The 144,179-nt window shown below is 42.6% G+C and overlaps 2 protein-coding genes across 2 annotated transcripts in view; one reads left to right on the plus strand and one right to left on the minus strand.

Annotated features, from left to right (window-relative positions):
• The first annotated feature begins 14,254 nt into the window (after positions 1 to 14,254).
• On the plus strand, positions 14,255 to 110,373 carry zbtb10 (zinc finger and BTB domain containing 10). Its single transcript, XM_068032095.1, has 5 exons — positions 14,255 to 15,303; positions 75,761 to 76,733; positions 90,430 to 90,498; positions 106,697 to 106,872; positions 109,763 to 110,373. Exons 1-5 carry the CDS (start codon positions 14,569 to 14,571, stop codon positions 110,111 to 110,113), a joined length of 2,304 nt encoding a protein of 767 aa, XP_067888196.1. The 5' UTR covers positions 14,255 to 14,568; the 3' UTR covers positions 110,114 to 110,373.
• Positions 110,374 to 135,044: 24,671 nt separating this feature from the next.
• The window catches only part of LOC137370051 (CAP-Gly domain-containing linker protein 1-like), a 197,891-nt gene continuing 188,756 nt past the window's right edge, over positions 135,045 to 144,179 (minus strand). Inside the window, exon 11 of the mRNA XM_068032096.1 lies at positions 135,045 to 135,598. Within this exon, the coding sequence (XP_067888197.1) occupies positions 135,389 to 135,598 (210 nt within the window). The 3' untranslated portion in view covers positions 135,045 to 135,388. The remainder of the gene's footprint in view (positions 135,599 to 144,179) is intronic.

Genomic DNA, 144,179 nt, shown 5'->3' on the forward strand with positions numbered 1-144,179 from the left:
GACGGACTGAAATTGTACAAAGCAGTCTGCTAGAACTGGGCCTATCAAGAACACCCTTTACCAGCAAATAACTGGTTCTCCTCAGTAAACTTTGGACTGTTTATTGAGTGGTGCGTCCTTGTCTGTGACATTACACAATTTGAACTGTTCTACTCTGAACACAATGATCTTTGTCTAATGAGATGTTATACATCTCCAGTTCTTAGTGCAGGTAATCTCACTTTGAGTCAGTAGATCTTAACTGTGCCTCTGCATTCTTGTCACGAGTGCTTAAGGGAGAAAGAATAGTAAATTTGAGAAAAAAGGTTACACCACTTATGGAAGGGCTATAGTCTCCTCAGAAATTATCCCCAGAAAACATGGTCTGTCACAAAGAACTTACTATGGTCCAGTCCATTGTCACAATGTGTTGATGTACTGTGTCATGGAGTGTATATTTTTTACCATCTATCCTTCACACAGCAATATGATAAAAAGAAAACTGAGTAAGCAAGACACTCTCTGATGTGTTTTATGCATTTCCAGTCACTCAGTTGAAGAATGGCACAGAGGTCTGGAGTCTGTCCTCCTCTCTGCAGAATGGTACAAACTAATAAAGGAGGAAAAATAAAAAAGGGAAGTTTAAAAAAATCTAGATACAGGTAAGGATTGGTTCAATTTAAAATGCAATACACAACTGAAATTGTCATTACAAATGTGTATTTCACAGATGCCTTGAAAATTTTAGACTATGTCAGAGACAAGTTTAGGATCATTGTGGTTTAATTAGAAACATTTTGCAATGTGACAGAGATACCCACTGGGTTAAAGTTACAAATTGCACCAAATGTAGAAATCTAGACAAAAGTTCTCGTTCATTTTCTGCAATTCCAACCACACTTCCTCTTTGATGTTTGTCCCTACATAACAACCACTGCATTTCAAAGTAGTTCACTGTGTGTAAAAAAATCTGTGTATTCCAAGACTTGTGATAAGGGACTATTCAAATGCAAGACTTCCCTTTTTTTTGTCCTTTTTCTATCTTCCTGAGAGAAAGTATGTTTTGCCCACAATTTTATTCCTTGAAAAGTACAAGTTCACAGCTAGGTTTCTGTGTTTGTGTATTAGGTTTATTTGTTCCTTTAAAACAATGTTGCTAAATGAAATCCTCTGATGCAAGGCTGTTTGCATGGAGTGATTTTACTGTAACTTATAACCAATGCTTGAAATAAAGCAGCAGATAAGTAGTGCTTGCTGCTAGAATAGATACAAATTTACACCCAGTTTTGATGACCTTTGATCAAAATAAAGGAACCCTTTAGGTCAGCCAAATGTATCTTAAAATGAGCTTTTTGTAAATGAAAATCACAAGTCTTCTCTTTCCAAGCTCAAACCATCCTGTTTACCAGCTACAGATTCCACCCCACCCCCACCCCCCCACTATATTTAAAATGCCAGAAATTGGGCTCATTAGCCCGCACATTTTGCACACTATGAATGCCCTTAGAGTTCCAAAATGGTGTCCGCAGCACTCGTGCACATTTGTAGGACAAATTGTGCCAGATGCCATGTTAGATCATCATCAGATCAGAGATACAGCACTGAAACAGGCCCTTCGGCCCACCGAGTCTGTGCCGAACATCAACCACCCATTTATACTAATCCTACACTAATCCCATATTCCTACCAAACATCCCCACCTGTCCCTATATTTCCCTACCACCTACCTATACTAGTGACAATTTATAATGGCCAATTTACCTATCAACCTGCAAGTCTTTTGACTTGTGGGAGGAAACCGGAGCACCCGGAGAAAACCCACGCAGACACAGGGAGAACTTGCAAACTCCACACAGGCAGTACCCGGAATCGAACCCGGGTCCCTGGAGCTGTGAGGCTGCGGTGCTAACCACTGCGCCACTGTGCAGGTGTGAGTGAGTGTGCACTAAACGTATGCCAGAAGTATGCAGAAGAGGCAGATAATGATGCTAATCAGCGTGCAACGCTGATGTGATGCCAGCAGTGTCATTTGAGAGCTCAACACTCTAGCTAACGTCCTCTTAATGTTGCACAGCTGAGTTCAACAGTTCTGAAGAAGGGTTACTGACCTGAAACGTTAACTCTGCTTCTCTCTCCACAGATGCTGAATATTTCCAGCATTTCTTTTTTAAATTTGAGTTCAACATGTGTTTAGCAGCAGGAAGGACCCCTCACCACAGCTATTTAAAGGGATCATCAACTACTTACATATCAGTTCCTGGTTGATTTCTTATAGTTGTTGCTACAATACTACAAGTGTTTGGTGCTTTCTATAGTTGTCTCAAATTCCAGAAGTCTAAAGGGAGTGGTATGGCAAGTGCTGAAGGACATTTTGCTGCTCCAGAAAGCAATTGCTCCCAGACATGGGTGCAGTAGTAGGCATCCCCCTTGGAATACATAATGATTTGGAGAATGAACAGAGGCCACGCAGAGCAGGACAAGCTACTGGAAGAGGGAGGATTAGGAGAAGAAGAAGGGCTCACAGCAGGAGGCCATATCAGCCCAGGATATTCAGGGAGAAATTTTCCTTTCTGAACCTCATTGAGGAACAAGGTAGGGGGTGGGTGAGATTTATACTCTCCCTTGTGGTTTGGAGGCAGGGAGAGCATAAAATTGAGTGGGATGGTGGCAAGGGGGGTTTCCACTACCATCCCGCCTCCACTAAAATTTAGTCCGCGGCGGGAAGGCCAGTGAATGGCCTTCCTGCCCCGGAGCCAATTGAGGCCTTTAACTGGGCAATTTAGCGCCAATTAGCCATGCAGCAGGAAGCACGGCACAAAAAACAGTGTGAACTGGTGCCTGGCTCCAGGGTGTGGTGGGGGGGGGGGGGTTGGGCCCCTCATTAAAAGACACTTAGTACCTGAATGAGGGACCCAGCATTAGCAGGCAGCGAGGGGTGGGGTGGGGCAGGACCTGCTGAGGGCCATCACTCTGCCTTTGCTGCCGACCTCTACCCCCCCCCCCTCATCCCATGAGACCCCTCCTGCCCTGAGTTACCTGAGGCCTGGGTCCAGCGACACTCTTCAGCCTCCAGTATGATCACCTCCAGCAGCAGCAGCCACCTCCTCTGTGGTGGTACTGCAGCTGCCGGCCTCTGATTGGCCAGCAGCTCTCCAAAGGCAGGACCTATGGCGACAGGGTCCTAGATCCTATCGAAGGCCTGCTGCTGTCCACTTAAGTGACTGATTGGCACTAAATTCGGCAGGCTTTCCGGAAAAGAGGTGACACAGGGAATTCTGTGTCAGTTTCTCTCAACGTCGAGACCGCCGCCACCAGCATAAAATGTCCCCCAACATGTGAGACATCTGCAGTTCAATGAAGATGTCCTCGCTGAAATCTGTCACCTGTAGCAGCCACAACTGCAACCTCAGAGCAGGACAAGGACTGTATTGCTAGTGGCTGTGAAGGTTACCGTAGCAATGAACTTTTATGGATGTAGCTCTTCCAGGCTGGAGCTGGAGATACTTGCAACATCTTGCACTGTTGTGTGTAAGGGAGGTCACTGAGGCTCTCTGTTCAAAGAGAGCAAGCTACAATTCATTTTGTCTTACCAGAGACAAGCAGACGGAGCAAGGATTGCAGGCTACCTCATGTCTTTGACTGCCTGTATATCACTTTGTGGATGCCGCATATCAACTTTGCCATATACTGGAACCGAAAGGGATTCCACTACTGCAAGATCTAGCTGGTGACTGACCATAGGCAGCAAGGCCTGCAGGTCAATGCCCAGTGTCCTGGCAGCAGTGACGATGCTTTCATTTCTGCAGCAGTCCACTGTGACAGCTGCATATAAGCCACTACAGAAAACAAAACGACGACGAGGGTATCTGCTGATGACATGGCTGATGACTCCAGTGCACAACCCATGCATACCATATACAGCACGCATGCAATGAAAGCCGTGCTGCCACACAAAAAATGATAGTGCAGACAACTGGCATGCAGAAAGGTTTTTGCCACCTGGACCACTCAGGTGGATCCCTGCAGTACTTAGCAGCTGAGGAGCAGAAACATGAGGAAGAGCGGTGGGGGAAGATTAGGTGGAGGAGGAGGAAGAAGTGGAGGAGAAGAAAGAGGAAGGGAAGAGGCAACCTCGGCAGCCCTGCTCTGCCTGGGGTTTCCATGGAGAACTAATTCAGATGCGATACCAGTAACCACAAACCCAATTCCCCATTCACCAACAGTCCCACACCTGAACTTCCCTCTGTCACTGATCATCACAACATCCACTTGGCCACAATGAATAAATAAAAGCCAACATAAAATAAACATTCCAAACCAAATTTATAAATGAAATCATGCCATATTGTATACAAAACTATTCAACCTTGTACATTCCTTTGTGCCTGTTTTCCATGTGCCTTTACCTGTCCTAGTGCTCCTATGTAATGCTACCCTAGTGGCAGCAGCATGCCTGGTGGAAGGTTGCTGACTTTCAGTGGAGGAAACGGCAAATGGCCTTGGAGGACAAACTCATGCAGCTCTGGGCCTAAAGGCCTGCCTACAGACTGCAACATCTTGGCATGCATGACAGCAGTATGGGCTGACAGGCTGACAGCAACAGCAAGAGTACAGGGGACAAATGCTGTCTTCATGAGAGAGGTTCATGCCGCATGGAGCAACTGTTACTCCTCAGGTGGCTGTTGCTTGTGCTTCGATGGAAATGGCAATGTCTGCCATCAAATGCTGCCATATTGGTTGGGTCCACAAGTGTGCAAACAGAGTTGGCAACCACTTCCATGCTGGAAAGAGTGGGCTCAGTGCTCTGTCCAAAGCCCTGTGCCAAGTTGGTACTGGACTCTTCCATTCTTGACATTGACCACAGGCTTTCTGGTAGTTTCCCAATGCACCAAGCATTTCATTGTACATGCCCATCAGCATTCTGTGGTAGGCTGCCACATGGAAGTTCTCATCTGAGTCCTCTGCAGCAGAACACATTTGCGATCTTGCTCTCTGGCAAGCTGGAACTTCTCCTATCCTTGTCCCCTGCCCTGTCTGCAACGTGTGCAGATTTCACCTGTAATCCACCCTCTATGGTACAGGTAGTGTCTTCATCTGAGCTGGTGGCTGCAAGTGTGAAATCAAGTGACAGTGCCTTTGTCTTCTTCATCACGGTGTTCCTCAACTACCTGACCAGATTATACCTCTTGGGTATCTGAAAGGAAAAACGCACAAAGGTAAGGTTGTGGTGTGGGGGTGGGGGGAGTAAGAGGTGCATGCTTACACCATCTGTGGGTTGTAATTCAAAAGAGTGTGGAATGAGGGGGAAGTGGGTTGTGAGAAGGTGAATTAAGTATGAGGGTACGATCATCTTCGAATGATTCATCCCTGCCGCTGGCCATGCCTCAGGAATAAGTATCCCAGTAATGGCCAGAACTGCCTTCTCTTTGGGTGGGTGGGATAGGCAAGCATGCTGGTCCCCCTCTAGTTAGCTTCTGCTGCCTTCGGTTGTGCATCACCTTGTTAAGCAAGAGAGAAGGAAGTGTGTCGGTGACTGTGGTGCAATCTGTTTGGGTGATGTGGCTGTCACAGTTGAATAGCTGGCAGTGTGTGTAACCTGTGAGATGTGGGGCACAGTGCTAAGTGTGTGAGGGTGAAGTGAAACATATGAATGTTAGGTATGAGACCTGATTGATAGAGATTCTTACTAGGTGAGTGATGGGGTTTTGGCTATTTGAGCAGTGTCTGAGGCTATTGATGCAGTTGATAGGATATAGCAGTTGAAGATGAATCATTAACCTTCTCCACTCATGTAAGATCATTGAACTTCTCGCAATACTGCATTCAAGTCCTTGGCGCTTGACTCCTGGCATTGACTTCAACGGCAATTTGCTCTCATTGCCTTTTCACCGTGTATCTGGAGCGCCTCTTCCTCTTTGTGTATAAAGAATTGCTCTTCTCCTTTCCACATCAAGACCTCCAGCGCAGTGTCAGAAAAACTTAAGAGCCCGCTCTCTCCCCTGTTGTGCCATTTCTCATTCTTTCTTTCCCAGATTAGATTCTCTTTTTTTAATTCTTTCATGAGGTGTGGGTGTTGCTGGAAAGGTCATCATTTGTTGCCTATTCCTAATTGCCTTTGACAACTAAGTGGCTTACTAGGCCATTTCAGAGAGCAGTTAAGAGTCAACCACATTGCTGTGGGTCTGGAGTCGCATGTCGGCCAGACTGGGTAAGGACAGCAGATTTCCTTCCCTAAAGGACAATAGTGAACCAGATGGGTTTTTATGACAATTGATAGATTCACTGCACTGTTACTGAGACTAGCTTTCAATTCCAGATTTTTAAAAAATTACTTAATTGAATTTAAATTCCACCAGCTGCCATGGGGGGATTTGAACCCACATCCCCAGGGCATTAGCCTGCATCTCTAGGTTACTATTCCAGTGATAATACCACTAAACCACCATCTCTCTTCATCCACTACATCCCACATCTGCTCCAGCCAGAATGCATCTCCCCTTTAAGAGGTACAGGCTAACTTTAAGCAGTGCAGGATAGCTTTAAGGGTACTCGCCACTCATGGTATTGGGTCCCTGCTGTTGCGTCCAGCCAATGAACAGCGTGTTTAGCACTGATTTGATGCAGAGGTCATGAAAATGAGCAAGCAGCATGAAGTGGCATGCTGCCTGCATTACAATCAATGGTCGTGGGTTAATTGTGACCCTGTTGTTGGGGGTTATTCAATTTAACCTACAAAATATCTGGACTACACATAATCTAGTAAAACTTTAATTCCTGCCATATATGCCATGTGCTATTGTGAGTGCTCATCACAATGTTTCTTGATGTAAAGATAACAATGGAAAACTACACACAAAGATTGAAATCTTTATTCCATCTGAACCATCTTTTAATATACTCAAGAAATTAAATTATATAGTACTGTATAATATACAATGAGGTTGTAACACAATCTTGAGCTTCAAAAAATAATAAAGTCTTTTATGTAAGGTTTCTGTTAAGTTTAGTTTAGAGATACAGCACTGAAACAGGCCCTTCGGCCCACCGAGTCTGTGCCGACCATCAACCACCCATTTATACTAATCCTACACTAATTCCATATTCCTACCACATCCCCACCTGTCCCTATATTTCCCTACCACCTACCGATACTAGGGGCAATTTATAATGGCCAATTTACCTATCAACCTGCAAGTCATTGGCATGTGGGAGGAAACCGGAGCACCCGGAGGAAATCCACGCAGGCAGTACCCAGAACTGAACCCGGGTCGCTGGAGCTGTGAGGCTGCAGTGCTAACCACTGTGCCACTGTGCCGTTCTCATCAGTACACCTGAACATTATACATGCTTTGTTTCTATCTGTCATCATATATGTAAATATAGAACATAAATTAACTCAGAGATTTGGTACAACTATATACTCAGTGTGAATCCTGGATTAATTTTTATTACTTTTATAACAACATGTGCATTTGGATAGTACAATTTTAGTAATTGATGCTGTATTTAATAGGTATTTTATAGAATCATAGAATTATAGAATGGTTCCAGCACAAAAGGAGGCCATTTGGCCCATCCAGTCTGTGCCAGTCCCTGCAAGAGCAATTTAGCTAGTCCCACTCCCTTGCCCTTATAGCCCTGCAAATATTTCTCTTCAGGTACTTATCCAATTCCCTTTAGAAAGTCAATATTGAATCTGCCTCCACCGCGCTCTCAGGCTGATCCAGATCCTAACCACTCACTGCGTAAAAAGATTTTTCCTCATGTCACCTCTGATTCTGTTGCCAAACACCTTAAATCAGTGTCCTCTGGTTCTGAACTCTTCTGACAATGGGATCTGTTTCTCCCTTTCTACTTTGTCCAGACCCCTCATGATTTTGAACATAATCAAATCTCCTCTTAATCTTCTCCAAAGAGAACAGCCCCAGCTTTGCCAATCAATCCATGTAACTGAAATCTCTCATCCCTGTAACGATTCTTGTAAATATTTTTTGCACCCTTTCCAATGCCTTCACGTTCTTCCTAAAGTGTGATGCCCAGAATTGGACACAATACTCGAGTTGAGGCCAAACCTATGTTTTATATAGGTTCATCATAACTTCCTTGCTTTTGGACTTTATGCGTCTATTTATAAAGTCCAGAAACCCATATGCCTTATTTACCGCATTCTCAACCTGCCCTGCTACTTTCAATGATTTGTGCACGTATGCCCCAAGGGCTCTCAGTTCCTGCATCTCCTTCAGAACTGTACCCTTTAGTTTTCATTGTCTCTCCTCTTTCTTCCCAGCAAAATTTTTATTTATTTTGAGATACAGCACTGAAACAGGCCCTTTGGCCCACCAAGTCTGTGCTGACCTTAACCACCCATTATACTAATCCTACATTAATCCCATATTCCTACCACATCCCCACCTGTCCCTCTGTTCCCCTACCACCTACCTATACTAGGGGCAATTTATAATGGCCAATTTACCTATCAACCTGCAAGTCTTTGGCTGTGGGAGGAAACCGGAGCACCCGGCAAAAACCCACGCGGTCACAGGGAGAACTTGCAAACTCCGCACAGGCAGTACTCAGAATTGAACCCGGGTTGCTGGAGCTGTGAGGCTGCAATGCTAACCACTGCGCCACTGTGCCGCTTCACACTTCTTTGTATTAAATTTCATCTGCCACGTGCCTGCCCATTCCACCAGCCTGTCTATGTCCTCTTGAAATCTATCACTATCCTCCTCACAGTTCACACCACTTCCAAGTTGTGTCATCTGAAAATTTTTAAATTGTGCCCTGTACACTTAAGTCTAGGTCATTAATATATATCAAGAAAAGCAGCAGTCCGAGTACTGACCCCTGGGGAATCCTACTGTACACCTTCCTCCAGTCCGATAAACAACCTTTCACCACTACTCTGTCGCTCTGCTAACTTTGTATCGATGCTGTCACTACCCCTTTTGTTCCATGGACTTCAACTTTTCTGGCAAGCCTACTATATGGCACTTTATCAAACACCTTTTGGAAGTCTATATACATCACATCAACAGCATTGCCCTCATCAAAAAGCATAATCAAGTTGGTTAAATATGATTTGCCTTCAGCAAATCTATGCTGGATTTCCTTATTTAAACTGCACTTGTCCAAGTGACTGTTAATTTTGTCCTGGATATTGTTTTGAAAAGCTTTCCCACTACCAAGTTTTAACTGACTGGCCTGGAGCTGCTGGGCTTATCCTTACACCATTTTTGGAACAAGGGTGTAACATTTGCAATTCTCCAGTCCTCTGGCACCAAACCTGTGCCCTCCACCCCCACGCTCCCCCGCCCCCATATCTAAGGAGGATTGGAAGATTATGGCCAGTACCTCTGCAATTTCCACCCTTCATTCCCCCAACATCCTCAGGTGCATCCCATCCGGTCCTGGTGACTTATCAACTTTAAGTACCGACAACCTTTCCAATACCTCCTCTGTATCAATTTTTAGCTCATCCAAAATCTCAATTAATTCCTCTCTCACTGTGACTCTGGAAGCATTGTCTTTCCTGGTAAAGACACATTTAGCACAACAGCCACACCCTCTGCCTCCATGTGTAAATTTCCTTTTTGCTCCCTAATCAACTGCACCCCTCCTCTTAGTACCCTTTTATTATTTAGATGCTTATTTTGGATTCCCTTCTATGTTCGCTGCCAGTCCTCTCATACTCTCCCTTTGCCTCTCTGATTTCCTTCTTCACTTCCCCTCTGAACTTTCTATATTCAGCCTGGTCCTCACTTGTATTATCAACCTGTCATATGTACCTTTTTCTGCTTCATCATACTCTCCATCTCTTTCATCATCCAGGGAGCTCGAGCTGTGTTTGCCCTGCTTTTCCTCCTCGTGGGAATGTACCTCGACTGTCCACGACTCATCATTTTCAAGGCAGCCCATTGTTCCATTGCAGTTTTGTCTATCAATCTTTGATTCCAGTTTACCCTGGACAGGTCCGTTCTCAACCCACTGAAATTGGCCGTCCTCCAATTAAGTTTTTTTTCTCTAGATTGCTCCTTGTCCTTTTCCATAGCTAACCTAAACCTTATGATACTATGATCACTGTTCCCTAAATGTTCCCCTACTGACACTTGATCCACTTGACCGACCTCATTCCCCAAAAACAGATCCAGCAATGCTTCCTTTCTCATTGGGCCGTAAATATACTGTTCTGGAAAATCATTCTGAACACATTTCAGAAACTCTTATCCCTCTCTGCCTTTTACACTAAAAAGAAAAACTTACATTTATATCACACTTTTCACAACCACCGGATGTCTCAAAGCACTTTACAGCCAATGAGGTAGTCTTGAAGTGTAGTCATTGTTATAATGCCGGAAACGTGGTAGCTAATTTTGCGTACAGCAAACTCCCACAAACAGCAATGTGATAATGACTGGATAATCTGTTTCAGTGATGTTGATTGAGGGATGAATATTGGCCAGGACACTGGGAATAACTCCCCTGCTCTTCTTCGAAATAGTACCATGGGATGGTTTACATCCACCAGAGCGGGTAAATGGAGCATTGGTTTAACATCTCATCTGAATGATGGCACCTCCAATGGTGCAGCACAACCTCAGTACTGCACTGCAGTGTCAGCCTTGATTTTTATTCTCAAGTCCTGGAGTGGGATTTAAACCCAGAACTTACCTGAGGAGCAGAGCGACAGTTGGCGGCTGACCTGTGAGGAAACGGACTGGAGCAGGAGGTAATAAATAAAGAGTGGGGCTCGAGGTCTACACCTACCTGAGGAACGGAGCGACAGTCGGCGGTCTCTCTCTGTGGCAGTGTCAGCACACGCTGGGTTTGAAAAGTGAAAAAAATTAACAGTGACATCACAGGAAATCTGTAAACTGATTGGTTGGTAAGTAACAACTGTAAATAGCTTTAAAAATCAGAGAAAAAAAAATTATTTTAAAATAAACCTTGTAAGTGATAAGGTTAGTACGACTAAAGTTTTTTAAATTAGTGTCAGTGAAATTCCTCACACACAACTCACAGCCTCACTCTGTCCAAACAGTTAATTAGTAATTATATCAGAGCTCTGTGACAGAGAAAAAGCATTTGTGTTAACTACTTGCTCGTTTTTTGAAGGAAACAGCAGATGAGATGGGTTGTTGCAAACTGGTATTCAGTCCATCCTTCTGAGCACGTAGGTAGGACTTTTAAAAACAGTTCTTTTACAGGTGGCATTGAAAAGCAATGTAGCGGGCCTTCTTGAAATGCAGGAACAAGATGAAATGACACATCGAAATTCACTGAGTCTTTGAGGGAATTGCATGAAAGCAAGATGGGTTATAATCTTCTGTTCTTCCTTGGAATTCTATCCTTTTCCTGTCCTTCTTTGGCACTTTAGCAGCACTTAATTTTTTTTTCTCCTTTCAGACTTGACGCATGCACACTCTGACTAACAGCCAAACAGCTTGGCAGTTTTCGACCCAGATGTTCTGTGCCTGTCACTACGCTTGTCCAATCAAAGGAGAGTTGTCAATGTTTTTGCTCCTGTTGCCATGGTTTCTGCTTTAAGCTTAGCCTGAACCAGGTGACAAACCAAAACACTGTTTCGAATCAGCCCTTACTGTCCCCTTGATTAAACATTTATTTAGCTTACTAAAAATCCCTTGTATAAAAAAATTATTTTTTTAACAGAAGTCACTTTCATAACAGTATCAATATGGATCACAACCTCCAGTCTTCACCTCCCCCCTCAGAATGTTCTGCAGCCACTCAGTGACATCCTGGACCCTGGCACCACACCATCCTGGAACCACATCTGTGGCTGCAGAAACGCCTGCCCATTCTCCTAATTATAGGATCCCCTATCACTATTGCTTTCCCAATCTTCCTCCTACCCCCCCCACCCTGAACATCCTCCACAGCTGAGGCACCCATGGAGCTGTGGACTTGGCCCTTGCTGCACTCCCTAGAGAAACCAACATCCTCATCAGTATTCAGAATTGAATACCAGTTAGAGAGTGGGATGTACTTAGGGGACTGCTGCCCTACTTCCTTGACTCACCCATTACCTACTTGTTCATTCTTAAGTTGTGGGGTGACCACCTCCAGAAACATGGTATCCATGTAGCTCAGTAACCACTTAAGCTGCTCTGCTCTACTCTCGGCACTGTTCTTTATGCTGCCAAAAATGGTAATTGTATGAATACTACTTAGTGCAACAAAAATTAGGGGTTAGCGTTTTCATTTTGGGGGCAATCGCTATCTGGGTGAAAATTGCGCTTGAAATTGCATTAGTTTTCTGGAGTGTAGTTATGGTTAAAGTTTCTGCTCAAGTCGCGAATGGTGCTGAACATTGTGCAATCATCAGCGAATATCCCCACTTCTGACCTTATGATGGAGAGAAGGTCATTGATGAAGCAGCTGAAGATGGTTGGGCCTAGGACACTACCCTGAGGAACTCCTGCAGTGATGTCCTGGGGCCGAGATGATTGACCTCCAACAATCACAACAAACTTCCTTTGTTCTAGGTGTGACTCCAACCAGTGGAAAGTTTTCCCCATCATTCCCATTGACTCCAGTTTTGCGAGGGCATCATTTGCATAATCACAAATGGTAAAATTTTCCAATTAGACTGCATTTTAGAATGCATTTGTTTATTTTTTTCCCTCTTGATGTATTTAAGAGTGGTATCCTGGTGCAATTTTATTAATACAGCTGAAATTGGTTTTATGACAAAAAAATAAGCTTTTTTACTAGCAGCGTGAGTAACCTGATTTCAACTAATTGAACATGACTTTACAAAAAAATACAGAACAATTTACTAATTTCACTGGTGTATATTAATCAGTTTCTAAGTAAATTAAATATTTTTAACATTTAAAAACTATTATGCTATCAAGCGGCACTTGCTCAGCAATAACCTGCTCACTGACGCTCAGTTTGGGTTACGCCAGGGCCACTCAGCTACTAACCTCATTGCAGCCTTGGTCCAAACATGGACAAAAGAGCTGAACTCCAGAGGTGAGAGTGACTGCCCTTGACATCAAGGCAATCTTTGACTGAGTATGGCATCAAGGAGCCCTAGCAAAATTGGTCAATGAGAATGAGGGGGAAAACTTTCTTTCTCCATGGTATTCAACAGTCCTCTGGCATTTATATTTAGAACCTTGACAGTATATACTGCCATGAGTCTCACACAACCAATGGAACCATCAAAGTTTAACAAGCCTCTTAAGTACGTGATAACAGTGACCCTTTTATTTGCCAGGTTTTTCTAACTGCCAGTGATTTTCAAAGCTCAGTTTACTGTTGAGGTGTAATCAGTGTTTGTGACCTGATGGCATGACACAAGTGGCATCATGACTGGAATTGGCTTAGTGTACACATTGTCATGACTATTGTTAAAAAAAGTTATACAAAACCTGTTTGCAATCATTAGACAGTTAATTGCTTCCATGTACAGTAATTTGTATTTCCGGCCCTTAACGTGCTCTCTCTGTTATCACCAGATTTATTTCGTGCAGTGCTGATGGAAGGTAATTGAGCCGAAACTCTTTCTCTCTCCACAGATTCTGCCAGACCTGTTGAGTATTTCCAGCACTTTGTTTTTATTTCAGATTTCCAACGTCCGCAGTATTTTGCCTTTTTGCTGAGTGCTTATTGGGCTACTATGCTGTGGGAGGAAAAAGTACACTGAAGCTAACGCTTTAAGATTCTGCCAAAAGTTCTTTATGCTTGTCTTGATTTATCACCTCAAATTGGATTTATCACCTCAACATAACAGCCATTAGTACACCATCCTAACGTTAAGCAGCTCCAAATGCTTTCTATAGACACAATCCAAATAGGGTAATTCCACAGCCGGATATTTTTCATTGTTCGGGGACACAAATATATTAAGAGTCCACACGAGCAACCCCCTCACCCCCCCATTATCACGCTTTACTATCACCACCTCATTCGCTAAAACAATTGGGAAATTGTGTTCCACGTAAAACCAGCACTGTGGTTTGTTTCAGTTCTATCCTGAGAACTTGCCAGGTCTCTATACAAAAAAAGATGGATTATTTTGCAAGATATTCTGCGACGTCAGAAACAGAAATCGGCGCCTAAAAACTAAGAACGATGGGCGAATGGTTACCAAGAGAGACCGGGTTAATTCAAGAATAAAAGAAAATGTACATGGATATAAATTAGAGAGTGACTTGGTGATTGGTTGGGCCGGAAACAGGGCTGCGCGCGGTGCAGTGTGGGAGCTTTGCCCGTTGGCGTCCGCTGGCACCTGGGGCGCGCGCGGGCGCGCATGCGCACTCGCACTCAGTGTGGGACGGAGGGACACTGCATCCTGCGCGCGGCGGCCGAACAAAACGGCCGCTCAGCACCGGCTCCGCACCGCAGGCTATACTCGGCTCCCGGGCCCGAGCTCCGCTCCCAACTTTTCCAATTCATCCGGCGCCGGAGTTTGACTGCGAACGAGAAAGAAAAAGGGAATCGTGGGAAAGGAAAGAAACCCTTAACCCTCCCCACCGCTTCCCCCCCTCCCTCCCTCCCCCCCCAAGCCAGCGCTCGGATCAGCGCCCCCTCCCCTCCCCCCCCCCCCCCATACACACAATGTCCGGCGAGAGGAACAGACGCTCGCTGGCTTTCCGCACCGGAGCCGCCAGCGGGGTCGCGCCCGTCACCGCCAAGATCGAACCCGAACTCGGGCCCCATAACACCGAGGCTTCGAACGGGGCCTTCCCCTCGGTCAGTCCGAGCAAACTGGCTGCCCTTCCTGCACTGGACGGCGCCGAGGTCGAGGCCGCTCCCGTTCCGGAGGAGGACTGGGTTGAAACGGTGGTGGTGGACGATGAATACCCGGAGCAAGAGGTGCGGGTGGTCGACGGCGGATCCATCAGCAGCAACGAGTCCGAAGAAGAGGAGGAGGTGGCGGCGGTGGCGGAGGAGGAAGAAATAGACGGGCCCGGGAGCGAGGAGAGAGCCATGACCCCTGGGGAAGCAGCTGGAGCTGAAGTGGGGCAAGACGACGAAGAGGAAGAAAACAGCAGCTGCAACCGAAGAGGAGCCGGCCTGACCCTGCTCGGACGGCCCCAGTCCTTCTTGCTGCCGCAACAGCGCACTTTCCAGAGGTCGTGGCTGCAGGAGTTCCCGTGGCTTCAGTACGAGCAGGAGACGGGCCTCATGTACTGCTCCTGGTGCCTGCGGGCCAACAGCGGGGTGGGAAGCAACAATAACCGCAACAAGTTCGTGAAAGGAAGCCGCAATTACAGGCGGACGACGCTGCTGCGGCATCACCTTTATACCGAACACCGGGAGAATGACCCATCGGTTGCTGCCTGCATGGAGGTGAGAATGACTATAAATTATACTGTAAAAGGCAGCCTTGAAGGGGGAGGGTGTTAAGTAGCCATTGCTGATCCTGACTTCGTTCTGATTGCTCTGACTCCATTTACTTCAGACTTGGAGCTCTGATTACATTAGTGGCTCTTCAGGTTACTCGAAGCTACGATTGACATTATGGTTTGGGGTATTCTTTTTCTAGCTCACTATCGCTCAGTCCCATCCCCCAAGCACCTTAATCCATTTACACAACAGATTGAATTAGGTTGGATCTATTGATCGGAACGGAATTTTATCTTGTACCATGTTTACATGGCATCGTGTCCCATGAATCGGAACATAATACCAGGGGGATCACATTACTGACCAATGTACCATGTATTTAGAAAGGGGAAGAGAGAAACAGGCAGCAACAAAAAGCCACCAGATCTTTCACGTTTGGGAGTTCTAACTTTTTTTTTTATTCAATAAGTTTTATTGCCCGCGCACAGCTATAAGACAGTCTGGTTTGAGATTTTATTTTGCAGCAGTGCAGCATGTAATGTGAGTTAGTCAATGTTGTTGTTTTAACTCGGTTAATTAAAATCTACTCAATTTCTTGAATCAAAATGAGACGCTCTCTTTTGTGAGATGAAACTTGCGTATATGCAGCTTGTACTTGAATGTTGCATTTTAACAGTTTTTAAAAATAGGATTTTGAAAAAGAAAAACGTGGATGCTGGAAATCAAACAAAAACTGAAAATGCTGGAATGCAGCATTTTAGGCAGGTTGTGTGGTGAGAGAAGACTGGTTACTAGTTCAACTGTAAAGTCTTCAGGATTTTGCAAAATGCTTTTTTCAAACGTACAAACTACTGGGCATTACAGTTTGGGTCCGTATCAAATCAATTCATTTTAATCTTCAAGGTAGTAAAACTTAATTATAGATATGGTTCTGCAATTTGTTCCTAGGTTCTAAATTAAACCTACCAAGTGTGACCACCACTGACATTAGCCTTTGATGATTGAGAAACCATCAGACATTGTTCCTATCTTCTTTCAGTGCATTCTCAAGACAGCTGTAAATTAATACAATTTACAGAACTACACCAATGACTGATGCATTAGGTTCACTCTTAAGTTGAACTAGGGTAATGGGAAGACTTGAATTTCTGTACAAATTCATATCTGGAAGGTTTTAAAAATGTAAATTTCAGCTATGAGTCTGTTTCAACATATAATTCCTACTGCTGTAACCTGTTCATTGTGTGACACAAATTGGAGTGAATCCGGATTTAATGCCATTAAAGCAGTGTTATTTTAACTTTTGATAAGGATTTGAATAACACCAAGTCCACATCAATATAGGTTGCAGCAGTAGGAATGATAGTTCATTGTGTTGGAGGGTTCGTAACTAGGTTAGACAAATCGACAGTAGAAATGCAGTAGTTTATGACTGGAAGGCTTAATATTGCAATGTTCTGTAACAAAACATACTAAGATCTTTAATACTAATAGACAAATCATATAAACCCCTCTTTATAACCTGCTCTTGCTGCAACATGCCTTTTTTGAAACTCCCAAAGAGCATTTTGCGAGAGGGTAATTTGAAAAGGCACAGCTGCCTTGTGAATGGTATTGTACTAGTCCAGGAGAACAGTATGTCTCAAATTACTGTAATTGCATCTGTCCCAGATGAGCCCACTGTCACTCATTTACTCTCTCAAAGTCTTTTCCCCTGTTTAATTCCTTCAGTTTTCTTATGCATATTTGGTTTTGCAGCATCGCAGGTGGAGGATATAGTCAGGATGGAGTTTCATAGAAAATGTTTGTTTGATGCATAGAAGTCAACCCTGTGACTATTTCAAGATGAAGTTTGTCAGGATGAATATGGAATAGGATCCTGATGTATATAGAATAATGTAACTTGGATTGTAATAAAAGATTATAACAGAATCAAGGGGTTTAGAGAACATCAGTGACTTTGGGAAACTAGAAGTTTACTGATGTGACTTGAACCCCCAAGATTGTATTGCAACTCTTATCATGTGTTATAATTTATTATAATACATCGATGCAATTAAAGGTGGTTTTGCAATTTTCTTGTGCTGACTACTTTTTCGCATCAGCTGAATGGATGGAGCCTGTTTCGAGCATTGATGAAAATACTGCATAGAATAGGGCAGGTTCAAAGGAGTTGTTGCCAGTATTTTCACGATGCACTCTTAGACAGCTGGATAAGTATTGTTAGCTTGGTTGTAGGACTTTAACATGCAACTTAAATTGCTATGTTTGAGATTTTAATAGGATTGCCAAATACTGTTCAAGACTTTGACCCTTGAAAGTAGAACTGGGCAAATACAACAGAAAACTCCCTCGAGCAGCTGCCTTCGATGTTTCATTTGAGTTTCAAAGCTGTGTGTCTTAGGTATTTACTTTGTATATGTACCATCTTGATTTACTCTCAAGCTGTCTGCTTTTTAGACGTTGTCTGGCTTTTTAAGGAAGCTATATTCCTTAGAAGTGCTCACAACTAGGCTTTTCAAATGAAGTGCTAGCTTAATTTTATTTTTTGTTTTTGGGATCCATTGGTTCCCTGGTAAAGTTTTTGTGTAACATTGGAAGATTATTTTCAATAAAAGCTTGTTTGACTAAATGCAGAGTGTCCTAAGCCCATTCTGAATAGAACTGACATGACTAGACTAATCATTCAGTTTTCTTTATCAAAGCTAAACCCCTATAGTAGCTTTTATTATACCATCGTGTTGCTGGGAAATATTTAAATATTGTCCCTTGAAAATATCAATGAAGTGGCATTTTCTCTCAGCAGCAACTTTGTAATGCAGTCTCCCAATATTATGCTGTGTACAATATTTGCTAGTCTTCATTCTTGGCTGGCATCTCAATTTTGTGAAGTTTAATTTTCAATCTTGATTGCAATGCTTTTACTGTGAGGTTTTTAAAGAATTAATAAATATACTTAATAGCTTTTATTCTAGTTTTGTTTCCATGTTTGTCTTTCAAACATTTTTTTGTTATCTTTATCTTGACTTTGCCTAGTCCTTACATAGATCTTTCTATTTGTGCTTGTACTGTTAATATAATGGACACAAGTTTTTGAAGTGAAAACTGGCTCAGTTTGAGGAAAGCTAACACATTTGTGAGCTATAGTTGAATTGATTTCATGCCATTATGAAAATCACTGAAATGGTGGGCATAAATTGTTGTTGCCAGGATTTGTGACTATTTAGTCATGGCTTAGATTGGCTTGTGCCAGTTTCTGTGTCCTGTTCAGAATTGACAGTACAGTCAATTGCTCTTAATTTGAAGTCCCTTCATTTGAAATTTGAATTTATTTAGCACTAAATTCCCAATTTGCTGCATTACTTATGTTGCTTAATTAAAATGACCAAATAATTCTATTTTTAATTTAAAAAAAACTGAATCATCAGGTGCAGACTAAGATTTAAAGAACAGGTTTGGTATAGGTAAGAGGCGATTGAAGACTTAATATTACCTTCAATATTCAAGTTCTGAAGAATGAGGTTTTAGATTTTGTGTATTTGATAGTTGCATCACTGAAGGCTGGATACATTATCTGTGTGGGATAGTTAGATAAAATATAATATTTGAAGATTCCAATTTAAATGGCTTTCAAGTTAAATTAGCATTTTATGAATGCAGACCTGGAAATTAAAGGCAATCTGGTATTTAAATACTGTCAGCTCATAAGCACTAGCTCTCATAACTCCTCTTGGAGAGCTAAATTTAGTTCAGATGTACTTGAATGTATCTTAAATATATTGTACTGCTTATTAACTCCAATCAAAATTTTCTGCTTTCTTAGTCTAAGTTTCTGGTAGATCTTAATGTAGAAAGTTTGCAGCCCCTGGTTATTGCCTTAAATTTGAGGTCGGTAGCAGATATCTGAAATCTGTTAAAATTCCTTAGTTACACATCAGTATATTTTATGCAGCAGTGACTTTTACTTATTGATAGATAAATTGGTTCCCCAGTCCAGTTACAGTTTTTTGCATCAGCTATTGGACTATGCAGTGGGTGATCTGGTTTACACCTTGTATCTGATTTTATGAATTGCAGCTGTGACCCTTGTGGTAGAGTTTTTGAGCCAGGGTTTGTGAAGCAGCTCAGTGTTCGAACGTGGACCAAAACAGTTAAGGATGGCATACATGGTGACTGAAATGCCGAAGATATTGTTCTGAATTAAATTGGGAAAATTGATTTGCAAGTCTGTAACAACTAACAAATATTCCCAACTAATGTGAAAAAACTTCAGTTTCCAATTTATGAAACTGATACAATAATTAGAAATTGGGTGATCAAGATGAAGCAGTCCATGTAATCTCCATCTTAAAGTTGCAGATTTTGACTTAATATAAACAAAGAAAATGCTAGAAATTAAAACTTGACTAGGTCCTGTAGTAAGCGTATCCCTGATTATTGAGCAATGCTCAACAAAAAAAAATCAAATTTGCCATGTTGTGGGGTGGGCTTTCTGGCCAGGCCCATCATGCTTGCTGTATTTCTGATTCTAGACATGGAAATGTGACCCATCTTTAACTAGGTCAGGGCCCTGTTGATTGGAGTTAAAAATTGGGACTCAGCTGTATAAATGAGAAAAATCCTGGGTTTGATTCCTGATCTTGACAGACTTGGTCTATCTGCTGATTGAATGTGACCAATGTTGGAAACATGCACGTGTAGATGTTGGGCGAGGAAAGAATCAAGTTGGCTGTGATTGCCCCACAGTAAATATTTGGGTTAGGAACTGGTAGGCAATCACTTGATGGTAAACTGTATTCCTGCTGTAGAAAATGAGGATTAAGCAGGAAATGGGGAAAAGAGCAATTAAGAATAAAATGGATTAATATTTCAGTGTAAAATAGCACATCAGACATGTTGCGCACTCAAGCTGACCGAGAAGAGCCTTAAACAGTGACATTGCTGCTATGAATTCCATCGTGTATATTATATGAAATATGCAAATGGAAATGATTATTGCTTTCTAGTTACCAGCTATCATTTTCTATTTATAATAAAAGCAAAATACTGCAGATGCTGAAAATCTGGAATAAAGTCAAGAAATGCTGGAAATACTCCAGGTCAGGCAGCATCTGTGGAGGGAGAAGCAGAGTTAACATTTCAGGCCAGTGACCCTTCATCAGAACTGGCAAATATTAGAAATGTAGTAATCGATTTTAAATAAATAAAGTGGGGGTGGGGCAAGAGATAACAAAAGTGAAGGTGTTGATAGGACAGGTCACAGAGAATAACTGACCAGAAGGTCATGGAGCAAAGGCAAACGGTATGTTAATGGTGTGTTAAAATACAAAGCGTTGGTGCAGAGAGGGTGTTAATGGACAGAAAAATGAACAGTCTGGCCCAAAGCATAAACAGGCCAGTTAGCTTAACATCTGTCTTAGGAAAAATGTTAGAAGCTATTATTAAAGATGTTATAGCAGGGCATTTAGAAAAACTTCAAGGTAATCAGGCAGTCAATATGGTTTTGTGAAAGGGAAATCATGTTTAACCAATTTATTGGAGTTCTTTGATGCTGTGGGTAAAGGGGAACCGATGGATGTCTTGTACTTTGATTTCCAGAAGTCAATTGATAATGTGCCATATCAAAGGTTATTGCAGAAAATAAAAGCTCATGGTGTTGGGGGTAACATATTGGCATGGATAGAAGATTGGCTAACTAACAGGAAACAGAGTAGGCATAAATGGGTCATTTTCTGGTTGGCAAGATGTATCGAGTAGTGTGCCACAGGGATCTGTGCTGGGGCCTCAACTTTTTACAATTTATATAAATGACTTAGATGAAGGGACCGAAGGTATGGTTGCTAAATTTGCTGATGAAACAAAGGTAGGTAGGAAAGTAAGTTGTGAAGAGGATATAAGGAGGCTGCACAGGGATATAGGTAGGTTAAGTGAGAGGGCAAAGACCTGGCAAATGGAGTATAATGTGGGAAAGTGTGAAATTGTCCACTTTGACAGGAATAAAAAAAAAGAGCATATTATCTAAATGGTGAGAGATTGCAGAGCTCTGAGATGCAGAGGGATCTGGATGTTCTAGTGCATGAATCGCAAAAGGTTAGTGTGCAGATACAGCAGGTACTTAGGAAAGCTTGTTGTCGTTTATCGCAAGTTGAATTGAATACAAAAGTAGTGAGGTTATGCTTCAGTTACACAGGGCATTAGTGAGACTACATCTGGAGTACTGTGTACAGTACTGGTCTCCTTATTTAAGAAAGGATGTAAATGCATTGGAGGCAGTACAGAGAAGGTTTACTAGACTAATAATGGGTGGGCTGTCTTATGAGGAAAGCTTATACCTGCTGGAATTTAGAAGAGCAAGAGGCGACTTGATTGAAACATATAAGATCCTGAGGGGTCTTGACAGGGTGGATGTGGAAAGGATGCTTTCCCTTGTGGGATAATCTAGAACTAGGGGTAACTGTTTAAAAATAAGGGGTCGCCAATTTAAGACAGATGAGGAGAAATTATTTCTCTGAGGGTCGTGAGTCTTTGGAATTATCTTCCTCAAAAGGTGTAGAAGCAGAATCCTTGAATATTTTTAAGGCAGAGGTAGATAGATTCTTGATAAGTAAGGGGGTGGAAGGTTATTGGGGGTAGGTGGAAATGTGGAGTAATCAGTTCAGCCATGAACGTATTGAATTGCGGAGAAAGCTCGAAGGGCCGAGTGGCCTACTCCTCCTAATTTCTATGTTCGTATGTTATGTTTGTATGAAAAGAAACAGTGGGCAGGCACATGGTTAAAAAAATGAATTATGAAACAAACTAAAATAAAAGAAAAAAAACTGAAAATAAAAAGGGGGGCCCATCATGCTCTGAAATTATTGAACTCCATGTTCAGTCCGGCAGGAAATACTGTACCTCGAGCATGTGTTGATGTTCACTGGAACACTGTAGCAAGCCCAGGACAGATATGTGGGCATGAGAGCAGTGGGGGGGGGGGGGGGGGGCGTTGAAATGGCTAGAAATTGGAAGCTCGTGGTCATGCTTTTGGACTGAGCGGAGGTGTTCCGCAAAGTGGTCACCCAATCTGCGTTTGGTCTCCCCAATGTAGAGGAGACCATTTTCTATTTAATCCTGTGCGAGACAATTAAATGTGATATTAAGGGGTTCACCAGAACCAAAGTACTGGTGTCTGGAGTGCGCACAGTATGTAAATTCCTAATTGTTTTGTAAGAATTCCAAAGTTTAGTAAAATAATTACAAGAAGCTAGGAGGCAAGTATCTCTAAAACCTGCTTTCATCAACTTTATAAATGGCACTCATTGTCTATCTGTGTCTTGCTGTTTAATTACACCAAACGTATGATTTCTGATTGCTGCAGTCATGATTTTGGTTTTAAAGAATCAGAGGTCAATTGGTCCTTTCTTTCAAAAAAGCTTACTGTTCTCTATTTGATTTATGTGCAAAGTTGCAAAGCAAACTAATGATCAGATTTTTAGCAGCTCTGACCAATAATTCTGTTCCTGCAAGTACTTAAAAATGTAACGGGTAACTTCGTGTAGCACAAACACAGCAGCAGATCAAAGTGCAAGAATGTAGATTTGATTCCCTGTTTCGTTGAGTTTTAATCTGGGGAGCTGAGTGGAGGCTGGGCCCATCTAGTGGTTAGCTCAACAGCAAATGCTCGATGACCTGGAAGCATATGGCCCAAACTTAGTGCATGACCAGAAGAGTCTTGCAGGCCTGAGAAAAATTGCACCTCAACAAAAACTAAAAGATTTTTATGAAGAGTATAAAAGGGCAGATTATTGTTCCAGTCATTCTTTCTCATGTGTGCAAATAGTTGCATGGGGTGAAACAAAGATACTTTGTACACTTATGAAATAAGAGATTGATCCTAGACCTGAGTGCCAAGTCCTGTAGCCCTGAGCACACATTAGCAAGTATGCATGGATCAGTAAGTATCTGTGATAATTACAATACTGCCCACTTTTGCTTTGACCAAGATCAGTCTCATTTTTCACTTTGCATTAAATGGTATTGTGTTTATTCTGTACTTGGGATGTAAATCCATAATAAATTATTTGTTTCACGCAGCTGCTCTTCTAAATAATTTACCAACAGAGCCTCATAGCATGCACTATAAATATGGAAATGCATGCTTTAAACTATTAGCAGTTTATTCAGATTAAAACTAGAAGCAGCATCATGTGCGGTTGGATGTGATGATTTGGATCCAGTCAGCCTTTACATAGTTAAACTTGCGTGGTTCTCTTACAATTTAATGTTCTGCCCCCAGTTTTTAAAAAAAGTTTTGGAAGGGGGAGGTTTGTGCTACTTATGAGTAGGTATTTCAAGGGTGACATTTTTAATTAGAGCTACATGTCCACTTAGTACTGTTAGGTTAACCATATAATGTCACAATGAAGGCACATCTCTTATTTAGGTATGGCTAAGAATTACTTATAAGGAAAAGTGGGATGGTACTGCAGGAAGTTGGTGGGAGAATGCTTTAATTACAGCAATACAGAAGGCATGTAATTTAAACTTGTAAGATAGTTTAAATGTAGCTCTGTAGTTATGCATTGATCAAAATACTGAAGATGTGCACTTTTAGTGCTGATTGTCCAGTATTATATTTTAATTTTAATTTAGAGCATGAAAATTGGAGGTCAAATCCTGAGTGACTTATGCATGCGATTAGCTGGAAATACCAGGGAGTTTATCCAAATGCAGATGAAAATTCTTAACATTGTGATCATCTGAAACTGGATTTCCCATTCCATTTTGAGTATATAATCTTTAATTCCAAGGTGCAATGATTAGGGATGGCAGTGTTGGAAATTGGCATTTTCTCCCATTTTTAATAAATATAATTTAAAAAAAAAAAACAAGCCAGGTGTTCAAATATAAATGCCATATTTTGGAAATTTTAATCCCTTGATGAGAATGAATATGCTTGATTAAATTGTATTTGGAATTAGTTGACTTAGTTCAGCCATGCTGGAGGTACATATGTAACATTGGGGTCAAATGAATGAAGAGAAGCAAATAGTTTAGAATGTAGGTTAAGTATTTATTCGGCTATTCATACAAGAAGGATATGTCAGAAACTTCAAATAATTTTCAGTGACATTTTAATCAAAATATACATTTTATTGCATGTTTCAAAACACTTAAACCAATTTAATCTGTTAGAGTTTGGAAAGATATCTGTAAAGGATTTGTCAAAGCAAAATTAACAGCTTTTTAAATATAAAATAGAAATTAATTAAATTTATATATCCCAGAATGAATTATTTCTTTTTAAAGTCAAGAGAAAGTAATACTAAGTGCAGTGTTTGGCTATAGAACATATTGGATTTCTTTTTGATGCCTAGCATGCTTATTTTATTTATCCAGTTTAATGTTTTGTCATACTGTTTAATCAATAATTTAGCATTTCTGTATCATCATGCATTAAAAATTTCTGCAACAGTATGTTTTCCATTAGACCCATTTGCCTCTATGAACATCCATTCTATCAAAATATTTTCAATTTGGAAATCAAAATTAATATTGATATTCGTACACCGAGGTCTTCCATAGTACTGTTTGCATGATGTACTTTTATTCACCGCAACAATCCAAATGGTTTTACTGAAAGCCCTGTTTAGCAATGCAGTAATGTGTTAATTTTCTTTGGAAATCTGGGAAGCATGCCAGAAATTCGGGAAAACATTAAAAAAAATGCTTCATAGCACCAGGGGATTTTTGTGAATACATTTCTACTTGTACTAGTATAGATCTATGACAGATACGTTAACATGTAAGTTAAGGTCTTTTGAGTGAAACTTTAAGCTTCCAAAATATTAGCAGTTTTGGTCTCCATATCAAAGGAAAGGTACACTTGCATTGGAGGAAGTACAGCGAATGTCGACTGTGTCGGTTGCAGGGAAGAGAAAGTTGTCATATGATTGGCTGAATAAATTGGGCCTATGCTCTCTGGAGCTTAGAAGAATAAGAGGTGATCTCATTGATACATGTAAGATTCTGAAAGGGCTTGACAGGGTAGAAACTGAGGTGGTTTCCCCTGTCTGGGAAATTTAGAACACTGGAGCAGTCTCGGGATAAAGGGTGGATCGTTCAGGACTGAGATGAGGAGAACTTTCTTCACTCAGGGTTGTGAATCTTTGGAATTTTCTACCTGAGATGGTTGTGAACCCTCGATCATTGAATATATTCAAGGCTGAGATAGACAGATTTTTGATATGGGAATCGAGGGATTTAGGGAGTGAGCAGGAATGTGAAATTAAGTCACAAGATCAGCCATGATTGCATTGAATGATGGAGCAGACTTGAGGGGCTGTATGGTCTACTCTTATTTCTTGTGTTCTTACAATGCTTACACACGCTGATTTATGTCATTTCTAATGTATAAGCAATAATGGATCTATCCTTTGTCCTTTCTGTCTGCATAGGTATTCTTTCTGTTGAACTTGTTGCTGGGTCTGATCACTAAGATATTGATTAAATGAGCATGCCTGGATGGGTAGTCTTGTCTAGGATCTCATTTACAGGGAAAGAGAAAAGGTAGTTGAAGTTTGTTCTGGGTATATACATGAAAAATATGGAAATTGAAGTGGCAGCAGAGAAAATGGTTAAATATTATAAGCTTTTCTGGATGTAAAGGTGATGGTTTTTTAATTTTCATTTGCCATTGTGTCAATCTTGTTAATTCTTTTACGACTACCTCCTATTGTAGTGTAAGCCAATATCCTTCATAATCCTGTACATTAACCTGGTTATGCCACATTAATTGTGATCTTCTTCACATCAATGTTACTAATAACTTTGACACAAGTTGACAAAGTGGGAATTGTTGAAACTACTTATTTGCCATTGCTCAATTTTGCAGATGCTACTGAATAGAAAGTGACACAAAATTAAAAGCTGGCTGCTTTCCCAGCAGTGGCCCAAAATCTTTAATTTGTTATGGACTCTGTTTAAAAATTTTACTTTAATGGATTTTAAAACTTTAAAGTTGCAAATATTCAGTTTCCTTGGCAATTTCTTCATTTGATAGAAGCCACCATATGTACTTCTCCTAAGGTGCTCAATAGATTGAAAAGCTGGTTGCTCCCTAGGTTCAGCTTGCGATGTTCGTATCTGTTGGTATTATGTTCTTAATTAGGAAATGTTTTTTAAGAGGGGAATTCTTAGGTCATGTAGAAAATAAAGGACGTATGGCGATTACCTGCAAGGTTAATGTTGTCCTTCCAGTGTGGTCATCAGGGGTAAATACTTTTGGCCCCAAACGGCTGGTCACCGGTAGTCACAAATTGGGCTAACTTTTGGGTTCGGCCATTGGCTTGCTGCTGAGCAGAGTTGGTCGCTGTCAACTGTTTAATAGCATTGGTGGGGATTAACCACCCAAGTCTTTGCCTTGCTTCTGGATCAGGTATCATTTGAGTTGACTGAAGGAAATAGACTTGCAGGGCTACGGGGATTGAGTGGGGGAGTGGGACTGACTGAATAGCTCTGTGGAGAGCTGGCATGGGCTGAATGGCCTCCTGTACTGTAAATTACTGAGTCTGAACAGGACAGTGCAAGTCATAGAACTAACCATTAGGCATCCATATTTTCTCTGGCCTGTTAAAAAAAAAAGTTAGTGAAGGAAGTATTCAGAAGACTCCTTCAGTGCTGTGTTCTTGGCCACTGAAAGAGCTTCTGCCCATCTTCCAGTTGTCACAGTACTAACACAAACAGTGATGTATTAAACTCAACTTATACAGAAACATTGGCGCTAGAACTTTTGTAAGCTGTACAGGTTATCATGAAAATTTTCAGAATGTGTCCTCTTGATTAATGAAGTAATCCAGTGTTAGTAGATATTGTTCTGCATTTGGATTATGCCCAGAGAGGATTTTAAGCTCCAAGGTAAAGTATTTGTGATTACATGTTGGTGCTAGTGGGAGTAATTTGAAGTGATGAATTAAAAAGATTATATAAGAAGTATATCACTTAAGATTAAAGCTTATTGGTTTAAGTACGGTTTTCCTATAGCATATAGGTAATATGTTAAATGTAGCCAGCAATAATACTGGTATGGATTTGATTTGGGCAGCATGACCAAGGCAAATGGATACTTTTCCTCATTGTCCATGAGGCAGCTAATGATAGGTAAAGGGTTCCTGTTTCAAGAGCTCTGAAACTTCAGGAACAAGCACTGAAAAAGATGCAGGCCGCCCAGATATATCATTTGATTGGTTCAAACTAACATATTAGCCAGTATGTGGCAAGACCAACGGGGTGGGGGAAGGAGAACAATTCTGGATTTAGTTTGAGAATGAAGCTGGGCACATGGAAGGAATATCAGTGGGAGAGCACTTTTATAATAGTGATCATAATTCAGTTAGATTTAGCCAAGTTATGGAAAAGGACAATGATAAAATAGGAGTAAAGGTTCTAAATTGGGGGAAAGGCGAATTTTACGAGGCTGAGAAGTGATTTAGCAAAAGTGGACTGGAAACAGCTACTTGTAGGCAAATCGGTATCAGCAATGGGATGCATTCAAGAAGAGATTCAGGGTAAACATGTTCCCACAAAGAGAAAGGGTGGGACAGCCCTATCTAGAACCCTCTGGATGACAAGGTGCATAGAGGATCAAATAAGGCACAAAGGGAAGGCTTATGTCAGACGCCGCAAGCTTAAAACTGCAGAAAGCCTAGAAAAGTGCAGAAAGTGTAGGGGTGAAATTAAAAGGAAAATTAGGAAAGCCAAGAGAGGGCATGAAAAAATTCTGGCAAATAAAATCAAAGAAAATCCAAAGAGTTTTGGAAGTACATAACGAGCAAGAGGATAACTGAGGAAAGAGTAGGGCCTATTAGGGACCAAAAAGGTAACCTATGTGTGGAGGTAGAGGATGTGGATAAGGATCTTAATGAATACTTTGCGGCTGTCTTCAAAAGAGGCGGCTGATGACGACGTAGTTAAGGAGGATGCGGTGAAATATTGGATGGATAAACATTTTAAGAAAGGAAGTATGAGAATTTGATCTCTTAGAAAATAGATAAATCACCAGGCCTGGACGAGCTATATCCAACGTTTTCAAATGAAGCAAGGGAGGAAATTGGGGTGACTCTGACCATCATCGTTCAATTCTCCCTGGCTGCCGGAGTGGTGCCAGTGGATTGGAGGACTGCTAACGTTGTAGTGTTGTTTAAAAAGGGAGGAAGGGACAATACGGTTGTTGGAGGCCAATAATCTTAGCCCCAGGACATTGCTGCAGGAGTTCCTTCAGGATAGTGTCCTATGTCGCTGATTGTATGATCAGTACCATTCACAACTCCTCAGATACTGAAGCACCTGTGTCCATATGCAGTAATACCTGAACAATATTCAGGTTTGGGCTGATGTGTGGCATAATTGTTACTTTCACTTAAGGGCCAGGAAATGATTATCCAACAAGAGAGAATCTAACCGTCTCCCCTTGACATTCAATGGCATTACCATCGCTGAATCCGCCACTATTAACATCCTTTGGGTTACCATTGACCAGAAACTCAACTGGAACAGCCACATAAATACTGTGGTTATAAGAGCAGGTCAGAAACTGATAATTCTGTGGCGAGTAACCCAGAAAGAACAAAGAAAAAATACAGCACTGGAACAGGCTCTTCGGCCCTCCAAGCCTGCGCCGATCCAGATCCTCTATCTAAACATGTCGCCTATTTTCTAAGGGTCTGTATCTCTTTGCTTCCTGCCCATTCATGTATCTGTCTAGATACATCTTAAAAGACGCTATCGTGCCCGCGTCTACCACCTCCGCTGGCAACACGTTCCAGGCACCCACCACCCTCTGCGTAAAGAACTTTCCACGCATATCCCCCCTAAACTTTTCCCCTCTCACTTTGAACTCGTGACCCCTAGTAATTGAATCCCCACTCTGGGGAAAAAGCTTCTTGCTATCCACCCTGTCTATACCCCTCATGATTTTGTACACCACAATCAGGTCCCCCCTCAACCTCCGTCTTTCTAATGAAAATAATCCTAATCTACTCAACCTCTCTTCATAGCTAGCGCCCTCCATACCAGGCAACATCCTGGTGAACCTCTTCTGCACCCTCTCCAAAGCATCTACATCCTTTTGGTAATGTGGCGACCAGAACTGCATGCAGTATTCCAAATGTGGCCGAACCAAGTCTTATGCAACTGTAACATGACCTGCCAACCCTTGTACTCAATACCCCGTCCGATGAAGGAAAGCATGCCGTATGCCTTCTTGACCACTCTATTGACCTGCGTTGACACCTTCAGGGAACAATGGACCTGAACACCCAAATCTCTCTGTACATCAATTTTCCCCAGGACTTTTCCATTTACTGTATAATTCACTCTTGAATTGGATCTTCCAAAATGCATCACCTCGCATTTGCCCTGATTGAACTCCATCTACCATTTCTCTGCCCAACTCTCCAATCTATTTAAATTCTGCTGTATTCTCTGACAGTCCCCTTCACTATCTGCTACTCCACCAATCTTAGTGTTGTCTGCAAACTTGCCGATCAGACCACCTATACTTTCCTCCAAATCATTTATGTATATCACAAACAACAGTGGTCCCAGCACGGATCCCTGTGGAACACCACTGGTCACACGTCTCCATTTTGAGAAACTCCCTTCCACTGCTACTCTCTGTCCCCTGTTGCCCAGCCAGTTCTTTATCCATCTAGCTAGTACACCCTGGACCCCATGCGACTTCACTTTCTCCATCAGCCTACCATGGGGAACCTTATCAAACGCCTTACTGAAGTCCATGTATATGACATCTACAGCCCTTCCCTCATCAATCAACTTTGTCACTTCCTCAAAGAACTCTATTAAGTTGGTAAGACATGACCTTCCCTGCACAAAACCATGTTGCCTATCACTGATAAGCCCATTTTCTTCCAAATGGGAATAGATCCTATCCCTCAGTATCTTCTCCAGCAGCTTCCCTACCACTGACGTCAGGCTCACTGGTCTATAATTACCTGGATTTTCCCTGCTACCCTTCTTAAACAAGGGGACAACATTAGCAATTCTCCAGTCCTCCGTGACCTCACCCGTGTTTAAGGATGCTGTAAAGATATCTGTTAAGGCCCCAGCTATTTCCTCTCTCGCTTCCCACAGTAACCTTGGATAGATCCCATCCGGACCTGGGGACTTGTCCACTTTAATGCCTTTTAGAATACCCAACACTTCCTCCCTCCTTATGCCGACTTGACCTAGAGTAATCAAACATCTGTCCCTAACCTCAACATCCTTCATGTCCCTCTCCTCGGTGAATACCGATGCAAAGTACTCATTTAGAATCTCACCCATTTTCTCTGACTCCACGCATCACTTTCCTCCTTTGACCTTGAGTGGGCCAATCCTTTCTCTAGTTACCCTCTTGCTCCTTATATATGAATGAAAGGCTTTGGGATTTTCCTTAACCCTGTTTGCTAAAGATATTTCATGACCCCTTTTAGCCCTCTTAATTCCTCGTTTCAGATTGGTCCTACATTCCTGATATTCTTTCAAAGCTTCATCTTTCTTCAGCCTCCTAGACCTTATGTATGCTTCCTTTTTCCTCTTAGCTAGTCTCTCAATTTCACCTGTCATCCATGGTTCCCTAATCTTGCCATTTCTATCCCTAATTTTCACAGGAACATGTCTCTCCTGCACGCTAATCAACCTCTCTTTAAAAGCCTCCCACAGATCAAATGTGGATTTACCTTCAAACAGCTGCTCCCAATCTACATTCCCCAGCTCCTGCCGAATTTTGGTATAGTTGGCCTTCCCCCAATTTAGCACTCTTCCTTTGGGACCACTCTCGTCTTTGTCCATGAGTATTCTAAAACTTACGGAATTGTGATCACTATTCCCAAAGTAGTCCCCTACTGAAACTTCAACCACCTGGCCGGGCTCATTCCCCAACACCAGGTCCAGTATGGCCCCTTCCCGAGTTGGACTATTTACATACTGCTCTAGAAAACCCTCCTGGATGCTCCTTACAAATTCTGCTCCATCTAGACCTCTAACACTAAGTGAATCCCAGTCAATGTTGGGAAAATTAAAATCTCCTATCACCACCACCCTGTTGCTCCTACATCCTTCCATAATCTGTTTAGATATTTGTACCTCTATCTCACGCTCGCTGTTGGGAGGCCTGTAGTACAGCCCCAACATTGTTACCGCACCCTTCCTATTTCTGAGTTCTGCCCATATTGCCTCACTGCTCGAGTCCTCCATAGTGCCCTCCTTCAGCACAGCTGTGATATCCTCTTTGACCAGTACTGCAACTTCTCCACCCCTTTTACCACCTCCTGACTCCCCAAAGCCTGTCCACTATCTCGAGGCACAAGTCAGGATTGAGATGGGATATTCACCACTTGCCTGGATGAGTGCGGCTCCAATAACACTCAGGAAGCTTGACACAGTTCAGGACAAAGTAGCCTGCTTGATGGGCACCCCATCCACCACCTTCAGTATTTGCTCCCTCCACCACCGATTCACAGTGGCAGCAGTGTGTACCATCTAGAAGGTGCACAGCAGCAACTCACCACGGCTCCTTTTGACAACACCTTCCAAACCCGCAACCTCTTCTACCTAGAAGGACGAGGACAGCAGACGCATGGGAACACCACCATCTGCAAGTTCCCCTCCAAGCCACACACCATCCTGACTTGGAAATATATCGCCGTGCCTTCGCTGTTGCTGGATCTAAATGCTGGAACTCCCTCCCTAACAGCACTTTGGGGGTACCCATACCAGTTGGAATGCAGCGGCTCAAGAAGGCAGTTCACCACCACCTCTCAAGGGCAGTTTGGAATGGGCAACAAATGCTGGCCTTGCCAGCGCCACCCACAACCCATGAGCGAATAAAAAAAAAAAAAATCTGAGTAATTATCGGCCAGTTCGCTTAACTTTGGTTTTGGGCAAGTTATTGGAATCAATTGTGTGGGGCAGTATATAAGTCTTCATTTAGAAATGCATAGATTAATCAAAATAGTGTTCCAAATAGACATCTAAAATATGGAAGATGTATCCTGCATGCCTTTTTAGAAGGATTTCTGTTTGCACTGTTGTACCTAATGCAACTCGGGATGGGAAGATTGACCCTTTTTCCAATTATGTCAAACTCCGAGACACCAGAATACTAACAGGCGGCGCAGTGGTTAGCACCGCAGCCTCACAGCTCCAGCGACCCCGGTTCAATTCTGGGTACTGCCTGTGTGGAGTTTGCAAGTTCTCCCTGTGTCTGCGTGGGTATCCGCCGGGTACTCCGGTTTCCTCCCACCACCAAAAGACTTGCAGGTTGATAGGTAAATTGGCCATTATAAATTGCCCCTAGTATAGGTAGGTGGTAGGAGAATATAGGGACAGGTGGGGATGTGGTAGGGATATGGGATTAGTGTAGGATTAGTATAAATGGGTGGTTGATGGTCGGCACAGACTCGGTGGGCTGAAGGGCCTGTTTCAGTGCTGTATCTCTAAATAAATAAATAACATGACAAGGAGAAGTTTAGTACAACAGTTTTATTTAGATACCAAATAAGTACAAGTCTCACTTCTTGTACAAGATACCACCCGTCAACGCAGAGGTGATCAGTCTGTTGTCACGGTTGCTCACTGAGCCTCAGGACTCGGGGTGCTGCCTTCGAGATTTGTTTTTTTTTTAGAGATACAGCACTGAAACAGGTCCTTCGGCCTACCGAGTCTGTGCCGACCATCAACCACCCGTTTATACTAATCCTACATTAATCCCATATTCCTACCCCATCCCCACCTTCCCTCAATTCCCCTACCACCTACCTATACTAGGGGCAATTTATGATGGCCAATTTACCTATCAACCTGCAAGTCTTTGGCTGTGGGAGGAAACTGGAGTATCCGGCGAAAACCCACGCAGTCACAGGGAGAACTTGCAAACTCCGCACAGGCAGTACCCAGAATTGAACCCGGGTCACTAGAGCTGTGAGGCTGCGGTGCTAACCACTGCGCCACCCCTTTTACCTGATATAATCGCTCCACCATTGGCAGCTGTGTCTCTAGTTGCCTGGGCCCTAAGCTCTGGAATTCCCTCCCTATCTTGTTTCTAGGTTCTCACTGAGGATATAAGCAAGCATTAACCCTTATATATTCTTTAAAGGTTCATTGCTGAACCCATGACTCACATGATATTGTCTTGCATGGTCTTTAAGATAAAGTTCCAAACATTAAGCTCATCTTTGATTAGCAAGTGTTAGTGTTTTTGCTGCCTAAGCAGCTGTCCAGTCTTGTTTGCAACACCCATTGTTTGTTCCCCTTAATCTGCTCCCCTTTATCTGCACCGCTCAACAGTCATGTACTCTTAACCACAACTTTCGACATGTCTGTCAGCTTACTTCAAGTTTTGCGCCTGTCTTGACTGCCTTAAAGCATGCTGGATATAGCGCAATACTTGACCAGTTTTTCAAGGCCTACAGCACAGCCACATGCTGCATTGCAGGTGAAATGTTGTGTTATCCATTATATTAGCCACTGACTACAGTGGCTAATTTGTAATGTCGATGTAACTAATTCTATTTTTGATTAGTAAATAAAAATTTAGTATTAAACATCGTGTGATTTGTCTTCATATTTGCATTGTGTATGTATGTGTACTTTAACTTCTTTGGTTATTGCTTATTGCTCATCTACTAAAATGGTGTATAAAATGGGAATGTTATTGCATGGTAGCAGTCCTGTATGGCAGGGGGAACTGTGATCGTGGTCAGGATTGACAAATCAGAATAACTGCTTCAGGTGATCAGAAGAAAGCAAGCCAAAGGGATAAAGAGCAGTTTTCATGAGGCATACTATGGCAAATCGCGAGCAGCATTCAACTGCGTTTTGGAGGGAGGGTAGCAGGGTGGTGGTTGGGGAAGCCTGGTGTTTCTTGTGCGAGTCTCTGAGGATTCTCTCTGATTAAGTAAAAGTACTGTTTATATCTGCTGGTCAAAAATCTAGAAGTTTTACTAAGATGTGCTGTGTCTCAATCTGCGGCCCAGAATCCCAAACGTGGTGTATGAGAAAGATTGCAAAGTTTCCAACTGAATGGTGGTAGGTGTTGGTTGAGTAAACATACCAGTGAAGTACATTTATCTGTTTTGTGTAAGGCTTTTGTTTACTAAAATTAGAGCATGTGACGCAAATGCTGAAACCATAGCTGCGCTGAGTCAGTTATTTCTTAAGGGCATTGCTGAAATGAGGCAAGCCAAACTGTCTACCAGATACAATGGTACATGTCAATATTTGTGGTGTGTTTTTGAAATGCATTCTTTACTCCTCAGAACAAACTTTCTGTACATTTAATTTGACTACCGCTTATCCTGTTATGGCCAGAAATTCATTTGTAGTAACACTGTCAAGATGGTTAAGCTACCACAATGATAGAAATTGCAAGGACTCTGGCTACAATTTTCCACTCCAAGATATGAGTAGTCCTAGAGGAGTGGAGGATTGCAAATGTTACACTTTGTTTTTTAAAGGAGTGAGTTATAAATTACAGCCTGACAGTGATGGAGAGATTTTTAAAGACCATAATCCAGGACAAAATTAATTGGCATTTGAGAAAGTATGGGCAAATAAACAAAACTCAGCATAGGTTTGCTAAATGAAGATCATATTTGACTAACTTGATGAGGATAGTCCATTGATGTGTATATGGACTTCCAAAAGGTGTTTAACAAAGTGACACGTGTAATAGACTTGCTAGTAAAATTGAAGGCCATGGGATTACAAGGACAGTGGAAGTGTGGATACGAAGTTGGCTAAAGGCAGAAAGCAGAGAGTGATGGTGAACGCATGTTTTTCAGCCTCAAGGTTGTTCTCCAGGGGTCCGTAATAGGGCCACTGCTCTTTTTGATATATATTAATCATTGAACTTGGATACACAGGGCATAATTTCAAAGTTTGCAAATGACCAGAAGCTTGGAAATGTAATAAAAATGAGAGTTTTTTGGGGTGTTGGCGTCGCTGGCTAGGACAGCATTTATTGCCCATTCCTAATTGCCATTGACAAGGTGCTGGAGAGCCACCACCTTGAACTGCTATTGACTTTGTAGCGGTTCGATATAACTGAGTGGCTTGCAGGGCCACTTCAGAGGGCATTTAAGAGTCAACCACATTGCCGTGGGTCTGGAGTCATATGTAGGCCAGACCAGGTAAGGACAACAGTTTAGTAACAGACTTCAGGATGAGGTAGACAGACTGGTGAAATAAGCAGACCTGGCATGTGAAATTTAATGCAGAGAAGTGTGAACTGTTAAATTTTGGTAGGAAGAATGAGGAGTGGCAATATAAACTAAATGGTACAATTTTGAAGGGGTGTCAGGAACAGAGAGACCTGTGTGTGTATGTATGTACACATTTTTGAAGCTGTCAGGGCATGTAGCGAATGCTATTTAAAAAAAAATGGAATCCTTAGCTTTTTAAATAGAAGCATAGAGTGCAAAAGCAAGAAAGCTTTGCTAAACCCTTATAAAACAGCTTCAGCTGGAGTATTGTGTCCACTTCTGGGTGCCAAAAATTAAGAAGGATATCAAGGCATTAAGACAGGGTGTGGAAGAGATTTACGGCAATGGTACTAGGGATTGTTATCCATAAAGTAGAGAAGGTTACGGGGAGATTTGATTTGAGAGGTGTTCAAAATCATGAAGGGTTTTGATAGTAAATAAGGAGAAAGTGTTGTCAGTGGCAAAAGGTTCAGAGGACGCAGATTTAGGGTAATTGGCAAAAGGACCTCACAGCAAGTTATCAGCTGGAATGCCTTTGCCTGAAAGGGTGCAGGAAGTAGATTCAACGATAATTTTGAAAAGGGAAAACTTGCAGGGGAATGGGTCTAATTGGATAGTTCTTTTGCAGAGTGCAGACATGATGGACCGAATGGCCTCCTTCTGTATCATTCTGTGATTCTACGATCTATCAGCTGTTGGTGCCTTGGAACAGGGGCTAATATATCTACCCAAGAAATTGTCTTGGGCTCTTTTCCATGACGTGTGTGATATGAGTTTTTCTGTTGAATCCACAGAAAAGGCTGTTGAAGGTTCCCATTTTACAGAACAGAAGATTTAGGGACTTCGACCAATTTCAAAAACCCCTCTCAAAGCTTGGAAACCATTCCAGATATGTCCTTTAAAAGGATTGAGCAGCATGCATGTTTTTATTCTATTGTCTTGCCAACTCTGGACACTAGCTTGTTGGCATGCTGTACTTCAGGTCAGCCCAACAATGCTAAGTCCTTGCAAGCCCAGCCGTCAATTTTGAACCATTGTGTTATATTCGTTTCTTTGGACAACTTGAAATCAAGAAAGAATTTAGGTTATTTACTTGTAGATTTATTTTTTTTAAAACATATTAAACCTATAAATAGCAAAGCTCCCTCTTGGCATGCCCTGTGTCTTTCTTGTGATCTGAAGTGACTGTGGTTCTAGTCTGCACTGAGTGCTGCTGGAATGCACAGTGTGAAGAAGGGATAAAAACAAAGTGTTGGAAATACTCAGCAGGTCAGGCAGTATCTGTGGAGAGAGAAGCAGAGTTAACTTTTTAGGTCAGTGACCTTTCATCAGAACCCTGAAACGTTGAGTGCTGCTTGTCTGCACTGAGTGCGAAGAAGGGAGTTGGTTAGGAGGGGAACTATAAATTGAGAAAAATTAATTTAATTTAATTAACACAATATAGATGGCAAGACAGGTGATGTGTCACGGCTTTGGTATGTGGGAGCTCCTGGATGCCATGGCAATTCATGGCAACCACATCTATAGTAGGTGTCTGCGGCTTGAGCTTTGGGTTAGAGTAGATGAGCTGGAGGCCGAGCTGCAGACATTGCGATGCATGGGGGGGGGGAAAGTTACCTGGACGCTCGAGAAGGCAGTCACACCCATTGAACCATAGAAAAGATACAGCACAGAAAGAGACCATCGTGTCTGCACCAGCTGAAAAAACTAGCTGCCCATTCTAATCCCACCTTCCAGATCCTGGTCCGTAGTCTTGCAGGTTACAGCACTTCAGGGCAGGTCCAGGTATCTTTTAAGTGAGTTGAGGGTTTCTGCCTCCGCCACCGAACTGGACAACGAATTCCAGACACCCACCACCCTCTGGGTGGAAAAGTTGTTCCTCATGCCATCTCTAATCCTTCTACCAATCACCTCAAATTTGTGCCCCCTGGTAATTGACCTTTCCCCTAGTGGAAACAGGCCCTACATGTTAGTATAGGGATTAGGACCCCTTCGGATAGGGTCATTTGATCTGGTCAGTGGTTCGGGACGGGGGTGCGACTGTGAGTCAGGCAGGCAAGGGGATGGCGAAGGTGGGAGTGGAGCAGCCTCAGCCCTTACAATTGAACAAGTTCGAGGTTCTTGCAGTTTGTATGGACAAGAGCACGGGCTGTAGTGTGGGTGAGCAGACTGACCATGGCACAGGAAGCCATTGAAGTGGGAGGAGCAAAAAGGAATGTAGCGCTAGTAGGGGTCAGTATAGTGAGGGGGATTGACACTGTTCTCTGCAGCCAAGAGTGAGAATCCAGAAGGCTGTGTTGTCTGCCCGGTGGCAGGGTTCGGGACATCTGTTCAGGGCTGGAGAGGAACTTGCAGTGGGAGGGGGGAGGATCCTGTCATTGTGGTCCATGTAAGTACCAATGACTTAGGCAGGACAAGGAAAGAGGTTCTGCATAGTCAGTAAGAGGAGCTAGACACCAAATTAAGAAGCACAACCTCAAAGATAATCCCTGGATTATTACCTGAGACACATGCAAATTGGCATAGGGCAAATAAGATTGGAGAAATGAATGTGTGTCTCAAAGACTGGTATTGTAAAAGTGGGTTCCAGTTTGTGAGGCACTGGCAGCAGTGCTAGGGAAAGTGGGAGCTGTACAGTTGGGACGGTCTACATCTGAGCCATGCTGGGACCAGTGTTCTAGCGAGCCGCAGAACTAGGGAGGTAGAGAGGGTTTTCAACTAAATAGTTAGGGCAAGGGATCAAATTTGGGAAGATGTGGTAAATCAAAGTGTAGAGACAAGGCAAGAGAGAAAGGTATTAATATGGACTAGAGGTTACAAAAATAAAAGGACAGAACTGATGAAAGGTCACTGACCTGAAATGTTAACTCTGCTTCTCTCTTCACAAATGCTGCCAGACCTGCTGAATATTTCCAGCATTTCTTGTTTTTATTTCAGATTTCCAGCATCTGCAGTATTTTGCTTTTATTATGGACCTGAAATTGTTGATTTTTCTCAACACAATATTGTGGAACAGTTGAAATCATTGATATGTTTTGTGGATAAACATACATGTTTCTTTAAAATGGTAATTTATTGCAAAGAATTAAATTATTTGAGCTTTATCTCCTGGAAATAACTGTTTCAAAATTATTTAATATTCAACAGGGGTAATTATATGAGGAAAAAGCCTTTTTCTATTGTTAATCATGGTATTAAATTCGTTGTAACAAATTACAGTGCCAAAAAGCACTTTTGTGGGGTGGGGTTAACTGAGGATTCTTTTGGATGGAACACAGCTCATCATCTCTTCACTTGTTCAGTTATGTCCAGTCAGATGGTTCTTGTTATCAGCAGGGAAAATAAACCATATCAACTTCAATTTTAGATGCTTTTGCCTGCAGATTATTCTTGTGCTAAAAAGAAATGTAAATAGTTAGAATTCAAACACACTTTTCTAACGGTCTACAGTATGTTCCAAGCCTTGTGTATAGTGTGCACTTCTTGTCTCACACTTAGAGAGTCATAGAGTGATACAGCACTGAAACAGGCCCTTTGGCCCACTGAATCTGTGCCGACCAACAACCACCCATTTATACTAATCCTACATTAATCCCATATTCCCTACCACATCCCCACCTTCCCTTAATTCTCCTACCACCTACCTACACTAAGGGGCAATTTACAATGGCCAATTTACCTATCAACCTGCAAGTCTTTGGCTGTGGGAGGAAACCGGAGCACCCGGCAGAAACCCACGCCGTCACTGGGAGAACTTGCAAACTGTGCACAGGCAGTACCCAGAACTAAACCCGGGTCACTGGAGCTGTGAGGCTGCGGTGCTAAACACTGTGCCGCCCTGTGTTACTTCCTGTAACACTTTCCCTGTTGTATTTGCCAATCCCTCTGTGGCTCAGTCCGCTTCCTCATCTAAGTGCTGTCCTTTGCCTACGTGATCTGCAGACATAGCTTCCACTTTGTACGTTGTTGACACTCCGTACTACTGCCACCATCCCTGTCAACATCTTCCTTGCCTATGTGTGTTATCTGACATCCAGTCTTGAATGAGCTGTATTTTCTTCCAGCTAAATCTTGGTAAGACCAAAGCCATTTTCTTCATCCTCCACTATAAACTTTGTACCTTTGCCTCTGACAATCCCCCTCCTTGGCTTAGGCTGAAACAGACTGTTGACACCCTTGGTGCCCTATGCAACTCCAAGCTGTGCTTCTGATCCAAAAGACCACACATTTCTCAAACAAAGACCGCACCTTAGTCCATCTGCTGCTGAAGCCCTCATCCATTAGTCACTTCCAAATGATCATCCAGCCGGCCTCCCATTCTGTTCCCTCTATAAACATCAGCTCACCTGAAATTCAGCTGCTTAGTCCTGTCCCGCATCCCTATTGTCTCTGTTCTTGCTGACCTACACTAACTTTTAGTCACGCAATTCTTGAGATGTAAAATTCTCATCCTTGCGTTTAAATACGCACCCCCCCCCCCCCCCCCCCCCCCCCGGCACCATATCCACCATTCTGAACACTGTTTCTTCAATTCTGGCTTCTTCGGCACTCCTATTGCCCTACCATTTCCTTTCCACCAAATAAGTCCCATGTTCTGGTATTCCCCGAGTAACTTCCTCTGCCTCATTCACCTTTATCTTTTTAACACCCTCTTTAAAACTCAGACTTGTTAATGTCTCCTGCTTTTGCATTACTAAAGTTTTTAAATTTCATATCATAAGCGCCTTTCTGTGTTAAAGGCGCTGTTCAAGTTGTCGATAGCTACTAAGGACACTGCCTTTACTTGTGAACTACAGTCAGTCATAACACTAGAGTAATTACTTGAAGATAAATATCCTATTTATTTCTTCAAGAAAGCCATACAGTGGTTTTCTCACTTATGTCCTTCTCCCTCTTGGACAACTCCCCTTTAATATGGGCCTGCGAGCAACAGTCTGTTGCAAATGTCCCCAATATTAACTAGAATAGTTTGTGTGAAAGGAATGAAGGTGCATTCAGGAGAACTTTTTTGACCAGTATGTAGCAAGTCCAAAAAGAGAGGGCAAGGTTCTGGACTTCATTTTAGGTAATGAAGTTGGGCAGTTGGAAGGACCGGCAGTGGGAGAGCAGTTTGGTAGTGATCATAATTCAGTTACTTTTAACATAATTATGGAAAAGGACAGAGATAAAACAGGAGTTCAAGTTCTAAATTGGGGTAAGGCCAGTTTTACTAAGCTGAGAAGTGATTTAGCAAAAGTGGACTGGAAACAGCTAATTGAAAATGTCAGAGCAGTGGGAGACATTCAAAGGGGTGATGCAGGGGATTCAGAGTAAACATGTTCCCAGCAAGAGAAAAGGTGGAACGGCCAAATCTAGAGCCCCCTGGATGTCTAGGAGCTTACAAGGGTATGTTAAGACAGAAAAGGAAAGATTATGTTAGACACCGCGAACTCAGTACCACAGAAAGCTGAGAGGAGTATAGAAAGTGGAGGAGTGAAACCAAACAGGAAATTAGGAAAGCAAAGAGAGGGCATGAAATAATATTGGCAAGCAAAATCAAGGAGAACCCAAAGATGTTTTGTGCATTTCAGAGTAAGAGGATAACTAAGGGAAGAGTAAGACCCATAAAAGACCAAAAAGATAACCTGTGCATGGAGGTGGAAGATGTGGGTTTGATTCTTTTGAATACTTTGTGTCCCTCTGAACAAAAGAGGGGGCCGTGCTGATGATGTAGTTGAGGAGGAGTGTGAAGTATTGGATGAGATAAACCTCGGGAGAGAGGAAGTATTAAGGGGATTAGCATCCTTGAAACTGGATAAATCATCAGGGCTGGATGAAATGTACCCCAGGCTGTTAAAAGAATTTTAATTAGAGCTAGGTCATTCAGGAGTGAAATCAGGAAGCACTTTTTTTACACAAAGGTAGCAGAAACGTGGAATTCTCTTTCTATCTTCCCTCATCCTCCCAAAAGGCTGCAGGTGCTGGATCAGTTAGAATTATCAAAGCTGACAGATTTTTATTGGAAAAGAAAGAAAGATGTTGCATTTATATAGTGCCTTTGATGACTTCAGTATATCCCAAAGGGCCTTACAGGTAATTAAGTATATTTTGAAGTGAAGCCACTGCTGTAACATAGTAAATGCAGCAGCCAATTTGCGCACAGCATAGCTCTGACGATGTGGAATCTGCATGGGTAGAGCTGAGAAACACTGAGGGGCAAAAAACGTTAGTGGGGGTTGTATATAGACCCTCAAACTGTAGCGATGATGTTGGGAATGGCATTAACAGGAAATTAGAGCTGCATGCAATAAAAGAACATCTGTAATTATGGGTGACTTTAATCTGCATGTAGATTGGGCAAATCAAATTAGTCACAATACCATAGAGGAGGAATTCTTGGAGTGTATACGGGATGGTTTTCCGGACCAATACGTTGAGGAACCAGCCAGAGAACAGGCCATCCTGGACTGGGTATTGTGTAATGAGAGAGGAATAATTGACAGTCTAGTTGTGGTCATCCCCCCCTTGGGGATGAGTGACCATAATATGATAGAATTCTTCATCAAGATGGAGAGTGACATAGTTGATTCTGAGACTAGGGTCCTGAATCTTAGTAAAGGCAACTACGAAGGTATAAGGCGCGAGTTGGCTATGATGGATTGGAAACCTTACTTAAAGGGATGACGGTGGATAGGCAATGGCAAACATTCAAAGAGCGCATGGATGAACTGCAACAATTGTTTATTCCTGTCTGGCGCAAAAGTAAAATGGGAAAGGTAGCCACCCCATGGCTTACAAGGGAAATTAGAGATAGCATTAGATCCAAGGAAGAGGCATATAAATTGGCCAGAGAAAACAAGAGACCTGAGGATTGGGAGCAGTTTGGATTCAGCAAAGGAGGACCAAGGATTGATTTAAGAAGGGGAAAATAGCGTACGAGAGCAAGCTTGCGGGCAACATAAAAACTGACTAAAAGTTTCTATAGGTATGTGAAGAGAAAAAGATTAGTCAAGACAAATGTAGGTCCCTTACAGTCAGAAACAGGAGAATTTATTATGGGGAACAAAGAAATGGCTGACCAACTAAATGCACACTTTGGTTCTTCCTTCAAAAAGGAGGACACAAATATCATACCAGAAATGTTGGGGAACACAGAGTATAGCGAGAGGGAGGAACTGAAGGAAATCAGTATTCGTAGAGAAATGGTGTTGGGAAAATTGATGGGATTGAAGGCCGATAAATCCCCAGGGCGTGATGGTATGCATCCCAGAGTACTTAAGGAAGTGGCCCTAGAAATAGGTGGTCATCTTCCAAGATTCTATAGACTCTGGAATACTTCCTACAGATTGGTGGGTAGCTAATGTAACCCCACTATTTAAAAAGGGAGGTAGAGAGAAAGCAGGGAATTATAGACCAGTCAGCTTGACATCAGTACTGGGAAAATTCTAGAGTCCATTATCAAAGAGTTTATAACAGAGCACTTCGAGAAGAGTGTTAGAATCAGACAGAGTCAACATGGATTTACAAAAGGGAAATCATGCTTGGTAAATCTACTAGAATTCTTTGAGGATGTAACTAGTAGAGTTGACGAGGGGGAGCCAGTGGATGTGGTTTATTTGGACTTTCAGAAGGCTTTTGACAAAGTCCCACTTAAGAGATTAGCGTGTAAAATTAAAGTGCATGGGATTGGGGGTAGTGTGTTGCGATGGATAGAAAATTGTTTGGCAGACAGGAAACAATAGGGATAAATGGCCATTTATCCAAATGGCAGGCAGTGACTAGTGGGGTACCGCAGGGATCGGTGCTAAGGCCCCAGCTATTTACAATATATATTAATGATTTAGATGAGGGAACTAAATGTAATATCTCCAAATTTGCAGATGACACAAAACTGGGTGGGAAGGCTGAGTTGTGAGGAGGATGCGGAGAGGCTTCAGGGTGATTTGGACAAGTTGAGTGAGTGGGAAAATGCATGGCAGATGCAGTATAATGTGGATAAATGTGAGGTTATCCACTTTGGTAGCAAAAACAGGAAGGCAGTATTATCTAACCGGCTATAAACTGAGAGAGGGGAATATGCAACGAGACCTGGGTGTTCTCGTACACCAGTTGCTGAAGGTAAGCATGCAGGTCCAACAGGTGGTAAAAAAGTGAGAAGCTTCGAGTACAGGAGCAAGGATGTCTTGCTGCAATTATACAGGGTCTTGGTGAGGTCACACCTGGAATATTGTGTGCAGTTTTGGTCGTCTTATCTGAGGAAGGATGTTATTGCTGTAGAGGGAGTGCAGTGAAGGTTTACCAGACTGATTCCTGGGATGGCGGGACTGACGTGTGAGGAGAGATTGAGTCGGTTAGGATTATATTCGCTGGAGTTCAGAAGAGTGAGGGGGGATCTCATCGGTCCTGTTAGAATTTTATTGGTTTCTGACAGGGTAGATGCAGGAAGGATGTTCCTGATGGTGGGGGAGTCCAGAACCAGGGGTCATAGTCTAAGGATACAGGAAAAACCATTCAGGACTGAGATGAGAAACTTCTTCACCCAGAGAGTGGTGAACCTGTGGAATTCGCTACCACAGAAAGCAGTTGAGGCCAAAACATTGAATGTTTTCAAGGAGGAGTTAGATATAGCTCTTGGGTTTAAAGGAATCAAAGGATATGGGGTGAAAGCAGGAACAGGTTATTGAGTTGGATGATCAGCCATGATCATGAATGGCAGCGCAGGCTCGAAGGGCCGAAAGGCCTACTCCTGCTCCTATTTTCTATGTTTCTATGTCCCATAAATAGCATGAAGGTACTGACCAGATAATCTGTTTTGGGCATTGGTTGGGGGATAAATATTGGCTGGGATGTCAAGAAGAACTCCACTGCTCGAATAGTGCCATGGGAACCTCTACGTCCACTTGAGAAGGGAGACGGGGCCTCGGTATCATGTTTTACCTGAGACACAACATCTGCCAACAGTACAACTGTGTGTACTGCACTGAAGTGTCACCTTAGATTATGTTCTCAAGTCCCTGGAGGTGGATTTGACGACACAACCTTCTGATTCAGAGGCATGAGCGCTACTACTAAGCCATGGCTGACATCGTAGATATAGATCAAAGGCAGATAAGTAGAGTTGAGGTGCTTTGATCTAATTAAATGGTGAAACAGGCTTGAAGGGCTGAATGGCTTCCCCTGTTCCTAGAAGTACTTATTTTTGACCTTTCAGCTCATTTTTTAATCCATTTCCATGGTTTACCCTGAATCTATACAGTTTGAGTTTAATTAATAGCCCTTCATATTGAACTTTGTCAAATAGATTTTCTAAGTCTAGTCACACCATAATTGCAGACTTGTTGTCAGCCAATTGGGTTTCACTTCCTCCAAGAGGTTGGTCAGGCAGGAACTTCCCCTTCTGAATCCATGTTGGCTAAATAAATTGTTGTTCAGATAATCGTTTATTCCTGATCATTTCAGTTGTTATGCGCTGAATGGAATAGGATGTAGTTGCCAGTGTATGTTTTGTCACTCTTTTGAAAATGGATATCTTGTTGACTTGCTTCCAGTCTGCCAGCACTGCCCCAATTTCCAATGACCCTCTCATTATCAGCGTCTGTGCCTCCTAAATCCTTTTCGCCACTATGAATAAAAACCATCTATCCCTGCGGATTTATTTATTTGAGCCATTTGAATATGTCCAGGACTGCGATCTCATTAATATTGAATTTCTTGACTTTACTTGGGTTAACTCTATTTTGGAGGATGTGTTTGTAATATTTTCCCTTTTGAATATTTGGAGGAACTAATAATTCTGAATTAAAAACAAGAAATGCTGGAATCACTCAGCAGGTCTGGCAGCATCTGTGGAAAGAGAAGCAGAGTTAACGTTTCGGGTCAGTGACCCTTCATCGGAACTTGATGGTGCCAGACCTGCTGAGTGATTCCAGCATTTCTTGTTTTTATTTCAGATTTCCAGCATCCACAGTATTTTGCTTTTATAATAATTCTGAATGTCTACTATTTTGTCATCTTCCTCCGTTCCAAACCTGTTTGCATCCTCATAAGTATTTTTTCACTGTTCCCTTATTGTAGCAGCGAAATAATTTTTTTTACTATTGTTCAGCCTCTGCATTTTTTTGGTTCACTTTTAACATGTTTCTATATTTTCAGTGAATCCCTTTCTTCGTGCAGGATCTCTGGAGGTCCTTTTTTCTCTTCACTTCAAATTTGTTAATTTACTTTGTCAAGCTTGTTGGTTTTAAGAATGTATTTATCCTGTATGCTCAACACTTAGCATTTGAAGTCGTTCCCTCGTTTCTCTGAATTTATTCCGTTAGACAGATTTTGAGTATTTCTGATTCCCAGATGATGTATTGAGGTTGCTTGCTGTCTGTTGTGATGCTGTAATTTTTACAGATTATCTTAATCAATTGTGAATAACTGGTCAAGATGAACACTACTTCTTGTAGCTTCATTGACATAACAACTAGATCTGGAAGCAGTTGTACAAATCACTGACTAACCTTGAGCATAAACTGGGAAAAGCCAAGTAGTTAATGGTTGGCTAATTGAAGTCTCCCATTAACATGATTTGTTTTCACATACCTTTCTTATCTCTTTGTCGAGTACATTGTCTTCCTCCTTATGTTAGCATGGTTGCCTGTAAGATTCCTGTACGCAGGCTTGACTTAACTGCACCTAGCTAAGGATCAGATTCAAGTTTGAGGCAGTGTGCACTGAAAAATATCTATTTTAAATGATGGTTGGGAGACAATAATAAACTGTATCACCTTTTACTGTCATCCATTCCAAGAGGGTCAGGATATATTTGAATGGCCATCCTTAGTTCTCTGCTCTCCACTAACTTGCTGTTTGCAGATGCTCAGGAAAATCCAGTCACACCTTCTGAGAGGTTAGATATATTGTGACAGGCCTGGCAGTGCATGATTGAGTGAATTCTGAGGTCTGTGACTAATGTAATTTCATTGTATCCATTTTTACCATAATAGAATGTCCAAGAAGAAAACAATATAGAGGGATTTTCTACAATTGCAGAATCCATCCTTCCAGACTTTTCCTAGTTCTCAGAGTCTTTTAAAAGTTACTCTCCGTAATTGCTTGCACACCTACATCTGCTTTATATTCGCATGTGTCTGTCTGGTGTTAATGAACTCAGTAAAGACCATTAACTTCAAAGCAAGAGATATGAACTCACCAGATTCAAGAATTACATTCCAAGATCTCTCATTTTAAGACTTTTACTATAACCACCTTCTTCTTTGGGCCTCCTTATCTCGAGAGACAATAGATATGCGCCTGGAGGTGGTCAGTGGTTTGTGAAGCAGCGCCTGGAGTGTCTATAAAGGCCAATTCTAGAGTGACGGGCTCTTCCACAGGTGCTACAGAGAAATTTGTTTGTCGGGGCTGTTGCACAGTTGGCTCTCCCCTTGCGCCTCTGTCTTTTTTCCTGCCAACTACTAAGTCTCTTCGACTCGCCACATTTTAGCCCTGTCTTTATGGCTGCCCGCCAGCTCTGGCGAACGCTGGCAACTGACTCCCACGACTTGTGATCATTGTCACAGGATTTCATGTCGCGTTTGCAGACGTCTTTAAAGCGGAGACATGGACGGCCGGTGGGTCTGATACCAGTGGTGAGCTCGCTGTACAATGTGTCTTTGGGGATCCTGCCATCTTCCATGCGGCTCACATGGCCAAGCCATCTCAAGCACCGCTGACTCAGTAGTGTGTACAAGCGGGGGATGTTGGCCGCCTCGAGGACCTCTGTGTTGGAGATACGGTCCTGCCACCTGATGCCAAATATTCTCCGGAGGCAGCGAAGATGGAATGAATTGAGACGTCGCTGTTGGCTGACATATGTTGTTCAGGCCTCGCTGCCATAGAGCAAGGTACTGAGGACACAGGCCTGATACGCTCGGACTTTTGTGTTCCGTGTCAGTGTGCCAGTTTCCCACACTCTCTTGGCCAGTCTGGACATAGCAGTGGAAGCCTTACCCATGCGCTTGTTGATTTCTGCATCTAGAGACAGATTACTGGTGATAGTTGAGCCTAGGTAGGTGAACTCTTGAACCACTTCCAGAGCGTGGTCGCCAATATTGATGGATGGAGCATTTCTGACATCCTGCCCCATGATGTTCATTTTCTTGAGGCTGATGGTTAGGCCAAATTCATTGCAGGCAGCCGCAAACCTGTCGATGAGACTCTGCAGGCGCATCGTCAGCAAAGAGGAGTTCCCTGATGAGGACTTTCCGTACTTTGGACTTCGCTCTTAGACGGGCAAGGTTGAACAACCTGCCCCCTGATCTTATGTGGAGGAAAATTCCTTCTTCAGAGGACTTGAACGCATGTGAAAGCAGCAGGGAGAAGAAAATCCCAAAAAGTGTGGGTGCGAGAACACAGCCCTGTTTCTCGCCACTCAGGATAGGAAAGGGCTCTGATGAGGAGCCACCATGTTGAATTGTGCCTTTCATATTGTCATGGAATGAGGTGATGATACTTAGTAGCTTTGGTGGACATCCGATCTTTTCTAGTAGTCTGAAGAGACCACGTCTGCTGACGAGGTCGAAGGCTTTGGTGAGATCAATGAAAGCAATGTAGAGGGGCATCTGTTATTCACGGCATTTCTCCTGTATCTGTCAACGGTCGATCTCTCTGCACGAAAGCCACACTGTGCCTCAGGGTAGACGCGCTCAGCCAGCTTCTGGAGCCTGTTTAGAGCGACTCGAGCAAAGATGTTCCCCACCATGCTGAGCAGGGAGATTCCACGGTAGTTGTTACAGTCACCGCGGTCACCTTTGTTTTTATAGAGGGTGATGATATTGGCATCGCGCATGTCCTGTGGTACTGCTCCCTCGTCCCAGCACAGTCATAGCAGTTCATGTAGTGCTGAGAGTATAGCAGGCTTGGCACTCTTGATTATTTCAGGGGTAATGCTGTCCTTCCCAGGGGCTTTTCCGCTGGCTAGAGAATCAATGGCATCACTGAGTTCTGATTTGGTTGGCTGTATGTCCAGCTCATCCATGACTGGTAGAGGCTGGGCTCCATTGAGGGCAGTCTCAGTGACAGCATTCTCCCTGGAGTACAGTTCTAGGTAGTGCTCAACCCAGCGGTCCATTTATTTGTGTTGGTCAGTGATTATGTCCCCTGATTTAGATTTGAGGGGGGCGATCTTCTTGATGGTTGGCCCAAGAGCTCTCTTTATGCCATCATACATTCCTCTTGATGTTTCCGGTGTCTGAGGCCAGCTGAATATGACTGCATAGGTGTTGCCAGTAGTCGTTTGCGCAGCGTCCGGCTGTTCTTTGTGCAGTGCTTCTGGCTGCTTTAAGTGCTGCAGATGTTAAATCGCTGGGGGCTTTCTTGTGGTTCAACAGTGCAATGCACTTAGCGGCTATGACAGGTTCCAGCTCTTCATTATGAGATTGAAACCAGTCTGCATTTCTCTTCGCACTTTTGCCGTAGGTGGTCAAAGCTGACTCATAGATGGCGTCTCTGATGTGGGCCCACTTGGTCTCAGCATCCCCTGTGGGAGTGTTTTGAAGGGCTGTTACAAGTGAATTTAGAAATTTTTGTAACAGCTGTGGGTGAGAAATTCTGCTCGTGTTGATGCAACTTCTTTGGTCTGAGTCTAACCTTGCTGCACACCAGGGAGTGGTCGGTGTCACAGTCCACACTGTGGAAGCTGCGTGTGATTTGAACACTGTTTAAGGCGGCTCGCCTTGTGACAGTGAGGTCTAGCTGGTGCCAATGACGCGATCTTGGGTGCCTCCATGAAACCTGGTGACAGGGTTTAGTGTGAAAGAACGAGTTGGTGATGCAGAGGTTATGATAGGTACACAACTCAAGCAGTCTCTGCCCGTTCTCATTCATCCTTCCAACGCCATAGCGCCCAAGGCAGGAGGGCCATGAGTCATGGTCGGACCCAACCCTGGCATTAAAGCCCCCGGTCAATAAGGTTCTGTCCCGCCACAGTCTACCTGCTTCAATGGGTGCTTGGAGCTCAGGGTCATTGCCCGAAAGGTGGACTGATACACCGCACCAAACAACACGAAAAAAGGAAAGAAGGTACCAGCCCTTCGCTTTGCAAGCTGGAACGTCAGAACTATGTGTCCTGGCCTGTCGGAAGACCTTACACAAATCAACGATTCTTGGAAGACCACCATCATTAACAACGAGCTCAGTCGACTCAATGTAGACATTGCAGCACTTCAGGAGACTCGCCTCCCCGCGAGTGGCTCTCTAGCAGAGCAAGACTACACCTTCTTCTGGCAGGGCAGGGATCCTGAAGAACCAAGACAGCATGGAGTGGGCTTCGCCATCAGAAACTCCTTGCTCAGCATGATAGAGCCTCCCTCAAATGGCTCGGAACGCAGACTGTCCATCCGACTGCTCACCACCTCTGGTCCAGTACACCTACCCAGCATCTATGCTCCAACACTCTGCTCCCCACCTGAAGCTGAAGACCAGTTCTACGAGCAACTCCATAACATTAGCAGCATCCCCAACACCGAACACCTATTACTGTAACCACTAAACAAAAAGTCAGTGTTATCTAAACAGCTACCTACTAAGTACTAATACACTAAATTACAGAGAAAGGTATTTCCCATTAACTTAATTAGCACACTTGAAAACCACACGCAACATTTATACGTCTATGTTCTCATCGAAAAGGTATCCCTTTATAGTTAAAAATACCAAACCCCTCCCAGTTGCAGTGGGCTGGATCTCCCAGTGTCCTTCTCAAAGCCTACGTCCTCTTTGGTCACTTCTTCAGACCACATTCGACTGGTCTTCAGTTAATAAGTTAATCTCTTGTGACCCCGTTGGTCTTTTTTCTTCCGCAAACTTCAAGCTTTCGAACTGGATTCAAATCTTAGCAGCCTTTTGCTATACCAGTGATCTGACACCAGCTGTTTCTCTCCCTCTCCCTCCCTCGCGCTCTCTCTCTTTTAGGATGTGCAGCTCTGCTGGTCTTCCTTTCAGCCTCCACTAGGAAAGCCTTTCAAATTTATCCAGATCAAAAGTCAATAGTCGTTTGCCTTTTACAACTCTGAAACCATGCGTCGGACCATAGCAAAACCACCTGGGCCTTCCTTTGTTTCCAGGTGTTAAAAATTGCAACTCAGATTTGCATTTTAGAGCCCCTGGCTCCCTGTTTGCAATCTGTGCATCTGGGAAAGCGAAACCCATTGTCCTTTCGGTATCACAACCTTGCACTCTGCTTTCAAAAGGGTCTTTGATCAGTGTTCCTTGTTCTCATGGTAACCAAGATCCCTGGCTTGTCTCTGGGCAGAGTTGGTGTGAGGTCACGTCTCCTCCGAATGTCCATTATGCATTTCAGTAAAGATTGCAGTTTTTAAAACATAACCGTCCTACAAAGTCCTGTGTTCAGAACACTGGACAAGAATTTTTCGAGGCTCAATTTCCAACAAGGAATCGATACCTTCTAGCAGAGAGTTTTGGTCAATCACGAGAAGACGCAACTGAATTCAGTGTAGAACATTCTGTTTCTAGGATACTGTTTTGTATTGTCAGGCATAAGTGCCTCTACTTTTGAGACAGATTTGTGATGTTCAAGGATCTATTATCTGTCTTGGAGGAAATTGTTGATCTCTGTGGCAGTGATAGGGGACAGCATAGTTAGGGGAATAAGGGACCCTTTTCTGCGTCTGTGATTGGGAGTTCTAAAGGTTGCGTAGTGCGTCCAGTGCCAAGGTTAAAGAAGTCTCTTTCTTGCTGGAGAAGAATTTGGGGTGGGGAGGGGGATCCAGTTGTCGTGGTCCCCATAGGAACCAACAACACAAGTAGAATGAGAAATGATCTGCTGAGAGATCTAAGGAGTTGGGGTCCAAATTAAAAAGCAGAACCTCAAAGGTGGTAATGTCTGGATTGTTAATCGAGCCACGCGCCAATTGGCCGAGAGATAAACAGATCAGAAGATAAATGCATGACTGAGAGTGGTGTGGGAGGGAGGGGTTTCGCTTCATGGGCCACTGATACCACCTTCTTCTTTCGCCTCCTTGTCTCGAGAGACAATGGGTAAGCGCCTGGAGGTGGTCTCTGGTTTGTGAAGCAGCGCCTGGAGTGCCTATAAAGGCCAATTCCAGAGTGACGGACTCTTCCACAGGCACTGCAGATAAAATTGGTTGTCGGGGCTGTTACACAGTTGGCTTGCTCCTTGCACTTCCGTCTTTTTTCCTGCCAACAGCTAAGTCTCTCCGACTCGCCACTCTTTAGCCCCGCCTTTATGGCTGTCTGCCAGCTCTGGCGATCACTCGCAACTGACTCCCACGACTTGTGATCAATGTCACAGGACTTCATATTGCATTTGCAGATGTCTTTAAAGCGGAGACGTGGATGGCTGGTGGGTCTGATACCAGTGACAAGCTCGCTGTACAATGTGTCCTTGGGGATCCTGCCATCTTCCATGCGGCTCGCATGGCCAAGCCATCTCCAGCGCCGCTGACTCAGTAGGATGTATTTGCTGGGGATGTTGGCCGCCTCGAGGACTTCTGCGTTGGAGATACGGTCCTGCCACCTGATGCCAAGGATTCTCCGGAGGCAGCGAAGATGGAATGAGTTGAGACGTCGCTCTTGGCTGCCATACGTTAACCAGGCCTCGCTGCCGTAGAGCAAGGTACTGAGGACACAGGCTTGATACACTCGGACTTTTGTGTTCCGTGTCAGTGCGGCATTTTCCCACACTCTCGGCCAGTCTGGACATAGCAGCGGACGCCTTTCCCATGCGCTGATTTCTGCATTGAGTCAGGTTACTGGTGATAGTTGAGCCTAGGTAGGTGAACTCATGAACCACTTCCAGAGCGTGGTCGCCGATGTTGATGGATGGAGCATTTCTGACGTCCTGTCCCATGATGTTTGTTTTCTTGGGGCTGATATTTAGGCCAAATTTGTTACAGGCCGATGCATCCTGTCGATGAGTCTCTGCAGACACTCTTCTGTGTGGGATGTTAATGCAGCATTGTCAGCCAAGAGGAGTTCCTTGATGAGGGCCTTCCATACTTTGGTCTTCGCTCTAAGACGGGCAAGGTTGAACAACCTGCCATCTGATCTTGTGTGGAGGAAAATTCCTTCTTAAGACTTGAACGCATGTGAGAGCAGCAGTGAGAAGAAGATCCCAAACAGTGTAGGTGCGAGAACACAGCCCTGTTTCACACCAATCAAGATAGGAAAGGGGTCTGATGAGGCACCGCTATGCTGAAATGTGCCTTTCATATCCTCATGGAATGAGGTGATTATACTTAGTAGCTTTGGTGGACATCTGATCTTTGTTAGTAGTCTGAAGAGACCACGTCTGCTGATGCCACTGACACTAATACTGGGGAAAGAGGGAGCTGTTCCATTGGGACAGGTTTCACTTATGCTGTGATGGGACCAGTGTCCTAGTGAATCGAGTAATGAGGCAGTAGACAGGACTTTAAACTAATAAAAGGGTGGGGGGGGGGGGGGTGTGGGGGAAGGTGTGTGGAGTGGTGGTAGGATTCAGGAAAGGGTAACTTCAAAAGCAAAAAGAGAACTGTCAAGGGTGCAGAGCAGAACAGACATTTGTGTTAAAAAAAAAAAATAAATAAGCAGGGTGGTCATGAGGGGCACAGTAACAAAGCTAATAGAACATCAGTGACAAAGGTGATGGCAGGGAAAATTATAAAATAGTAAAGCTGAAGGTGCTATTTGTGTGAAACATTCACAACAAATTAGGTAAACTAATTAATGAAATTAATAGGTTTGATATAACACAAGAACGCAAGAAATAGGAGCAGAAGTTGACCATATGGCCCATCGAGCCTGCTCCATCATTCAGTATGATTATGGCTGATCTTGGGTTTCGGTTCCACTTTGCTGCCCGCTGCACATATCCCTTGATTCCCTGCGAGATCAAAAGTCTGTCTATCCCAGCCTTAAATGTAGCATCCATAACCCTCTGGGGTTGAGAATTCCAAAGATTCACAACCCTTTGAGGGAAGTAATTTCTCCTCGTCTCAGTCCAAAATGATTGGCCCTTGTCCTGCGACTTGTGTTCCCGTGTTCTAGGTTCCCTGACCAGTGGGAACAATCTCTCAGCTTCTACCCTATCAAGCCCATTCAGAATCTTGTATGTCTCAATTAGATCACCTCTCATTTTTCTAAACTCCAGAGGATATAGGCCCAATTTACTCCACCTTTCATCATAGGACAACCCCCTCATCCCAAGGCCCAACTTAGTAAGTCTCCGCTGCACTGCCTCCAGTGCAAGTGTATCTTTTCTCAAATGTGGAGATCAAAATTGCACGCAGTATTCCAGGTGCGGTCTCACCAAAGCCCTGTACAATTTTATTACGAATTCTTTATTCCTGTACTCCAATCCCCTTGCAATAAAGGCCAACATGCCATTTGCCTTCCTAATAGCATGCTGCACCTGCATGTTAACTTTGTGCATTTTTTGTACGAGTACCCCCAAGTCTCTCTGAACATCAACACTTACCAGTTTCACAACTTGTAAAAAAATATTCTGCTTTTCTATTTTTACGACCACAGTGAAAAACTTCACACTTCCCTCCATTATACTCCATTTGCCATCTTGTTGCCCACTCACTTAACCTATCTGTATATCTTTGCAGCCTCTCTACGTCCTCCCCGCAGCTTCCCTCTCTCTCCTTTCATCCAAGTCATTAATATAGAGTGTAAATAGCTGAGGCACTGATCCTTGTGGCACACTATTCACTGCCTGCCAACTTGAAAATGCCCCATTTATGCTCACTCTCTGCTTCCTATCTATTAACCAATCCTCTATCCGCGCTATTACCCCCAACACCATGAGCCCTTAACTTGCTTATTAATCCTTTATGTGGCACCTTATCGAATGCCTTTTGAAAATCCAGGTATACTACATCTACTGGTTCCCCCTTTTCTCCCTACTAGTTAAATCCTCAAAAAACTCAATTTGTTAAACAGGATCTCCCTTTAGTAAAACCATGCTGACTTGTTCTAATCATGCTATGCTTTTCCAAGTGCAATGTTAAGACTTCCTTAATAGTTTCCAGCATCTTCCCAACAACTGATAGGCTAACTGGCCTGCAGTTCCCTGTTTTCTCTCCAGAGATGTCGTTGCAAACTGAAGTTGGGAGCTAAATGTTCCAGGGTACTTTTAGGATAGGCAAAATGGAAAAGGGCGAGGGCTAGCCCTGATAAAGACAATAGAAAAATGGCAAAGCAGTATATGGCTAATAGAATACAAAATATATTCTATCAGCATGTTAGAGATGTAGGCAAGGGCCATTTTACTTGGCTTTTCTTTGTCAGGCTACCACTGACATTACCCGTTCTTCTGTGTTACCTCACTTTTGCCTAAGGCACAGCATGGAGGTGAACCCAAGTGTATTTCTACAATCCACAGTAGCTTATTTTTTTAACTATATTATTTAATCGGAACACACTGGATAATGACTGTCCCATTGGGGATAAAAACGTTGGTCTTCTCAGTGCGTGTGTGTGAGAAAGAGAAAAATTAAGTATCTTGTGAGTGAAGAATGCATTTTAGGTGTGAGATTAGCATAATTTTCTCTGTTCAATACAGGCATCCTGTTTTGAATGTCTCGCATTAGGATGCTACAGTCTTTATGTAATTTTATGATTTAGAGATATTGCTGCAGTTTGACAGCTCATAATTGCAAACATCCGAGGTTAGTGTAGGCTCAAGATTAAGAATCTGTCAATATAAAAGGTTATTCCTACTACTCCCACTTGGGTTAAAGCGCAAGTCCAGGTAACCTAGCCAGAAATATTAGTGATTGCACAGGTATGGTAGCATAGTTTTTATTACTGGACCAGTAATCCAGAGGCCTGAACTAATTCTCCAGAGACTTGAGGTCAGATTGCACCTTGGCAGCTGGGGCATTTAAATTCAGTTAATTAAATAAATCTGGAATAAAAAGCTAGCATCAATAATGGTGACCATGAAATGACTGGATCATCGTTAAAACACATCTGGCTCACTCATCCGTTTAGGAAAGGAAACCTGCTATCCTTACCTGGTCTCGCCTTCATGTAACTAGACCCACAACAATGTGGATGACTTTCAACTACCCTCTGAAATGGCCCATCAAGCCACTTAGTGGTAGTAAACTATTAAGCATAAGACGAATACAATGGATGGACCACCTGGCATCGGCCTTTGCACCGCGCACAAGAAAGGCACATCCAACCAACCTAGTCACCCTGCAAGTCCTCTTCACTAACTTCTGGGGACTTGTACCAAAATTGGGAGAATGGTCCCACAAATTCGTCAAGCAACAGCCTGACACAGTCATGAATACAGATTCATACCTTTCAGCCAACATCCTAGACTCCTCCATCACATTCCCTGGATATGTTTTGTCCCACCAGCAGGAGCGACCCACCAGAGGTGGCAGCTCTGTATTATTGAGTCAGGAGAGAATGGCCCTGGGATCCTTAACATTGATTCCAAACCCATGAAGGCTCATGGCATCAGATCAAACGTGAGCTAGGAAACTTCCAACTGATTACCACCTATTGCCCTCTCTCAACTGATGAAACAGTACTCTTTCATGTTGAACACCACTTGGAAGAAGCACTGAGGGTAGCAAGGGCATGGAATATACACTGGTTGGGGGACTTGAGTATCTGTCACCAAGAGTGGATTGATAGCACTACTACTGACGAGTTGGCTTAGTCTTGAAGGACGTGGCTGCCAAAGAGGGAACAGTCTACTTGATTTCCCACATCTATCTGTTGTAGATGCATCTGTGTGACTGTATTGGTAGGAGTGATCATGTCACAGTTCTTATGGAGACGATGTCTAGGCTTCACATTGAGGACATCCGCCATTGTATTGTGTGGCATTACCATGGTCCTAAATGGGATAGATTCAGAACAGATCTAGTAGCTTAAAACTGGACATCCGTGAAATACTGTGGGCCATTCACAGAAGCAGAATTATATTCCACCACAATCTGTAACCTCATGGCCCAGCATATCCCCCACTCTACCAGAAGACCAAGCATCCCTCAATGAGGAGTACAGAAGTGCATGCCGGGAGCAGCAGCAGGCATACCCAAAAATGATGTGCCAACCTGGTGAAGCTACGATGCACAACTACGTGCGCAGTGGAAGTTGCATGTATAGGCAGAGTTAAGCGATCCCACAACCAATGGATCAGATCAAAGCTCTGCAGTCCTGCCACATTCTGTTGTGAATGGTAGTAGACAGCTAAAGGGAGGAGGAGGCTCCAGGGACATCCTCGTCCTCAATGGTGGCAGACCCCAGCTGGTCAGTGCAAAAGACAAGGGTGAAGAGTTTGCAGCCATCTTCAGCCAGTAGTGCTGGGTGGATGATCCTTCTTGACCTCCACCTGAAGTTCCATCAGATGCCAGTTTTCAGCCAATTTGATTCACTCCACGTGGTCAAGAAATGGTTGAGCGCATTCGATTGGGCAAAGGCTATGGACCCCGATAACGTCCCTTCTGTAGTGCTGCTTACCTGTGCTCTAGAACTAGCCACACCTCTAGCCAAGCTGTTCCAGTACAGCTATAACGCTGGCATCTACCCAGCAAAGTGGAAAATTGTCCAGGTATGACCTGTCCACAAGCCAGACAAATCCAATCTGGCCAGTTACCGCGCCATCACTCCACTTTCAATCATCAATGGTGTCGTCAACAGTGCTATTAAGTGGCAATAACCTCCTTATTGACCACTTGGCTCCAGAGCTCATTACAGCTTTGGTCCAAATGTGGACAAAAGAGCTGAATCCCAGATGTGAGCGGAGAGTAAATTGCCCTTGACATCAAGGCAGCATTTGACCGATTGTGGCAACAAGGTACACTAGTAAAAATGAAGTAAATGGGAATTGGGGGAAAGCTCTCCACTGGCTGGAGTCATAACTAGCACAATGGAAGATGGTTGTGATTGGCGGCTAATCATCCCAGCCCCAAGACATCACTGCCGGAGCTCCTGAGGGCAGCGTCCGCGGCCGAACCGTCTTCAGCTGCTTCATCAATGACCTTCTGTTGATCATTCTGTTTGTTGTTTGCCCAGGATTCAGTTCTTTTCACAACTTCTCAGATAATGCAGCAAGACCTGGATAACATCCAGGCTTGGGCTGAAAAGTGGCGCCACACAAGTTCAAGGCAATGACCATCTTCAACAAGAGATTCTTAACCACCACCCCATGATGTTCAGTAGCATTGTCATCACGGAATTCCCCCACCATCAACATCGTGGGATGGTCACTATTGACCTGAAGCTTAACTCGACCAGCTACATAAATACTGTGGCCACGAGCAGGTCAGAGGCTGGCTGTTCTGTTGGGAATGAGTCACCTCCAGACTCCACAGAGCCATTCCACCATCGACAAGTCGCAAGTCAGGAGTGTGATGGAATTCTCTCCACTTGCCTGGATGAATGCAGCTCCACCACACAGAAGAAGCGTGACACCATCCAGGACAAAGCAGCCTGCTTGATGGGCACCCTATCCACCATCGTCACCGTGCACTCCCTCCAATACTGGCACATAGTGGCAGCAGTGCATACCATAGGGTTACCCAACATATGGCCTGTGGGCCAGGATCTGCGGATGTAAACTGTACTTCGGGCCATTTCGCAGTGACGGACACCTGGCAAGGATGGAGATGGGAAATTTCCTCTTGTCTTGCAGACCGGCCTTTTTAAAAACATCGCGCTATCAGTTTCACAGCTGACAGCTCCTGAAACAGAAACGTGCTTCCCAAATTTGGACAGATTCAGGGTTTTCTGACTTTTTAAAAAAACCTGCCAGAAATCATCTCAAGTTGGGAAATGCGTTTCTACTTCAGCAGCTGCCAGCTGTGAAACTGAGCAAGATTTTTTTAAACAAACTGACCGACAAAACGGGTGTGCTGAGCGTCACACTATCTGCAAGTGCGAGAGAGTGGGAAAACAAAGGGGGGAGGGGGGGTAACAGTGAGTGTGGTTGGGGGGGGGAACAGAGTGAATATGGTTTGGGGGGGGGGGAGATGGAGGACAGTGAGTGTGGTTGGGGGGGGGGAGACGGAGGACAGTGAGTGTGGTTGTGGGGGGGACGGAGGACAGAGCGAGCGTGGTTGTGGGGGGGCGGAGACAGAGCGAGCCTGGTTTGGGGGGGGAGACAGAGCGAGCGTGGTGGAGGGAGGGAGGGGTCGGAGGGAGAGGGACAGAGGGAGGGGGAACAGACAGAGGTGCTAACACAGGGAGAGAGATCGATCAAGATCACTCCTGATAGACGGATATCTATCTGGAATGCTCCCCATCGCTACAAGGGCAGGCATTGACTACTTGTGCAAGCAAAAAAATTCCAGGTATCGCACTAAATCAGCAGCTAACATAGTGATGAGAAAATAAGTCAATAAATTAATCTTAATTAAAGCTTCTTCACAAAAATGCACATTTGTTGTTTTGATAGATAACATTTTAATGCCTTTATCTTTCCGAAAATGTCTCAACGGTCCCCCATGTAAGATAAAAATTGTATTGTGGCCCCTCACATGAAAAAGTTGGACAACCCTGGTATACCATCTACAAGATGCACTGCAGCAAAGCACCAAGGCTCCTTCAACAGCTCCTTCCTTCTCGCGCTTAAAAGAAAAAGGACAGCAGACGCATGCAAACACTACCAGTTGCAAGTTCCCTTCCAAGTCACGCACCATTCTGACTTGGAAATATATTGCCATTCCTTCACCGCTGGGTCAAAATTCTAGCACTCCCTACCTAACAGCACTGTGGGAGTACCAACACCATGTGGAGTAGAGCGATTCAAGCAGCTCACCACCTTCTCCAGGACGATTAGGTTGAACAGTAAATGCTGGCGGATGCCACATCCCATGAACAAATAAAAACTCTGCCTTGATTGTTAGCCAATGTTGTAAGTAATTACTGTATTTTAATTCCCGGAAAAAAATATATAGGTCTGTGCTGGAAGTGCCATTTGGCAAGTTTGTGTTTTGTTGGTTTAGTTCTGCTAAGTGGGTCAAACCTCTTGGCACAATACATAGGCGCTGTCACGAAAACTTGCCAATCACATGCACAAAATGTGACGGAATTAGCTTTTGTTAACATATACTGGAAGAAATTTTTTTTTTAAAGGATAAAGTTCTATATTGAGCGACAGTACTTGTAAACCCTTAAAGCAATTAGTTTTCCTTTAACTTTGGGGAAATAAGATTTTAGTTGTCACATTGTTTAACTTCGAAGGTTTGAAGTTACTGTTCTGGAGTTTCTGCTTAATTGTGCTGGATTTTTCAACACAATTCTCCTGATACCGTAAAAGATCACAGAATTTTAAGTGCAAATTGTATTAAGTGCAACTTGAGTTGCTGAGCTCTTGTGCTGGTTTTAAAACCATTCTTCAATACAATCTTCCAGAGTGCCTTAAGATTTAGAGTCGAAGCCTTTTTGTCAAGTCAAAAAATGTTATGTAGAGAGGTTGATGTTGTTCGCGACATTTTTTTCTTGTAGTTGCTGAGCTGTGCACTAAGTGCTGTGTCGGAAACAGATCTTTAGAAAATCGTCAGCGTGTTTACTGAGGCATATGAGAAGATGGGACTTACACTCAACATTCAGAAGACCAGAGTCCTCCATCAGCAAGCTCCAAATGCACACGCCCCAGCCCCATTGATTAGAAATCGTGATGAGTGCCTGGAAAATGTCGAACACTTCCAGTACCTTGGAAGTTATCTTTCACAGAAGGCTAACATTGACGAAGAAATCCAGCATCGCCTGAAATCTGCTGGTGCAGCCTTTGGCCACCTGAGGAAGTGAGTATTTGTTTGAAGAGCACGACATCAAAACTGAAACCAAGCTCATGGTCTATCATGCGGTCATGCGATCCCTACCTTGCAGTACAGGGCTGAAACATGGACAACATTTAGGAGGCACCTCAAACCACTGGAGCCATTTCATCAATGCTGCCTGCGGAAGATCCTGCATATCGGGTGGGAGGACAGGCGAACCAACATCAGTGTCCTCTCTCAAGCAAGCACATCAAGGCTATGGTTATCAGCCATCAGCTTCGTTGGGTTGTTGATATAGTTTGGATGTCAGATATCAGACTCCCAAAGCAGGTCGTCTACTCCCAACTCAGGGCAGGTGCACCAGAGGACAAAAGAAGCATTTCAAAGATGTGCTGAAAGCCAACATTAAGAAATGCAACATGGACATCAACTCCTGGGAGAGCATCGCCTGGACCGAGACAGATAGAGGCAGAGTCTGTGGTAAGGCTCCCAGCGTTTTGAGACCCAACGACAAAATGAAGAGGAAAAGCGAGAGCGGTGGAACGAACAAGCCATGACCCGAACTAATAATACACAATCAGAAATCCCACATGACGACAAATGTCTACACGCCATAAAATTTATAAATCCCGAATCGGCCTCACGGAAGACAATCATCCTCGCCTGTGAGGGATAGCCAATAATAAAACCATTCTGCTAGAAGTAGGCCCTGCCCACAACACTGGCCACTCTCCTGCCTGAATTAATCACCATGGGGAGTTTCCAGCGAATTGCTCTTGCTTGCAGGCCGTCAAAGAGGCTCTAAAATTAAGTTGAAACATTTGGGCGCAAGGACACTAATAGGTATGCATTGTAAGATTTTTTTTTAAAGTACTAAGAAATTCATTACTGTAGGCTAATATAACTAGAAAGTAGTTTTGTATATTTTTAAGCCGTTTAAAATCGGAGACTCAATTTTTCTGAATTCTTTTCAAATGCTTATTTTTTGTGATAAATCCGTTTTCAGCTGTAATAAGCAAACTTAACAAGTTACCAGTCATAAATACATCAGGGAATATTTTTAATGCAAAATGTACATTTTCTAAAAAAAAAATTACATTTTGAACCACTGCCTGATTGTGCTGGTTCGTGACAGATTTTGCGTTTGGCAAAATGCAAATGTACTTAAGTAAAAACTCGGGTGGCAAGCACCTCAAAATTGGTGCTGGAATCGCCAGTTGTGTCCAAAGTTGAAACACCACCTCACTATTCTTCTTCGTGGCTTTGATGTCCAGTGAGTTGCTTCAATGTTAAAAAGACAGATGTGATCACACTTCAACACAATAAGTGCTTATTCCGCAGTTTTTAATCTTTGTAATTGCTGGGAATTCCAATCCTCTAGGACCTTGGCCATTGGGATTTTTGAAGAAAACAGTAGTATTTCTATAATACCTATTCGTGTCTGGACTAGTTTTATGGCAGTGATGGTAGACTGTGCAACTAAGCACTTAAAAGATGTTTACCTCTGTTTGACTAGAACACTTCATCTCCTCATCCTTCCCCCATTCTCCCCCACCTCATCCTTCCCCCATTCTCCCCCTCCTCATCCTTCCCCCATTCTCCCCCTCCTCATCCTTCCCCCATTCTCCCCCTCCTCATCCTTCCCCCATTCTCCCCCTCCTCATCCTTCCCCCATTCTCCCCCTCCTCATCCTTCCCCCATTCTCCCCCTCCTCATCCTTCCCCCATTCTCCCCCTCCTCATCCTTCCCCCATTCTCCCCCATCCTCATCCTTCCCCCATTCTCCCCCATCCTCATCCTCCCCCCATTCTCCCCCTCCTCATCCTTCCCCCATTCTCCCCCATCCTCATCCTCCCCCCATTCTCTTTTTCCCCCCCCCCTCATCCTTCCCCCATTCTCTTTTTCCCCCCTCCTCATCCTTCCCCCATTCTCTCTCTTTCCCCCCCCCTCCTCATCCTTCCCCCATTCTTTTTCTAGGTTAGGAAAACTCAAATTTTTGATAACTGCAGGTCCAGAGGGCAGTTTCTTTGGGCTTGGTGATTTTGAAAGTTTTCAACTCAAAAGTTGAGGTGATGGAGCAAGTACTAACTTGTCCAATAATAAAGCCACTTAACAAACTTAAATAGGGTTTCTACTCGTGAGAGCAACATGAACATTTCAATTCTTGTCTCCTTGCTTTCCGACTTTCTTCTTTCCCTTCCCTTATGTCCTTTTCTGTTTGGGAGTTTTACAGAAGAATGGGAAAGAAAAGTAATGCCAAAGAGCATCAAAACAATGTGTTGTGTATATTTTAAAATCTGTAGCCATTATAATAGTATTTAATTAAATGTCATTGTTAAATTTTCCCTGAATCTAATCTGTCTTTTGTAAATATTTCTTTTAAAAAGTAAAATTTCAAATTCATTTTGCCTTTTCTTCCTTCTGGCTTGAAATTTACATTTTGGAAGGAGGAGCAATTTGCAAAAGGTTAACTGGCTGCAAGATCAGTTTTTAGTTAATCAAAAGCTGGAATGGTGGCAATTGGCTTCTAAATCTGGCCCGTATAAAAAATAGGAAGGCGCTGTCGCATGAAGAGTATATATTTGGCAGTTCATAGTGCAACTTTGTGTGTGGGTGAATGAGCTGGTGTACACAGCAATAAGGCCTTCTCCCATACCCGCTGGCCATTCCATTAATTTTGGCAGAGCAAAGATCTTTTTAACTTGATGCAACCAGTTCCATGGGCCAGTTTTTTTTTCAACCCATTTGTGTCAGCTATGACTCAGTAGCACTTTCATCTGAGTCAAAAAGTTGTGGGTTCAAGTCCCACTCCAGGACTTGAGCACAAAAAGCAAAGCTGGCACTTCAGTACATTACTAAGGGAGTGCCACATTGTCGGAGGTGCCATCTTTTGAATGGACGTAAAAGATCCCTTGGCACTACTTCAAAGAAGAGTACGGCAGTTATCCACAGTATCCTGGCCAGTATTTATCCCTCAATCAAGATCTAAAATCAGATTATATGATCGTTATCACAGGGCTGTTTATGGGAGTTTGCTGTGCATAAATTGGCTGCTGAATTCACTACATTTCAACAGTGACTACATGTCAAAAGTAATATGTTGGCTGTAAAGCACTGTTATGATCCCCATGGAGACAACAAACCAAAAGAACCTAATTTACCAAAGGACTCCAATAAAAAAATGGACAAGATTTTTACTTTTGTAACTTTACTTTAACAATCAAAGCAAAATCGACATAAATTAAACATGAATTACCAGACAAGTCCAGGTCAAGATGTTACTAATAGCACATTCGTGCTCAGATACAACTAAGATGGGTCTCATAGATTTACTGGGCAGTCCATTCAATGTATGACACCAAATTACAGTCGCACAGTTCTTCAAAACTCTGAAATTTCTCAGGGAGATCTCCAGATCCTGTCTTCTAAGATGCTGCCTCCACTTCCCAACTGACAGTAGTTCCTCTTTAATCCTGAACTCCACAGGTACAGTCTTCACCAAAAAACGGCATACTTCTCCAGAACCTTCTCAGTTCTGCTCACGACAGGCTTGAATCCACCAATGTTCCCTTTCTGCATGCCTTTTAGTGCCAACCCTGTGCACTGTATTACGGGTCTGCTTAATCAGTTCCTCTAAATAACAGAAACTGCTCCTCGATCCAGTCTTCGCTTTCTTCAAACTGCCTGTAAAATGCACCTTGCTATCTGAGCTTGGATGGCTCTCTCTCCTTTTTATCTGATTCCAACCAGTTTCATTTCCTCCAGAAACCTGAAGGTTTTGGTTTCAATTTCAGTTAAGACAGTCTGTTCCAGTACCTCAGTCTCTTCCCAAAAAAAACCCAACAATCTTTAAAATCAGAGTCAGTGCACCTAACAAGATTTGACAAGCCATCTGTTCAGAGGATGGCTCACACATGCTCCCCAGGATCCTGCAGACCACAGATTCCAAGACAGTGCTTTGAGACATCCTGTGGTCGTGAAAGGCGGTATATAAATGCAAGGCTTTCTTGCTTTCTTTTCCATCAAAATCCAAGCATTGACATTGATGTGACATGATCATCTTTGCTATAAAATTAATCAGCAGTCGTTTTTGATTTTATTTTGTCCATGTTTCTTGTGGGTAACATTGCTCTTCCACAGTACTTTCAAGTTTTGAATTCTTCAGGCTTATTTCAGAACACATCTTATGTTACACAATAGCATATCTCTGGCACATTGTGAGCAATTCGAGATTATCTACTAATATCAATATATCAAAGATATTGTGTACGTGCATACTTCCTGTCAGTGGAAATTGACTTTTTGTCATTTGTCACTTTTTGTTAACGCTTTGTCATAAGAAATTTCTTTGTCCTCGAGCATAATGGGATAATCTGGCCACCAGGTTCCACAAATTACTCAAGATACTTAAGGTTTTTTCATTTGCCTTTATTTTGACTAACAATTCTAGTGCCAATAATATGTAACATTTCTATTAAATTGTCTTGTGTCTTTTAATATTTAGATTAAAGTTTTTACTTGAAAATTTCAACCTTTCCCAAAACCCTGAATGTCGTCTTTGATATTTCTTGGCCAGAGTGGTGACTCGAGTTGAATTTGGAATATGCATGGTGAGATGCTGCAGGGTACTGAATTTGCTAGGATGCATGTATACCATGCAGTCAGCTGTACTACTGGAATTTTTTAAAGTCAATTCTTAAGCAGTTTCTGCTTTAAATTTATCCATTACTAGATTAAAAGTTGATGGACAAAATTTCAAAAACCATTTAAATTTGGGTAAAATTTATTTTTGTTTTTTTGTGAAGAGGCTGTGTTAATATTTCTTAAATGGTAAGAGATTAGAAAGTGTAGGTGTGCAAAGGGATCTGGGTGTCCTTGTTAATAAGTTATTGAAAGCTAACATGTAGGTGTAAAAAGCAATTATTAGGAAGGCTATTGGTATGTTGGCCTTTATCGCAAGTGGATTTGAGTACAGGAGTAGTGAAGTCTTGCTTCAATTGTACAGAACCTTGGTTAGACTGCACCTGGATACTGTGCGCAGTTTTGGTCCCCTTGCCTTAGGAAGGTTATTACTACCGTAGAGGGAGTGCAGTGAAGGTTCACCAGACATGTTCCTGGGATGGTTGGACTGTCCTATGAAGAGAGATTGGGGAAACTGGGCCTGTATTCTCTAGAGTTTTAGAGAATGAGAGGTGATCTCATTGAAACCTACAAAATACTTAAAGGGCTAGCCAGGGTAGATGCAGGTAAGATATTTCCCCTGGTTGGGGAGTCTAGAACCAGGAGACACAATTTCAAAATAAGGGGGAAGCCGCTTAGGACCGAAATGAGGAGAAATTTCTTTATTCAGAGGATTGTGAATCTTTGGAATTCTCTACCCCAGAGGGCATTGGAAGTTAAATCATTGAGTATGTTTAAAGCAGAGATTGACAGATTTCTAAATACAAATGACATAAGGGGATATGAGGATAGTGTGGAAAAAAGGCATTGAAGTAGATGATCAGCCATGATCATACTGAATGGTGGAGCAGGCTCAATGGGCTGCTCCACCTGCTCTTGCTCCGAAGTTCCTATGTAAGAGTGAGGGGCATTTGGGCAAGACAGGCTACTGATCACAGTTGTAGCTTTTGTTTTGTATTCTATAAATTTGAAGTGCATTAAATTCAGTCAGTACCTTTCCGTGTTGTAATTGAGTTCATTTTTCAAAAAAGCAATTTGTTCAAGTTTTGAAGGGAACTGCTTCTGATTATCTCACCTGATTATCACCTGTACTGTTTGGCCAAAATAGTCTGATCTCAGTTATTTTGACCATTAGAACATGTAGACCGTTTAATTGCTGTCAATTGTCGGAAACAGACACACACGTTCTTTCCTCATTTCATTTCAATATTAGAAGCATAAATGAGTTGAACTTTGATAGTTGTAATTGTATTTTGTGGATGATAATTGAAAAGTCTATATTTTCTTGCAACAAGTGTCACGTGTTTACAGGGATCTCCTAGAAAGTCAAACAAACCACCCATGATTCTATTTTCTTTCTCTTCCCTCCTCTTTCCCCCCCACCCCCCCAAACCACAAACAGTGATGTGAGGCCTATGCCTTTCCCCTCTGCTCGCATCTGACAAATGCCAAGAATCCACCAGTCAGCTAAAAACCTGAATTCGACTACAGTTGTGTCTGCCAACTATAGTTCTGCCTCACCCCAAGTTCCCCTTCCACAATGATGCCAAATGAACAACCTTCCCACCCTCCCCCATGCAATTCTGCTAAACCCCAAGAACATTCAAACCTGAGGAACACTTCTCAATTCTACCAAAACCCAGAACTGGCCCATAGTTCTGTTAGACCATCTTACCTCACCTCAATACATTGTCTCCGTATACCTACCTCCAATTGGTGATTTTTGCATACCATTTTGCTGTGTAATTCATTAACAAGGAATGGATACGTTGGTAAAACAATTTTCATATGTGCCCCAGAATGCATTTACTAAGCATGAAATATGATTTATTCAGTCATTAAACCAGTTGCCCACATGTTGTCACCTTCATGTATCCTTTTTTCATTCATGGGATGTGAGCATTGCAGGCATTGGTTGCCCATTCCCCAATTGCTAGAGGATACATATTTAAGGTAAGTGGCAAAATAACCAGAGGTGAAATGAAAATGTTTTTTTTTGCAGCGAGTTATGATCTGGAATGTATTGCTTGAAAGGGTGGTGGAAACAGAGTAAATAACTTTCAAAAGGGAATTGGACAGAAGGGAAAAAATTGTAGGGCAGTGGGGAAAGGGCAGGGAAGTGGGACTAATTGGTTATCTCTTTCAAAAAACTGGCATGATGTGCTGAATGGCCTCTTTCTGTATTGTATGATTCAATGCATCTGGCTGCAAATGTTGACAGTGGTACTGGATTTAACCAGACTTCAATTAAACAAAAATAGCTAGGAGCAACAAAATTCTTGCATTCCTATTAACAGCATAACTTTAAATGCTTAGATTTTAGCAAGCTTCACATGATCTCTGACCAGTGACTAGGTAAAGTATCTTCTAATGGGAGGAGAGATGACTGAGATATTCTTAATAGACTTTATTGCTGATTATCATGGCAAAATAAATGCACGTTATGTCTCAGACTTTTAAAAATATATACGTAAATATATTTGTATACTTGAATGGAAAAAAAATGAAGTAGGAGCCTTAAAATTGAACTGATTAACTGTTAGAAACATCATTAATGAAAATGCTAACACAATGGGCTGAGTTTTAACTTAATGGAGTGGGCGGGTGTTGGTGTGTGTGGGAAGTTAAAGAAGCAAAAAAAAAAATGCCATTGTTGGGAACCTGGCAGCAACTCGCCGACTTCTGCATTTAACACAGCATGTTTGTTAGAGCGCAGGAAACCCCCATGGGACAGGCGGGTTTGCAATTAACATATGCTGATAGGCAACTGACTACATCTTCAATCTTTTCAGGCTTTAATTGCCAGCGCACAGCTTTCCTGGGCTGTCTGAAACTTGCCCGGTTGAACAAGGCAAGAGGACAGCAGGGATTGATGGGGCTGAGGTATTGATATGTTGGAAAGCCTTTAAGTACTGAGCTGCGGGTTTTCACCGCTTTTGAGGTGATTTCCAAGACATTGGGAGGTCATTTCTGCTACCTTTGACTTTGATCTGCAGTTCCTAGCTGTCAGCCTCTTCAGCAACATGGGAGCCGCTTCTGCAGCTTTGTCTTGGACCTCTGATGAGGAACAAGAGGAGGAGCACCAGTAGCAGCCTTCTCAGCCACCTGCTGCTCCAGAGGACAGAAGAGCTGAACACCGAGCTCCAGCTCATAGGAGGTGATAACTGCAACATATGGTATACAGGCAGAGGATGAGCTTTCTGAACATGACTGAGATCCAGTGCCTCAACAGACTCAAAACATTCACGGCAGATCATTGCTGACATTTGCAGCATTCTGGAAGAAGACCTCCTGCCAAGTGGACCAGATGGTCAGGCTTTGTCAGTGGTAGTCAAGGTCACCGCAGCCCTGAATTTCTTCACTTCTGGCTCCTTCCAGGGATCTGCAGGTGATACCTGCAGAATCCCACAATCTTCTGAGCACAAGTGCATCTCCTAGGTAACCTTTGCCAGGGCTGCTATTTTGATACTGATGAGACCAGCCAGAATGAGAGGGCCCTTGGGTTTGCTACTCTGCCTGCATTCCTACAGGTACAGAGAGTCATAGACTGCACATATGTGGCAATCAGGATTCCCTCAGATCATCAGCAGTATTCATCAATCAAAGGGGATTACAGTCACAGAATCACAGAATAATACAGTGCAGAAGAGGCCCTTCGGCCCATCGAGTCTGTACCGATGCATTAAAACACCTGACCTGTCTACCTAATCCCATTTGCCAGCACTTGGCCCATAGCCTTGAATGTTATGACGTGCCAAGTGCTCATCCAGGTACTTTTTAAAGGATGTGAGGCAACCTGCCTCTACCACCCTCCCAGGCAGGGCATTCCAGACTGTCAGCACCCTCTGGGTAAAAAAGTTCTTCCTCAAATCCCTCTTAAACGTCCCACCCCTCACCTTAAACATGTGACCCCTCATAACTGACCCTTCAACTAAGGGGAACAGCTGCTCCCTATCCACCCTGTCCATGCCCCTCATAATCTTGTACACCTCGATCAGGTCACCCCTCAGTCTTCTCTGCTCCAGTGAAAACAACCCAAGCCTATCCAACCTCTCTTCATAGCTTAATAGTCCATTAATATTCAGCTGGTATGTAACCACTGAAAGATTATCATGCATGTCTGCGTGAGATACCCAGGAAGTTGCCATAATGTCGTCATTCTGTGCCAGTTATGTTTGCCACAGATGTTCACGCATCCAACCTGGGTCAGCGAATGAGTCCTTGGAGATGAGGGCTACTCTCTAAGGATGTGGCGACACCTGTGAACTACCCTACCACTGACCCACAGGAATGGTACAGCTGGGGCCACATGGACACGGAGTGGTCACTGAGAAAGCCATTGGGATGCTGAAGATGTGATTCAGGTGCTTGGACATATCTGGGGGTGCCCTGCAATATGCAGCAGAATGATCCTGTTCTGCTGTGCCTTGCACAACATAACACAGCAAAGCGGACAGGAGGAGCAAGGTGAGGACTATGCTACTTAAGAGGAGGAGGAAGAGCCTGCTGTGGCCAGGGTACTTGCAGGTGCAATCTTGGCTGCCAGGGATGCATGGGGTGGACTCATTCCGGCACATTCCAGCTTATCTTGGGCAATGCAGCCATTTGGCACACTAGTTCTGAACCCTCTGTGCCTGCCCCCAAAACAAAGTAATGCCACAGTCATCAATCCATCCCTCGCACTGACAGCCATTGCTTGTCTTCTACACTTGTACCATTTTCCTCAAGGACGAAAGCCGCTTGACTGGCGACAAGCAACAACGGGAGTGACTGGACAGTGAAGCTTTGAAATAAAGTTTATGGTGCATAAACATTGATAATAGAAGTGACAATTTAACAAACTTTTAAACACCCAAATGATATCCCTACTGTTACGATCCGGTGAGAAAGGTGTCTCAGGGTCTGGTAACTATCTTAGATTCATAGAGAGATACAGCACTGAAACAGGCCCTTCGGCCCACCGGCCCACCGAATCTGTGCCGACCATTAACCACCCATTTATACTAATCCGACATTAATCCCATATTCCCTACCACATCCTCACCTTCCCTCAATTCTCCTACCACCTACCTACACTAGGGGCAATTTACAATGGCCAATTTACCCATCAACCTGCAAGTCTTTGGCTGTGGGAGGAAACCGGAGTACCCGGTGGAAACCCACGTGGTCACAGGGAGAACTTGCAAACTCTGCACAGAGTACCCAGAACTGAACCCGGGTCGCTGGAGCTGTGAGGCTGTGGTGCTAACCACTGCGCCACTGTGCCGCCCAGTCTTCACCTGGTCTTATTCTAACAGGGTTTAATTTTAAACAGTGTCTTGAGATCCCCTGTTGTGAATCCTTGTTCACAACTTTCCAATTATAAAGCAATGAGCACAAACAGGCTTTCTCAGGTTTAAAGAAGAAAGATGAAATTTATTAAATCTTAAACTCGAATACGGTTAATGCCTATGGATATACGACACGCCCACGCTAGTATGCACACACGATACACACATGCAAATAGGGACAGAAAAGAGCCGAAGAAAAGATAAGTATGACAGTTTGAGGCAATATCGTATTACTGTGCTTTGGACTAGCTATAGTCCTTGATTGAAGATATGGTCTTGCATTTCGTTGGGGCCCAACCTTGTTCGCATAGTAGACTTTTTCTTTCTTTGAGTTTACGCGTCTTCAGTGGATTCCGAAGCTGGTGAGAGTGAGATGAGGGCAGACAGGAGACAGGTCATATCAAACCAGGAGCTAGGAGCTTTCTGATCTCAAGTACTTTGTTGGAAGTTCAAATCTCAACAGCTAGCTAAAACTGGTCTGACCGCTACTTCTGTGTATTGGGGAAGCAACGACTTGGCTCCCTTTTGTTCCAACACTGCTGGTACTATGCAAATGTCCTTCCAGACAGGGTCTTGCAGTTTTAAGTTTTAATGTTCATTTACAAAATCATGTGTGCCTCAGTCTTGGCAGGTGCGGGGTTTGCCTGACAGACCAAGTCTTTTCTTCCTTTTCCTATTATATCCAAGTGCTGTTGCCCATTAGGCTTCAGCAGAGCAAGAGGCAGGTTGCTCGGCCAGTTGCTCGTTCCAATGCTCTGAGATGCTCGTGACTACCCTTTGGGTTTTGGGGCCTGTGAGGACCCTACCAAAGACTGCTTCACCTGCATCCATGCAGGGCAGATTTGGCCATAGACAGGAGGCAGCATGTGGGACTCACACTAAGGGAGGGGAGGTGGATGGGTGGGGTGGGTTGGAATGGGATGGCTTTCAACAGAGTCCCCACTTGTATGTGCCCTTTCTCTATTTCCCACCTTATGGCCCACCTACAGTTCCCTGCTAGCCAAGAGTTGGAGAACACGTTGCTGCCTTTCAGTGAGGCGTTGAAGGGCCAGAGCGAGTATTTCCTCCTTATTTAAGCTGGCATTCTGAGTGTGCAGGCCATTGGTGAGGGCGAGCATGCACTCGGTTGCTTGCAGATTCTGATGGCCCATGTAAGTGTCCACTCACCATGGAGGTAGACTTCAATGCACTGGCCTGAGACATCATGGCACTCATGGTGGAGACAGACTCCAATCTCCAATCATGTGCAGTGCCTCCAGAAATGCTGATGGAACCTCGCACATTTTCTGCTGCTACTCCAGAATAGTCGTCTTCATCGATTGCCCTTGAGGCTCAGCATCTGCGTCCAGCTGAGCAGAGCCTGTATGGTCCTTTGCCTTCCATTGGGGACTCTCCATTGCTGTACCCTGCCCCTGCTCACTGATGTGTGGGTCACTGTGCAACAGCACAACTACCTGTCTTGGAGTCCTCACCAAGGTGTGTGTGTATCTGAGTTTGTAGAGGGTACAAATGAATCATGTGACGGTGCTTCCTCAGTGCATGACACCTCTGAGGAATCTTCCTGCTCTTCTGGCACCAGCTGCTGAATGACACTTGAAGGACCAGTGGGAGATGAGAGACGTGAATTATAATTGCCAAGGTCAAAGGGTTCAAAGTCAACATTGTGCAGATCATCATTTCAGTGGCTGCTGACATGTCAACGAGTGATTAATTGTTGCCTGCCATGTGATATCTAATTTTGTCACCAGATATCTGGGAGACCCCCATCTCTATCGCCAGTGGCCTTGCATTTTGGGACTCTGCTTATCTTAAGTGATTCATCCTTCGCAACAGTCAAGGTGGCTATGAATGGAGGACTAACTACGGTTCTCTGCCCCTCCCTGGTGTTCTGCAGTTCCTTCTGCAAGGAGAAAAAGAGCTATGAGTTTGAGAAATGGAATGGTTTGAGAGGATGGTAGGACAGCATTTGTGAAGGATGACTGGTCAGTAAGATGAGGGTGAGTGTCACTGGTGGCTGTTCAGATGGGGATGTGAGGAGGTGCCTCTAGAGAAAGGGATAGGCGGATCAGCAAGGTCTGTTGGTTTGAGGAGTGCAGTGCAGGAGAAAGCTGAGGAAGTCAGAGTGAGAGAGTTGGCACTTGAATGTGGTATGCCACTTGGCTTTCTTTTCCTGATGAGGCCATTGCACTTCTGTGGCACTGTATCCAGGAGCGAAGTACCACACTCCTGCTGCTTACCACCTCAACCATGCTGGTTTGATTTCAGAGGCAGGCTTTTTCCTCCCATCCACTGGGAACAAAATTTCTGCGGGTCCTTCTAGCCCGTAGCATGATTTCCAGGGATATCTCAGAAAACCGGGGTGCACTCTCTTTGCAAATTCGTGTTGCTACTGTTGTTGCCCCTCTGTTGCCAGTTGTAGAATGCTTCCATTCTGTCCCTCACTGGGGTCCCCTTTAAATATTGAGGCTTCAAAAGTCAGGTGTGGGTCTTGAGCCAGTTCCGCATTGGTCAGGGAACCTGGAAGTGGGATGCTTTTGCCGTGGCTCAGTTAGAAAGCCACAGAAAACTCCCTTCATGAACAGTCGGGTTCCTGACCTGTTGCCAGCCTTCTATACTGAAGTGGGTTCAACCATTACAATTCAGCCCTATATAATAATTTCTATATATATAATTATATATAAATATTATATATTTATATTTTCTATAAAAAATAAATTAAATGTTTCCACCTCTGCTATTCTCCATTTCCTTTTTGGGGGGGGACAAGATTTGTGAGTACTGTTGCTGATTTTAGTATGATTACACATGAAGTGGGGTAGAAGCCTTGCACACCAACTTTGTGGAATGGGAAGAGGACGTATGTTCAGATAGTCGGCAGATAGTTTGGCTGTGAATGGACTTATGTGGAAAATCATGGGTGTAAACTTGTATCATCACGCAACTTAGCCATGTACTGTTGTGTTGTAGATTATTTACAAAAAGAGAACAGTGTGGCTAATTGAAATGCTAATTTGCAGCTTGGGTAGCATAGTACAAGTATTCTCTCTTTGTTTGTAGTCTCCAATTATGACCAGGAAATTACATCAAGTGTAAGCAGCAAAGTGTGATTTTGCTTTTGAATTTAAAAAAAAAAATCCTGTGGTTTGTTTTTCTGTCCAAAAGTTAACAATTACTGGACATCAAATATACTGCGCACATGCAGACTGCCTCCTCTGATACAGGAGGAACCCTGCCTGCTTTGAAAACTCTTTTATTTCCCTTTTTTTTTTCTCCAGAGAAAGTGGTGAAATGGTGTTTCCATCTATATCCACTATGTTTATTTGCAGGGTTGGATGATCTACCTTCCAGCTGTATCTGTAAATAGTAATGCAACTCCTTAGCCAGTCCTCAAGAAGATATTCTTGAATGGAGCTGGTGGAAATTTTGGCTTTGTTACTCTCTCTCGCTCTCTCTCTCTCTCTGCCGCTCCCCTCTGCCAACATCTCGATTGCTGGAATAAAGACATTTGTAAGTGAAGAGTTCAGTGTTGTTCACACTGGCTCTTTTTAATTAATTAAAATCGATCTAAAATTGCAATTTAACATTATTTTGCTATATAACTGTGAAATGTTTGTGTACATGTGAGTGCTGGAGAGATCCTTGTTCTCTCCCGACGAACCCATTAATTTCAAAGTGCTAAAGTGCTTCTCATATTCTATTTACTTCAGTCCCCTATTTTGTAATTCTTCCAGACACTCTTACCTGTATTGTTTGTTCAAACTAAAGCCTACCAAAAATTAGTACAAATATATAGAACCAATTAAATAGATTTTCAGATTATTTTGTTTTTAAACTCTAGTTTTAGGTAATTGATTGAGATTCCCCAAATTGCTATAAGCTTTAACAATCAGAAGGATTCATGTTATTAAAAAAAATCCATGAATTGTCTGAAGATTTAAGGTTTTGTTTCATTTTATAACTTTTTAGAGAAACTCATTTATTTGTGAGTTATAAAACTGATGAAAAATTATCTTAAACTGACAATGTGCTAGTGTTCTAAAATGCAATAGATGCTTAAACAGTGTTTCTTTTCACTTTATGCATTGTGATACTCCATATGGTACTGATATTAGGTTACACTCATCAAAGCTACTAAAACATTGAAGGAAGAATGGTATCCAGGCTGTTGTGCAGCTCTTCCGAACAACTGGTCCAATGACACATGGTAAAGGGGGAAACCATGGCACCTGTTCATTGCTTGCAGGAAGTCTCAGTAGGAAGAGAACAGGGAAGGGGAGAAAAACGAGGGTAATACATCACTTGTGGTAAATATTGTAGAAACGAACTTGTGTTTTCACTGTTCTGCAGTGCATTTGAAAATGTCTTCCAAGTACAGTTAGATGTATTTTTTAAAACTGTTCAAGTACGTTGCTGATTAATTCCAGTGCTGTATTAATGACATTCAACACTGAAAATGTTGCATAGCACAAGTAAATAATTAACTTCTGCTGAGAGATCAACTTGCTCACTTATGTGGTGTTCTGAAAAATGTCATGTGAGTGGGAATTCCCATTACACACTTCGTAAAGTAGGCTCTGCCTCTTTCAGATGCTATTCAGAAATATGTAAACTTCGGTAGGGACTGATTAGTCAGTCTTTCGATTTGAAAATTTCTGTACCAGGGAGGGAAGAATTATTTCTGATTCATGTTACTAATGCCATCCCCTGTCTCTACTAGTAGTGTGCATTAGTGTTGCCTGATAACAGGCTCAGCTATGGATGAATAGTGTCTCCTGTGGTATTACATATGGGAAAAAAAATGGCTGTGGGGTGAGTTATTGAATGGAGGTTAACTAGCGCCCAAAAACCTGTACCCAAGAATGTGCCATTCTCTTCACAAAGGGGATGTAGCGGGAGAAAATTGAAGACAGAGAAAAAACAGCCTATTAAGATCTTAAAAAGTACAGAATGCGCTATTGTCGTAAATGATCATTGTTACTTCCTATCAAGCTCCTTACTTCCCACTTAAAAATCTTTATGCCTTATTTTTCATTCAAATATGGTACCCTTAAACTACTACCCAATTCACTTGTTGCAATGACTAGCTAGGTAGGAGGAAATGGATATAACAGTGAGATACTACACCGCCTATCATTTCTGGGGCCTGAGTTTGAATCGGGCCTAAAAGAATGGAATGAAAATATGCTTTGTCTTCTGAGGGAATCAGCCTTAGCACAAATTAATCAGCAATCTCACGTTGTAAATGACAAATGGAATGATTAGCATGGGTGCAGGAGGAAATGGTTTGAGTTGCAGCACATTATTTGAGCAGAGTGCTGTATATTGCACTTAAAGCATGCACAATCTGGTTGAAAAATGCAAGTTATTTTATTCTCAGCTCTGGACCTCCATTATAGATCAACTTAAAAAATTGTACTGGAATGTAATTTGCTTTTAACTTACAAAACAAATTTCTGTATGGTTTGTTTTTCCAGGAGTCTGCGATCACATCCAAATCAACAGATGAGATGTACAGTGAGTACAAAAGTGATCGAAATGAAATTTCCTATTGTTATCAACTGCTTCAGGAACTGAATGAACAGCGGCAGCAAGGGATTTTATGTGATGTCAACATTGTGGTGAAGGGTCAGGTTTTCAAAGCCCACAAGAACATATTAGTTGCAGGCAGCCGTTACTTTAAGACTCTCTATTGCTATACGCCGAATGAGAGTTGTGACCAAGTCACAGTAACTCACCTCGATGTTGTTGCAGTACAAGGTTTCACAGTCATTCTTGATTTCATGTACTCTGGACATTTGGTATTAACCAGCCAGAATGTAATTGAGGTAATGTCTGTAGCAAGCTATCTACAAATGACCGATATTGTTCAGGCTTGCCGTGGTTTTATAAAGGATGCCCTAAACATCAGTACAAAATCCAATGCGGCAGAGAAAATAATAATGCAGTATGAGAAGGTAAAATCCTCCAATCGGTCCCAAAGAGACAACACTGTAGGCATGTTGAAACATGAGTCCAGCAGTCCTTGGATAGTCAAATCTACAAATGCATTGAATAATTGTGCACCAGGAGGGTTGCATGAAGAAAGAGCTAGGTATGAAATGGAGGGCTACAGTTTAGATATGGGTTCAGTAATGGACCAGAATGAGAGCTACCAGATTAATGATTCGGCCTGGAGTCAAGATAACTTTTCAGATTATGGTGGAAAAGATCTGCAGATGGGGCTACCTCAAGATCAGAGCCCTGCTTTCTCGTGGGGAAGTTTAGGAAAATTAATGCTGCATCAGACAGTCCCTCGAAGCGGACGAAGGAAAAACCACATAACCAGAAGAATTGTATATGACGTTGCACCAAAAGTTGAAGAGGGAGTTGGAGATAACTTAATGATACAGCCACCCATGGCATTCTCTGAGGATGGATTACAGGAAATTCCTGTAGACTCATTTACAGGTACTGTATACAGAAGTCAGTCAAGAAACGTAAACAAAGCATGTGACACAGTATTAGTGTTTTTTCTTTCCCGTATAAATTTTCTTCCTTTTCCTAAAGGCACTAACTTAAGGAATTGTTCTGCAGGTGCCAGGAAATACTTAGAAATAGGTAGAAGACAGACCAAAGAAATAGGCCATTTGTTGGCATATATTATCCATGAGACCAAATAGCCGGAATCATTTTTACCTATATTGTTCCCGTATCCACCTGCCTAATCTAATCTTGCATATTTACAGTTCCTGCATATCTCATTCACCCTAGAGGTGAATTCCACAGCCTAACAATTCTGTTCAGTGAAGTTTCTCCTGTCCTCAGTCCTAAATCTGTTTCCTGTAAACTTGTATATATGGTCCTTAGCTTTTGACTCCTTAGCTACAGGAAACTGTCTGCTTCTACTCGTACCATTCCATCCTTTCAAATTTTAAACACTTGTATTATACCACCGTGTAATCTGTGTTGTCCTCATGAAAAAGTGCTAATTTAAAAAAAAATCGTCCTCTAGTGTGGAGCCCAATATTACACACTGTACTCGAACCAAGCTCTAAATAAAATTTCATATAGACTTGCATCTTTTTAATTCTATGCCTTGCGAAAAACTAGATTTCCATTAACTATTTTTTGAAGAGTATCAGCCTGAGGTGCTGTCTCTAATGTCCTGTGAACTTGAAATCTAAATCCATTTGCTTTTCTACAGCATTGAACCAACTTCCATTCAGAGTATAATTACTGCTTTTTTTAACCAAGATGTGTCGCATCACATTTCTGGCATTAAATTCCATATATTTTTAGGTCATTCCCCACCTTATCAAAATACCCATGTCCAAAGACCTCCTTTGATCCTTTAAGGAATTAACTATACCTCTTATTTTGATCTTCACAAATTTTGACACCATAGTCTAGACTTGCATCTAAATTATTGGATATACACAGTGAACAAAAGTGACTGCAGAACTGTACTCTGAGACACCATTACCCACTTCCAACCACCCTGGAAAAACTGCCCTTAAGTCCTATTCTGTTTTCTCTCTTCGAACCATCTTGTCATCCTCCCTCTAATTAGGTCTCCTTCAATCTTCTCTAGTAAATTGCAGCGTAGTACCTTGTCAAAAGCTTTCCGAAAGTCCATTCACACAACACCCTCTGCATTTTCTCCATCTGCCATGTCTGTAAACTCCTCCAATAATTGAGGTTTATTCAGTCGGATTATCTTTCTGAAATCCATGCTGGCTACTTAATGGTTTCCTCTTTCATCCTGAATGTATTTTTTTTCCCCTGCCACTGATAAGCCTATAATTATCCAAATTTGTTCTGACTCCCTTTTTTTCCATTCTCCAGGTCTCTGGAAACACATCCACAGTCAACAGTGCTCTGAAATATCATTTCTAGGGCCTCTGCAATTCATGTCCTTGTCTGTTTCAGACTCCTTGGATGTATCTTGTCAAGCTCTGCCAGTCTGTCTTCTGGTCTAAATAACTTACCTAAAATCTGCCGTTTATTCATAATATTTCTCATCTCAGTCTCAGCCACATCATGATTCACCGCCTCTGATACCCTTCCCTTCAGTGAAGAACAATGCAAAGTACCACCTCTGCCATTTTTTGCTCATCAAGGTTTTAGGGAGTTGATTGGGAGAAGAGGTATTGGCCAGGACGCTTAGGGTAATTCCCCTGCTTTTCTTTGAAGTGGTGCCATGGGAGATCTTTTGTGCCCACCTGAGGGAGCAGACAGAGCTTCTGTTTGGCGTCTCATCCGAAAGATGGTACCTCCGACAGTGTACCACTCCTCCCATGCTGCGCTGGAGTGTTGGCCTAGATTTTTGCGCTCACATCTCTGGAGTGTGAATTTAATCCCGTGGCCTTCTGACTCAAACAAGAGTGGTACCTAGTGAGCCACAGTGTATGCGCGCACATGACATGTTGGTGCTTGACCATTGCCGAATTAGTTTAAACCCTCCCCTTTAGCACTAGCTGACATGCCAGCAAGGATATTGGTCCCAGCTTTGTTCGGATGCAACCTGTACGTCTTGACGTCCCAATTATTTACACCAACACAAAACAAACTGCAAGTTGACAACCCTGTCCTCCGGGTCCTACCTTTCAACAATTTTTAAACTATATACTAGTAAAACACTTTACTGTTCCTTTTGATGTTTTTTGAAATTTTCCCCCTCATACTTCATCTTAGATTTCCTTATCATGCTCTTGACCTCTTTGCTAATTATTAAATTCTCCTTTAGATTTTTCATTAGTTATTCTTGTAGGCTTCATTGGTTCATTGAATTTTAATTGGTTTCTAATCTTCATGGCATCCTAATACTACTGGAAGTTTCCTTTTTTAATGGAGTATATTTATTCTGAACCTTTATGATTGTGCTTTTTTTAAAAAAAAACACCCATTTGTTGCTTTACAATTGTTTGTGGCAATTTTTCTTTTCACATCAACTAGCTTGCTCCTAGTCTTTCATTACCTTATCCAAGTGGACATTCTTTACGAGGGATAGTATTCCAGTTGAATTGATGCTCAATCCAACAAAGACCACTAGAAAGAAATTCATTTTCCACCACCTAGCCTGGGGTATGCTATATCCAATAGCAGTGACTGGAAGTCAAGAAATAGGAGCAGGAGTAGACCATATGGCCCATCGAGCCTGCTCTACCATTCAGTATGATCATGGCTGATCTTGGGGTTCAACTCCACTTTCCTACTCACTTGCCATATCCCTTGATTCCCTGAGAGGCCAAAAATCTGTCTTTTCCAGCCTTAAATGTTTTCAACAGTGGAGCATCTGCAACCCTCTGGGGCAGAGAATTCCAAAGATTCACAACCCTTTGGGTGAAGTAATTTCTCCTCATCTCAGTCCTAAATCATCGGCCCTTTATCCTGGGACTCCGCTCCCGTGTTTTAGATTCCCTGACCAGTGGAAATAATCTCTTGTGTCTACCCTATCCAGCCCCTTCAGAATCTTTTATGTCTCAATTGGATCGCCCCTCATTCTTCTAAACTCCAGAGCATATAGGCCCAATTTACTCAGCGCCTTATTATAGGACAACCCCCTCATCCCAGGGAACAATTTAGTGAACCTTCTCGGTAGGGCCTCCAATGCAAGTATATCCTTTCTTAAATGTGGAGACCAAAACTGCGCACAGTCCTTCAGATGTGGTCTCACCAAAACCCTGTACAATTATAGTAAGACTTCCTTATTCCTGTACTTCAATCCCTTTGCAATAAAGGCCAACATGACATTTTCTTTCCTAATTGCTTGTTGTACCTGCATGCTAACTTTGTGTTCCTTGTACAAGCACACAAAAGTTTCTTTGAACAGCAACACTTAAAGGTTTCACGCCTTTTAAAAGATAGTCTACTTTTCTATTCTTAAACCAAAGTGAATAACTTCACACGTCCCTACATTACACTCCATCTGTCGTCTTGTTGCCCACTCACTTAACCTGCCTATATCTCTTTACAGCCTCTGTGACCTCCCCACAGCTAACCTTTCCACCCAGCTTTGTAACATCAAGCTTAGATATATTACTCTATCTCTTCATCTAAGTCATTGTTACGACCAGGTGAGAAAGGGGTCTAGGGGTTTCCCCTCAACTGTTTCCTGGTTTGACCATAACAGGGTTTAATTTTTAAAAACACCATGTTTTTAGCTTCCCCTCAGTGAATCCTTGTTCGCTGCTGTCCAATTGTAATGGCAACGAAATGAATCAGACAGATTTTCTTCGATTTAAACAAGAAAGGTGTAAGTGTATTAACCTTAAAACTCTAATTTGGTTAAAACTACTAAAAATATGTGACCCGAGCACGCTAGCATGCATACGCGATAAACACATGCAGATAGAGACAGAAAAGGAGAGAGAATCGGGGGAAAGGTTTGAAGCAATTGTTGGAGTTTATTTACTGTCTTTTGAGCTCGATGTAAAGTCTTTGGGTTGCAGTTAAATCTTGCTGTCTCGTTGGGGCCCAGTGCAGTCTTTGAAACTTGTTTCGATTTAGTTTTCTGTCTTCTGGAAGTCCAGCTGGGAGCGACAGGGAGCAACCTTCCTTCTCTTTTTGTTTTCACATTTCAGTCTGACCCAAACTGTTCTGTGAACACAATTCAAACCAAACCGGGGCCAGCAGGCCAGTCATGTGACTAGCTCTTTTTTTCGGGGCAACCTGCCCCGCGAATTTTGTGGATTCTTTCCAGTCTTTTTAGACCTCCTCAGTAAGGGGCTGGAATGCTAATCTTCACACCCTCAATGTCTTTTGATCAAAATGCATTTGGTTAATTGAATCGGGGAGCAGTTCCATTGACTTCTCCAGGCAACTGTCTCTTAAAATGCAAAAGTTTCCAGCCACTGTCCTTTTAGAATGCAGGTGCAGCCATGTTTTTAGTCCAGTAAGAGTTTAAAATTAATGTTTCATATGACGAAATTAATATGAGTCATTCTTGGCATGTGGGGTTTCCATCACACCTCCGCACCCAGCGGGATAAAATGCGATTTTTAGAAGAGCATTTCATTAAAAAAGACTAGAGAGAAGAATACGTACAGGAAATCACACATACATCTCTCATTCATTCAGAAATTCTAAACATTGTTACTGCCTGTCTTTTCTTGGTAGCAGTGCTGCTTTAAACTGCCCCTTTCCCTTGAGATGGGTCTGACTATATGTTGCCCAAAGGGGTTTGAAGTTTCTTCACTATCAGCCTGCAATGGTTTGGGAATGGGCATGTGATTTCTGGGGGAGGTTTGCAGTTTGCACATTTCCATGACCGTCTAGGGTGCTATTGTTCCTGTTGAGGTCTGGAGGGCGAGGATTAGATTTAATTAGCCGGAGGTTAGAATTCTGCTCATGAGAGTCAGCAGTGGGTGGATCCATTCTGAACTCTCTTTCGGTGCTTTGAGTCATGCAAGGGCTTTTCACCTTAGGGGATGGTTGGTTCCCCTTTCTCCAGACTGTGGGGGTGGATTCTTTGCTAATCTTCCCTTTGTCCTCTGGGACACTCCTGCTTGCAGGTTATTTGTCCACATACTACTCCACTCCTCTGCGGCACTTCACCTTGGTGAGGCATCAACCTCAAGAGGGCTTTCTTTGTCTCTGCAGGTTTCTGTAAATGTTAGCGACTCTGGTGGGGTGCTTCTGGTGTCTGCATTTACATAGGAGGATGTCGGGTCAGATTTTTCAAACATTTCGGGGTTGGCTGGCTGGACAGTAGGGGTTTCCATTTGGGATTCCTCTGACCTCTTTGTCCCTTTTCCCCCTTTCCTCTCTAACTGTTTGCCAGCCTTGTGCCTGCCTGTCCCCTTTTGTTCTTGGCAGGGGTCCCTTACAGTTCACCAGCCCTCTGCTGGAGGGTCCTCCAAGCACCGATACAGGACTTAGGGGTGCAGATTTCACTGCAGGTTGGGGCTTCCCCTCAACCTGGCACACGTGGCAACTCTTACAGTAGTTCACCACATCTTTGTGGCATTTTGGCCAGTCAGACTGCTGTCTTATGCGTGCTTTGGTTTGTCATATACCGACATGTACAGCCACTGTAATCTCATGGGCCATTCTTAATATTTCTCTCTGGTACCTCTGCGGCACGAGTGACAGGTGAACCACTGTCCCCCTCCTTGGTCTGACCTTCAAGGAAAACTCCACTTCCTTATCGGTACCTCATTCTTTTAATAGTAGCAGTCAGGGACTCCCTCTGTTTCAATTTCAGGCTGAGCAGCTTGTGCTAACTCTCTCAATACAGCATCGGCTCGTTGAGCCTCGGCTAGGGAAGATTCATTTAATTCTTTCCCTGGGTCTTCTAACTTTCCAAAGTAGGTCTCGGACAGACAGACCTCCTGGTCATCTGCCTGCATGGCCCGATTCACTACACAAGCAGGGGAAATGCAGGGGACTGTCACCTGCCACTACCCTGTGTCTCTGACCTCCTGCGGTCTCTCTTTCATTACTGGGGAAGCTCCCACCTTCGCACCCACCAGATCATTACCTAGGAGCAGGTCAGCCCTACCCACAGGCAAACTAGGGACAATCTCTGCAGTCACTGGTCTCAAATCTAGGTCGCACTCCAAGTGCACTCAACGTAAAGGGACAGGTGTACACTGCCCTCCAATACCATTCACCACCATTCTGGTGTTTACTGCACTCTCTGGGGTAAAGGTCAGGCCTTTTCCTAGTGAAAAGGATCTAGTGGCCCCTGTGTCCTTGAGGATTACTATGGGCTTGCTTGCCCCACTCGAGGGGTATGGGGTTACTGCCCCTCAGACACAAGGTCCTGATAACCTTCAGGAATCCTATTAAATTTTCCTGCACCCACAGCAGTACGTTTCCTGGGCCTTACTACTGCTGCAGTTAAAGCCATAGCTTGTTCAGGGTCCTTTTTCCTTCACTGAGCGGGTGTGCCGTGATTAACCCTACTGACTTTCCTCTTAGTTTCCAGCAGTCAGCTCTTAAATGACTAGCTTTATTACGATGGAAGCACACATATCTCTAGGTCTCACTCCTACTTACAGCACCTTCCTTTTTGGCTGGAGGAGGGTCCCCTGAGTCTCCTGCTTTTCTTTCCCTCCCAGGACTGCTTGGGCTTCGATCACCTTCCCACCCTTTGTCCTTTTCGGATTTGTGGGAGTAAAAGGTTTTCCCCTGAAAAAACACTTCGAGATGAGAGCAAACTCATCAGCCAGAACTGTGGCTTGCCTGGCTCTATGAACTTTTTGTTCCTCTACATGTGTCTTTATGGAGAGTGGGAGAGAATTTTTAAATTGCTCAAGAAAAATTTTCATAGCTGAGCTGCACTTTGAGCCATCATCCACTGGTCAAAAGCCAGCTGCTTACTTCTCACAAACTCCAGGTAAGTTTGATCAGCTTGCTTCTTGAAGGTTCAGAATATTTGGCGATAGACTTCCGGTACTAGTTCATATGCCCCGAGGGTAGCATTTTTTGTCAGTTCATAATTTGATGAACACTCATCTGGCAACAGGGAATAAACCTTATGAGCTTTTCCTGTTAACTTGCTTTGTAACAGAAGATTCCAAGTCTCAGCTGGCCACTTTAACTACCTTGCAAGTTTTTCAAAAGATACAAAAAATGCTTCCATGTCTCCCTCATTGGGATCAGTTGAGGAAATTTTAACAATTCAGTACCCAGCCCTGAACTACGATCCTCCATATTGGCCATGCTTTCACTGGGGTTACTCTGTCATCCCCTAGTTAATTCAAGCCGCCTCAGTGCTCTTTCCTCACCTTCCTTCTGGAAGGTTCTTTCTCTTTTTCTTTCTCCTGCCTCTCTCTTCAAATTCAAGTTTCCTTTGTTCCAATTATATCTTTGCTGGCAATACCCTGTCGGAGTCTATTTCTGACCCTGTTTTTGCTCTAGATTCAAGGGAAAAATGGTTAGCCACTGGTCCTAGGAGTTCAGACTTTCTAGTCTTGGCACAGACGGTGATGCCACATTGCTCAGCCATTTTTCTCAACTCTTCCGTAGACAGTGCTTTTAACTTATCCCAAGTTACTTCAACCTGGCTTGGGGAGTTACTGGCTTCAGTCGCAGACATGTTAGTATTCCAGCACATACAACCACAAGACAACCTATATTCAAATCTGTTCTCTTTTTGATTGGGATCACTTTGACTTCCCACTTCCAAATTCTCGTTTGTCTGTGGATTGAATGCGACGCTAGCTCCCAACTTTCTGTTACGACCAGGTGAGAAAGGGGTCTAGGGGTTCCCCAACAGCCTTTTCCTGGTTTGACCGTAATGGGGTTAAATTTTTAAGAACACTGTGTTTTTAGCTTGCCTTCAGTGAATCCTTGTTCACTGCTGTCTAATTGTAATGGCAAAAAAATCAACCAGTCAGACTTTCTTAGATTTAGACAAGAAAGGTGCAAGATTATTAAACTTAAAACTCTAATTTGGTTAAAACTACTAAAAATACGCAACGCTACCACGCTAGCATGCGTATGCAAGCAACAACGCAGATGGAAACAGAAAAGGAGAAAGAATCAAGGGGAAAGGTTTGAAGCAATCGCTGGAGTTCATTTACTGTCTTTTGAGTTCGATGTAAAGTCTTGGAGTTTCAGTTAAATCTTGCCGTGTCGTTGGGGCCCATTACACTCTTTCAAACTTGTTTCGATGGTTTTTTGTCTTCTGGAAATCCAGTTGCAGTCTCTTTTCGTGAGAGAGGGAGAGACCTTCCTTCTCTTTGTCTTCAGATTGCAGTCTGACCCAAACTGTTCTGTGAACACAATTCAAACCAAACCGGGGCCAGCAGGCCAGTCATGTGACTAGCTTTTTTCGGGACAACCTGCCCGTCGAGTTTTGTGGATGCTTTCCAATCTTAGATGTCCTCAATAGGGGGCTGGAATGCTGATCTTCACAGTCTCAATGTCTTCTAATCAAAATGCATTTAGTTAATTGAATCAGGGAGCAGTTCCATTGACTTCTCCAGGAAACTGTCTTAGAATGCAAATGTTTCCAGCCACTGTCCTTTTAGAATGCAGGTGCATCCATGTTTTTAGTCCAGTAAGAGTTTAAAATTAATGTTACATATGATGGAATTAATATGCCTCATTCTTGGCAGGTGGGGTTTCCATCACATCATTAATATAGATTTTAAATAGCTGGTGCCCCAGTACTTATCACTGTGGCACTCCTCTACTCACTGTCTGCCAACTTGTAAATGCCTCGTTTATGCCCACCGATTGCTTCCTGTCCATTAACCAATCCTCTATCTATGCGAATATATTACCCCCAAATCCATGAGCACAACTTAGCACAAACCAGGGAATGCACCTAGGGTCCTGTTGATCTGAATGGCTCAGTCCCATATCATGTGGTATGCCTATTTCAAGGAACCTTCATGAAAAACACATTCCTTGTTTGATTTAAAAAATGTGTATCTCAAGTTCTCCATCTGTTTGCCTGCCCCTCCCACCAGCCAGAAAAAAATGCAGAAACTGGAAAAGTGGAGGATAGATTTTTTCAATAAGACGAGGGCATTAAGGGATATGAGCCAAGGCAGATGGACTTAAGATACATCGCCATTATCTGACTTAGTGTGCACTACAGGTTTGAGGTATTGAATGGCCAACACCTGTTCCTACCTTACTAAGCATCTGGGCAACCATTCAAATGAGATCTACTTACAGAACGAGTTAGGCACTGACCAAAACTAATGCAAGCAAAATAACAGTAATGAAGAAAATAATGGCATTGAAGAGTGACAAATCCCCAAGTCTAGATGGTTTTTATCCCAGGGTTTTAAAGGAAGTAAGAGAACATTACAGATGCCCTAACTATAATCTTCCAAAGTTCTCTCGATTTGGCAACCGGTCCTTTAGATTGGAAAATTGTGCATGTCACTCCACTATTTAGGAAAGCCAAACATCTATTGCCAGGAAATTACTAGAGTCCATATTTAAAAATAATGACTGAACACCTTGAAAATCTTCAGCTGGTCAGAGAGAGCCAGCATGGATTTGTGAAGGATCGATCATGCCCAACACACCAGCTATTTTGAAGGTGACTAAAGTGGTGGACAGGGCAATGTCTTTTGAAATTTATATGGACTTTCAGAAGGTATTTGATAAATCCCATCTTAAGAGACTGTCAGCTCAAGATGGAACAGCTCAAGTTGGAACTCATAGAATTGATGGTAAATTATTGACCTGGTTAAGAAATTGGCTGAGTGGCAGGAGACGAGAGTAGTGCTATCTGGCAGGTATTACAATTGGATCTGTGTTGGAGCCTCAACTTTTCACTTTTTATTAATGACTTAGATGATTGGATAGAAAGCTGCATATCCAAGTTTGCAGATGGCACAGATGGGCAGCATTGTAAGTCGTGTTGTTGGAAGTGTAAAATTATGAAGAGATATGAATAGCTTAAGTAAATGGACAAAACTGTGGCAAATACATTTCAGGTTACCCACTTTGGACCTTAAAAGAGTAGAGCAGAGTACTTTATAAACTAGGTTGTCCAAACTTTTCACATGTGGGACCACATTACAATGTTTGCCTTACATGGGGCATCGGTAAGGCAATTTCATGAAGATCAAGGCATTAAAAAGTTATCTTACTGTTAATCAAAACAAGAACAATTGTGCATTTTTGTGAAGAAGCTTTAAATGAGAAGATTAATTTATTGAATTATCACTAGGTTGGACACTGATAAAGTAAGATACCTAGCATTTAATTTTCTTGCACAAGTAGTCATTGTTTGCCTGCAAACTTCTTGTAGCAGTGCGAAATATTTCAGATAGATGTCCATCTGGCAGGAGTGATCCTGATTTCACACTCACACCCTCCCCCCATCCCTCCCACTTCCCCTCCCCCCCCCCCTCTCTCTCTCTCTCTCTCTCTCTCTCTGTGTCCCCACCCCTTTCTCTCTGCCTCCCCTTCTCTCTGTTTCCCTCCACCCACTGCTTTCCTCGTGCTGTCACTCTGTGGCTGCCGTGCCTCCTGCGCGCGCCCCTGCCTTACTGCGTGCCCCTGCCATGCCCAGCACGCCTCCCCCCTCGCCCTCTCTCTGACAGTTGCAGGGTGTGGGAGCACTCAGCGCAGCAGCTTTGCTGTAGGTCATTTTTTTTTTTAAATCGTGCTGTCATTTTCACAGCTGACAGGTGCTGATATTGGGAACAGCTGTTTATGAACTTTGGACAGTTTTGGGGTTTTCCAGTAGGCTTTTAAAAAAAAAACAGTTGGAAATTGCCAGAAAACCCCAAATCTGCCCAAAACTGATGCCATTTTTTAAAAGGGTCTGAAAGAAGAAGACAATGGTAAATTTCTCATATCTGAAATATATTTGTGGGCCGGATGGAAACCTTTGGCGGGCTGTATGTTGGCCAACCCTGTTTTAAACAGTGATAAGTTAGAAACAGTGGAGGTCCAAAGAGATTTAGGGGGTTCAGGTACATAGATCATTAAAATGTCATGGACTAATAAAAATTATCAGGCTAATGGAATGCTGGCCTTTCGAGGACTGGAATATAAAGGGGTAGAAGTTAGCTACAGCTGTACAAAGTCCTGGTTAGACAACTCGAGTACTGTGAGCAATTCTGAGTACCCCACCTTAGGAATATATTGATCCCCGAGGGAGTGCAGATTTACGAGAATGTTACCTGGATTCCAAGGGTTAAGTTACAAGGAAAGATTACACAAACTAAGGTTTTGTTCATTGGAATTTCGAAGGTTAAGGGATGATTTGATAGAAATTTTCAAGGGGAACAGATAAGGTTGACAGAGAAACTATTTTTGCAGGTTGGGGAGTTTAGGAACAGGGACATAATCGAAAAAATAAAGTCAGGCCTTTCAGGGGTGCAATTAGGAAACATTTAATGCAGTGGGTGGGAGAAGTTGGAACTGTCTTTGCAAATGGCACTTGATGCTGTTCAATTAATTTTAAAACTGAGAGTTTTTGCTAACTCAAGGCATTCAGGGATATGGTGCAAAAGCAGGTATGTGACTCAGATCAGCTGTGAATGAACAGTCTTGAGAGGCTAAATGACCCAATCCAATTCCTATGTTGCTCTATGTATTTTGCACAGATAAGCTAAAACTATGGCTCAGATGTGATAGACATATTTCTGAGAGTAAGATGGATATTATCCAAACACTTGGTTCTGTGGCTACTTACTTGGTTTTGGGGTTCATGTTTGACAGCAGGCAAGGGTGCAATTTACTGTTCGAAGCATTCCATTTTGCAGACAAACCCTGCTGAGTTTATCTAGTTATCTTGTAGATGCGAAAGATCTTAGTCCATTTTGATAATGTAGAAACAGCCACAATTGCCTTCAAAAAGTGATGGGAAACCTAAAGCTATCCAAGTTGTGATTTTCTCTCTTTTGCATGTCTCCATTGTTTACTGAAGCCGGCCGTGTTATTCATGTATAAGAGCTGGGCTTTACTTGTACTTGAGAATATCGGGCAGACTTCAGTTCATAGGAGTTCCTCCTAAATTTAGGACCATTTGTTTCCTCAAGCCAGTGAGTGCTCCATCTATTGACTTCATTGATTTTGAGCTAGCCTCGAACTGGTCCCAATGTCTGCATCAAAGAATTTTGCTCCAGTTTTTGCTTCCCGTATTGCTTCAGGATAATGAGGTTTTATGTGGCAAATGTTGGTGTCAAATTTGTTAGTGTAAGTATAATTTACCATTTTTGTAGTCCAGTCTCTACATATGAAAATTATTTTTCCTTCCCAGTTCTGTTTTGGACTTGGTGCAACTTGAGCTTCATAATAAAATTCTTCTAAGAATTTTTGGTGTGTAATGTTAATTACTTATGAAAATGATTGCCCTGCCATGCAGCTCTATAAAAGACCATTATTCAGTTTTCCAGTCTCTGACTTGAATATTCAGTTCTATGTGGAGGTTGAACTGCATATGAGTTTGAGTAATACCATATGTAAGAATGAATAATCCCATACCTATTAAGTTAATTTAACATGCGCTGTCTTTGCAAACAATATTGGCGTATCTGACAAAGTATTTGTAATTTCAGTAAGATTGCTTTTCCTCCTTTTCCCATGGCCTCCTGAGCAAAATTTGCAGAATGAAGTAAGAGATGTAGAACTTGTTGAGTTATGTTGCCCAAGCTCAAAAGATAACTTGATCTACTGGATCAATGCAGAATTGCCTAACAAAATTGTGTAAATTGCTTCAGGTCACATTATAATGAGAAAAAAAAACATCTGAAAATTGTTTGTAACTTGGATAGTTTGGTTCTTGCCTAGGCAAAGAGTAACAGGAAAGACACTTGTTAATTAGTTTCCAAACCGATGTATTCAGGAACTGTGCACTTGTTTTTCCAGTTTTTTCACCACTACCAATACTGTCTATTAAATAGCTAAAAATATGATTTAACAATATATTGTATTTGTCTCAACAAGAATGCATATTACTATTGATTATTTTTTATACTGTCACATAAATGCATTTTGTAAAATAGAAGTGTTAATTTACAAAATTTAGCTATCAATTATACAAACTTTTAATTTGTATGGATAGGATCTAATGGTCTGCCTCTGTGAGCCTTTCTAACTGGTGATTGATGCATCTACATTGCGGGATAACTTCAAAATTGTTATTAATAGAAAGAAAGATGAAAGTTGAACAAGGATAGTTTTATTTTTGCGAAGCTCGAAATAAGTTAGGTCAGAAAGTTCAGTTATATCATGGAACTCTGCAGGGCTGAAAAATTGGTCTCCGTAATGTCTGCAGACTCTGTGATGGTTGGCCAAACATCTGGAGCTATTTACTCTACTTAGCACTAAATTCCAGTTAGTGTCAGTCCCATATTTGAGATTAAAGCCCAGGTTTGATCCGTGGTTTGTGCAAAATTAGTTGAACATAGGTGAAGCAGTGGGTAGGGCACTAATAATTGTCCTTTACATCCCTGGGTTGGAGAGGGAATAGCTGCTATGATTGCTGCTTTTGATCACATTCCAATAACACTTGCTAAAAATGCACATCTTTTAGATATGTGGCAGTATTATAGTTTTGGCCTCTGTTGTGATGTGTTCTATTCTTAATAGTCTATCGCTATTTATTGGACTCTTGTGAATAATGACCACTCGGGCAAGGTTCTGGTGGGTACCTGTGGAACAATATCCCATGAATTAGAGGGGACACCAGGTAGCCTAAAACAAAATGTTACTGATGTAATTCTTCTCTTTCCAGCTGGAACTTCAGATCAATTCAGATTTGGACTGTTACAAGAAGCGCAAAATAGAGAAACTTGGTTAAATGGTAAGTATTTTTCCAAGTAAATCCTGGAAAAATTAGTGTTTAACCTAAAACAATAAGCAGGTACTATATATATAAAAGTTATATTAATATCTGAATGGAGTACATTTCCTGTCCACAAACTGGTACTTGGTCATGATTTCCCATTGCTAGGTGCTATGTAAATATTTCTAATGGGAATTCTAATGTAAAACGCTATGTAAACTGGAACTTCTATTTTAAAGATGAAAAAAATAAATTACACATTCACCAATAACACATTTGTCCATTGAATTTATTTGTATTATTAATACCTTTTAGATTTTTAATTGAAGGTAATATCTGTTTACAAAAATTTGGGCTTTATACCTTTATTCAGAGCTATGACTGAGTTGAAGCCAAATAATGCAGTCTGGTGGTATACAGCATTACAATTTCCCAAAATCCATCATTACTATTTAAGCAGCCAAACTGGAATATTTTACTCAACCTTCTAGCAGTTTGTGGTCAGTCATTCAAAATTTTTTTCATAAAAGTTTGCAGATGAATTTCTAAAACATCATTCAGATAAAGTTTGCACTCTTTTTGCACAGCAAGGCTGTGTGTGACTCTGTGCACATACATGTGTGAGACAAATAACACAATGCTGATTGCAAACCTGTCATAGCTTTTATGACTATAAACTTGAGAAAATTTTGTTTGGAGTGTTTTTTCCTCGCCCTAATTTATTTACTCCCAAAATATTGGATTGTTAAGCAAATGGAATGTCTTCAGTGTCACGTGGATACACCTTTGTTCTGGTGATGGTAAATATTGCTAATTATCTGACCCACTCTGCCTTTCACGTGTGCATGCATACACACTCAGCCACACCAATAGGGGGTTTCCCCTTCCCACCCAGTGCTGTCAGGCCCATGCTCTCAACGTTCGCAGCCATCAGGAATCCAATAGTTAGTCAAACATCAGATTTAGTTTTAGTTTTGCTTTCTGCTGTGATGCTAGATCAAAGGAACCCTTCATGCTTCTAAACTCCAGGACCTTTGCCCAAAAACTGCCAAAGCCTAGGACTGCCTCTCAAGTACACTAAATTCCACTCCACACAATACTGCGAAATATCAGACATTTACCTCCGCTAGCATTTCTGGAATACTATTTTGCAAGTATTCAGCTTATAAGAGAGAAAAATTAAATACATAGGTAAAGGAAAATATATATCAAAGGAGTAGTCTTCACAGAATAATGGACAGAGTTGTGGAATTCATTTATGAAACTGTTTTGTGGCAGGTATGTGAATTTTCCCAAAGAAAACAAATGTAACCAAGTTGTTGATAAATCAGAAACATTACTGTCTTCACCAGGACTGGAAGTTGCACTTTTTATGTAGGTCATTCTCATTTGCCAATTTCAGCCCCTGCCAGGACACCATCTGTGAGTTTCCCAGCTGCTATCACCCTTGAGATTTGGCACACTCAGACATCTAGTCTGCATCCGTACCATGGCATGGCATGGAGGCAACCCATTTTCTTTCAGCTATGACTTGTCTGTCCAGGGGAGAGGAAGATGGAAGGAAAGACTTTGAGAGTGAGGAAAAGTCAGATGCAAACAGTGATAAGTGTCTGCAAGAGCTTTACACAGAGAAAAAGATGGCACACAAACAAGAGGGAGTGGGACAAAGTGCTAGGCAGCAGGATAGAAACACACATAGTTAAAGAAAGCCACCATTTTGGGGGGCCATATGAGTATAGTGTGAGGTGAGAATGCACAATACACTGTTTTGGTGGATAATGCTTCTGTTTACCAGTAGGTTTGTGAGAAAATTTGAGGGAGGTTGAATATTTTTGACTCGTCTGTAAATCATCCCGACTGTTTCAAAACTCATTCCCTTAATATTGAAACAAAAGTTGTAAAACTATTCTCATTTTTTGTATTTGTGAAAAAAAATGCAGCTGATGAATTGGCAAACATAAATTCTCAATTTATCGAACTGTTGGAGTAAATCTAGCTCCTTTGAACAGTTATGTTAGTTCCCTGCTATTGCATTATATGGCAACCATCCATCAACATGGCAAGTGGCTAAGAATCTAATTCATGAGCGGTAATCCTTGCCACAGATGGTGCAGGCATAAATTACAGGGCAAGATGGTGAACATGTGCAATATTAATGCTTGATCCTGATGCGATTTCATTTTTCTGTCTTTTTCCTTTCTTTGGCTTCCTGCACAGTCCTTCCATTGTGGGCTGTTGTTCGCCATATATTTCCCAGCTTTTAGTATCGATGTTAAGCAGTGAACATCTTTAACTCTGAGCCTTGGTCACCCTGTGGCTTTGAAGCATCTGCAGTCTGTCCATCGAAAAGATCCTTTACATACTCCCATCTCATGATCAAAGCCAACTCTAGCATTTAAGTCTCCTGATTGATAGAATCGCTGTCCTGTTGGTAGCTTCCTGTTGACACTATCATGTTGCTGATAGAGCATGTGATTATCTTCCAAGGAGGAGCAAAGTGTTAAGTCATATATGATTAATGTAAGCGAAGTCCCCAGCAGCAGATATTCTTAAAGGTATCATACTTTGATATTGTAACAGGGTACTAGACCATCAATTATAATAATTTTTAATTGCAAAGCCCACCTGTGTTAACAGTGGTTCTGTTGGCTTTTACCATACTAAAAGTAGGTGCGATACATCTTGCGTAAAGAACCTGAATCTGCAAGCCATCGGCAATTATCAGTGTCAGGTTTCACTAGCTTTCAATCGATGGTAGTCTTTCTAAGGCCTCTGGCAAACTTGAGATCATTTGACACATCAGTGCACGTCAGCCTCATATTTCAACAAGCATGTTTTAAAATAGTTCTGTTCAACCCACGGATAGTAGATTGAAGCATAGAATTTTTGATCACTTTTCTTCGGGCTGTGCCCAAATTGGGGCAAACAACCCATCTTTAAATAGGACACTTGGTCTTTAGGGCTGCTGTGGGACTGTCATCATGCTTTGCACTGAGGGTGACCAATGTATGCCTGGTCAAAATGAATAATGTAACAGTGGGACAAAAAGCCCCTTTCTCAGCTGTACAGATTTGGGAGACCAGTTCTGTACACAGCATTCCAGATGTGGTCTCATGAATGCCCTGTATAACTGTAGCATAACCTCCCTACTTTAGTATTCAATTCCCCTCGCAATAAATGATAACATTCTATTAGCTTTCCTAATTATTTGCTGAACCTGCATACTAACCTTTTACGATTCATGCACTAGGGCATCCAGACCCCTCTGCATGTCGGAGCTCTGCAATCTCTCAACATTTAGGTAATATGCGTTTTTATTCTTCCTGCCAAAATGGACAGTTTCACATTTTCCCACATCATGCTCCATTTGCCAGATCTTTGCCCACTCCCTGAACCTATCTGTATCCCTTTTGTAGCCTCCTTATGTCATCTTTACAATTTACTTCCCTATCTTTGTGTCATCAGCAAATTTAGCAGCCATACCTTCAGTCCCTTCATCCAAGTCATTTAAAAAAGGCTGCGTTTGCTGACAATGCTGCCACTAGATGGCGCTGCAGTGGCACAGGCGCAAATGCAGCCTGTGCCACTAAAACGTCAAAGTCTGCGATGTCAGCAGGTGCCAGGACTACAGATGGTGCTGCTCAAATAATCACACTAAGGCAATCTAAACACATGGCAGCACACCGTGGCAGGAGGGAGAGAGCGGGCGGGTCAGGGAGGAGGGAGCGGGCCAGGGCCACCGCTGCCACCAAGGTTTTGGGCCGCGCTCTCTCGTTACACCCCAGGCTCTCTCCCTGCTTCTCCCCACGCGCTCTCTCCGCTTGCTCTCTCGCCCGTGCTATGCGATGACGTCATGTGCGCATGCGTGTACCAGTCCTGGCAATTTACGCGATGACATCATCCACGCATGCACCATTTGGTCCTGGCAATGTAGAACGCAGCGCACACGCAGAGATCAGGCGCCCATTTGCGCATGTGCGCAGGTTGGTAGTTGGATGACGTCACCGGCTGGCTGCATGGTCAAGATTCACTTTGTTTATATAAATTGTAAAAAGTTGAGGCCCCAGAACTGATCCCTGTGGCACACCACTCATTACATCTTGCCAACCAGAAAATGACCCATTTATGCCTACTCTCTGTTTCCTGTTAGCTAGCCAATCTTCTATTCATGCCAGTATGTTACCCCCATATCACAAGCTTTTATTTTCCACAATAACCTTTGATGTCGCACCTATTAAATGTCTTCCTGGAAATCCACTGGTTCCCCTTTATCCACAGCGCATGTTACTCCCTCAAAGAACTCAAATAAATTGGTTAAATATGATTTCCCTTCCACAAAACCATGTTGGCTCTGCCTGATTACCTTAAAGTTTTTCTAAATGCCCTGCTATAACATCTTCTAACATTTAGGACAAACACTCACTTTGTTAACTTTTCTTCTTTAAATATCTAGAGAAACTCTTGCTATCTGTTTTTATATTTCTAGCTAGCTTTCTCTCGTACTCTAATTTTTACCTCATTATTCTTTTAGTCCATCCTTGCTGCTTTTTATATTCTGTCCAATCTTCCGACCTTCCACCCATCTTTGCGCAATTATATGTTTTTTTTCTTTAAGTTGATATCTTTGTTTTTTAGTTAACCATGGATGGTGGGTCCTCCCCTTGGAATTTTTCTTTCTCATTGGAATGTATCTGTGTATTCTGAAATGTCCCCTTAAATGTCTGCCACTGCATCTCTGTTGACCTATTCCTTTAACTAATTTGCCGGTTCACTTTAGCTTGCTCTTCTTTAAAGAACAGTACAGCACAGGAACAGGCCATTCGGCCCTCCAAACCTGCGCTGATCTTGATGCCTGCCTAAACTAAAACCTTCTGCACTTTTGGGGCCCATATCCCTCTATTCCCATCCTATTCATGTTATTTGTCAAGATGCCTCTTAAACGTCACTATCGTACCTGCTTCCATCACCTCCCCTGGCAGCAAGTTCCAGGCACTCACCACCCTCTGTGTAAAGAACTTGCCTTGCACATCCCCTCTAAACTTTGCCCCTCGCACCTTAAACCTATGTCCCCTAGTAACTGACTCTTCCACCCTGGGAAAAAGCTTCTGACTATCCACTGCCTTCATGCCTTATTTCATGCCTTATTTCATGCCTTCAATTGCCCTTATTTAAGTTTAAAATACTAGTCTTAGACCCACTCTTCTCTTTCTCAAACTGAATGTAAAATTCAATCATCATATAATTGCTGCTGCCTAGGGGCGCCTTCACTATGCGGTAATTAATTAATCCTATCTTGTTGCACAATACCAGGTCTATAAAGCCTGCTCTCTGGCTTCAGAATGTGCTGTTCTAAGAAACTATCCCTAAAACACTCTATGAACTCCTCATCTAGGGTACCTTTGTCTATCTGATTTTTCCAGTCTATATGTAGATTAAAATCCCTCATTATTATCACCGTACCTTTCTGACATTATTTCCCATTATTACTTCCTTTATACTCCATCCTACCTTGTGGTTACTGTTAGGTGGGCCTGTACATAACTCCCACAAGTGACTTCTTGCCATTATCATTTTTCACCTCTACCAAACCGCTTCTGTATATAGCCTGGTTTCCTGAACTTGGGCCATCCTTCTATATTGTGCTAATACCATCAGAAATTAACAGAGCCGCCGCTCCACCTTTTCCTAGCTTCCTATCGTTCCTAAGTGTCATGTACCCTTCTATGTGCAGGTCCCAATCTATGCCATCCTGTAGCCATGTCTCTGTATGGCTTTCAAATTGTACTTATTTATTTCTATTTGCACTATCGGTTCAAGTACTCTTCCAATACTGGATGTCAGACAAGCTGTCTGACAGTGTAGAGACTGGGTAGGGCTTGAGGAGAGGTAGAAGTGGATGTTGTCGGTATACTTGTGAAAACTGATGCTATGTTTTCTGATGAAGTCATTGAGGGGCAGGATGTAGATGAGAAATGAGTGGGCTGGGATAGATCCTTGGACGCCAGAAGTAACAGTATGGGAGTGGGAAGAGGAACCATTGCCAGTGATTGGCTACTATTAGTTAGATATGAACGGAAGAAGGCGAGGGCAGTCCCACCCAGCTGGACGACAGTGGAGAGGTATTGGAGGAGGATGATGTGATCGACAATGTCAAAGGCTGCAGACAGGTTGTGAAGGATGAGGAGGAATAGTTTACCTTTGTCACAATCACATAGGGTGTCATTTGTGACTTTGCTAACCATTTTGGTCATGTGACTGGGGCAGTAACCTGATTTGAGGGATTCAAACATGGAGTTCCAGGAAGGATCAGCATGAATTTTTTAAAAATTCATTCATGGGATGTGGGTGTCGCTGACTAGGCCAGCATTTATTGCCCATCCCTGATTGCCCTTGAGAAGGTGGTGGTGAGCTACCTTCTTGAACCGCTGCAGTCCATGTGAGGTAGGTGCACCCACAGTGCTGTTAGGAAGGGAGTTCCAGGATTTTGACCCAGCGACAGTGAAGTACCAAGTCAGGATGGTGTGTGACTTGGAGGGGAACTTGCAGGTGGTGGTGTTCCCATGCATTTGCTGCCCTTGTCCTTCTAGTTGGTAGAAGTCACGGGTTTGGAAGGTGCTGTCAAAGGAGCCTTGGTGGATTGCTGTAGTGCATCTTGTAGATTGTACACGCTGCTGCCACTGTGTGTCGGTGGTGGAGGGCGTGAATGTTTGTGGATGGGGTGCCAATCAAGTGGGCTGCTTTGTCCTGGATGGTGTTGAACTTGAGTGTTGGACCTGCACCCATCCAGGCAAGTGGAGAGTATTCCATCACACTCCTGACTTGTGCCTTGTAGATGATGGACAGGCTTTGGGGAGTCAGGAGGTGAGTTACTCGTTGCAGGATTCCTAGCCTCTGACGACCTCTTGTAGCCACGGTATTTATATGGCTATTCCAGTTCAGTTTCTGATCAATGGTAGCCCCAGGATGATAGTGGGGCATTCAGTGATCGTAAAGTCATTGAATGTCAAGGGGAGATGGTTAGATTCTCTCTTGTTGACGATGGTCATTGCCTGGCACTTGTGTGGTGCGAGTGTTACTTGCCACTCATCCGCCCAAGCCTGGATATTTCTACACTAACATGCTTCAGTATTTGAGGAGTCGTGAATGGTGCTGAGCATTGTGCAAGCATCAGCGAACATCCTCTCTTCTGACCTTATGATTGAAGGAAGGTCATTGATGAAGCAGCTGAAGATGGTTGGGCCTAGGACACTACCCTGAGGAACTCCTGCAGTGATGTCCTGGAGCTGATATGACTGACCTCCAACAACCACAACCATCTTCTTTTGCGCTAGGTATGACTCCAGCCAGCAGAGAGTTTTCCCCCCGATTCCCAGTGACTCCAGTTTTGCTAGGGCTTCTTGATGCCATACTTGGTCAAATGCTGCCTTGATATCAGGGGTAGTCAGTCTCACCTCACCTCTTGAGTTCAGCTCTTTTGTCCATGTTTGAACCAAGGCTGTGATGAGGTAAGGAGCTGAGTGGCCCTGGCAGAACCCAAACTAAGCATCACTGAACAGGTTATTTTTTTTTTTAGAGATACAGCACTGAAACAGGCCCTTCGGCCCACCGAGTCTGTGCCGACCAACAACCACCCATTTATACTAACCCTACATTAATTCCATATTCCCTGCCACCTACCTACACTAGGGGCAATTTACAACGGCCAATTTGCCTATCACCTGCAAGTCTTTGGCTGTGGGAGGAAATCGGAGCACCCGGCAAAAACCCACGCGGTCACAGGGAGAGCTTTCAAACTCCGCACAGGCAGTACCCAGAATCGAACCCGGGTCCCTGGAGCTGTGAGGCTGCAGTGCTAACCACTGCGCCACTGTGCCGCCCTGAGCAAGTGCTGCTTGATAGCACTGTCGATGACACCTTCCATCACTTTACTGATGATTGAAAGTAGACTGATGGGGCGGTAATTGGCCGGGTTGGACTTGTCCTGCTTTTTGTGTACAGGACATACCTGGGCAATTTTCCACATTGCTGGGTAGATGCCAGTGTTGTAGCTGTACTGGAACAGCTTGGCTAGGGGCGTGACAAGTTCTGGAGCACAGGTCTTCAGTACTATTGCTGGAATATTGTCAGGGCCCATAGCCTTTGCCGTATCCAGTGCCTTCAGTTGTTTCTTGATATCACGTGCAGTGAATAGAATTGGTTGAAGACTGGCATCTGTGATGCTGGGGCCTTCAGGAGGAGGCTGAGATGGATCATCAACTTGGCACTTCTGGCTGAAGATTGTTGTAAATGCTTCAGCCTTATCTTTTGCACTGATGTGCTGGGCTCCCCCATCATTGAGGATGGGGATAATTGTGGAGCCACCTTCTCCAGTTAGTTGTTTAATTGTCCACCACCAATCACGGCTGGACGTGGCAGGACTGCAGAGCTTAGATCTGATCCGTTGGTTATGGGATTGCTTAGCTTTATCGCATGCTGCTTATGCAGTTTGGCATGCAAGTAGTCCTGTGTTGTAGCTTTACCAGATTTGCACCTCATTTTGAGGTATGCCTGATGCTGCTCCTGGCATGCCCTCCTGCACTCTTCATTGGACCAGGGTGGTCTCCTGACTTGATATCAGCAGAGTGGGGAATATGCCGGGCCAAGAGATTACAGATTGTGGAAAGAGAGACCCGAAACGTTAACTCTGCTTCTCTTTCCACAGATGCTGCCAGACCTGCTGAGTATTTCCAGCATTTCTTGTTTTTATTTCAGATTTCCAGCATCCGCAGTATTTTGCTTTTATTTTAGGTTACAGATTGTAGTTGAGTATAGTTCTGCTGCTGCTGATAGCCCACAGCACCTCATGGATGCCCAGTTTTGCATTGCTAGATCTGTTCAAAATCTATCCCATTTAGCACGGTGGTAGTGCCACACAACACGATGGAGGGTATCCTCAATATGAAGGCGGGACTTCATCTCCACAGGGACTGTGCGGTGGTCACTCCTACCAATACTGTCAAGCACAGACGCATCTGTGAGGTGACATCATGTTCAAGGACTTCGGAGAGGAAAGGCATGTTGGAAATGGGGTTGTTTGCAAGGACAAAGGGGTTAGATTTTTTATTTTGAGGAGAGGGGGACAGTATCTGAGGAGAGAGAACCACTAACAATATCAGTTAATATGGAATCCAGGAAGGGAAATTTGGTGGTCAACAGTATCGTGGGAAATAAGTTGAGCGAGCAGGAGTTGGATCTCGTGGACAAGTTAAACTCTAGAGAGGGCATGAGGGGTGATGATAGAGAAACTAGAGAACAATGCAAGTTCAGGGCTAGGGCAGGTGGGAACCTGAGAGAAGGTTAGCACAGGGGCCTGGGGAAGTGGAGAAAGAAGGCAGAAGCATTTCAGTGAATGGTTTCAATCATTTGTGATAAAAAAAAAAGTTCAGGACTTTATTGCACTTGTCAGGTGAGGGCGGAGGAGACACAGGAAAGGAGTTTAAGAATATGGTTTGCAGTTGAGAAAAGAAAACACTTTTTTCCCCCATCTGTCATAAATGTAATTACAGACCTCCTACACGCCACCTTTCAGCAAATCTGCCTTTATAACAAAAACCTCAGCAACTTTTTACACTGATATACAAATAAATTTCTAATTTGTACGTTGTTGGCTTATTGCGTTACCATAGAACCATGGAAAAATTACCACAGAAGGAGGCCATTCAGCCCGTCGTTTCCGTGCCGGCCGAATAAACTAGCCACCCAATCCCGTCCCACCTTCCAGCACCTATAGACCTTTTATAAAAATGATATATATATAACAGCCCCCATATCAGTTGTTTTGAATTTCAAATTTATTTACATGTTGGCTTCCTTCCAAATGGATTGGGTGGGCAAGTGGCCCAGGTCCTGGACCAGGAGTCACTGCACTCTGCCAGCCCTGGCCCAAATCAGATTTATCTATACGTGCCAAATAGTTAAAGGCATTTTATTTACTCACTGGATCTTCTCAAAACTTCAGCAAAAAAGGCTTTAACATGGAAAAGGGTGTGTGTATTCATTGCTCTTCCTTTGTGGCGCTCTTAAATATTTGTAATCGAAAATTTTCAAAACTCTACCCGGAAAGCTACTGTCAAGTACGTTGCAGATCTCTAGACTTGGGTTCCCTGGAATATAGAAGGCTATGGGGTGATTTAATTGAGATTTTTAGGGTTTTGAAAGGTAGAGAGAAAATTCCTAGCTGGTGGGGGAGTCCAGGATAAGGAGACATTGTTGTCATCGGCTGTCCCTCGATTCAAGGATGATGTCTACTCAAGGTCACTAGTTTCTGCCATGGGTCTTCAGGTGACTGGACAGGCCAGTTCTCGACCCACAGATCTTTGGGCGCCTGGGACAGGACATAACCTTACAATCATAGACCTTTCAGGAGAGAAGTTGGACAACACTTACTCTCACAATGGGTAGGAAAAGTGTGGAACACTCAAAAAGCAGTAGATGGTAGTGTAATTAATTTTAAATCTGAGGTCGATAGATTTTTCCAAGCAAAATCTAAAGTGATATGGAGCTCAGGTGGGTGTGTGAAGTTAAGATACAGATCAGCCTTGACCTCATTGAATGGGAGGGGGGGGACAGGCTTGAGAAGCAGAATTGCCTACTCCTGTTCCCATATTCATAATTTACCCCTGCACAGACCTCCCTCCTCCTCTTGGCTTGTGTTTTGAGTTTGAAACTTGCATTTGCTACCTGGTCCTCCTTTGCTTATATTCAGCCATTTGCATTTCAAACTACTCCAGAATACTTTTGTTTTTCCCATCCAGCTGAGTTGTGCATGTGATATGGGGAAGTATTTCCATTTGAGTCCAGTGTTTTTTTTTTTGTTCAGGTAGGGTTGTGCATGCATGGGCCTACGCTGTCCTTGCAGACTGTATTTTTCAGTTATTTGCTAACAGTTTATTTGGACTGTACTCAACTTATTTTTTTTATTCAATTATTTATACTTTATCATCCTGGTTTATTTAAATTTCAGAAACTTGCATGCACTTTTGTACCAGCATCGGCAAGCAATTGTCATGCATGGCAATGGCACTTTAACTGCTAATTCTATAATAATGAGAATTGAGGGAGGGGTTGGGGGGGTGGGTGTGGGGAGACAGAAATTAGAACGTGGTACAAGTGAAGATTCTTGCATTTCTTTCCTTTTCCAGATTACTATCCGCTTAAAAATATTTTGTCTACGGGGAGCAATGTATCCTTAGTATACGAAGTACATTTTCCCGACTCTCTGGTCTTCATTAACCATATGACAATTGACACATTTAATAGCTACCAGAATTCAGTTTCATAATTTTGGCACAACTCTACAGCCGGTCTGACTACTAACCTGCTCAGGTGGCCTGTTGGTGACTTCTGGTACTCTGCCTCCAGCACATCTCCAGTTTCCTTCAATGCAAAGCCTTTCCTTGGTGTTTTAGTCCAGCCTGTGCTTCCTTATAACTACTAGTGTCCTGTTGCTCCTAGTTCTTTGCTCCCACCTGTCTCCAACCACTGTTTTCTCACACCCACATGTTACAGCAGCTCTGAGATGTGTCAGTAGTACTGGAGACTGTGGCTCCAGATCAATGCAACAGTGACTGGAAAACCATCTGTCCTTGAGTAGCAATGTATTATAGTTTCAGTTCCCAGCCCCCATTTCCTCCCAAACCCACTTCCTCCTGGCCTAGATTTGCTGACCACTGCCAGGCTCTTTCCTTCATTTCCAGCAAAGATGAAATTAATTCTCCAGCTGTCTGAGGGTCATTGCCCAAAATCTAGCTGCACGTCTTTGGGGGCTGAGATGAAAGAATGAGAGATGTGCTAATTAAACTATTGGGTCTAACTTATAAGATTTTTTTAAGGAAAATAAAAGTTGATATGCAGTGCGAACTGTAATAGAATTTTCTAGAAGGCATTTGATGAGGTGCCACATTGGTGTCCTGTTAAGGAAATTAAGGCACACGATAGTAAAAGGCATGTAATTCTATGGGTAGAGGAAGGGTAAAGTACACAAAGTGAAGAATAGTAATACATGAATGTTTTTCAGACTGGTGAGATTGTGGCTAGAGGTTTACCCTAGGGATCAATGCTTGGAGTGCTTTTGCTTTCCACTTAAAGAAATGATTTGGATATGAGCCCAAGAGGAATGATGAAGTTTGCTGATAGCAAATTAGTGGGTATGGCGGAATGAGGGGAAATAAGTTGCAGGTAAACAAAAATGACTGGAGTGGGAAGGTCAGTGGCAGTTCCTGTTTAAAGCAGAGAAATGGAAGTACATTTCTGGAAAAAGAAAGTCTCCCTTAACTGCTGGTATCCTATGTGAGTGTGACAAAAGTAAACTATCCCTCCTTGCTCTTCTCGACTTGTCTGCAGCCTTTGACAAAGTTGGCCACACCATCCTCCACCAATGCTTGTCTGTCGTCCAGCTGGGTGGGACGACACTTGCCTGTTTCCGTTCTTGCCAATCTAATTGTAGCCAGAGAATCATCTACAGTGGCTTCTTCTCTCACTCTCGCACAATTACCTCTGGTATCGCCCAAGGATCTATCCTTGGCCCCCTCTGATTTTATCTCAGTGACTCATTGGAAAACACAGCATCAGTTTCCACATGTACACTGACAACATACAGTTCTATCTCACCTCGATATCTCTTGATCCCTCCACTGTCTGTAAATTGTCAGGCTGCTTCTCCAACATCCAGTACTGGATGAGCAGAAATTTCCTCCAACTAAATATTTGCAAGACTGAAGCCATTGTCTTCAGTCCCTGTTGCAAACTTCATTCCCTAGACACCAGGGTCTCCATCCCTCTCCCTGTCAGTTGTCTGAGGCTGAACTAGACTGCTCGCAACCTTGGTGTTATATTTGACCCCATCGCTAAGGCCACCTATTTCCACCTCCATAACACTGCCTGACTCTGCTCCTCAGCTCATCAGCTGCTGAAACCCTTAAGCATGCCTTTGTTACCTCTAGATGTGACTATTCCAATGCACCTCTGGCTGGCATCCCGTATTCTACCCTTTGTAAACTTGAGATCATCCAAATCTCTGTCGCCTGTGACATAACTCGCACCATGTTCCATTCACCTATCACTCCTATGCTTGCTTACCTATATTGGCTCCCAGTTAAGCAATGCCTCAATTTTAAAATAGTCATCTATTTTCAAACCCCTCCATGGCTTGCCCCTCCCTATTTTTGTAATCACCACCAAGATATCTGGGCACCTCTGGTTCTGGCCTCTTGATTATCTCCAATTTTAATTGCTCCACCATTGGTGGCTGTGCCTTCAGTTGCCTGGGCCCCAGACTCTTGTTGAATTCCTTCCGTAAATATCTTGGTGCCTCTACCTCTTTTTCCCCCTTTTTGGATGTTCCTTAAAACCTACCTCTTTGACCAAGCTTTTGACAATCTGCCCGAACATCTCCAAATGTGGCTCGGTCTCAGATTTTGCTTAAGAACGCTACCATGAAGTGCCTTTGGGCAATTTATTGTATTAAAGGTTCTATATAAATATACAAAAGACTTGTATTTATATAGCGCCTTTCACGATGTCCCAAAGTGCTTTACAACAGTGACTACACTTCATTGGATGTAATGTAGGAAACACGGCAGCCAATTTGCACACAGCAAGCTTCCACAAACAGCAGTGTGAGAGTGACCAGATAATCTGTTGTTGTGATGTTGATTCAGGAATAAATATTGGCCAGGACACTGGGGATAGCTCCCCTACTGTTCTTAATGCAATGGGATCTTTTATATTTAACTGAGAAGGCAGATGTGGCCTCGGTTTAACATCTTTTCCCAATAAGTGCAGAACTCCCTCAGTATTGCACTCGAGTGCTAGCCATGATTTTTGTGCTCAAGTCCTGGAGTGGGACTAGAGCCCACAACCTTTTGACTCAGGTGAGAGTGCTACCAGCTGAGCCACAGCTGACGCCTAACAACAAGAAGTTGTTGTGATTCTTTTAACCAAATAAAGGAGGAGAGTTCTTGGGCTGGAGATACATGGATCTTTAAAGGTGGGAGTGTATTAGAAAAGGCCATAAAAATGCCAATGGGCTTCTGAGTTTAGTACTTGTGGATATTGACTATAAAAGAAAGGACATTAATATTGAATTTGTACAAAATATTGGTTGGGCTATTCCTGTAGCGTTGCATGCTAATTTTAGGAAGGATATTAGAACCTTGAAATGTTTTAGCAAAGCTTCACCAAATTGATGCCAGGAATGAGAGATTATAGTTATTAAAGAAAGGATGGAAAAATAAAATTCTTCACTGGACAGACTAGTAGAGGTTTTCAAAATGATGAATGATTTCTGGACAGAGTAAACAGTGGAAGATTGTTTCTTCTGGTGGTCATATCTGAGACTGAAGATTATCATGGTGGAGTAAATTAGAGAATATTTTTGATGATGCTACTGCAAGTCAAGATGGCATTTAAAAGAAAATTGGATCAGTCGTTGAAAAAGATGAATAAATAATACTTGGAAACGGCAAGAAAATGGTTACAGTAGTTAGCTCCTGAAAAGCTGATAATGGGCATTATGGGCCTCTGCTATAATTTCTGCAAGAAGCAATTTTATACTAAAAGCAGATTTTTAGATCAATGTTTAAGTAATAGATTTGAAAAGTTGCATCTGGGCAGCTAATTCGTAACAGTCTATTCGGTGAAGGTTAAGTTTCGTTTGCATCTTTCAAGAAGTGAAGCGATCTGTAGAAGGCAAGGTATTCAGATAACATTTTAACAGATGATGCAAAATGTCTGCATTTTTGTAGTTGGCACAGCTGGATCTAAATGGAAAAACTTGCCTGTGAACAGATTGGCGTACTGACTCTGGAATTTAGCTACGTTGAAATGGAAACCACTGGCTGAAACTCATTAAGTGCAGTTGCAGACTTTTTTCATTGATGGAGTAATAACCTTATTCAGAATCCAGTGGGGAAAAAACAGTTTTGACTAATTGGGACGAAGTGGGAGGAATGCTATAAAATTCATTACTATCTAAATGTTCATCCCATTATTGACCAATGAATGGTTTAATTTCAATACTGGAAACCGAAGATAGTTCTTGCACTGAAATTTTGTGCATGAATTGGAATTGTCCTGTCTTCACTCACTTCTGCTCATGAATAAAACTAATAATAAAACATTGGTATGCTTGAAAGAGTATTGTGTATTTGTTGCAGATAGAACTTGCCTGAACGTTTCTGCAATTGAAACGGGCTGCAATTGTCCTTGTAATTATAATGCAGTATTTGCTGGCTCCAGATGCTGCGATCACTCTGTTAATTTGCAATGCACAGCAGCATTAGTTCAGTTAACCTTCCATACAGCAAGATCTGTTGTTGCATGACATTTTTGGAAATGTAAAGCTGGTCTAGACTGATTGTTGAAAGATGATAGAAGATTATCAAATCTTGTTTCCTCATGTAGAGATCTAATGATCTGGATCAAGATGTTACTCCTTCACTCCCAGGTCACATAGAATTAGCTATGAGCATGATGTTTGGAACAGCATTCCACAAAGGTGCAGTAGTTTAACAGGCACTAAAACCTCTGCTCCTGAAAGACAACCACCCACAAAATCTGTCAAGTCAGTCCACTTTGTAGATTCAGTTGTCAATCAATTCCACCGCTAACAGCGTTTTTCTGAGTTATGACACTTTGTTTTGCTGGGAGAGGGTGTAAGTGTCAGATCCACTTCAAAGTAATTAAAACGTAAGTATTACAAAAGTGTGTTTTACCACAGACTTCCACAAGCTATATGTCAAAGTTTAAAAGAAAAGGCATGCAAAAATTGCTAAAATTTCTACTTTTTTCAGTCCATTCTATAGCAAGAGCAGTTTAAACACATTGCTTGTAAAGTCTACCATATATAGAGAATAGTCTGCTTAAACCCATTGAAGGCACTAGGTTCCCTAAATGTAGTGTATATACAAAGAATAACTGGGGTCTGTTGCAATTGACTGAATTGTATGTCTATTGCATACTTTTTATGCTGTGTGCAAAGTGATGTTTAGGTCTTTAGAGCTATCCGAATTTAGAGAACTTTAAGTTGTGCATATCTAAATACACTTTTCTATTTATGTGCATCAATAAAGTATTTTCATTCTTGCCTATATCTTACTTTATTTTCAGTTATTGATATTGTATTGTTCAAAGCTTTAACAGATGTTGCAAATAAACTTATGAATTCTTTGTCTGCTAGGTGATGCTTCTATTGGTAGTCAAAACAAATTCAAATGCCCGCATTGTAATTACATTGCCAAGTATCGACGCACATTGAAGCGGCATCAGTTAATACATACTGGAGTGCGGTCCTTTGCTTGTGACATCTGTGGGAAGTTGTTCACGCGAAGGGAACATGTAAAGAGACATTCCTTGGTCAGTATAATTGCTGTTTTCAAGAATTGTACTTCTGTGTTTGAAGATTTTTAGAGTCTTATACTTCAAATTGGGCATAAGTTTGTTTGGCATAAAATCATGTCTGTCTTTTTTCTTCGAGTCAGTGAGTGTACTTTATGTAGTGACAAATTGGTAGTGGGTGGGGAGAATGGGATATATATTTAATTTATAGTAGGCAGCAGTTGTATTGCTATTCAATATAATTTAAAAACAAGACAGTCCATGACAGGGTAGTACATGAGTTCTTTGCACTTGTTCAAATTGAGGGTAAAGGACAAAGTGGTTAAAAGAGACTGTTGGTAGTGGAGTAAGGGAGTTGAGGATTATCTTTGTTTTCCAGGAAAATGTATTAGTGGAAGGTTTTGGCACAGCAGAGTGAGACCCAATAATGTCTCCTATGGTTTAGATGACTATAGCAGTTGTGTGTCGGATACCCTCATTATTTATTAATTTTATTATTTAGAGATACAGCACTGAAACAGGCCCTTCGGCCCACCAAGTCTGTGCCGACCATCAACCACCCATTTATACTAATCCTACATTAATCCCATTACCCTCTCATCCCCACCTTTCCTCAATTCCCCTACCACTTATCTATACTAGGGGCAATTTATAATGGCCAATTTACCTATAAACCTGCAAGTCTTTGGCTGTGGGAGGAAACCGGAGCACCCGGCGAAAACCCACACGGTCACAGGGAGAACTTGCAAACTCCGCACAGGCAGTGCCCAGAATCGAACCCGGGCCACTGCGCCGCCCATGTCTATACCACTTGGAGTTAAGGAAAGAAAGATAGGGTGCCTTATTCGGGGAACAGCCAGGATGGGAAAAAAATAAAAGTTTTGCTGTTAAGGGCTTCAAAGGTGATGAGGAAATGGTTGAGCAAATCAAGCACAGCAACAAGTGTTGAGACAAATAGAAGATCAAAGACTCGGTAGTTGGCTTTAAAGCGTGTTTGTCAGCCACGAAGGAGAGATGGCCACATATGCAATTTCTAATATGGAGTCATTGGAGAATGATCAGGAGCAGAGATTCTGGTCACTTTTTCTCAACAAGGAGACATCCGTGCAATTGTATTTCCACCATCAACTGAGATCTGTTAACTCATTGTGAACTAGGCACCTGACTTCGAACCATCTTAGCTACAGGAAGCATTTACCTACTGAGTCATCAAATGAGTTAAGGAACAAACTTGCATTTATATAGCACTAGCCAATTTAGACACAGCAAGATCCCACAACCAGCAGTTAAATAAATGTTGTCCAGGACACCAGGAAAATTCCCCCCCCCCCTCCCCCTACTCTTCAAATAGTACAACTGAGAGGGGGGACATGGCCTCGGTTTAACTTCTCATCTGGAAAAAAAGCACTTCTGACCATGCAGCACTCCCTCAGTACTACACTGAAGTGTTGGCCCAGATTATGTGTTCAAATCTCTAGATTGGGATTTGAACCCACAACTTCCTGACTCAGAGGCGAGAGTGCTACCACTGAGCTGAGGCTGATGGCAACTGACTAAGTTGGGTATTAATTTCTTAAAAGGGTGGCTTTTATATGCGGGAAATGGAGATTCCAGATTGTGCGTTAAGGACAAAAGAATGAATATTATGCATTTGAATGTCTCTTCCCGGCATTGCACAAAAAATAGTTAAATTTCATGCTCTAGCCAGTAAGATTGATCACCTATTCAACTGCATCTGCTGCTTTCCCTTCCTGTTGCCCACCAAGCCAAAATTCTCCCCAAGTTCCCTTCTGCCCTAGCCTGAACCATTTCTTTTATTTCTGTCCAGTCTCCCTACATGTGCTCTGCAAGTTCCTTTGACCTCATTTCCATTAAACTGCTGACCATTCAGCTTCCATTCCTGACACTGATGTTGGCTGACGCTATAAGTGGCTTCTCTAGCAGTGACTTACCATCAAAACCATTCATTATACCCTCCTTAAAAAAGCTATGCTTAACCCCTCAGTCCTTGTAAACCACTCCCCATCTCTAACCTCCTCCTCTTTCCTGAAGTCCTTGAACATGCAGCCTCCCAAATCTTTGCCTATCTTTCCCCACTCCATGCTTGAATTGCTCTGATCAGGTTTTCATTACTGCCACATCACTGAAACAAGCCCCAATCGGAATTGCAAATGATATCCTAATAATTCTTGACTCGGTGTCCATTTATTATGATAACATCTCTGAAGTAATTTGTGGTGTTTTCCTATGTTTAAGATGCTAGGTAAGTGCAGGTTGTTGTGTTTTCTAGGTTCTTGTTCACCTTGCATTGTATGGTAAATTGGATGTAGCACAGCTTCCATTTCTGAAAACAGCTGCAGTAACCCTGAGTGTTCCACTGTCTTCAACTGCCCCTGCTTACTGGCTAGTAAGCAAATGTTTTGAACTTAAGTTACTTTTCAGGTTGGTGTGGTAAACAAAACCATTTTTTAAGGATGTGGAATTAGTAAGCTCTCAGTGTCAACAGGGAGAGCATTCTAATTTCTAGCACTCCTTTTACACAGTGCTTCTGTCACCTTTAAGATGACATCTGTAATTCAATAACCTCAGCTGAAAGTCCTTGGACTGAAATATGTGGACATGAACAAGGGTTCATTGTAGACTTGAAAGATTCTCAACTGAGCCATTATCAGGATTCCAACTTCTTCGCAAACTGTCCAACAAATTCAGCAATTTTCTCTTTGTGAAAGCATACATTTTTATATTCTGTAGAATCGCTGAATAATGTTATGGTGCACTAGCAGTCATTACTTCAACCACTAGCTTAAGCAGAAAAAAATTGCTAACAGCAGGATTTGCAATGTTATTTTCTGTTCTTGTAGAAATGTATTTCACATCAATATTGCCTGATTTGTTTGTTTTTCTTCAGGTACACAAGAAGGATAAAAAGTACAAGTGTATGGTTTGTAAAAAATTCTTCACTCTGGCAGCCAGTGTTGGAATTAGGCATGGATCTCGACGTTATGGAGTATGTTTGGATTGTTCTGGGGGTGATAGACAGCCAAAAGGTGACCATGATGGCATGGACCTGATGGTTGATCCAGAATTTTTTAAGGAACAGCAGGAAGAACAAGAACAACCAGGAGGACTGGAGCAGGAAGAAAATGAGAGAATGGTTGATGAAGATGTAGCCGATGAAGAAGGAGGAGGGGAGATGGATAGAGAGCAGTGGGAAGATGCTGGGGCTAGTGAGACATATGTCATATTAGACAATGACTAGCTGGCACTTAAACCATTATGTTATAAAACTGAAAAGTATAACTATGGTTGTTCACTGTATAAACAAACCCTACGAATTTGATCTGAATTGCAATGATTATGGATTGGCAACAAAACACTAAATTTTCCATATTTTGCTGATAGCTATGAACATTGGAAAATTATTATTTTAATTGTAGTAAGAGTGGTTTCATAACAGTAATGACGAGAAGTACATTGGAGTCAGTGATGGGCAATTCTGTATAATAACTGGGATTGAAATTGCAATTTCTTTTCCCCAGAATCTATTTGGAAAATTATTGTGCGAAAATGTAGAAGTGTGTGGTTTGATGTACATCTTTTGTACAGGAGTGGAGGAGATTGTTTCCCTGACTGAGATACAAAACAAAATTCAGTTTGAGAGCACACAGCATTTCTAGTAACAGGAGAAGGCCATTATGTCCAAACAAACATATAATTTCTGTGTTTACCTGTCTTTTCAATGTATTTCTTTTTTTTAAAAAAAAAAGCTCATCCAGTTGTTTATTGAATCCATTTATACTGTATGCTTCACCCAGCCTTTCCTGATGATTGATCTGCAACTTATGTAACCCTTTGGGTGAAACAGTTCTTTCTGCATGTTGTTCCTTCTAATTGCTCATTTTAAATTTGTCCTCTAGTATTCCTTTACCAAGGTGGAGCATTTGACTGGATCAGTTTGTCAATTTCCATTTGCAGTCTTGCAAATTCCACTTGGGTCACTTAAATTATGCTTTTATCCAAAGAAAATGGTTTCAATTTCTTTCGCCTTTTCTTGTAACTTAAATTCCTTCACTCAGGATCTTTGCTCACCTATCTACTTTCTTGGCAATAATATCCTTTCTGTGATAGTTGAACTAAACCGCACGCAGTATTGCGGTTGGGCTTTAATCATCATCTTGTAAATCAGTGATGGAGGACTGATTGGAGTTTGAAACTTCTGAAAGGATGGGGTCTGAAATTCAACTTATGAGGGTTTTTTTTCCCCTATGCATTTTCAAGTTTCAGCTTTTCAGATAAGAAAACCCATCTAATTGTATTGTGTAGGTGCTAGTGACTGAAGTTTTTTGAAAGATTTTTGTGCTTTTTAAAATGAATAATGCCAACATACAATCTAATTGCAGCTCAAGGGGAAATAAACAGCAAAATTAATTGCAGCTTAAGTAAATAACTGCTGATTTTAGAGTTTAAAAAAAAAATCACTGTTTGGCATCGTTAATGAAGACCATGCTATATAAATCTTATTTCTGAGAACTGCGAGAAAGCAGCTGAATGCATGCATTTTAAATGATAATTTTCTTGTTATAAAGCAGACTATGTCTGGTTCTTACTGAATAAACTAGTCACCAGTGTAACTGAATTCTGATTTACCAAAATCCTACTTTCTTCCTTTTTAAAGGAGAGGAAAAAGCAATGCTGTCAGTCTTAAATGAGTGTGAAATATTTATAAAAGGCTTGTCACCTTCCTTATGACCTTTTTAATGTAGAAATTGCATGCTCCTCCCCTGGCATTCTTGATTTATAATCTCTTTGTACACTACATTAAGAAAATACCATTTCATAATTTTTTTACAGAAAAAACTTTAAACCTTGGACCTTCAGTTTATCTGTATTAACTCTGCCCTTTGTTAACTCTGAGAAAGATGGTGGGCTGCTACCATAATGTTTATATGTTTGCATCTCTCTTTAATTTGCACTTATGTTTAAAAACAAGGCATTTTAGTATATTTTCTTCTCTCCCTTGGGTAATGGGATCTGTAGTGCTACAGATCCAATGTGAAAATTGAAATTGCTGGGGATGGAGAAGAGGAGGATTATTTGATCAAACTGGGCTATCTCTGCTTGTGCGCCACTTCAAATTAAATAAGCATAATATGGAGATAGATCAGTATCTAATAACTGACAATTTATTTAATTATACCTAAATGATTTGGTACAGTCTTAAAGTGGAACAGCTTCAACAGACATGGTATGCATAACTAGTGTTCAATTATGAGAATTTTGGGGTGTTACTTCAATCTAGGCATTTTGAAAGATGGGCACAGTAGAAGTAAAAAACCATAAACCCTATGTAGAAGCCAGAAAGTTGCTTGATTTTTTTTCTCCCTCTCAACAAACGCACTGCAGCTAGAGCTGCAACCATGATCTACTCCATAGCTGCTGATAGTGGTGTGGTTCAAGGGGTTGGCATATTAAGGAAAGGCAGATAGTTGCTTTTATTAAGTTTCTAAAACTGTTAAGCTACAGTTGTATTAGTAACTTATTTCCTGATTTTATATTTGATAAAATCTGTTAGTTTCCCCCCCCCCCCCAGTGTCATCCTATCAAAAGATGCTCTTTCTTTTGGAGCCGAGGTTGATTTGAGAAAGCTGGGCTTCCTCTATTGAGAAATGAACAACCATTTTATAATAGTGAGACTGAAATCATGAGCCCAGTCTCAGAAAGCTATTATAGAAAAGAGATACCACTGGCTGAAATGAAAGCAGTTCGATCCTGTTGATAGCTGCCATCTACTATTAATATCAATGGGCACACATCTAATGAGAATGAAATTTTCTTGGGTAAACTGGATTTCTTCGATATATGGCTACATCCAGTTATATTTTGCTTTTTGCCACCAAAATTTCCATAAAGGCATTGTATACACACCCACTTAACTGAATAAGGCAACTGCAATGCTAATTTCTTTATTGACTGCAGCATTGAAGAAAACAAATGAAAGCAGTAATTTAAAGGGGAATTGTGTTCCGTTTAAATAGTTCCCTTTATTTTGTTTTGCATTATGGAAGACTGTTTCCAACATTTCCTTGTCATCTTTTTTCATGCAGGTTTTCTCCTGTCCTAATCTGAAGATCCTAGTGTATTGTTCCATAGGCTCTGGCATCTTTCTAGTACCTTGAGGGTGTGGCCAGACTTCATATGTGGGCCTTTGCAGCACATCAAAGCTGAGCCTGACCTTACTGTCAGCCAGGCATTCACATTTGTTTTCAGTTGGCGTTGCTGGAAGTGATCAGAAATTGGACTGCTGGCTGAATTTTCTTTTCTCCCACGGTTGTCCTGGCTGAGATCAAGTAATTCAGCACAAATTAAACTTGGGACCCCCTGATCTAAACAACTAAACTCAGTGCCACATCAGATGCAACTTTTCTTCATTAAGCTATAGAGGGAGTTTGTTGCAGTGTATTGTGATTTAGAATTGATCAGAGGCACTCTGGAGCAATGGTGTGCATGGGATCTTTTAACAATAAATTCTGCCTACAGATAAGAGGACTGGGACAATGTATGTGGTATAATGGGAAATGTCTGGACTCCACCATACAGATAAAAGTCCCAGGTTTGATCTGGACTTGTTGAACCTTTTGATTACAACACCAAATGAGGCCATTTGGCCCATCTTGCCTCTTTTGGCTCTCTGAAAAAGCTATACACTTAGTCCCATTCCCCCTCCTTTTCCTTATATCCCCCTTTCAAATACTTTTTCCATTTTAAAACATTTAATGTTCTCTGCTTCCACTAGTGTCTCTGGTATTCTGTGTCGATTTGTGTTGGTTCTTTCATTGATAATATCATGATGTTACAGGAGAAGGTTAACACAAAGTGTCTGTTTCCTGCCTATCCGACTAGCAATTCTAAAACCAAACAAAAGCTAACTGATAGCTTAAGTGTATGCATATGTCCCTTTATTGCTTTTAGGATTCTGAAGAACACATTTCCCTTTTAATATTAGAAGCAGTCTTATAGAAAATTTAGATAGTTTAACATAATTTTGGAATTATGTTAAGTAACCCTTTATGCATTCTTGACTCTTCATACTGTTACAGGGTGGTATTGATGTAATTTTTCATGTTTGTAAACAGGAGGGCACATTGAGAATTGTGGCTGTTGCAGAGAAATTTTACCTTGACTTTAAATGTAAGTACAGAAACTGCAGTGTAAAAGTTTGAGGCCCCTTTGATGTCAGATCTGCATAAGATGCTATTTTTTACAGTTCCTTTTACAGCCTATTTTTTCTCAAGAAGTAGTGCAGTTTCATAGATCATCCCAACCAACAGAGTTTTCCTTGCAGTTTAACCATGGTTGTTTTTATTTTCTTGGGACGTTTTAATGCTCTTCCCACTTTTAGGCTTCCACCCCCTTTCCGCCAACTGATATTATGGACATGTAACTTCCTCATTGTTCTCTACATATTAGATCTGTAACTAGAATATGATTATGTTTTCCTTGTTAATAAGCACCAGGCCACACCAATCAGTAAGTGTAGCATTGCAGCGGTCACTTTTTGAGCTCATTGGGGTACTAACATTGGTACAGAAGTGAACTGCTAATCTTTAATAGAATCTAATTTGCTGTCTTGGCCCTTCACTTAATTTCTTAATGAGTCAGCATTGTACAGTACTGCAAATTAAGAGTGTCTCACTTTTCAAAAGTGTTGGTGCATATTGGTGTGGACTAAGTTTAAAAACGGATAATTTTATGAAGCAAATTTCTTAGTTGTCAATGCTAGTGCTATTATAATTCAGGCCACAGCTGGTAAGTTAAGATTTCTGTTCAAAGCTGGACAATAATCCTTCGTCCTCAACTTTAGATTTCAGTAACCATTGCTACCAAAGATGTGTGATGACAGAGTACATTTACAATATTATGGTTACTCCAGTGTGTACAGGACAATTATTCTGAAATGCAAATTGCAAAATTTCTTGGAGATTCTACCAGTTACTTTCGTCATTTGAGCTTATTAAAACAATTTGATTCTTCGAAGGGTGATAAAGGAAATATTTAAAAGCATTTGTGAATTAAATATTTAAGTCTATGAATTAGGATCAAGCAAATGAGTGTATGAATTGTGATTTTTATTCTGTGAAGAAAACTTGTTTATTACACTTTAGGGTACTGTCTTTAGCTGTAATTTTACATTTGATATTGACAAATGTTTTAAGTTCAAATTGGGGTGCACCAAAACAACTGATTGAATTGAATCTCTTCTGTCTGGAATGTGACAATTTTGAAACTCTTGGGACTAAGCACGATTTAGGAATATGATAATGCCAAGAATTGGGACTTGTGAGGATTTGCCCACCACTGATTTCAGTGGAACATAGCATTCAGTAGTTTAAGGCTGTTCTGTGTCTAATCCATAAACAAAGTTTATATTGTATATTGTGATCAGCAAGTCTGACAGTTTGTAACACTGCAGTTATGTTAATTATCCAAGAGACAAAATTAATAACAAGCTGTGCTTTTGAAAAGTAATTTTTGCAAACCTTTAAACATAGTAAATTTTAGTCCCTCACTTGTTTGCTATCAATTATTTATTTAGCACAATGGATTTATTTCCACTGTATAGACTGCTGTGTGTAATAAATATCTGTAGTTTATAGTGGTAGCATAAACCAGCTGATTTATTTATATTGAGGGAGAATTTGTGACTAGAGGAATGAGCTGATTGAATCTTCACATCTGCAGGCATGACCTAAAAAACAAATTGGAGAAAGGAAATGATGCTAAATCAATTGAATTATGCTAATCCTAATTAGCCCATGGAATTTACCTCAAATTTAGGAGTCGTGGTTTTTGGATGACAGTACTGAAGTTGGGACTATTTGTGACTCAGTGCGCAGATCAAGTATCTTAAATTCTGCTGCACTGGAACTTTTTTGTACCAAAAGAGGAGAAAAAATTAACGAGTACGCAGTAACGTAAATGATATTGAGTCACTTAAGAATTGGCTTGTGAGTCATTTCCAAAAGGATAAATTAGGTGGAGCTTCTGCATTGTGCATCACATTCAGCTGATGTAGATTAATACAAGTTGAAAATTAAGCTTTTTTAAAAACTTTATACAAATAATATATACACTGCAACAACTATTTTCCTATTTGTATAATTGCAGCTCAATTTAAACCATCTTTTTAGTTGTAAGAAAAGCATTCATTTTTAAAAGGATTGATGATCTGAATATGCATCTGTGTTTTGTTTTGACAGCAGAGTTAAAGGCAGAGAGGATTTTCTTTCTTTGCAAAAGTGGTTTGAAAATGAACATATTATTTGGGATCAAAAAAACCCACCGGTAAACATTCAGATTTTGTTGAGTCAAAAATGAAAAATCTCTTCTTGAATTGGAATCTTACTTTCATTATGTTCCTACTTCCTGCCAATAGTAGACAGTAATTATGGAAAATTAACGAGAAAAGGCAAAAAAAATGAGAGAGAAAAGTAGAAAATCAGGAGAAAGAAAAGTGATCCGTGAAGGGATGGTTGTGTATGTATGCATGTTAAGAGAGGGTTGAAGAATTGTAATTTTAAATGAATGGGCAAACCAGTTTTGGTTCAGGTAGTCACAGGAAAGTTAGCACTATGCTGCTACCTTTGTAACAAACACTCTTGAATTTCAGTGCACATTGGTCAAGAGCAGTATCCAAGAAAGTACATTTTTCAACTCTGTGTGGAAACGAACAGAAAATAAAAACCATATAGAGCCTGAATCCGAAAGGATTGTGTGCATTAACACCTACGTAATTGCCTAATGGAAAATGTAATCTTAATGTATTGCTTCAGTTTCAGAGGATTGTTGTTTTGAAGATGCTGACTGACTGACAAAACTATGCATTTTAATTTTAAAAACCCAGATCAAAATATATCACACTTGACACCAAGTATACGTATTCCTTATTTAATTGCTTTTTGTACCAAAATTTATGGATTTTTGGAGCACTGAACGGAACACAAAATATTTGCCGATATGAATGTGAATTCATTCACCAAGGCAAATTCTTTATGCTGTGGGAGGGTAGCTTGTGTGTAAAATTATGGTAATACTTTTTTCTTTGGAAAATATTGATTAGCAGTTTGTGCGTTTTTAATTTTGGAACTTGTTAAAGAAACTCCGAGCTCTAAACCACTTATATTAATACACTGAAGTTTGTTGTATATTCTTCCACTGTTTAATTCTTTCAGTTGCACTCGAATGCAATTTCAATATTTTAGATTTTACATTTTGCTAGTGATTAAACCAAAGTAGTTTACTCTTTATATTGCTTAAAATAGGTTAAACCTCAGGAAGCACACCAAGGCAGAGTTTTGAGAAACAATAAAAGATGGATTCTCAGAAACATCTTTTGAGTCAGTAAATGGAGACACTGCCTATTCAGGACGATGTTAAATATCCCATGACACTATTCAGACAACCAACCAACATCCTCAACAAACATTGGTCATCTCATTGATGTTTGTGGAATCCTGTTGTGTGCAACATTTATAATGTTCCTGCATTATTGAAGTAATTCATTATATTCAAGGCACTTTGAGACATTTGAAACATAAGTTAATACAGTATATAAAAGCAAGTCTTTTTAATCTGAAGATCTGTTCTTTATGCAAAACACACACAAGCACACAACAGAACAGAGTTCTAGTTTATTTTGTAGCCAGGGGAAAATAACCTGGCATCATCTGGTAACATAAGGCTATCAGTCTTTCTGAAGTACTTAATGGCTGCCCTCAGGTAAGATAAAACATCCAGTTTGAATTCTGTTTTTACTTTTGAGATGGAATGATAAAATGGAGTTCGAGCTAGGAGTGTTCTGTGTATTAAATAAGTTGTATTAAAGGCTGGAGCTTTCTTTAAAAAGGAAAAAAAAAACTTTTGGTTTGAGAAAATAAATTATTTCCTTCTCTCTCCCATCCTTCCCAATATTTTTCCAAAGGCCTCAGGGTAAACAATTACGTTAATCATGGATATGTAAGATAAATGGAAAATGGTTCTGTGTTGCACATTCACTTTTTCTTATCACTGATTTTCATTTAGATAGATTTGATGTGATTTAATATTAATCTTGTAAATTTGATAAATGATCAGTTTGTAGATTGTATGCAGTAAACTGTAAATTCTTTTTGTACAGACTTAACTATTATTGGTGACAATTTTTGCTTGTTTAAGCTGGTGCTATACTTGTACTAAACTCAACACAAATATTGAATGATTTGTTTTTGATATCTTGGATCTTCTATTTTTTTTTCATATGTTTCACCATTGAATAAGAACGTATGATTTTAATCAGCCAGCTGTGTTGAATTTGTGATTTCCAATATAAATACACAGTTGGTATGTCACATATGTTGAAGTGACTGATTCTGATAATGTATTAATTCATGTCCTGGGAAGAGTGTTAACCTTTAAACTTAAATTTTAGCAATGTTAATGAAATAGGGTTGTTCGTTTTCTGTTCAAATTATTACTAGAAAATCAGGATTACATTAGTTCACTTGTTTCCTGCTTCATATATTTGCAGTTTGCTGCTGATTTATTTTGTTTTTTTCATCAACTCAGCCCATGCACACTTGACATAGAACTTGCACTGGTTCTCTGCAAACCTGTGCATTATGAAGGAGGAGCAGTGAAAATTACATTTATGTTGGGGGAGAAAATCACAACGTAAAGGTATGAATCAGATATAAGAAAATATTTGGAAGAATGGGCAAAAGGACATTTTGTGAACCACCTAAAGGTTGTAAAATTAGCCTGTAACTCAATTGCGACCTGCAATTAAGTATGTAACAGAAAATGTGGAAATATGTGACAGTTCTGTTGGCATCTGTTGGAGAAAAAAGTTTGATTAATGTTTCATGTGCAATCTTTCATCAACACTAAAAGCAATGATTAGCATTTTAATGTGGTTGTGGAAATAAGCAGAAGGGAAGAAATAACTTAGTCCAGTCACAGAAAGAAAGCTCATGGGTTGAATAACTTGCAAACTGCGCAATAGAAAGTGGAGCTGATGGAAAAGATGATCATTGAGGGGCATTGAAAAGTACAAAACATGATGCAAGTAGCTAAATTTCCCTCCCTAACAGCACTGTGGGTGTACCTTCGCCACATGGACTCAGCGATTCAAGAATGTGGCTCACCATCACCTTCTCAGGGGCAGTTAGGCCTGGGGAATAAATGCTGGTCTTGCCAGTGATGCCCACATCTCATTAATGAATTTTTATAAAAGACAGTGACAAGGTGCACACAAGGAAAAAGGTTAAGAAAGGTGGTGGATGCAAGATTTCAGAAATTATAATAGAGATCTTACTAAATGTGCAGTCAATATGCCAATCTTGAAAATTGCAAAAATGGGTCAGTGTCCTTGGCATGGACAACCTGCACCCCATGTTTTGATTATGAATCTACACCCACAATGTCAGCCTCCCATGCTCCTCAGCACCAACTCCTGTGAAACAAAAGGTGGGACGAGGAAAGATATATAGGTCCTAAGTTAATGGGGCAGAGTCTCCACTAGTTTGAACTGGTTTTACTATTTCAGTTCTCTCAAAATTGGCCAAAGCAGTGTTACAGATTGAGGAATGTTAAGTGCAAATTACATCCTGCACAATAAGTTTCCACGATCTTTTAACACTGGTTCAAAAACATCAGCCTGGAAGTTGGTCATGCCCCTAGATTGAATTGATCATGGAGAGATTCTGACAATTGTGCCCATTTTCGGGCTTTCGAGGAGACTCTTCAAATTAAGCTGTTTTGCGCACAAAAACTAGTAGCCACATTTAAAACATTTTTAAATATTAAAAAATTATTTACTAAGAAACCGACTAATGTACACTGAAACTAGTAAATGGCTCTGTTTAGTTTTTAAAAAGTCATTTCCAGGTATTTAAAATCAGGTTACTTAAGATTTGGAGTAGATAGTTATTAAAATGCTTATTCTTTGTGATAAACCCATTTTCAGCTGTGTTAATAAAACTACACCAGTTTGCCACTCTTAAACATATCAAGTATTTTTTAATACAAGGGGAAAAAATAAACAATTATATTCTAAAATCTCCAATTGCACTGGTTCATGAAAGATTGTGTGTTTGTGCATATGCAATGAGTTTGAGTGCAAACTTGACCATAACTTCAGAAAAGCAGCACAATTGCGACTGGATCACAGATTGTGCCCAAAGCGAAAACTACCCCATTGTTCAAACCAAAGAACTGCAGAGTACACAGACATAAGGTGAGATTCTGTTCCCAAAGCTTACATTGATTTTAGGTTGGACAGACTGTGATGTCAAAGTGAGAGGGGTGATTAAAATAGGCAAGCCACAGGGAGGTCAGGTTCACATTTATAGGTAGAATGGAGTTCTTTGGTCTTCCCAATGTACATGAGAATGCACCATAAGCAGTGAATACAGTACATCAGGTTGTAAGAAGTATAAATCAATTGCTGCCTCACTGATGGAGGTTGAGGTTTTGGGCAATGATGTGAGAATAGGTGTGAATACTGTTGTGTTGCTATGGTTACGGGACAGTGGGAGACTGGAAGAATGAACAAGAGTATTCTGGAGAGAATAGTCCTTTTGCAAGTTGGTGGGGGGGGGTTTGTGGTGAATGAAAGATGTAATCCCACCACCAAGAGTCAGGTGGATGCTGGAAGTTGATGTGGCAAATACAGAGAGGATCTTGGGCACTATTGGGATTCTGTTGTCAAAGGAGATGCAGAGATGTGGGAACTGTGGTGGATGTAAACGGGTATAAATCAGATAGTTTAGGGAATTTTTGCATTGTAATGGATGTCTTATGAAAAGTCAGTGGAGAGAGGTCATGAGGGAAAAGTCTGGGGTAAACTGCATAAAGGTGAGAGATGGGTGGGAATTGTAAACAGCCATTGAAATTTACAGCACAAAAGCAGAACATTCAGCCCATCATGACTGTGATGGCTCTTTACTAGAGCAATCCAAGTCTAATTCCACTGTCAATTCTCCAATAGTCTTGTATCTTTCCCAAAATCCACAAATAGGACTGTCCCGGCAGACCCATTGTTTCAGCCTGTTCCTGCCCCACTGAACTTATTTCTTCCCATCTTGACTCTATCTTTTCTCCCCTGGTCCAGTCTCTTCCTACCTACATCCGTGACTCTTGACGCCCTACATCATTTTGACAATTTCCAGTTTCCTGGCCCTACCCGCCCCCTCTTAACTATGGACGACCAAACTCTCTGCACCTCCATCCCCCACCAGGACAGGTTGAGGGCTCTCTGTTTATTCCTTGAACAGAGGCCCAATCAGTCCCCATCCGCCACTACCCTCCTCTGCCTGGCTGAACTTGTTCTCACAATGAACAACTTCTCCTTCAACTCCACTCACTTCCTTAAAATAAAAGGTGTTGCTATGGGTACCCGCATGGGTCCTAGTTATAATAAAAGCAAAATACTGCAGATGCTGGAAATCTGAAATAAAAACAAGAAATGCTGGAAATACTCAGCAGGTCTGGCAGCATCTGTGGAGAGAGAAGCAGAGTTAACGTTTCAGGTCAGTCACCCTTCTTCAGAACTGGCAAATGTTAGAAATGTAAAAGGTTATAAGCAAGTAAAGCTGGGGTGGGGCAAGAGCTAACAAAGGAGAAGGTGTAGATAAGACAAGGTAACAGAATAGCTGACCAGAAGGTCGTGGAGCAAAAGCAAACAATATGTTAATGGTGTGTTGAAAGACAAAGCATTAGTACAGATAAGGTGTTAACGGACTGAAAATTGAACAGCCGCAAGTACAAAGATGAAAAAAAAAAGTGGGTAAGCAAACTGAACAAACTAAGATAAAATAAACACAATATAAATATATGGGTCCTAGTTATGCCTGTTTTTGTGGGATATGTCGAACATTCCTTGTTCCAGTGCTACTCAGGCCCCCTCCCCCAACTCTTTTTCTCCGGTACATTGATGACTGTATTGGTGCCGTTTCCTGTTCCTGCCCAGAACTAGAAAACTTTATCAACTTTGCCTCTAATTTCTGCCCTTCTCTCACCTTTACATGGTCCATCTCCGACACTTCCCATCCCATCCTCGACTTCTCTGTCTCCATCTCGGGATAGGCTGTCTACTAACATTATTATAAGCCCACCGACTCCCACAGCTACTTCGACGAGACTTCTTCGCACCCTGCCTCCTGTAAGGATTCCATTCCATTCTCCCAGTTTCTCCATCTCTGACGCATCTGCTCTGATGATGCAACCTTCCACGACAGCGCTTCTGATATGTTTTTGTTTAGTTTAGAGATACAGCACTGAAACAGGCCCTTCGGCCCACCGAGTCTGTGCCGACCATCAACCACCCACTTATACTAATCCTACACTAATCCCATATCCCCACCTGTTCCTATATTTCCCTACCACCTAACTATACTAGGGGCAATTTATAATGGCCAATTAACCTATCAACCTGCAAGTCTTTGGCATGTGGGAGGAAACCGGAGCACCCAGAGGAAACCCACGCAGACGCAGGGAGAACTTGCAAACTCCACACGGGCAGTACCCAGAATTGAACCCAGGTCGCTGGAGCTGTGAGGCTGCGGTGCTAGCCACTGTGCCGCCCTCTTCAACCGAGGATTCCCTCCCACTGTGGTCGACCGGGCCCTCAACGATGTCTGGCCCATTTCCCGCACCTCTACCCTCACCCCTTCCCCTCCCTCCCAGAACCGCGACAGGGTTCACCTTGTCTTCACTTTCCACCCCACCAGCCTCAACATCCAAAGGATCATTTTCCACCACATCCAGCATGATGCCACCAAACACATCTTCCCCTCCCTTCCCCTGTTAGGGTTAGGATTATTCCCTCTGCAACACCCTAGTCCACTCCTCCGTTACCCCCACCACCTCGCCCCCTTCCCATGGCACCTACCCCCACAAACGCAGGAGGTGTAATACCTGCGCATTTTCCTCTTCTCTCCTCACTATCCAAGACCCCAACCACTCCTTTTAGGTGAAGCAGTGATTTACTTGTATTTCAATTTAGTATACTGTATTCGCTGCTCACAATGTGGTCTCTACATTGGGGAGACCAAACGCAGACTGGGAGATCGCGTTGCAGAACACCTCCGCTCAGTCCGTAAGCATGACCCCAAGCTTCCAGTTGCAGGCCATTTCAACACCCACCCCTGCTCTCATGCCCACTTCTCTGTCCTGGGATTGCTGCAGTGTTCCAGTGAACATCAACGCAAGCTCGAGGAACAGCACCTCATTTACCGATTAGGCATGCTACAGTCTGTCGGACTGAACATTGAGTTCAATAATTTCAGAGCATGACGGGCCCCACCTTTTTATGTTTAGTTATTCTTTTTTCTTTATTTTATTTCAGTTTGTTTCGACTGTGCCTACCCACTTTTTTTCATGTTTGTGCGTGGGACCAGGGCTATTCAATTGACACCCTCCCTGTACTAACGCTTTGTCTTTCAGCACACCATTAACTTCCATTTGCCTTTGTTCCATGACCTTCTGGTCAGTTATTCTCTGTGACCTTGTCCTATCAACAACTCTTTTGTCATCTCTTGCCCCACCCCTGCTTTACTTGCTCAAAACCTTTTACATTTCTATTATTTGCCCGTTCTGATGAAGGGTCACTGACCTGAAATGTTACCTCTGCTTCTCTGCACAGTTGCTGCCAGACCTGCTGAGTATTACCAGCATTTCTTGTTTTTATTTCAGATTTCCAGCATCTGCAGTATTTTGCTTTTATTATAGTCTTGTATCTTCCTCTGCTTTAAATATTGTCCAGTTTTTTTTCTTTGAGATCCAACGGGCTCTGCCTCAGCCACTTTTTTGGCAAAAATATTGTATGCGACAACAACCCACAGAATAGAGAGATTTGCACTCTTCCTCTCTGTTCTTAGGGCAGTTTTAGATTCCCCACCCAGACACCATAGTCTTTCCTTATTCACTCTCGCCAACTTTCAGGGAATGACCTGCCACCTCTATGTAACATTCATGTCATATCCTCTGATTCACCATGAGGAATGCCACAAGAGATCTGCTTGTGGTGTGCATGCAAATATGGTGTGTGTTTTGTAATAATGAGATCTTTAATGATTTAGCTTTTTGTTTTTGGAGACTGAATATGGAAGCCAATCAAGATCCAATTAGGTCTATTTTAAGTAATTTGTCATGAGGATAATGAATGTGAAAACAGTGAAGAGAGCAAGAAAATTATACAAATTAATAGGAAGCAAAAAGACAACAATCAAAATCCAAATAGGTCTATTTTAAGTAATTTGTCATGAGGATAATGAATGTGAAAACAGTGAAGAGAGCAAGAAAATTATACAAATTAATAGGAAGCAAAAAGACCACATTAACAATTTTACAAACTCCCCTCTTCAAAATCTTTCTAATAAATCAGTAAGAACAATGGAAAAGGAAGCAATAGATGGAAGGTTTCAAAATAAAAGTGGTTGAGATAATTGCACAAAAATGGGTGTCCTAGATGGTGATTTTGTTGAAGGTTAATAGATTACAGTGCCAACTCGTGATTGGACCACCAGGGTAGAAAAATATTTTTGCCTCAATGTTTCTGTACTCCCCACCTCATTACTCATGTAAATGATGGTTTGTTCTGATGTACTTTGTGCCCATTTACTAATGCATTTTACGCTGCTCTTTTTAAAGCAAACACTTAATTGTGCTATTTCACTTGAGGGTAAAAAAAATATTGAAAATGATTTAGGGTTTTGATAGAGTAAAGAAGGAGAAATTTTCCAGAGGCAGAAAGGTCAGTAACCAGTGTACACATATTAATGTGATTGGCAAAAAAACAAGAGGCCGCGATGAGGAATTTTTTTAAGCACTGAGTTATGATGATCTGGAATGCACTGCCTGAAAGGATAGTGCAAGTAGATTGAACAGCAGCTTTCAAGAGGGAATTGGATAAATATTTGAAGGGGAAGCATTTACAAGACAATGGAGAAAGGGCAGGGGAGTGGGTCTAATTGGATAGCTCGTTCAAAGACCATGATAGACCTAATAACCGATTCCTGTGCTTTATCACTATGATTCATACGTGTGACTCCTGGTCCATGGTACATTGTTGACTCTTAATGCTCTTGGAGCAACAAGGGAGACAATAAATACTGTCTTTTAGGCATCACTGCACCCCAAGAACAAATATATTTTTAAAAACCTGCACAATTTAAAAAAGCTCTGCCTCCTCTTGGTTTTCTCAGATCCAGTGGAAATAGTTCCAGTATCTTGAGTTTACTCTTCTTAACTAATTCCCCAGCTGTGACATCATTATTGTGAATATACACTATAAATTCTCTGGCTTTAACCTACTTTCTGTAATGGAGTTTCTAAAACTATGCACACTATACATTTGTGGCCTGACCAATGTTCTTTACTCTTTACTGACTGCCCCTATTAATGAAACACAAAATGTTGTTGCCTTTTTGTTATAACTTTGTCTTGTGCACTTGCACTTTCATCCACACACTTAAGCATCTTTCCATTGAATGTATACTTGTGTTTTCTTCCCAAATTATTACTTCTCACTTAGCCACATTAAATTCCATCCATCACTTGTCTGCCCAAGCAGCTAATCTTTATCTTCCTGAAGTCTTTTACAGTGCTCCTGGTTTTGCCAAACTCCCTAAATTTGTGTTGTCAGCAACTTTCGAAATGGTTTCTTATGCTCAAATCAAAATCATTTTTACAAACCAGTAAACCCTATGGAACACCATTTCCAACTTTCTCTAATCCTATCATCTACCATTTACCCTTTGAGTTTCCTGCTTATTAAACAACTTATGATCTATATTGCATTTCTTCTATCAAACGTTTGATTTCTCTATCTTCCCCCCCCCCCCCCCCCACCCCAAGCCTCTTATGAAAGATCTTAGCAAATTCCTCTGAAAATCCATATGTACTGCATTTATTTTAAATTGCTTTATCTATCCTCTTAGTCAATTTGTTAAACATGACTTGCCTTTAACAAATCTATCCTGGCTGTCCTTGATGGAACCATGCATTTCTAAATGCTTAGTAATTTTATCTCTGCTTATGAATTCTCTAAGTTTGCCCACAACTAACATTGGACTTACTGCTTCACCCAGTTTATCTTTCCCCCTCTCCCTTTCTTGAACAAAGGTGCTACTTTGGTTATTTTCCAGTCCCGTGCCAGAATTTCCATATTTAAGGATGATTGAAGAACTATGACGAGCCTGTGCTACCTCCTTCCTGACTTTTCTAGTCAAATATACAGCCATTGTTTGAAAGGCATCAGCACCTGAAAACTTATTCACATTGCGTTCTGCTAATTTTTGGATCACTTGTATCTACATAGTATCTTTAGCATTCAGTAAAAGTCTCAAGTTGTTTCATAGAGGCAAAGGAGTAGGTTAGTCAACCCCTCAAGCCTGTTCCACCATTCAAAGAGAGAGATTGTGGCCAATCTGTGATCTAACACCTGCCTTTGCCCCATATCCCTTAATGCCATTTGCACAAGCGAGTTCTAACCTGTGTAGGTGTTTCCTAATTTCACTCCTGAAAGGTGTGGCTCTAATTTTTACACTCTGCCTCCTGGTCTTACACTCCTTAACCAAAGGAAATGGGGTAAATAGATAAAAACTATCTGTTCCCCTTAATATCTTGAAAACTTTGATCAAATCACCCCTTAACCTTCTACATTCCAGTGAATAGCATTCTTAATCTCTTAATTTAACCCTTTGATTTCAGGTATCATTCTGGTAAAACTATGCTGCACACCCTCCAAGGCCAATATATCCTTCCCAAGATGTGGTGCCCAGAACTGCTCAGAATACTCACCGGGCTGCAAAATTCATTTACTCCAGGGGGCTGAGTAATGTTCTGTAGAAATAGTGCACTCCAAGCAGCCTTCCCTTTTTAAAGGAGCAATACTTATAAAAGGGAATTTGCAGCAATGCTCTGCTGGATAATTACTTTTGGCCACTGACAGAAGTCATGTCATGCCAAGGGCAGGAGAGGACTCTCAGATTTAGTGACACTGCCCTGGATTCACTCTGCCAAGAGGTTGGAGCCAGGAAGGAAGCCATGTTTTCAGTAGGAGGCAAGAGGTCCTCTAGAGTGACCCTGAGAAGGAAGTTGGGAGCATGTGACGAGGGCAGTGAGTGCCTAGAGTATAGCACCATGGACCTGGCAGCTGTGCTGCAAAAATTTTAATGACCTCACTCGGGTAAGTCAAGGTGAGTGAACAGATCTGCAAATCACATCTCGCACACACCTCTTAAGCTGCTCATAGAGTTGTACAGCACAGAAACAGGCCCTGCAGCCCACCATGTCCGAGCCAGCCACCAAACCTATCCATTTTAATCCCATTTCCCAGCACTTGGCCCATGGCCTTGTATGCCATGGTGTTTCAAGTGCTCATCTAGATACTTGTTAAATATTGTGAGGGTACCTGCCTCTACCACCCCTTCAGGCAGTGTGTTCCAGATTCCAACCACCCTCTGGGTGAAAAGAAATTTCATCAAATCCCCTCTCAACCTCCTACCCCTTACCTTAAACCTATGCCCCATGGTTATTGACACCTCAGCTAAGGGAAAAAAGTTACTTCCTATCTATGCACCTCATAATTTTGTATACCTCAATCAGGTCCCCCCTCAGCCTTCTCTTCTCTAAGGAAAATAACCCTAGCCTATCCAGTCTCTCTTCATAGCTGAAATGCTCCAGCCCAGGCAACATCCTGGTGAATCTCCTCTGCACCCTCTCCAGTGCAATTAATACACCACATCCTGACATTCAGGATTCATCCACAACATTGTTCCACTATACCTCACGCACACACCACTTGGAAGCATGCCAGCCACGCGCACACTTCTCACTGCAGCTATATACCTCTATTCAGCTGTGGCATCACCCAAACACACAGTTACACAGTCACTGACATTCTGGCCTCTGTCTTGCAGGAAAAGGTGGCACACAACAGGCAGGAAAGCCAGAGGATTGGTGGAGTAACAGAACAATATATCCCTTCAGAGCCCTGGAGAAGATGGTCCTGGGAACCATGGGCAGCAGTGGTATGGAGCCAGTAGCATCCAGTGCAGTTAATGCCATCCTGGATGATGGTAAATTGCTGCCTAATACACTTTCTCTGCTAGCTGTTCCCCCTCATTCTGAAAGGTGCCATGAAATAGAAGCTGCAGATGGAGTGACTGTGGACCTCCTGATTTTCTCCCATCCCCTCATGCTTTTATATTTTCAGATAGCCACGAACTGCCAGCTGCTCAGCCCCTGCAGAGCAAGTGGAAGGGCAAGAGAAGGAAGATAGCTTTGAGGAGGAGGCATCATCACGCAACGTAATGCTCACAGTCACAAGCTCAGATACTGCACAATCCGAATGTTAACTAGTTGTGCAGATTTGGGATCTGCATGTGGTGAGTCACAGAGCATAGGCAGACTGCAGCCGGAATGGGGATAGGTGACCTCGTGTGCCCTCTCTGGAGGGCAGTTCTGTTGCAGGGGACTCGGATGAGAGCCTCATTGGGGTGGATTATGGAGAATGCTGTTGAACATGCACACCAAGATGCTTGGTGCATTGGTAGGCCTGCCAGTCACCAGCGAAGAGTATGGAGGAGTCCAGCTCCACTATGGCATAGGGTATTGCGCAGAACTTGGAGCATCTGTTAGCCACTGTCTGAGCTTCCACTGCCACACAGGCGAAGTCCACCTGATGTCTTAGTGCTGCAGTGGAAGCTCAGACAGAGGTCAGGAGATCCTTGGTTTCTGGAATCCAGTCCATGACTGCTGCTATCCAGGCACAGACAGCTGCCATTGTGGATGCAGATCTCGGTGCTCAAGGAAGCATGCAGGCTCTCAAGACAGTCTAGCAATCTGTGCTCCAGCCAATGACTAGGAGTGCTGAGGTGCTGCCCTGTGGCAGTGGCACCGTGGAGCATGAGCCTGTTGTCCTCTCTCAAGATGACAGCTTTCGTGCTACCACCACTGCCACTCTGCCAGTTCCCTTGGTGTTCTCTCAGCCAGCCCAGGCTGCTACTATTCATTATTTTTTTTTAGATTAGAGATACAGCACTGAAACAGGCCCTTCGGCCCACCGAGTCTGTGCCGAACATCAACCACCCATTTATACTAATCCTACACTAATCCCATATTCCTACCAAACATCCCCACCTGTCCCTATATTTCCCTACCACCTACCTATACTAGTGACAATTTATAATGGCCAATTTACCTATCAACCTGCAAGTCTTTTGGCTTGTGGGAGGAAACCGGAGCACCCGGAGAAAACCCACGCAGACACAGGGAGAACTTGCAAACTCCACACAGGCAGTACCCGGAATCGAACCCGGGTCCCTGGAGCTGTGAGGCTGCGGTGCTAACCACTGTGCCGCCCTATGGAGGTTCTGCGGTCTGAAGCCAGGCCCTCAAAGTCCAAAGCTACTCGAGGGTGTCTTCCAAGGCCATCTGCAGTTTCCACAGTGAAAGTCAGCAGCTTTCCACCTGATTAGTTCTGTTTGTATTATTGATGTATTGCTGGATAAGGTTGTTGTTTGAAGGTTATTCCTGTTGTTTTATTGAGTGATGTAGTCCAAGGGGATTTTGTCATAGGGAGTCTGAAATGGGATGTACTGTAAGGGAATGGTGGGTCCATGTTGGGGATGGAGAAATTCCTTTCAACTGAAGCGAAGCCTCACTATGCAGACCACCTCACTCCATTCAGTGTATGTGGTTTCCTCTGCAGCCCCCTCCCCCACCCCCCAAGGTGACCTCCGTATCCCAGGAGGTAGTGGCTAGGCCCTCATAATTGCAAGGTTGTGGAGGATGCAGCACACTACTACAACCATGTGGCACCATGGCTCTTGTTGATGACCCTCTGACTTTGCATGGTGGGCTGGTGGAGGGAATCATGAGCCATGTGTGGGAGGGGTATCCCTGGTTGCTGAGCACCACTCTGTCGTCTGTCTTGGAGGCCTGAAGATGTTGGTATTGAAAGCTGTCAGAGAATGAAAGCATAATGGGTACTTCCAGGAAAGCGGCTACTTTCATCAAGAATTTCTTGGTGTGGTCGTACACCAACTGCACATTGACAGTAGTAGCCCTTGTGGTTATGGTATCACTCCACATTGACTTGGGTGGCTTGCACTCAATGATACCCTACACCATTGGGAATCCCACAATTTTGGGGACCCCATTTGCCCTTTCATCCTGGCTTTCCCTGCTTAAGAAGAAGAGGATAAAGATGTGGAAAGCCTCTGTCATACGAACATATGAATTAGGAGCAGGAATAGGCCTCTCGAGCCTACTCCTCCATTCAATAACATCATGGCTGATCTGATTGTAACCTCAACTCCACATTCCTGCCTACCCCCGATAACCTTTCACCCCCTTGCTTATCAAGAATCTACCTACCTCTGCCTTAAAAATATTTAAAGACTGCTTCCACTGCCATTTGAGGTAGAGTGTTCCAAAGTCTCACGGCTCTGAGAAAAAAATTCTCTTCATCTCTGTCTTAAATGGACGACCACTTATTTTTAAATAGTGACACCTAGTTCTAGATTCTCCTACATCTACCTGGTCAAGACCCCTCAGGATCTTATGTTTCAATCACATCACCTCTTGCTCTTCTAAATTCCAGGGGATACAAGCCTTTTCTCATAAGGCAACCTTCCCATTCCAGTCTAGTAACCTTCTCTGAACTGCTAATGTATTTACACCTTTCCTTAAATAAGGAGACTGTACACAGCATAGTGGGGAAAGTCTTTGCTCGAGTCGCTCTGAACAGGCTCCAGAAGCTGGCCGAGCGCGTCTACCCTGAGGCACAGTGTGGCTTTCGTGCAGAGAGATCGACTATTGACATGCTGTTCTCCCTTCGTCAGATACAGGAGAAATGCCGTGAACAACAGATGCCCCTCTACATTGCTTTCATTGATCTCACCAAAGCCTTTGACCTCGTCAGCAGACGTGGTCTCTTCAGACTACTAGAAAAGATCGGATGTCCACCAAAGCTACTAAGTATCATCACCTCATTCCATGACAATATGAAAGGCACAATTCAACATGGTGGCTCCTCATCAGAGCCCTTTCCTATCCTGAGTGGTGTGAAACAGGGCTGTGTTCTCGCACCCACACTTTTTGGGATTTTCTTCTCCCTGCTGCTTTCACATGCGTTCAAATCCTCTGAAGAAGGAATTTTCCTCCACACAAGATCAGGGGGCAGGTTGTTCAACCTTGCCCGTCTAAGAGCGAAGTCCAAAGTACGGAAAGTCCTCATCAGAGAACTCCTCTTTGCTGACGATGCTGCTTTAACATCTCACACTGAAGAATGCCTGCAGAGTCTCATCGACAGGTTTGCGTCTGCTTGCAATGAATTTGGCCTAACCATCAGCCTCAAGAAAACGAACATCATGGGGCAGGATGTCAGAAATGCTCCATCCATCAATATTGGCGACCACGCTCTGGAAGTGGTTCAAGAGTTCACCTACCTAGGCTCAACTATCACCAGTAACCTGTCTCTAGATGCAGAAATCAACAAGCGCATGGGTAAGGCTTCCACTGCTATGTTCAGACTGGCCAAGAGAGTGTGGGAAAATGGCGCACTGACACGGAACACAAAAGTCCGAGTGTATCAGGCCTGTGTCCTCAGTACCTTGCTCTACGGCAGCGAGGCCTGGACAACGTATGCCAGCCAAGAGCGACGTCTCAATTCATTCCATCTTCGCTGCCTTCGGAGAATACTTGGCATCAGGTGGCAGGACTATATCTCCAACACAGAAGTCCTTGAAGCGGCCAACATCCCCAGCTTATACACACTACTGAGTCAGCGGCGCTTGAGATGGCTTGGCCATGTGAGCCGCATGGAAGATGGCAGGATCCCCAAAGACACATTGTACAGCGAGCTCGCCACTGGTATCAGACCCACCGGCCGTCCATGTCTCCGTTATAAAGACGTCTGCAAACGCGACATGAAATCGTGTGACATTGATCACAAGTCGTGGGAGTCAGTTGCCAGCATTCGCCAGAGCTGGCGGGCAGCCATAAAGACAGGGCTAAATTGTGGCGAGTCGAAGAGACTTAGTAGTTGGCAGGAAAAAAGACAGAGGCGCAAGGGGAGAGCCAACTGTGCAACAGCCCCAACAAACAAATTTCTCTGCAGCACCTGTGGAAGAGCCTGTCACTCCAGAATTGGCCTTTATAGCCACTCCAGGCGCTGCTTCACAAACCACTGACCACCTCCAGGCGCGTATCCATTGTCTCTCGAGATAAGGAGGCCCAAAAGAAAGAAGAACACAGTACTCCAGATGTGGTCTCACCAACACCCTGTATAACTGAAGCAAAACCTCCCTACTTTTGCATTTGATTCCCCTCGCAATAAATGATAACATTCTATTAGCTTTCCTAATTACTTGCTGTACCTGCATGCACCCAGTTCCCTCAGCATCTGAGCACTGCAATCTCTCACCATTTAGATAATATGCTTTTTTATTCTTCCTGCCAAAATGGACAATTACACATTTTCATGTGAACAGTGACACGTCGCTAATGTCACCACTTCCCACCTGGCAGGACCCAGTTGCGAAGTTCAAAAGGGCAAACAGCAATCTTTACAGCCACTGGGAGGGCCATCCTTGCCCCGGTTTGAGGCTGCAGGTCTTCGTGAAGAAGGTGACCCAATTCTTTCTCCACTTTGTCAGTAAAGTAAAGCCTCCTGAGGCCCTGCTCCTGGCTCATCGCAAGGTAGCATTTGTGCTCCCGGAAGATTCTCTCAAGGTAGGGCTTTCTCCTGCCTTGCAGAGGTTCCCCTCTGCCTCTTCCTCTGCAACTACTGCCACCATACTGACGCAAAGCAATATTTCTGCCCTTCTGTGATTAGCAGAAACCTTCAAACTCCTCCTGTAACTCACCAAAGTGCTTCCACCAACTTTGCCTGAGCATGTCAAAAGTACCTCAGCTGCGACTTGAGTGGCCCTTTAAAAAGACACAGAACAGGGCCCACCAAGTTTGCTTATGCTTGTTTCAGGAGTGAATAAGGAAGGTGTTCCATGCACACTCGTTGGCCAATTTTAGTATTCATGCGTTGCCTCAGCCTGTTGACATCTAGAAGTGGTGCTACACAATTGAATCTCTCACTCTAGGTATGCTATAAGCAGGGCTTTATTTATATTAGTGACTTGGATGAAGGGGCCGAGTGTATTGTAGCCAAATTTGCTGCTGATACAAAGATAGGTAGGAAAGCAAGTTGTGAGGCGGACACAGTGTCTGAAAAGGGATGTAGATAGGTTAAGTAAATGGGCAAAAATTTGGCAGATGGCAAATGTGAGATCCACTTTGGGAAGAACATAAAAGCAGAATATTTAAATGGAGACTGCAGAATGCTGCGGTGCAGAGGGATGTGGTGGCCTTGTACATGAATCATAAAAAGTTGCATGCAGGTACAGAATATAATTAGGAAGGCAAATGGAATGTTGGCCTTTATTGTAAGGGGGATGGAGTGTGAAAGTAGGGAAGTCTTGCTGCAACTGTACAGGGCATTGGTGAGACTGCACCTAAAGTATTGTGTACAGTTTTGGACTCATTTAAGGAGGGTTATACTTGTATTGGAGACAGTTCAGAGAAGGTTCACTAGGTTGATTCCTGGAATGAAGGTGTTGCCTTATGCAGAAAGGTTGAGCAGGGTGGACCTATACTCATTGGAGTTTAGAAGAAAGAGAGGTGATCTTATCGAAAGTACAAGATTCGGTGGGGGCTTGACAGGGTCGATGCTGAGATGCTTCCGCATGGGGGAATCTAGAACTAGGGTGCACAATTTCAAAATAAGGGGCCTCGCATTTAAGACAGATGAGGAATTTCTTCTCTCAGAGGGTTGTTAATCTTTGGAATTCTCTTCTCCAGAGAGCAGTGGAGCCTGGGCCATTGAATACATTCAAGGCTCTGTTAGATTTTTGTTCTGCAAGGGAGTCAAGGGTTATGGAGGAGCAGGCAGAAAGTGGAGTTAAGACCACAATCAGGTCAGCCATGATCTTATTGTATAGCTGAAGCATGATTTTTGTCCCCCTTGTATTTTTGTCCTTTAGATATATCAGCATCCCATTCACCTTGCTGATTTTTTTTTTCTGTACCTATGCATGACAGTGTAATGATTCATGTACCTGAACCCAAAATGTCTTTGGCTCTCCATTCTTATAGCTTTTCACCATTTAGAAAGTACCCTGTTTTATCCTGTGTAGGTCCAAAGTGATCTTGCATTTGCCTGCATTGTAATCAATTTGCCACAGTTTTGCCCATTCACTTAGTCTTTGTAATGTTACAATTCTATCTATACTGCTTACAATGCTGTCGATCTTTGTCATCGGCAAATTTAGATACATGGCTTTCCATCCCATTATCTATGTTAATAAATATGGTGTATAGCTGGGGCCCCCAACACAGATCCTTGTGGGGTCACTACTAGTCAGGTTCTGCCAATTAGAGTACCTGCCCTTTATCCCAACTCTGTCAGACTACAGAAGGAGAAATAAGGGGTGACCAAAAGCTTGGTGAAAGAGAGAGTTTTAGAAGGGTCTTAAAGGAAGAGACAGCAGTGTAGAGGCAGAGAAGCTTGAGAGAATTCCAGACTCTGGGGTCCCAAGTGGCTGAAGCGTGGAGCAAAGGGAGGGGTGAAGTACAAGAGGTCAGAGCCAGGGCTGGAGGAAATTAGAGATGGGAAGGGGTGAGGCCATGAAGGGGTTTAAACACAAGATTGAGAATTTTACATTTGAGGTTTTGTGGAACCAGGTGCAAGTGTAGATCGGTAAGGATAGGGGTGATGGACAAGCAGTAGTGCTGGATAAGATACAGGCAGTCGACTTTTAGATCATCTGAGGGTTAGGCAAGATGGCCAATGAGAAACTAACCAAAAGCACATTGGAATGGTCGAGTTGAAAATTAAACAGGCATGCATGTGGGTTTCAGTGGCAGATGAACTGAGAGGGAGGTGCTCGATGATATGGAGAAGATATGGAGTTGGAAACTATAATTGATTTAATGAAATTCAAGATCAGAGCAATATTTGATTTGCTTTTAGTGCTTTTTCCATTTTTGCTTCAGAGCCAAATACTGAAAGTAAGAGTTTGTACAGCATAGCTATGTATAAGTCACACACACCATTTAAAACTGCAGAACAGTAACTTGAAATGTCCCAGACAGTCAATTAATCATAATATTTATTGCTTAGAACTGAGTATACACATACTGGGATGAATTCTAAAGAGGAGTCTTTAACTTGACCATGCTTAAATGTTTGGAAATGTTTCACTTGAGCTTTCATGATCTGGAAGGCCTTAAAAAAAAAATAAAGATTTGCAGCTCACCTTGGAATACATACTGTAAATTCACAAATGATCTATCAGTTAACATTGTTCCTTGGGTCTTTTATCACAGGATTGAAAACTAACCCTCACCAGTCCCGTTGCACCCCCCACCCGATGGATTTTATGACAATATCTTCAGTCTTAGTACACAGACCACTCAACACCACTGTTTTGTAAAATTAAGAAAGAACTGAAGTTGGGTTTGTGTTCCTTTTGTTCATTGTGCTTGCTACTTGTTTCATGGTGTCAGCAATGCTAGAAATCTCTTTCCAACTTTCTGAACGCAGAGAACTTTCCATCTTGAGTTGGGATTTCAGGCTGCTTAGGTCCTGAGCTAGTGTATGAATATGTCCTTTCATGTGAAGAATTTCTTCATCTTTTTCAGAGATCTGTATTTGGCAATGCAACAGATATCTCACAACCAACAGCAGAGAAAGCATGTTATATAAACATGTAATTAGACCTGAATGTACCCTTTGACAATTGTTTACAAGAGCTGGCTTCTTCACCCCCAGTGCAGTTGTGCACTTTCATTTAATTATGCAGAACTGCAACTTCCCTGCTATTTTACATTACGATCAAGTCTATGTTAATTCAATTACAGTTGCTAGTGTCATAACTTTTATAATACTACAACAGAATTAAACCGATTCACTTTTGACGAAGCATTTTAAGAATAACGAATAAATTATCATTATTTTTAACCATGTTGAGGTAACTTCTTAACCCATTCTTTGCTCAGTGTGAGGTCCCCAGCATCACAGATCCCAGTCTTCAGCCAATTCGATTCACTCCACATGATAACAACAAATGGCGGAAGCCACTAGATACAGCAAAGGTTACGGGTCCTGAAGACTTGCACTCCAGAACTAGCTGTGGCCCTAGCCAAGCTGTTCTAACAGAGCTACACCACAGGCATCTACCCGATAATGTGAAAAAAAACTTTCCACAAAAAAGCAGCATAAATCCAATCCAGCCAGTTAGCACTCTATCAGTCTACTCTCGATCATCAGCAAAGTGATTGATAGAAGGTGTTGTTGACAGTGCTGTCAATTGGCACTTACACAGCAATAACCTGCTCATCAATGCTCAGTTTGGATTCTGCCAGAGGCATTTGGTTCCAGACCCCATTACAGCTTTGGTTCAAACATGGACAAAAGAGCTGAATTCCAGAGCTGAGGTGAGAGTGACCGCCCTTGACATCAAGGCAGCATTTGATTGAGTATGGTATCAAGGAGCCCTAGCAAAATTGAAGTGAGTGGGAAGTGGGGAAAACTCTCCACTGGTTCGAGTCATACCTAGCACAAAGTAAGATGGTTGTGATTGTTGGAGGCCAAACATCTAAGCCCCAGGACATTGCTGCATGAGTTCCTCAGGGTAGTATCCTAGGCCCAACCACCTTCAGCTGTTTCATAAATAACCTTCCCTCCATCATAAGGCCAGAAGAGGGGATGTTTGCTGATGACTGTACAGTGTTCAAAACCATTCGTGACTCCTCAGATACTGAAGCAGTCTGTGTCCATATGCAGCAAGATCTGGACAACATTCAGGCTTGGGTTGATAAGTGGCAAGTAACGTTTGCACCACACAAGTGCCAGGCAATGACCATCTCCCACAAGAGAGAATATAACTATATCTTCCCTTGACATTCTGTGGCATTACCATTGCTGAATCCCCCACCATCAACATCCTGGGGTTTAACCATTGACCAGAAACTTAACTGGACCAGCCTTATAAATACTGTGGCTACAAGAACAGGTCAGAGGCTGGGAGCTCTGCTGTGAGTAACTCACCTCCTGTTTCCCCAGAGCCTGTCCACCATCTACAAGGCACAAGGCAGGAGTGTGCTGGAATACTCTCCACTTGCCTGGATGGGTGCAGCTCCAACAACACAAGCAGCTCAACACTATCCAGGACAAAGCAGCTCGCTTGATCGGCACCCCATCCACCACCTTAAACATTCACTCCCTTCACCACCAGTGCAGCGGCAGCAGCGTATACCATATAAAAGATGCACTGCAGCAACTTGCCAAGGCTCCTTCGACATTACCTTCCAAACCCACAAGCTCTATCACCTAGAAAGAAAGGCAGCAGATGCATGAGAACACCACCACCTGCAAGTTCCTCTCCAAGTCACACACCATCCTGACTTGGAACTATATCACTGTTCCTGCACTGTCGCTGGGTCAAAAACTTGGAACTCCCTCCCTAACAGCACTGTAGGTGTACCTACACCAGATGGAATTCAGTGGTTCAAGAAGGCTGCTCACCACCACCTTCTCAAGGGCAATTAGGGATGGACAACAAATGCTGGCTTTGCCAGTGACACATCCCGTAGAAGAATTTTTTTTAAAATTGACTCATGCATTCAATAGCTCGATAGATGGGGGTGCAATTTTTTTAAGTGGTCAATACACTACTTAAATTAATTCCATGAAGCCATCTTAATGTCACTGAGCGGCTGCAGAGCTTCCTGAAGGGAGAGGGTGAACAGCTAGCAGTCGTGGTCCACATTGGAACCAAAGACATAGGTGGAAAAGGATGTGGTCTTGCAGTCAGAATTTAGGGAGCTAGGTAAGAAATTAACAAGCAGGACCTCAAAAGTAGTAATCTCCGGATTACTCCCAGTGCCACATGCAAATGAGTACTGAAATAGAAGGATATGACAAATGAATGCGTGGCTGGAAAGATGGTGCAGGATGAAGGGCTTCAGATTCCTGGGACATTGGGACCGGCTCTGTGGGAGATGGGACCTGTACAAGCCGGAGGGATTGCACCTGAACAGAGCCCGGGCTGAGTTCCTTGTGGGACGTTTTGCTAGTGCTGTTGGGGAGGGTTTAAACTAGTTTGGCAGGGGGATTGGGACCTGAGGGTAGACTCAGCTGGGACAAAATAAGAAATTAAAATGGAAGGCAGAAAAATAATGGATGAGTCTGGAAGACAGAGGAAACGAGGGTTAGAAAATAAAGTTTGGCAGTGCTCAATAGTATCTATTTCAATGCAAGGAGTATAGCAAATAAAGCAGATAAGCTAAGAGCACAGATGGACACATGGCAGGATGATATGATAGCTATTACGGAAACCGCTTAAGGAGCATCAGGAATGGCAGCTCAACTTTCCTGCTTACGGGGTTTTCAATCGTGATAGGGAGGGGGGATAAGAAAGGAGGGGGGAGTAGCAATTTTGGTCAAGGAAACTATTAAAGCTGTGAGGAGGGATGATAAGTTGGAAGGTTCATCAAATGAGGCCATATGGATTGAGCTAAGGAACAGAAAAGGGGCAATCACACTGCTGGGAGTGTACTATAGACCCCCAAACAGTCAGAGGGAGATAGAAGAGCAGATATGTAGGCAAATCTCTGTGAAATGCAAGTACAATAAGGCAGTAATAGTAGGGGATTTTAATTCACCCAATATTAACTAGGATAGTTTTAGTGTGAAAGTAATTGAGGGAGCAGAATTCTTGAGGTGCCTTCAGGAGAACTTTTTCCCCAGTATGTAGCAAGTCCAACAAGAGAGGGCGCAGTTTAAGATTTAGTTTTAGGAAATGAAGCTGGGCAGGTGGAAGGAGTGGCAGTGGAAGAGCATTTTGGTTGTAGTGACCATAGAATCATAGAGTCGTACAGCATAGAAACAGGCCTTTCGGCCCACCGCGTCCATGCCAACCATAATGCCCATCTATACTAATCCCACCTGCCTGCATTATTTCCATATCCCTCTATGCCTTGCTCATTCAAGTACCTGTCCAGATGCCTCTTAAATGTCGCTACTGTTCCTGCCTCCACCACCTCCTCTGGCAGCTCATTCCAGATACCCACTATTCTTTGGGTGAAAAATTTACCCCTTTGATACCCTTTAAACCTTCTCCCTCTCACCTTAAATCTATGCCCTCTAGTTATAGTCACCCCTACCATGGGAAACAGACTCTGGCTATCTACCCTATCTATGCCTCTCATAATTTTATATACCTCTATCATGTCCCCTCTCAGCCTCCTTTGCTCCAGGGAAAACAGACCCAGCCTATCCAATCTCTCTTTATAACTCAAGCCCTCGAAACCAGGCAACATCCTTGTGAATCTTTTCTGCACCCTCTCTAGCTTAATCACATCTTTCCTGTAGTGCGGTGAACAGAACTGCACACAGTACTCCAAATGCAGCCTAACCAACATTATGTACAACTGTAACATGACGTCCCAACTCTTGTACTCAATGCCTCGGCCAATGAAGGCAAGCATGCCATACGCCTTCTTCACCACCCTGTCTACCTGTGTTGCCACTTTCAGGGAACTATGTACTTGCACCCCAAGGTGTGTCTGCTCAAGAACCCTCCCTCAGGCCCTGCCATACACTGTATATGCCCTGCTTTAACTTCCCAAAATGCATCACTTCACACTTGTCTGCGTTAAATTCCATTTGCCACTCCCTTGCCCACTTTCCCAGTTGATCTATATCCTGTTGTAACCTTAGACAACCTTCTTCACTGTCCACTATACCACCAATTTTGGTGTCATCTGCAAACTTACTAATCATGCCCCTTACACTCACATCCAAGTCATTAATGTATATGACAAACAACAGAGGGCCCAGCACCGATCCCTGCGGCATACCACTGGTCACCGGCCTCCAATCAGAAAAACAACCCTCCACTGCCACCCTCTGCCTCCTATCACCAAGCCAATTTTGTATCCAATTTGCTAGCTCACCCTGGATCCCATGTGTTCGAACCTTCTGGACCAGCCTACCATGTGGGACCTCGTCAAAGGCCTTGCTAAAGCCCATGTAGACAACGTCCATCGCCCTGCCCTCGTCAATCCGCTTGGTCACCTCCTTGAAAAACTCAATCAAATTCGTGAGACATGATTTCCCACGCACAAAGACATGCTGACTATCCCTAATTAGACCATGCTTTTCCAGATGCATATAAATCCTGTCTTTCAGAATCCCTTCCAATAACTTTCCCACCACTGGTAAGGCTCACCGGCCTGTAGTTCCCTGGCTTATCCCTGCTGCCCTTCTTAAATAGAGGGACAACATTAGCAATCCTCTAGTCTTCCGATAATTCACCCGTGGCTAACGATGATACAAAAATCTCTGCCAGGGCCCCAACAATCTCCTCCCCTGCTTCCCATAGCATCCTAGGATACACCTGGTCAGGCCCTGGGGGTTTATCCACCTTAATGCACTTCAAAACCTCCAACAACACCTCCTTTGTAATGTTGATATGCTCCAGGATATCGGTGTTCCCTCCCTTGAACTCACTAGCTTCCATGACCTTCTCCACGGTAAATACGGACGAGAAATATTCATTTAAGACCTCGCCCATTTCCCGTGGCTCCACACATAGATTACCACACTGATCCTTAAGGGGACCTACTCTCTCCCTAGCTACCCCTTTACTCTTAATATTATTATAGAATCTTTTAGGATTCTCCTTTATCTTATCTGCCAGGGAAATCTCATGGCCCCTTTTCGCCCTCCTAATTTCCTCCTTAAGTGTAGTCCTACATCCCCTACACTCCTCGAGGGACTCGCTCGATCCCAGCTGCCCATACCTGACATATGCCTCCTTCTTTGTCCTGACCAGACCCTCAATATCCCTTGTCAACCAAGGTTCCCTAAACTTGCCAGCCTTGCCCTTCCATCTAACAGGAACATGCCGGCCCTGAACTCTTCCTATCTCACTTTTAAAAGCCTCCCACTTGCCAGAAGTCCCTTTACCTGTAAACAGACTCCCCCATTCAACTTTTGAGAATTCCTGTCTGATGCCATCGAAATTAGCCTGCCCCCAATTTAGGACTTCAACCTGAGGACCAGTCTTATCCTTTTCCATAACTATCTTGAAGCTAATAGAGTTCTGGTCACTGGTCTCAAAGTGCTCCCCCACTGACACATCAACTACCTGCCCATCCTCATTTCCTAAGAGGAGGTCGAGTGTAGCCCCTTCCCTAGTAGGACCATCCACATACTGCTTCAGAAAACTATCCTGGACACACTTAACAAATCCTTCCCCATCTGATCCCTTAGCACTAAGGCAGTCCCAGTCAATAATAGGGAAGTTAAAATCACCTACTATTACAACCCTATAATTCCTACACCTATCTGTGATTTCCCTGCATATCTGCTCCTCCACTTCCCTCTGACTATTGGGGGGCCTATAGTATAATCCCATCAAAGTGATCACCCCTTTCTTATTGCTAAGTTCTACCCATATGGCCTCACTGGACATTCCCCCTGGGATATCCTCTCTAAGTACTGCCGTGATGTCCTCCCTAATCAATAGTGCAACCCCTCCACCTCTCTTACCTCCACCTCTGTCACGCTGAAAGGATCGGTACCCCAGAACATTAAGCTGCCAGTCCTGCCCATCCCTCAACCCCGTTTCCGTAATAGCTATATCACAATCCTATGTACCGATCCATGCTCTCAGTTCATCTGCCTTACCTGTAAGTCTTGCATTAAAGTAAATGTAGTTTAGCCTACCGGACCTTCCGCGCTCCTGTCCTGCCCCTGCACGGCCTGCCTACTGGACTTGCTTGCTTTAACCTCTAATTCAGTCAGTTTTAACATAATTATGGAAAAGGACAGAGATAGAACAGGAGTTAGAATTCTCAATTGGGGCAAGGCCAATTTTACTAAACTGAGGAGTGATTTAGCGAAAGTGGACTGGAAACAGGTACTTGAAGGTGAATCAGTGTCAGAACAGTGGGAGGTATTCAAAGGAGAGATTAAAGGGGTTCAGGGTAAACATGTTCCCGCAAAGAAAAAGAGGCGGTCAAATCTAGAGCCCCATGGATGTCAAGAAGCCTGCAGGGTAAGATAAGGCAGAAAAGGAAAGCTTATGTCTGACACCGAGAACTCAATACTACAGAAAGCCGAGAAAGTGGAGGGGTAAAATCAAAAAGGAAATTAGGAAAGCAAAGAGAGGGCATAAAAGACTATTGGCAAGCAAAATCAAGGTGAACCCAAAGATGTTTTATCAATACATTAAGAGTAAGAGGATAACTAAGGAGAGAGTAGTGCCCATAAAAGACCAAAAAGGTACCCCGTTGTGTAGGAGCGGAAAATATTGGTATGGTTCTTAATGATACTTGGCGTCTGTCTTCACAAAAGAGGGAGACAATGCAGATATTGTAGTTAAGGAGCAAGAGTGTGAAGTATTGGATCTGATAAACATGGGGAGAGAGGAAGTATTAATGGGATTAGCATTCTTGAAAGTTGATAAATCACCAGGCCAGATGAAATGTATCCTAAACTGTTAAAAGAAGCAAGAGAGGAAATAGCAGAGGGTTTGACCATCATTTTCTAGTCCTCACTGGATACAAGTGCGGTGCTGGAGGATTGGAGAATTGCGAACGTTGTACCTCTGTTTCAAGAGGGAGTGAAGGATAGACTGAATAATTACAGGCCAGTCAGTCTAACCTCAGTAGTGGGCAAATTATCAGAATCTATTCTGAGAGACAGGATAAACTGTCGCTTAGAAAGGCACATGTTAATCAAGGATAGCATGGATTTATTAAGGGATGATCTTGTTTGGCCAACTTGATCGAATTTTTTGAAGAAGTAACAAGGAAGATAGATGAGGGTAGTGCAGTTGATGTGGTCGACATGGATTTTAGCAAGGCTTTTGACAAGGTTCCACATGGCAGACTGGGTTAAAAAAAAATCCCATGGGATCCAGGGAAATGCAGCAAGGTGGATACAAAATTGGCTCAGTGGCAGGAAACAAAGGGTAATGGTTGACGGCTGTTTTAGCAACTGGAGGGCTGTTTCCACGGGGCTCAGTACTGGGTCCCCTGCTTTTTGTGGTGTATATTAATGATTTGGACGTAAATGTAGGGGGCACGATCAAGAAGTTTGTGGACGACACAAAGATTGGCCTTGTGGTAGATAGCAAGGAGGATAGCTGTAGGCTGCAGGAAGATATTGATGATCTGGTCAGATGGGCAGAAAAGTGGCAAATGGAATTCAACTTGGAGAAGCGTCAGGTGATGCATTTGGGGAGGTCAAACAAGGCAAAGGAATGCACGATTAATGGGAAAATACTGAGAAGTGTACAGGAAGTAAGGGACCATGGAGTGAATGTCCACAGATCCCTGAAGGACAGGTTGATAAGGTGGTTAAGAAGGCATATAGAATCCTTTCCTTTATTAGCCAAGGTATAGAATACAAGAGCAGGGAGGTTACACTGGAACTGTATAACTCATTGGTTAGGCCACAACTTGAGTACTGTGTGCCATTCTGGCCACCTCATAACAGAAAGGATGTAATTGTACTCGAGAGGGTACAGAGGAGATTTACAAGGATGTTGCCAGGACTGGAAAACTGCAGCTATGAGGAAATACTGGATAGGCTGGGGTTGTTCTCCTTGGAACAGAGAAGGCTGAGGGGAGATCTGATTGAAATGTACAAAATTTTGAGGGGCCTGGATACAGTGGAGGTGAAGGGTCTATTCACCTTAGCAGAGAGGTCAGTGATGAGGGGGCATAGATTTAAAGTGATTGGTAAAGAATTAGAGGGGAGATGAGGAAAAACTTTTTCACGCAGAGGATGGTGATGGTCTGGAACTCACTGCCTGAAAGGGTAGTTGAGGCAGAGACCCTGAACTCATTCAAAAGGAGTCTGGATATGCATCTCAAGTGCCATAAGCTGCAGGGCTCCGGACCAAATGCTGGAAGGTGGGATTAGAATAGGTGGATCATTTTTCAGCCGGCACAGACGTTAGGCCAAGTGGCCTCTTTCTGTGCCTTAAACCTTCTATGATTCTATTTAACATACTAATAAATAGAGTAACATCCAACATGATATTATTGTGAGAATTGAAAGATTTGAGCTCTCGAGTGTCATAGAGATGTGAAATCGGCCTGAAATTACTTCCGTCTGTCCTCCTTTCCATTTTTCCCCTTGGCAGCACAGCTGATATCAGATGTCAGTGGAATGAGATGGGAAATTTGAACTTGTATCTGATTACAGT

The sequence above is a fragment of the Heterodontus francisci genome, chromosome 5 (assembly GCF_036365525.1).
Source record: "Heterodontus francisci isolate sHetFra1 chromosome 5, sHetFra1.hap1, whole genome shotgun sequence".
NCBI classification, from domain to species: domain Eukaryota; kingdom Metazoa; phylum Chordata; class Chondrichthyes; order Heterodontiformes; family Heterodontidae; genus Heterodontus; species Heterodontus francisci.

What these genes read in the sequence shown, in the direction of transcription:
- zbtb10 (XM_068032095.1), top strand. Translation starts at nt 14,569, where the DNA reads ATGTCCGGCGAGAGGAACAGACGCTCGCTGGCTTTCCGCACCGGAGCC. An exon ending in TCCTGTAGACTCATTTACAG is followed by an intron (nt 76,734 to 90,429) that starts GTACTGTATACA and finishes TTCTCTTTCCAG; the next exon opens with CTGGAACTTCAGATCAATTC. An exon ending in TAGAGAAACTTGGTTAAATG is followed by an intron (nt 90,499 to 106,696) that starts GTAAGTATTTTT and finishes TTTGTCTGCTAG; the next exon opens with GTGATGCTTCTATTGGTAGT.